This window comes from Rattus rattus, chromosome 12 (genome assembly GCF_011064425.1).
Source record: "Rattus rattus isolate New Zealand chromosome 12, Rrattus_CSIRO_v1, whole genome shotgun sequence".
In the NCBI taxonomy this organism is placed as follows: domain Eukaryota; kingdom Metazoa; phylum Chordata; class Mammalia; order Rodentia; family Muridae; genus Rattus; species Rattus rattus.
This window is the reverse complement of record NC_046165.1, coordinates 48,829,487-48,959,076: the sequence shown is the minus strand read 5'-3', so window position 1 is coordinate 48,959,076 and position 129,590 is coordinate 48,829,487. Positions and strand designations below refer to the sequence as shown.

The 129,590-nt window shown below is 45.6% G+C and overlaps 1 protein-coding gene across 1 annotated transcript; it reads left to right on the top strand.

The window, feature by feature from the left end:
- The first annotated feature begins 19,052 nt into the window (after window positions 1–19,052).
- On the top strand, window positions 19,053–84,617 carry Siah3 (siah E3 ubiquitin protein ligase family member 3). Its single transcript, XM_032917768.1, has 2 exons — window positions 19,053–19,599; window positions 83,524–84,617. Exons 1-2 carry the CDS (start codon window positions 19,465–19,467, stop codon window positions 84,193–84,195), a joined length of 807 nt encoding a protein of 268 aa, XP_032773659.1. The 5' UTR covers window positions 19,053–19,464; the 3' UTR covers window positions 84,196–84,617.
- The last annotated feature ends 44,973 nt before the right edge of the window (window positions 84,618–129,590 follow it).

Here is a 129,590-nt window from a genome sequence, read left to right as displayed (position 1 = left end):
CAGAGCCCACAAATAGATTACAACCTATTAAGAACATTGTCTCAGACTGAAAACCATTACTGTAAGCATCCCCCTTCAGGTACCTTAGAAAGGCTGTCCAGTGTGGCAGGTGGCCCTTGTTCTCTAAAGAGATTTACCCCTTTATCAGCCCTTTGTGGTCTAAGGATGTACGCTTTTCCTCTGTGAAGCCTGCCCAGTAAGTGACCTCAGGTTGTCAGGCAGCATGCGTAGGACTCAAATGGCTGGAGAGAGCAGTGGGAGAGGTAATGAGCGAGGGGGCGGTAAAGGGGCAGAGCTGGGGAGATGGCTCAGTTGGTAAAGTGCTTGTCCCTGAGGACCAGCACTCATGCGAGAAGCCAAGGACAGTGATGTTCATCTGTGACCCCAGCTCTAGTGGGCAGAACAAGGTGGATTCCTCCAGCTCATTGCCATTCAGCCTAGATAAATCAATATGCTTCTGAGTTAAGAGTCTAAAAAGTTAGATGGAGAGCGACTCTGGAAGATGCTCTGTACCAGCCTCTGCCCTCCACAGACACCTCTGCACATGCACATACTCTGTTTCTGAGGTAGATCCAACGTCTATGATACATGAAAGTGTATCCTCAGAAATAAGCCATAGGCAAATAAATGGAGGCTGTTGATATCCGGGAGGGAGGGAGAGTCCAGCAGATACTTCCAAAGGATCAGGACTGCAGAGGTGACAGTGAAGCCAAGTATTCCCTGAGGATCACTGTTCAGAAGGAGCCATCCTGCTGTGGTGGTGGATTACTCAGAGGCTGGTGCCTGGTGGCTGAAAGAGCCTTCTGCTGGCCAGACACCAGTAGCAAGGCATCTTGGGAAACTTCCTCAGAGCTAAGTTACTCACCAAGTCCCTCTTCTGTATGAACACCTCTTTTGAGGGTGACCCAGGACAGAACAAGCCAGTTCCCTTGATCCAAATAGACCGGAGTCGTCTTGGAAGAAGAGCAGACACGGTCGTGGATAACCTCATGCCTTTCAGAACCCGTAGAGTGAAGATAGGCTGACCTCTGACCATCATGGACACTCTCCATTCCAGCCAGCACTGACCCACCCAGGATGCAGACAAAGCTTAGTGGAGTTTTGGAGTCCGTTTTCCAGGCCCCCAGTCCTCCAGCAATGCCCTGTACAGATCATTATTATAGGGAGGTCTGCTCTGGACTGTTCTCCGACTCTTAAAAAAATAATCAGAAGATGGGGGCTGTGATCGTTTCTACATAGCTTGAGCCGCGCACCGCTCTGACAGTTTGAGAGCTGCCTGGAGGCAACACCCAGGAGAGGTTAACAACCTTAGCTGCTGCCCAGTTCCAGCCTTGAGCCACAGGAGGTAGGACAAAAGCATTACACTGACAAATGAGTGGCTGGCCCATAGGACCGGAGCCCTGAAAACACATAGAGAGTGGGTTGAAAACAGGCCCTACTGAACAGGAGCCCTGGCTAACAGCCAGGAGTCTCAGCTGCAGAGAAGACTTCCAGACTAAAGCCCCTTTCCAGAAAGTGCGGTCGAGTTCCTGACTGTGCTAGCATGTGTTGAATGGAGTCTCCTTTCATTGTTGGATTTTCTGATGCTCTTGTCTGTCCACAACTCAGGGGTAAATGCAGAAAGAGAACACACATGTATGTGTGTACATGCAACCCCCGCACACATACAAACATTCTCACATAGATACACATGAAGACAGATACACAAACACAGACCTCTTTCTCTCTCTCTCTCTCTCTCTCTCTCTCTCTCTCACACACACACACACACACACACACACACACACACACACACCCACACACACACACACACACTGCTGCAGTGTTGTGATTTCTTTCCCCATGAAGGAAGTGTTATAGTTTCGGAAGGGGGGGGGGTCATTGTCAGTGGATGCTCCTCCACCTTTGACATAGACTCTAGGATGACAGACATCCAAAGTTCTCCACCTTTCCTATGTAGTCAGATGCAGAATGAAGGCCGTGTAACTACACTGGGCTGAATACTGCAGGAGGATCTTCTTCCCATGTAAGTGACAGAGGGCTCACAATGTGAAAGGTTAGTTCTCCGCCTACTGAGAAAGAGTAATGGAACAGGAAATCGTGGGAACCCGAGTTATCCTGTCTGTCAGCCCCCACAGGCTGAGAAGGGTGGGAGAGTGAGAGCGCTTGTGTCTTGCTCCTTATTCCTGTCCTCGCTATCCCTGCACCACCCCTGGGTCAGACTCTACTCCTCCCGAGTTAGGCTGGACAGTCCTTCCTAGCCTGACCTCAGCATCCTGACCGTCTCTGCTGATACCTGACTTCCAGTAACTCCTATTTTGAGCCATTCGAGATAGAGGGCCCACATGTGATTTTTAGGACATCTCTGGAGGAAAGATTAGCTTTTGAGAAGACAGGTAGGTCATAAGAGCTTTAATAAACAATGACAATACATCACAGCACGCACATATTCCCTCATTTAAAAAAAAAAAAAGCCATAGCGGCCTTTCCCTGTGCTGCTTGTAAATCCACCCAGAGGGTAATAAGCCAGAGCACAGCCAATAACTTTAGTAATTGAGTAATAAATAAATAAGCATTGTGTTTGGCCAGCATGGATATGTCAACAAGCTGGGGCACCCCACCCCACCCCACCCCCGGACAGCACAGAGGCAGGCTGAGACAAACCTAAGACAAAATATTAGGATAACCCTCTATGGATCTTTTTGACCTTAGAATGTGTCCAGGACAAGTGACCACATGCAAAGAAACTCCTCTCTGCACAGCTAGCACACGCCACCAGACTCCTCAGAGCCCGGAGTAAGTCCCCCAGCCCTCCCCAAGAGGTGGGGGGTTGTTTTAATGTGGGTTTAGGACAGCCACTGGCAGCTGCCAGCCAATTGCCTGGAGTGCCTAGACCATCACAAAATTGGATGGATTCCGACTCCAGCATCAATCAGCTTCTTCACCAGGAGGAAGAAAAATGTGTGTGGTGAGGGAAGGGGATTAGGTTATTGAGTTAGCAGAATTAACATAAGGGATGGACGGAGGAGCTCCACAGAGTACATGATTCCTTGCCGTTTGTAACGCATTCCTTGAAGCCCTTTTCCTCTTTGTGATGTCTTGCAGGTTTGGTCAGAGATTTGGGCCATGTGTGAGGCTCCATTTAAATCAGAGACCGAGGAAGGCGAACTTCTCCAGTGAAGAAGCAGCAATGGGTGACTGTGCATAGGGAGAGCAGGGTGGAGTGTGCAGTGGAGTGCAAACTTCTTAGGGAAACTCAAGTAGGGTACGCCCTGATCAAAATCAGCACCCCCTTCCGTTGCCACAGGAGAATCAGAAGGAGAAGCTGCCCCCTGGAAACCCCGACACGCACCCTGGATGCCCGTGGGCCTTGCAGTGAGGCAGTGTGCCAGCCTCCCTCTCCTTCCCTTCATGTAGACTCTCTGTTTGCTGATGTTTAAGAAACACAGTGACTTTTGTCCTTCCTTGTCCCTTTCTTGTTTCATGTCTCAGGATCTAAAACTCTGAGGCCATTTTGAGGATTCCTGTGGTCAGAAGAGTCGGTCTCTGATTGCCGGTCTGCAGTCCGAGAGAACAGGGCAACACGATTATCCGCTGACATTTCCAGAGTGTCCAACCTGTAAAGCGCTGGCTGTTTTCCGCACACTGAGCAGTCAAGGTGAACTCGGCCAGCATTGTCAAGAAATAGCATCGTTTCAGGCCTCTCTGTGATGTGCCTTGGAAATACCCGACTTCAGGGGCAGCAAAGAGGGAGAAGAGAAACAGGTCTTTTCTGGTGCAGTTTTTGTTTATGTTGCAGAGTTCTGGTTTTTGTTATTAGCCCTAGAATTTTCCTGATGACATTAAGTTAACAAGCCTTAGAGAAATGCCATCCTTGTGATACTGAGGATGCCCCAGTCTCTAATGGCTGCTTTTTTTTTTTTTTACTACAAAGACTCCTTGAGAAGAGTCATCCACTGTGGGTTTCTGCAAAGGACTTTTGTTTTTACATAAAAAGAAAAATCCATCGGAGAGGTTACCATCCATGTTGATGGTAAACAAACAAACGGTAGAGGGTGAAAAATAGCAGGTAATACCAAGAGCAGTTTCCTTCTGGGTGTCACAGGCTTCAAAACTGCCATCAAAGCCATTCTAATCAGAAGTGGGGAGCTCACAGGGCAGCCAATACCAGTATCTAAGAAAAGCACTTGCCCCTTTATTTTTAGACATATGATAAATAGTATCTGTCTCTCTTTGCCTCTCTCTCTCTCTCTCTCTTCTTTCTCTCTCTCTCTCTCTCTCTCTCTCTCTCTCTCTCTCTCTCTCTCTTTCTCTCTCTCTCACACACACACACACACACACACACACCCCTTCTTGCTAGGGACCCAGGCTTCCCTTGAAAGTGCACGCCTGCCTCAGCTAAAAGCTGCAAGCATGTTCACCATGCTCAGCTCCGCTTTGCTATCTCTGATGATAAAATGAGCTGTTTTTAAGGGGGCTGCCATTCACTTTGCACACTGGGCTGTTCTTGGCTGAATGTAGAAGGGGAGGACTTTCCTACGTGTTCCAGCCTGTCCTCCGGAGATGTTCAGAGTCGCAGGGCGCCTCTGCTTACACCCACAATGGGTGCCACCTTTGTCCTTGACTTCTGAGCCTTGACACTCTCCTTTCTCTCTGCAGTCCATTATAGAAAGAGCTACGCACAGCTTGAGGGCATCATACAAAAGAAGATGGGCAGGCAGCCAGGGCTTGAAGGAATAGCGGGGATGGGCTGTTAAGACCTCGTGAGATTCTGCTCAAGAGAAAAGAGCCAGGTGTCCTCAGAGATATCCGCTCAGTTCTTTCTTTCTGTTTTAAAAGCAGCCAGAACTCAAATCCATATAGCATCACTCTTCTGAGAAAGCTAGATAACTTGGCAAAGTTTTGTCTTTCATCTCTCTCCTGAGGCCAAGTGTTAACTGACACTGGTACACTCTATCATGACCGTTACAGGAAATTTTCCTTGTGCAACATAGACCCCAAATCCAGGCTCCCTTTAAATATTTTCTTCTTCATATAATATGTAAGATATATACATAGATGCATGTGTGTAGATATTGTGCATATATAGTATGTACAGATTATATATGTCTCTATGTATACACACATGTGTCGATATATACATATATAATCTGCATAATCTACATATGTATATAGATGTAGATATTTATAATCTACATATATATGTACATATGTCTGCACACACATACATATTAAGCTGTTCTGTGGTATAAACACTTTTTGATAATGATGGCGTAGATGTCTGGTGTCTTTTGTTTCATTTCCTCTTTATATTACTTTTTTTCACCGCTGTGTCAAAATACCTGACAGAAACAACTTCAAAGAAAAGAAGTTCATTTGGGGTCACATCATTGTGGGAAGGTAGAATGGGAAGGCTGGGTGGGAAGAGATGGGAAGGCAAGTGAAGAAGTGCGTATGGGGAGCAGATGGGGGAAGAAGGGTTGGACAGGTGGGGTGGGAAGACAGGGTAGGAAGGCAGGGGGTGGCATGGTCCTGGAAGCCTGTGATGGAGGCTCTTCACCTCTTGGTAGATCAGGAAGCAGCAGACGAGAGACCCAAGCAGGACTGGGTTGCAACACTGAAGGCCCCTAGAATGGCCTATGCTGGCTAAGTCAGTCCTGTGCCCAAAGGACCCACGGCCTCCCAAAACAGTATCATCAGCCGATAACCAAGTATCCAAACTGTTAGCTCGTGGAGAACATTTCACTTCGTATTTCAAACTACAACTCTCCTAAGAAAGCAAAAACAAGTGAAAACTAAGATCTTTTGTTATGGAGTAGAAGCCGCCCTCCAGCCTGCTTCCGGAGGACCCCGTTCATTGTACATGTGACTCATCAGGATCATGCTTATTGGCCCGTCAGGAGAGCCACAGTACCAAAATGACCCACAATGGTACAGCACTCTAAAGGTTTCTGTGATAGTGAATTTTATATGTTGACTTGGGTAATCTGTAACACCAAGATATTTGCCCAAACACTAGTGTGGCTTTCTGTGAGAACAGTTCTTGGGAGTTGAGAACCTGCTGAAAATGTCTGAGGGTCTGCCTGGATCTTTATCCTCACGAACACAAGAGGAGGTGAAGTACTGTCTATAATTCTGGAACTGGGACAGGAGGTAGGAGGAGACTAGAGGAATTCATTGGTCACTAGCCCAACTATCAGTGAGCTCCAGGTTCAGCGAGAAACCCTGACTCAAAACAACCAAGATGAAGAGCAATCAAGGAAAATCTGCAACCTTGACCTCTGGCTTCCACGTGGACATGCACAGGTACCCAAAAGGATCTATGCATGCACACTATACACACAAATTAAAGATCAAAAAGAAAGTACTGTTTGATAAGATTAGTATATAAAAGACAGTTGTGGTCCATAGTATGTGTAGGTTTCATGTAAGCAGCTGAAGGCCCTCTCTTCTCCCTTCCCTCTCTCCTTTCTCTTCTCTCTGGCTCTTATTGTCTCCGGTGTGTCTTTCTGTGTCTCTGTCCTTTTGTCTCTCTGTGTCTCTGCTTCTGTTCTCTGTCTCTGCCTCTGTCTCTCTGATTCTCTCTTTCTATGTCTCTGTCTCTCTCTGGGCCTTTCTGTGTCTCTGTCTCTGTGTTTCTGTGTCTCTATCTCTCTGTCTCTCTGTCTCTCTTTGTTTCTCTCATTCTATGTCTCTCTGTCTTTGTGTGTCTCCCTGCCTTTCTGTATCTCTGTGTGTATCTGTCTCTGTCTTTCTCAGTGTCTCTGTGTATCTCTGTCTTTCTCTCCCTCCCTCCCTCCCTCTGACTCACACAGGTCCATTAACAACTTTCTGGTCTTATTTCCTCCCTTGCTACTGTACCTTTAATCCAGCAGAGCACAGACAAGCCCCACTCCTAGTTTTCAATGACAGTACGGTCCCAGGTGCTGCACCGGATCCACACCCCAACACTGGAAAACTAGCCTTGGGGAGCTCTGTTCACAAAGCAAGGAGCTGAGTTCCGGGAGGCTGGCCTCCCTGCCTCTGGCTTCTAGGTGTGACTCACATGAGACAACATTGAACAGCAAACCTGGCTTCAGATCCATGTTCCCCTGACCTGCCTGACTCAGCCTCATCCTGACGTAGAAGTATTTCAGAAGACAATTCTGTCTCGGCTGAACACAGCAGGGCTCTAAGTTCTTTGTAATTCAGTGTAGAGCATTGCATAGATGAGGCTCAAGAGTCAAAGGCTTCCTAGAGTCTGTGAGTCACAGCTCTCTTTTCCCAGGCTGGAAGATGAGTATCAACCTATCCATGTGGATGGCTGCCCTTTCTCTCTTCACTCCATCTCTGAGGGTCCTGGGGACCTATCACTTTCAGGGTAGGCTCTTGCCTCCTGGGGATCCCTGACTCAGTTCTTCCACTCTCTCAGCAGCCCCTGCTCAGGCCTGTATTCCTCAGAGAGCCTGCTCTCTTGTTCTCTGCATCGACACATCTTGAGAGTCCTCTCTGAATCTGTTCTCTTTCCTTCCAGTTTCTGGCTTCATCCTTTTCCTCTGTAAAGGAAAAGATTTAGATGTGGGAGTCAAAGGGAAGAGAAGATGAGGATGAGAAGGAAGAGGAGAGGGGGAAGAGGAGGAGGGGGAGGAAGAGAGGAAAGATGAGGATGAGAAGAGGAAGGAAGAGGGGGAAGAAAGATGAGGATGAGAAGGAAGAGGAGTGGGAAGAGGAAGGAAGAGGGGGAGGAAGAGAAGGGGAGGTGAAGGAGGAAGTTAGAGAAAAGAAGGAGGCGGAGAAGGAAGAGGAGAAAGGAGAGGGAGCAAAGCTACCCCTTCCCCCTCTTCCTGCTCAAGTCCAGACACAGTGAAAACATAAGCGTCATTCAACTATAAGAATTGATACCACAGAAATTGCCACAGAAAACCATCTCTGTGGTTAACACTCAAGGGGATAAGGCCATTAAGAGAGCCTGTCCACCACTGTTTGGAGACTCTGAAGGGAAAATAATACTACGACAAGAGGCATTTGGCTCCTGTTTGGTTCTAGGCAAATTATGATGTGAAAAACTCCCTTTGTCTTTTACCACAGACACTTCCCATGCAGTGGCAGTGGGCTCTCCTGGAGAGAGTCCCTATTTTACAATCTCCCTATTTTACAATCTTCCTTCTCCTGTTTCTAGGAAAGATTTACAGAGTTGCCCTGCCTCTTTATCTCCAGGGCTCCCCTCCCCCTCTGCGATGCTCAAAGCAGTCGCTGTTGCCCTGGCAACACCACTGAATAAACTTGTTGCGTTTGCACCGTCTGTACCCAACCTGGGCTCTGTGGAGGCTGCTAGCTTCCTTTTCCTGTTTGTCATCTACTAAACGTCAAACCTCCAGGCTGAGCCACCGATGCCTGAGTAATGCCAGGAAAGCATTCAGCCCAAAGGCCAGTTCTGATTCATGGCATTACCAGCGGATTTTCGCCCACAACCCCCTTCTCAAAATATGCGGCTGTAATTAGGCAGACAGACTCATCGACATGTTATAATCCAGGGGGATTGGTCAGTTCCCCTGTAGAACACAGATCCGTGAATGGACACATAGGGCTATCATGTTGAAAGAGAAAGAAAGGGGGTGGGGAGGGAGAGAAAGACCATCTAGCCTGATTTCCTTCCTTTTTTTCCCACTTCTTAAAAACTGAATTTTATCTATTTCTCCCATTCCAAAGGATGTATGGTGTTGTGATTGCAAATATTTGGTTCTTAAATCAGATTTGGAGACTAAACAAAAAATATTCTATCTCATTAACTGATATATTAAATCGTTTGCTTTTAATAGTGTCAAGATGTCTTAGGGTTTCTATTGCTACAATAAAACACCGTGACCAAAACCATGCTGGAGAGAAAAGGGTTATTTTGGCTCATGGTTCCGTTCTGTTGTTCATTATTGAAGGAAGTCAGGGCAGGAGCTGAAACTGAGCAGGAGCCTGGAGACAATGCAGACTACAGGGGGGCGTGGCTTACTGGTTTGCTTTCCCTGGCTTGCTCTCTTATAGAACCCAGGACCACTAACACAGGGATGGCTCCACCCACAATGGGCTGGCCCCTCCCCCACTGATCACAAATTGAGAAAATGACCTATCAGCTGGTCCCATGGAGGCGTTTCCTCAACGGAGGCTCCTTCCTCTCTGATGACTCTAGCTTGGGTCACGTTGACACACAGAATCATCCAGTACACAGGGATTCATACATGGTGAGCACAGGCTCCTAGACTGAGCCACACACAAACAGCATTGTTGAGTGCCAGCAATTCACTCACCCAAAACCATCAATGTGTTTGTTAGGGTTTTGTATTACAAATATCTTCTCAAATAAAACGAATTTGGCTTATAACTTTAGTTCTCAATCCTGACTTTCCTAATTTAACACGTGTGGGCCTTTTCACACCATTTAAAGCAGATTACTGCCCTCTGTATGTTTCCCCCTTTGTGTGTCATTTCCCCCAGCCACCTGATTAGTACCTCTCTCTTCTCTTTCTGGTTTCTTTCCTAGTCATTACAGAATGCATTCTCATTCATTCATTCATTCATTCATTCATTCTTACTCATTACCGAGTCTTTCTACCCTTTGCTTTCCTAAAAGCTGGGGTTTTGCCAGTAATTGTAACATCATGCTCCCCTGTCTTCCATTTCCCTAAATCATGGTAGTTGACGCAAGAGGACTTCTGTGAATGCCATCTGTTTACTCGGTCAAACCTCTGGCATTGTTAGCAATATTGTCTCCTCATAGGGAACACTACAACGGCTGTTTCTGTCCCACAAAGGCAGCCATCACCAATGGACACAACATCTACCTATTCTCTCGATAAGAACTTAACTTTTCTCAAGTTACCGATCCTTATGTATCTACTTCTCCAGGTATCCTCTAGCCGTGCACTTCTGTGGAGGCATCTTCTTGTGGGCATAAACCAGAATTCTGGGAAGAAGCTACGTGTGTATTCAAGAGCCCGTAGACAGCTTAGCTGACTAGAACATGTGTTTGTGGAGAGATGGAAAATCGAGGAAAAGCAGCCAAAGTTATGCTGGACACTATGGCCCATACCTGCTGCCTGTACTTCCAGCAGTAAGGAGGCAGAGCCCTGAGTGTAAGGACAGCTTGGGCTACATAGCAAGTTGCAGATCCACCTGGACTCCATAACAAGACCCTGTGTGAAGAAAACTAAACAAACAAAAGAGCCAAAATTATCTTGAGCTGTTTTTAGAACCTGACAATAAAAGCCATTTATTATCCACTTCCGGATAAACTTTCACCCTTCTCCAAATATGATAAAGATAACATGGAATTTCTGTATAAGATTCACCATCCCCTGACACTTGAAGCCTATAGAAGACATTCCCAGCTTTTCCTGAGCGAGCCTATCTACTGTCTTGTTCTGTGACTATGAAAGCTCGTGTCACCTTTAAATGGTGGATATCAACCAGACGACAGTGCCCCTCAGAGAAGCTTGACTCCGTATTCCCCAGATTGAGGTCACTCATAATGTTATTTTCCCTTTCGAGCAGAATGGTGATCTTATAATTACACACAAGAGGTAAGTTAAGATACATGCTTCAATTTTAATTCTAAATAATGTGTTATTCTAAAACAACACATTTACATGCCAAACCTAATCTAAAGGGAGCTTATTAGTTTCTAGTGTCATTGTGAGTGCAGGGATTTAAACACATGTGACACACTGACCGCAGTGCAGGTAGGATGTTCAGTGGTGCACCCGTGGCCCCTTTCCAGCCGGGACCTCCTTGTGTTGGTTTCTTAGGCTCTAACAAGACATTGTGTTCTTTTCTTCTTCTGCCTTACTTTCTGGGATGATGAGGTGAGCCATGCTCATTTTACCCCTTCCCATTGCTTAAGAGCTCTCTACTCGATTGGTTTCTTGTTTCAAATGGGACGGTGGTTGACAAAACACCCCCTGGCCTCTGTGATGCTCCTTTCCTGAGGTCTTCCCAGTACACAGAGCGAAATACAGGTCTCTGCTTTTCTTTCCTCCTCCCCACCGTGCTTTCTCCCTCCTCTCCCTCCTCCCCTCCTTCTTCCGTTTCCCCACCTCTCTCATCTCCTTTTTCTTCTCTTCCATTGCTCCTTTTATGTCCCCACCTTGTCTTCCCCTTAACGCACACAGCGCCTGTCATTAACGTTCAGATTTACCTCATCGGCCTCACACCCTTGGCACCATCATCTTACATTTATGACACCAATATAATAATTACGCATTGCCTTCATCTACAATACACACATCGAATAACCTCAAAACCTAGAGGCTCAAAGGCAAGGGTAAACACTAACCATATCACACTTTCTATAGGTGAGCACATCTGTCCTGGTCAGAGTCTCCTGTGAGATGGCAGGTTAGTGTTGGCCAGGATTTCATCATCTGAAATCTTGACTTGGGCTAGCATGGTGGTGTCCCACAGGGTCTACTTATGTGGTTGGCAAGCTCATTCTGTGTGACAGAAACCTCCAGTGGTCTGCACATGGCTGCAAGAGAGTCCTTACCTATGAGTTCTGGTTTCTCCAAAGCAAGAGATGCTAGAGAGAGAGAAAGTAGCAATATCTCTAATCACGCAGTCTCAGAAACCACATAGTGTTTCTGTCAGACGGGCCATCCAGTCCTCCATACAGTTAAAGGAGAAAGTCTTGGCCTACTGGAGGGGGAATGCGAAGGATTTTTTTTCCTTTCATTTCATAGCTGCAACTAACATTGCTCCCACTTGCAGCTTTCTGAGCTCCAGTCCCCCCTCTTTGGAAGACCCTTGATCTTGGTCTTAAGGAGCAAGGTTTCACTTCCCATGGGCACTCAATACATAAGGCGTAGGATAATCGGTGCAGAGCTCAGGGGCCCTGAGCTGTAGCAGTTCTGAAATCTATCAGGGAAGGGTCAGGGGTCACACATCCCCATGGCATGCTAGTTATTAGCAGCAAGCCACCTAGGCTAGCTCACCGGTTCCACCTCCTGAAGGGGGAGATATATTTTTATACAGAAACAAATACTGCCACTAACAGAATAATTACTAAAGTCGTGAGATGGTCCATACTTTTTTATTTTTAGAGAATTTCCTAATTAAGATTTATAGGCAAATGGCCGCATTCAAAATTCACATGAAATAAATTTCAGGGTGTCCGGGTGAAACTAAGCCAGTTTTGGTGTGTACTACCCTTCCTATTTAGTTCTTCACACTCGAATAGAAGCAGGACCGGTTTAATCATTTGACACACAGTGCTTGTAGATTACGGTCATGTCTGCCTGGTGGTCAGTGGTCATGTAGAGAATTTGTTGAACCTAGGTAGGGACAATCTGGGGGTTTCTAGTCATTTGCTCATTTTATCACTATTTGTTTAAACCTTTAGAAATACTGCTTAGAATCAGTATTAGAAATACAATTAGAATCACTGCAGTGACTGGATTTTTAAATATATATCCCTGTTCGTTTTTTTCCAGACACATAGTTATAACCTATTCCAGGTTGTGGCTTGTTTACAAGATACCAGCTTGATAAAAATACTGTTTTATTTTAATTCGCATTTCTTTGATATTCTGCTTAATGCTTTTAATTTCATTAACTCCTATTTTTTTTCCAAAAATAGCTTTACTGGCAGAAAATTAAGGTATCAAAAACTGCACGTGGGACCAGAGCAACTACAGTCAAGAGTGGACCAGAGCGACAACAGTCAGGAGTTCTCGCTGTTCTTCCTTCCAGAGGGCCTGAGTTACGATCCCAGCACCCGATCCCTGTGAGGCAGCTTGCAAACCACAGGGGCTTGGACAGCCTCTTCTGGCCTCTTTGGGCACCTGAACACAAATGACATAGACTCACCCATACTCATACACATAGGTAGAAATATTTTTTAAAAAAACAATATTTATTTAATATGTACATCGGAGTTCTGGAGCCTTCCTATAGAGTGATTTTCATCTGTGGCAGATGTGAAATTGGTGTTCCCACGGGAGCATACAGGGAGGGCTGGCTCCTCGTGCTCGCTGTCCACTAACTTGGCTTTCCACTGGTCACTACCTGTTTCTTCTTCTGTCCCTTCCATCCATTATCTGCTCTCTCTCTCTCTCTCTCTCTCTCTCTCTCTCTCTCTCTCTCTCTCTCCCCCTCCCCTCCTAATAGTGCCACTCCCTGGGTCAATCATATTCAAACCACCACAGAGATCCTTTCTTGTTCATTTCTGTCTATGCACTAATAGTTTATTCTATTTTCATTTTCTTTGCAGTATTTGACTAGAGAGGAATTGCATAAAATATTCTTTTTATTGTTTGTAGATAAGATGTTTTCAGTTTTGAACTATTTCAGTGTGTTGTTATACATTTTTGGAGAGGCCAGGTTAACATCTCTGGTAGGGACTGGAGTAGATTTCTGGGTCCTGTGAGATGTCTCTCTATCTTTCTATCTATCTATCTATCTATCTATCTATCTATCTATCTATCTATCTATCTATCTATGTATCCATCTACCCACCCACCTACCCACTCACCCATACATCCATCTATCTATCTATCTATCTATCTATCTATCTATCTATCTATCATCTATCTATCTATCTATCTATCTATCTATCTATCTATCTATCTATCTATGTATCCATCCATCCTTCCATCCATCCATCCTTCCATCCATCCATCCATCCATCCATCTACCCACCCACCCATACATCTGTCTGTCTGTCTGTCTATCCATCCATCCATCCATCTATCTATAGCAGGTAATAGCAAACAGTTTTCCACGGTGTTTTCCACCATGTTTTGGTGTTGTATGTCCTTCCCAGAGTTCTGTATTAGTTTATACAAATGTCTTTTGGAGAGAACAAAGCAGGGCTGGGAAGTTCTCACTGTGGGTCATGGTCATTTCACCTCTGTTATCTTGAGTTTAGAATGACACAACAAACTTCATTTCTAGAAGCCATTAGAGAGATCAAGGACTTGGACCATGGTCATGTTAATTAAGAATGTAGGACTCTTGTTCTGGCTCCTTACTGATCCAAGATACATATAAAATACAGCATAGTTACCACGGCACTGAGGAAGGTGAGCATCATGGCAGAGCCTGGCAGGAGGAGGACTGTCACAGGGGATGGTGGGCTTTGTGGGCTCAGACCTCTTTCTCTGTTTTGTGTATGAATGAGATGTGATCAGCCAGTTTTCAGTCCCGCCGTCCTGCCATGTTATGCCTTCCCTACCATGAGGACACACTCCCTCTGGAACTGAAGGCTTAAGTAAAGCCTTTCATCCTTGGTCTGGCAAGATGGCTCAGTGAGTACCTGCTGCAAAGTTTAACGACCTGACTTCAATCACCAGCACTCATGTGGTGCAAGGAGAGAACTGACTCCTGCAAGTTGTCCTCTGACCCAAACACACATTGTGTGGCATGTGTGTGCAGCCCCTCCTCAAACAAACAAACAAACAAACAAATGACAATAAAGAAAGACATTAAATGCTTTCTTCCTTAAGTTGCTTATGGTCGTGGTGTTTTATTGTAGCAGCAGAAAAGAAACTGCGACAGATGCCTATGGAATCTTAATCCAAAATTGCTCGAAATCTTCCTTAAAAATTCTCCCCAGTTGGTGAACAGATAAACTGTGGTATGTCCAGAAAAAGGAACATTATTCGGCACTGAAAATAAATGAGTTACCACGTCATGAGAAGACACAGAGAAATCTTAATGCATATTATTAAATGACATAAGGCATTCTGCAAAGGCTACATCTTCTATGGTTCTAGTGACAGGACATTCTGGAAAAGGCAATAGTGACAGCCAACAGGTCAGTGGTGTGGGAAGCGTGGGAAGGAGGAAGGGAAATGAGCAAAGGGACCTTGGATTTTAGAGCTGAGTGACTCTCCTGGATGTCTCTATCTACAGCGACAGGTCTGTCATTATACATGTGTGCAGAATCCCACGTACTCCACATGCTACGAATCCTAGCGATACACCCCATCTGTATGTGTGAATGGGGTGTTATACTTGTGACAAAGGCACTTCCGCTCTCTGGTGGGGGTGGAGTGGGAGTTGTCCACGTGTGAGGGCACAGGCGTAGGGAATTGCTCATGCCTTCCCTTAAACTTTGCCATGTTGTTGTAAAAATATAAAAATAAAAAAAAGTATTGTTGTTTTTTACCTCGCTGGGTCCAGCACCGCAGTGCCCCAAGATATCTGCTAGATATCTTGGCGGAAACACATCCCAACCTCGCCGTGGTGGCCCAGTGTCTCCACTTTCTTACACTCAAACCCTCACATAAAAGAACACACAACACAATAATCTTAGATCCAATTGATAAGATATAATTGCCCACTTAAACATCCAAAGCCCGGTACCATCCACCCCTTAGGAACATTGATAACAACCTGTAAATACACAGAGCGAGAGTCAGCTTCCATTGTCCTGCCACGGCTTCTCCTCCTCCGTCCGGTCTCCCTTCCTTTTCCTTCCAGTCTCCTCCTCGTCCTTCAAACTTCTCTCCCGCCCATCCTTCCTTCTCCTCCAATGACAGGCCTCCTTCTATCCTGTACCTGCCCCTCACCTGTACTTTACAAATTCAGTGGGGAGGTTCTGGTGAAGTCACCTGATTCCTGAGTGGTGATTAGGCAGCTGTCCTAGGGGCAGTGGAATTAGCATCAAAATACAGATAACTCCAGGGCAAACCACAACATTGTCCTGAATCAAAAACTGCTCTAAAATGGGCTTTAATCAAACTAAAAGGAGCATTCTTGTTTTTAATGTCTCAAAGTACTCAGCTGGCCTTCATCCTGCAGGATGGTGTCTTTATCTTGATCACAGCCATTTTATATAAAATTCACCCCTTATAAATAATGGCAAAAATCACCCCTGTCAATGGACTTCCTTCTAGTATGGCAAGAAAAAGTAAAACAAAAGTAAGTAAGTAAATGTAAATGAAGTAATAGTTCCATTTAACCAAGAATATAAAAGTGGAAGTTTATGCTGTCTGAATCATACTTGAACTGGTGCATGGAAATAAATGCTCAATTTTATTTTTTTAAAAAATATAGCTGGGCACAGTGGTGCACACCTGTAATCCCAGCACTCAGGATGCATCGGGAGTGGTCGTATAGAAGATTTGCGGCCAGCTTGGGCTATATGAGATCCCATCTCATAACACCAAAAAGGGGGCCATCAAGAGGCTCAGTGCCAAAGCCTGACAACCTGAGTTCAATCTCCCTGGGCCCCTCACACTGGAAGGAGAAAGTTGACACCTGCAAGCCTGCATGTTGTCATCTGACTTCTACACACACGACAAGGCAGGTACACACACTCACACACACACACACACACACCACATACACAAACATGCACACCACACACACATACATGCATATCACACACACACATAAACACACACACACATCACACACACACATACATCACACACACACATATAGATGTACACTACACACACACATACACCACACATACATAGATGTACACCACACACACACACATATAGATGTACACCATACACACACACACATACACACCACACAAACACATACACCACACACACACACCACACACACATACATATACACACACACACATATACACCACACACATATACATACACACATACACCACACACACATACACCACACACACATACATACATACACACACACATACACACACACACACACACACACACGTACCCCACAAAACGAGAAAGCACCCTAAAGACAATAAAATCATGGAATGTTATCCTGCTAAATTGCTGGAAATTTATTACAAATGATAAAAACTTTTGAAAGTGTCTTCTAATTTTGTAGATTAATAATACTTATTTATAAAATCTGACTGTATACTATGTATTTTCGAACACTCTGCACTGGTTGGTTTTTGCCAATAGGACTGAAACTAATATTATCTGGCAGGAGGGGACCTTAGTTGAGGGGTTGCCTCTATCAGATTTTCTGTAGGCAAGCCTGTGGCGCATTTTCTTCATTAGTGATTAATTTGGAAGGGCTCAGCCCACTGTGGGCGGTGCTACCACTGGACAGGATGTCTGGGTTCTGTAAGAAAGCAGCCTGAGCAAGCCATAGAAGGCAAGTCACAGAAAGCATGCAGTAAGCAGTGTTTTTCATGACCCCTGCTTCAGTTCCTGCTTCCAGGTTCCTGCCTTGAGTTCCTGCCCTGACTTCTCTCATTGATGGACTATGACGTCGAAGTGTAAGCCAAATAAACTCTTCCCTCAAGTTGCTTTTGATCATGTGTTCACCCCAGCAATAGAAACCAAACTAGGACCCACGTTGTGGGTCTAGGAATGCATACCTTGGTTTTAGAGAACATTGATTTGTGATTACTTGGTTCAAACACTGTCATATATTGTGCAGGTGCATTTAAAGTACAAACATTAGCATCCTATTTTGTCTGCCATGCAACTTGTTCTTTTAGATCAGCAGTTTTCAACCTGTGGGTCATGACCCTTTGGGGGTCAAAGGACCCTTTTTCACTGGGGTCGCCTAAGACCCTTGGAAAACACAGATATTCATTTCCACTCATAACAGTCACACAATTGCAGTTATGAAGTAGCAACAAAAATAATTTTATGGTTGGGGCAATCATCATGAAGTGAGGAATGTGAGGAACTGAGTTAAAGGTTCAAAACATTAGGAAGGTTGGGAGCCACTGCTCTAGATTTGATTTGGTTTAAAAACTCGAGTTAAAATCAACCCTGACTCCGCTTAGCTTTCCTAAACCTGGGCACCTTCTTTTCTGCCGTATTTCACCGTGTGTGTCCTTACCCTAAGTGCCTGAGCAGGTCACAGACTTGTGTGTCCTGGAGTCAGAGGGTGGCAGCGTAGGCCCTGTGACACCAGCACCTCTAGTTTTTTGTCATCAAGACGGACGTCGCCGTGTACAGAGTTCATGCTGTCAACAACAGTGCAATAGAGGGTTTTTTTGGCGTGTGTTTTGGTTTGATTTGGTTTTTAGTCTCATGATGTTTCGAACAACTTTACGGTTTTGTGTTGTCTGGCTGTGTTTGTAGCCACCCTGGGGAAGTGCAGCGAGGATCAAGGAAGGAGCTACAGCCTCAGACCAATGGCTGAGGCTCAGTCTACCTCACCACTCAGTGTAGAAACAGCCAAAGAACTAAAACTCAGCACTCCCAGCTCTTGGGCTTTCGTGGTAGAGATGAAACGAACCATGGAACTGACTCCCAGCAAGTCCAGAGCCTTTCAGAAACTGCTCCGGACCTGTCCTCAGGAGCGGGTGGGTGGCCTCACCGCCCACCTCGGCATGGGGTTGGCAGTGCTGTGTGGCAGCTAGTGACTGGACCAGGACGGGTCTCTCCTTACTCCAGCACAATGCCCTGCTGCTGGTATTCACACAAACAAGCGCTGTGCTGTGTGTATTCCTTAATCTCCATTCTAATATCTCCAACAATCTACTGGTTAATTAGCAATTTGCTGCCCACGAATATGCAAATGAGCGACAAGCGCAGGTTCTCTGCATCTCTGCATCTGTAATTATTCTGCTGATGTACCAGCCACTTTCTTTCCCGTGTAGGTCTCTCTCTCTCTCTCTCTCTCTCTCTCTCTCTCTGTGTGTGTGTGTGTGTGTGTGTGTGTGTGTGTGTGTGTGTGTGTTCGTGCATCAGGGATTTCATTATTTTTAGAAGCGTGCTCTGTGCATTCTTATGCTTTAATAAAAGAGAGTTCAGTGATTACTGTATTTTGAAATATATGTAATTATATGCATGTCCCTCCTCAATTCCAAATTCATTTGTCGGATGTTTTTTCTTTTTTGCATAAAGAACGGTGAGTGATTTATCAAGGGGCTACAATCCAAACTGCAGAGAGTCAGAGCGTAAGACTGAAAGACACACATTTCTGCGGCTGCCAAATTCTTATCTTGAATCAGTGTCTTGTAGTATTTGATTTTCTCCCAGCAGCTCCGCGAGTAGAGCCACAAGCTGCCGACCCCATCTGCCTGTTGGAGCACAATGCTTGCCTGTTTGGAGGTGTAAATGTTTTACAATTTTTTTTTTTTGGATGGGGGTTTTGTTCAGGGCACTAAGAAAGGCTCTCGTGTTAAATTAAGTCAATTAATAAATGGAGACACATTAAGCAATCAATTTTGTCAGCCTATCTCCCCAGCATTATGTGTGGCTGGCTGTAATCACAAGATAAATGCAGTGTGCTGATCTATGGTAATGTTCAATAATACATTCTCCGCCAGGCTCAATTCATCAGGGAGTTTCAGTAGGGGAGGTATTTGTTATTGGCTGTCTCTGAACCTCAAGGATAACATTTCTGTCCTTTTGATTGGCTGCCTCGCTGCTGCAAGATTCTAACCGTCTTATTTTGATGATGAATATGAAGGCGCGCTAAGCCGGGCTGGAGCGGAGTGTCTCGGAGGCTGTGCTCCATTCAGAGCCCAAGGACTTACAGCTTCCTCCGCTGCCTTCCTGTGCCAACGACCCCCCAAAAGTTGTGATGCTTTTCTTTACACAGTGCTTTGGGGCTGTGTTGGATCTCATTCACCTCCGGTTTCAGCACTACAAGGCTAAACGGGTTTTCTCTGCTGCTGGGCAACTTGTCTGTGTGGTCAACCCCACCAACAATCTAAAGGTGAGTCACTTCCCCTCAGCTTTCTGCCATCCCCACGGGGCCTCCAGCCCTTTCTCAGGAGACTTCTATCAGGAGCTCATGCAAATAGTTTGCTAGTGCTAGGACCCCAGGCTGGGGGATGCTTGCCTCATTCTCGCTCTCTGGGTAGCTTGGTGACTGTGTGGTGTTTTCTGGACTGGCAAGCAACAGAAGAGTGGGCATGTAGTGGCTTCCGCACACGGTCCTCGGGGGGCGGGGAGGGGGGAGGGGAACAGGGGGAGGGGTAGAAGGGAGGGTGAAGGGAAGAGTAGGGAAAAGGTGTCCTTACCTCCCTCCCAAGCATTTATGGGCCAGTGCCGAGGAGGAAAAAAAAATCTGAAAAGTTACCGAAATTGCTGTCTGTTCCGCTGGTCAGTGCAAGGATTTGGCCATGCAGGACTGGGGCGCTTTAATACAGTAGGACCCGGGAGTTGGCAAGGGGCCGTTTCTGCAAGAGTTTGCCCTTGTCCTCAAACTGTGTCAAAGTGTGTGTGTGTGTGTGTGTGTGTGTGTGAGAGAGAGAGAGAGAGAGAGAGAGAGAGAGAGAGAGAGAGAGAGAGAGAGAGAGAGAGAGAGAGGTGTCTCTGTGTGTTGCTGCTGGGAGGAGTTTAGCTCCTTTCCCTCCTGCCAACTAGATGTGAGCCTCCACTGAGGAGAGCAGTCAGAGGAGGGCTTCTCTTCAATTGTGTAATGAAACCCAGCTAGGAGCTGCTGCGGCTGCCTGGAGCCTGCAGGCGGCTGGCTGCTGAGCTGCCAGTGTGACTGCCTCACCTGCTCGCTTGGTGCTGCCTTCTCCCTGTTCACCCTTTTATGTCAATGTTCTAAGGCAAAATGCAGGGCTAGAAGGACCTCTACATGTCATGGTGCAGATGAAGAAATTAATGAAGAGACACTGCCTAGGGATGTGGGGAAGATGAGGAATGGGGAAAGAGCATGCTGGGACAGTACAGCTAAACTCCCCAAAGGTGGAATTGTCTGAAAATCAACTAGAACACAGGAGTCATTAGACGGCGGCTTGCCTACCTTCACTGTACAGGGCACTGACGACAGGGGGAGGGGCTGTGTCTGCAACTGAGTGTGGGACTGTCTAGGAGACCGAGGCTGTGATTCTGACCCCTGTGGTTCGGTGGTGTTGAGCGATGCCTGTAGTGGGTTAATGCTGTAGGATAGACTCTCATGGTCCGATGGATGGTCCTCAGCCCTCTTGCTGCAGACTGGTGTTTAAGTGTTCCCACCTCCATTCCTGGAAGTCTTTAAACTGACAGCTATCTGGAGCCTCTGAGGTCATATTCCAGGGGCAACGTGATGGAGGGAATGTGGACTATACTGAGAACCCAACTGGCTTTCCAGTGGTACCCAGGCTGTGACAAATCCTCGAATCTCGCCGAAGCGTCCGTGTGTGCTCTCCCTGTCTTATGCTCGCTTATTCGCCTCTTTCCTCTTCTGTATTTTTTTTATGGCTTGGTTTTATAAATGAGGATTCTCCTCCAGCCATCCTTGGCAGAACAAGTACACAGTAACCATATTAAAAATACTCTTGAATTCCATTCCAGGGCCACTTTGGAGACCTTACTCCATCCCATTATTTTGTCAACTCCTATTAGTTACTTCCCTGCGGCAAGAAATATTGTTTACTCCTGTTTTGCATTTTAATACCTTTTGAAATTATGTGACATAGCAGCTCTAAAGTTTGAATTTATGTGGTTCACTGACTGCCCAAGGATGGGGAAGGGAGGGCGCTCAGGTCCTGCGGGGCAGCAAGGGGAATCGCCTGTGTATGTTCTGTAGTGATGACTGCTTATTGACCACAACAGTCTTGTTGCCCCAATGCAGGGGCCGGTAAAAGGCTTTGAGTTACCTTGGACAACAGTGTAACTGAATGAGTCAACCTTTCTCAGCCTTCCCTTCCTCATCTTGAAGACAAACCTAGAAATATCTGTCCTACCTTCTCCATAGCTTTCTGAAGCTGCCAAGAGATAATATGGGGCAACGGGAATGAATAAATGTGTTTGTAACAGTCTCTCCTCTAAATACACACACACATAAATGCACACACATACACACACATACATACATACATACATACATATGCACACAAACACATGCACACACATACACAAACACACACATACATATATAAACAAACATATGCACACACATACACATATACACATATGCACACACATACACACATACATACACACACAAACACATGCACACACATACACAAACACACACATACATATATAAACAAACATATGCACACACATACACATATACACATATGCACACACATACACACATACATACACACACAAACACATGCACACACATACACACACACACACCCTGCATGTACTTTATAGGCTTCTCAAAGAGTGTAACTTAAAGCTTTAAGATAACTTATGCTCCCATAATCAGGAACAGAAAAACATGTCGTGTGCTTTTAAGGAGTGATTGTTCATGGTGTAGTGTGTGTGTATGTGTGTGTGTGTGTGTGTGTGTGTGTGTGTGTGTGTGTGTGTGTACACGTGCGATCATTTGGCTTTTCATTTTCCATTAACACCCCCTTAGGAACTTAGCTCATCAGAGCCTCACTGTAAGTAAGCATAGTGTTGTATGCCACAGTATTTGGGTCCCATACACAGGACTTGGAGGGCCACTGCTGGCAGAGGGACCTACCCAGCAGCCAAACTGCTCTGGGGGTCTCTGTCAGCTCAGCTCCAGCACCCAGGTGACAGAAGGTCAGCAGACCCACCTTTCAACCTGAAGCTAGCAGACCTTAAAAATAAAAGCACCATTGCCCTGCTGATTAAGCTAAAATGTGCACACAAATTCAAAGAGTTCTCTCCCTAAATGTTCCATAAATAGACCACTCCCTACCCCCAAAAAGTCTTTGCTATAATAAGCTGTGATCTATTGGGGGAGGGGATTCCTTTTTTGGAGGAAAAAAAGCTGTGGCAATGTTAACCCAGAATAGCTATTGATCTGTGGTGCATCCCCGCACTTTAAGACTGGCTGGGACATGAAGTGGTGACCTGCTATGTCCTATGTGGCTCTGGAGCACAACCTTACTTTCCTGGGCTGCCTGGAGCTACAAAGGCCGCTGTGAAGACTGTTGGGAAACAGATCTGCTCTTTCTTGAGAATCCTAACAACATCTCAGGACCACAAGCAAGTGCTGAGTTATAATTCACCAGCTGCACAGAGAACACCACGCAGCTTCTACAGGTCACCCTCATTAGCAGTCTCGCTAACCCAAGAATCCTTTAAGCTGATGCCTTTCCTTGTAGATGGAAAACGGAGCCTTCCAGGGATTGCAGATACTGTGGCTAAAATTGTCGTACCCATAAATCCATTCTAAAGGGTCCTACAGAATGTACAGCCGGCTGACCTGAAACACTGGGCTTTAAATGCCTGCTTAGAAATGGGAGCGCCAGGCTCACTCCTTGGATTCCTCTATGTCTGTTTTTGTCTATCTGTACTTGTAACACTTTGCCTAGATCAGGATTTCAGATGGTGCTCACTCCCTGCTCCCATTTACTCTCCACCTCATGGAGAGTGCTTCTGAGGTGGCCAGCTTTCAGGCTACCATCTCCAGATGCTGCCCATCCCCACACAAAGCAGCCTTTCTCTCCTGGTTCATCTCCCATTGGCCTACCCACCAGAAGCCCTGCCCTGTCTGCAGACACATCCTTTGCAGAGTGTCCCAGCCAGTTCCTGCAGCCAGGGTTCTCCAGAAAAGGGTCTGCAGGCTCAACAGAGCCCCTCCGATCCTAGCCCTCAACCCTTCCCAAGGCCACAGTGAGCTGAGGTGGCTGGGTGACTTCCTCCTCTTAACCACGGCTTTGATAAATGAGTTTTAAAAAAGAAATGCTAGCAAAATGCTTTCTGGCAAACTTCCGAAAGGCCCTGTCTAATGCGCCACCCAGTGTCCTCCTCTGCACTGGACTGAAGAAGATTAGTACCCCACTTCCCTGTCTTCATTCAGCTAGATCCCCGCCATTCTTCTTATAACCCATTAATCTTAGATTTACAAACAGCACACACACACACACACACACACACACACACACACACACACACACACACACACACACACACACACAGTGGTGGTGGTTTTAATTTAAGTGCCTGGCAGATGCGAAATCTGAAACTGGAGTTGTTCCAGGTCCATTCCTTGCAGCATCTATGTGCCTTTCGTTCTGAGAGCAGCTTGTGTGGGTGAATGTTGAGTGCTGTGCTGGGGGAGAAGAGAGGGTTGTAAGAGGTGGGAAAGGGAGGAGGGGCAGGAGATGAGGAAGAGGAGATTAGAGTGAGAGGAAGATTAGAATGGGGAGGGCAGAAAAGAGGGGCCAGGAGAAGAAAGAGGGGAGAGGGGAGAAAAGAGGGGGAAGGTGAGGTGTGAGTCCAACATGGCTTCTGCCTCTGCTGTGTGGAGATCTTTGGAAATGCTAAACTGCCCTGGGCCTTTGCTTAACTCCTCGGGACAGCACAGCAGGGCGTGTAAAGAGAGCAGAAGACCTGAGTGGTTTTGGAGATTGAGAGGCAGGCAGCCTTTGGAGTGATCATCGCGAATGCCCACTTTAAAGCAGTTCAAAGCTTTGTGACAAGATTGCTGAAGAGCTGGTATGTGGGTTACCCAGTTCTTCCCTGCACGGCCACATCAGAGGGTCGCTGTTCCCAGTCTCTGACATCTCCCCAGGTTCTCTTCCAGCCCAGTTTAGCGCTCTTTCAAGGCTGTTAGGACCTGAGAGGTTGGGGAGGAGGGGGCGGGGAGGGCAGGTTAAGGTCCACACTCTCCCACTTTTAAACCAAAGGCTCCTTAGCCTCTCTCAGCCCCTTGGTTTCTGCAAATATTCTCTGACGCCATGGGCACCAAACAGCTACACAGCTTTTCTGGTTAATGGTGACTGCAAATGAGGCTCCTGAGCCGTGTAACAGCCGGCCCCAGGCCCCGGGCAGTAACTCAGTTAGCCGCGTGCTAGCGATTCTGTGTCAATACAAGCAGGAAGCTGGACAGAGGTGGACAGAGGCGAGCAGACCCCTCCGTTCTGCATTTACCCAGCAGCCTCCGGCCCGTTTTGTGAAATTCCCCTAACGAGGCTCTCTCTACCTACAAGGACTGTCTGGGGAAATGACACAACTGATAGCTTAGACTCCCTCTGCAACCCACAGCAAGATCAGAGATACTCGAGCACTTTTCCCAAGTAGAGACAGACTACTTTCCTAGCAATTAACAACGGAGAGAGGGTAGGGAGCAACTGTCCAAGACGGTGTTTTGTACTTAAAAAGTCATCTTGCCCTAAGCAGTGCAGTGACCTGCTCAGATACACAGTGTCATAGACAAGATGTCCTGGGGAGGGGAGATGTGCCTCCACATGGGTTCTGTAGCTCTAGGAATGGTTAAGAGCTCGCATGTCAAAGCAGGGAAGCTACAGTTCATATGCAGCCAAGGAAGGTGGGAGCACAGAGGGGGGCTCCCCGTGCTAGTTTTGCTAGTTGATGCTGGTTCCTGGTGACTGCCACTAGCCACCAATAGCAGAGCTGGGAAGGAAGTGTAGTGTCTGAGCTGACTGTGGGGATCCAAGGCCACTTTCCTTGAGCATCTCTCTTCCCAATTCTGAATGGACGTGCGAAGTTTATATACATTTCTTGTTACACGGTGCACCACGATCAAATCACAGTCATTACCATTTCCAGCACTTTCCCGGCTCCTCCAGCACTAATTATTTTGGGGTTAGGGACCCCTGAGTTTGAGTGATAGATATCTTTGACCTTTGTGAACCTTGTTTCTTTTCATTTGTGAAAACGAAGGTGTGTGTGTGTGTGTGTGTGTGTGTGTGTGTGTGTGTGTGTGTGTGTAACAGCAGTATGGCTCACTTCCCTACCATTACCATTGGTGATCATGCCTGCTGTCAGTGCTGTTGAGCGAATCAGAAATGCCCTTCTCACAAGTTAATGGTACCATGGCTCATCCCAGGCTGGGCTGGGATCACATTCTGAAGCCTTTGGCACAATGTAAACACGACCCAGTCCTCGAGTTAAACTCAGATGGGTAAACCAACCCCTCAAATTCAATGTTAGAAAGCATGGTAGTTTGAAAGAGATGTCCCCCAGAATTCTCAGCCCTCTGAATACTTGGGCCTCAGTTGTTGGCCGTTTGGGGAGAATTAGGAGGTGTGACCTAACTGGAGGGGGAATGTCCCTGGGCTGGACCATGAGGTTTCAAAAGACTTGAGTCACGCCCAGTGCTCTCTGGGTCTCCCGTTTATGGCTCCCGATGTGAGCTCTTGGCTTCTGCTCCTGCCGCCCGCCACCTGCTACCTCGGTTCCACCATCATGGACTCTAACCCTATGGAACAGTAAGCCTCAAACAAACTTCTCCTTCGGTGTTGCCTTAACCATGATGGTCTGTCACAGACAGGAAATTACAACAGCAAAGCTAAGGCAACTGAGGGACAGTGTTCCAAAGCATGCTTTTCAAGGGAGGAGGATTAGAACAACGTTCCAATTCAAGTCTAACCCATGAGGCTCCAAGAGCAAGCATCTAGGGGCTGGAGAGATGGCTCAGTGGTTAAAAGCACTGACTGTTCTTCTGGGGGTCCTGAGTTCAATTCCCAGCAGCCACATGGTGGCTCACAACCATCTGTCATGGGATCTGATGCCCTCTTCTGGAGTGTCTACAGTGTACTCACATATATAAAGTAAATAAATAATTCTTTTAAAAAGATCAGGCATCTAGTCCAAGGTCACAGCTGGTGGAGCTGCAGCAGGCACAGGTCTCACATACTCCTGCTCTTTGTTCTGACTCTGCCTGAGGCAATACCATGGGAATGGGCACTTTGGTGCAGGAAGGTCCTAGAGGAGCTTAGCTCTCAGGATGTTGCCAGTGGGGCCACCACGGGGCATCAAGAAAACTGTTCCTTATACCCAAACTGCTGATGCGGACACATGACTCAGGCACAGTGAGGGCTCATAGGAAGTCACTAAAGCCAAGCAACCACCACTTCAGTTGGTCAAATAGCGGGACAGATCAAGTTCTGTTACCAAAGGCTACATTTTCACTTTGGCCATGAGCCCAGAATAAAAGCACTGTCTTTCTTTTCTCTTTCTTCTCTCTTCCCCCCCCCTCTCTCTCTCCCTCCCTCCCCCTCCGTCCTCCCTCCCTCCCTCTCTTCCTTCCTTCCTTCCTTCCTTCCTTCCTTCCTTTCTTTCTTTCTTTCTTTCTCTTTTTGTGGATAATTTAGAATTATGGTCTAAGTGGCAATGTCAGTTATACTTTTAAAAGATATTGTATCTCTTAATATAATTTCTGGATCCATTGAAGTATTGTTAAATCAGGAACCCATAATGAGGAATGTGCTCTGTGCCGCCGGGTTATCTCCACTAGCCCATGGCATCAGAATTCCATCAAGAAGAGAGTTGTAAAATGGGAGGGGTAGGCCTTTCCCACCCCCTCAACAAAGCAGGAGAGGGTACAATGTGGGGCATCATCAAAAGCCAATATTTGTAGACGAAAAGACAAGATTATCTTACCTGGAAGGTCCCACAGAGACAGAACCCAAACCAGTACAAAATAGGCTTTACAGCAGGCCGACCAGCTAACCCTACTACCTCCTGGCTTAGTACCCAGACATCATGGCTCCTCAAAGTATGTCAAAGGACTCGGCCAAGGTGTGCCAAAGAGTCCTAAGCAAGTAGCCACTCAGAAGCTCAGTTCCCTTTGCCTAAATTAGGTACTCATGTGACATATTACAAGCTGAGCCAGGCCACATATCCTGAAACTCACACAGTAGTTTTCCATTGTTTCTTGGACATACTCAGGTTAATAAGTCATGACAATAATAGTCACACAAAAAAAAAAAAAAACTACCATGTACTCAAGGCCAGCTGTGTGCAGAACTGTTTAGTGCAGAACTGAGCATTTAGCTGTCTCTAGGAAGGGGTGTATAATTATCACACTCCACCTTATATATAATATCAAAGCAGAACGGTTAAGGTGCTGACCCAATATGGGTGAGTTCTTGGTGAGTAAGCTCTCTCTTTCTTTGATTAAAATCCTGTGCCTTTTGACACTTCTTGACAAGGTTCCGCATCATAGCTTACAACCCAGGCTACACACTCACTCTGCGTGTGTGTGTGCGTGTGCGTGTGTGTGTGTGTGCGTGCGTGCCTGCGTGTGTGTGTGTGCGTGTGTGTGTGTGTGTGTGTAGAATATCGAGCTGAGAGCTGTTTTCGTTTATCCTCATGTATATAAACACGGGTATGATACTCTAGCCCCTGCTGGGCAACCCTGGGAGGTTTTCTCTGTGTCTCTCAAGGCTGCAGGTAGGGCTAATGCAGCTTGCATTAACTTTGCTCCTTTCCTCTGCTTGCTACAAACTCCCCAAGTCAACTATTGCCTCAGAGTCCTTATCTTGGCTTCTGTTGTTGGGGAAGCCTGTGCGTATAGATTTTAGATTGTGGACTTTTAAAAAATTAAACTACATTTATTGAGCACATACTAAGTACTAAGGACCATGCTACAGAGTTTCTGAATTGCTTTTAACAACAACAAAAAAAAGGGGGGAGGGGAAGTGCTTGTAACCTTTTAAAGACAATTAACCAAAGGGGTTGTGTATATCTTATTGATATTCTTTGTATGAGAGCTCAGAAAATTGGTACTGAATTCCTGTCCTCCCAGCAAGCAGGAGAAACAGGTAGATGTACGTGTAAAATTACGGGAATGTGGATTCACAGTGATGATTCTAGGGGATGCAGCTAGGTCTGCAGTTTCTTAACTCAAAGAAGGGGATTGCGTAGTCTTTCATACATAGGAGTGGATGCTAAAATTAGAATGTATGTGTACAACACCCGTATTTCAGCCTTCTCTGCATCAGGTCACACCACAAAGTATTTCTAAAACCAGAGAGTATTGAAGTTGAAAGGAAAACTATATCACCTGCTGTTCTGCCACTCTACTTGGAGTCTCTGACTAATACACAGACTTGGTTAGCCAATGGGAAGAGGATTGTCCAAACATGATGCCTCTCGCAGGGTGAGCCCCATCAGAAACTTCATTGAAAAATAGCAAGGATCTCAGAGCTCACCTCTGCTTTCCCTGACAACAGCCCCTCTCTCCCAAGACTGTTAGCCGAGGCCCTCACACTGGCAGGCACAGATCTGCAGAGTGCTGTAATCATCCAGACTCAAGCAAATGGCCAAGCTGTTCAGAAAACTTACATGGTATTGATTTTTGAGAGACTTGGTACAAATTTCACCGAGAGATGATAGTTAGGAGTGAACACGTGCGAGCGCGAGGGAGGAGAAGCCAATCACCAGGCTTTTGGATTGAGCATGATTTAAGTCCCTCTCAACAGACAATTTAAAAATAATCACAAGCTATGAACATAACTGTGTCTGGAAGTGACATTCAGTGCACCTTTTCCAAAAGACCACTTGGAGAAAAATACTTATTTTCTCAAATACCAGTTAATTGCTAGGTTTGATGGCTCATACCTGTAATCCCAACACTTAGGAAGTCGAGACAGGAGAATTACCATGAGTTTAAGACCAAAGTGGACTACCCTAGTGGCTTTCAGGCCAGCCTGAGCTACAGAGCAAGATCCTAGCTCAAAAGATAAATATGAATGTGTAAATAAAAATAAAAGAATCAGTGAATTCTCATATGACTTTTTAAATATCTATATCAGAGTCCTAATAAGTTGTAAATTAGCAAAATTGTTCTGCCGAATGATCTGTATTTATATAAACGTTAGCCATCTCAGTTCTTAAATACCACAGCAGCAAGCAAGGTCAAGAGTGTCAATGCAATTACTTTATAATTAGGAGATGGCTCCAGTACCATTTGTGTGGCTGTGATAAAATACTTTGACAAAGAACAACTTAAGCTTGAAAGGGCTTGTTTGGTTTATGATTCCAGGCCCATGGTCCTGCGGAGGTCAAGGCCGGAATTCAGTTGGAGCAGCTCTTCCCCATTCATCCGAGAACAGAGAAGGAACAAATGTAGACAAATGCATTGTTCGCTTGTTCTGAGCTCAGTCTCTCCATTTCTATATCGTTCAAGAACACCCTTTCTAGGGAATGGTCTCGCCCACAACACCAATGAATCAAAGACAACCCCTAGAGATCCGCCAACCACCTGTAGACATTTCTTATTGGGGACTCTCATCTCAGGTCATTCAAAGTTGTGTCAGGTTAACAAGCTAACCATCACAGATAAGATAGAGGCTGGGAGGATCTTTCCTCAGCATAGCTATTCCTCAAAGTGTTCCCTGTTTTCACCCCATCTAAAGTGCATTTTCATTTAGGAATAGAATTGGTTTGAGGCAGGGTCTCTCTCGTTGTTTCTGCTACCTGTGTACTCCAGGCTAACTGACAGGTGAACTTCTGGGTTATTTTCATCTCTATCTCCCATGGGGCCACAGGAGTGCTGGGGTTACAGATGCTCACCACTGCATTTGGCTTTTGAGGGATCTGAGAATTGAATTCAGGTCATCAATCTTGTCTGGGGAAATGCCTTAACCTGATGAACCTGGTGATGGGTCTCACCAGCCCAATGAGCTTAGCAATTTAACCAGAGAATCAGAATATGGAAGGTTAGATAGTCACCTATATAACCAGACTAACATCCACAAGACACAGGTCGATGGTGTGGCTCAAATTCTATTCCTCTCCTAAGATGTTCATGTGAAGGTCCTTCTCTTGCTGATGTCTGCTTTCCAGTGTCAACTTGGGCTAAGTAACCTGTGCACTGATAACTTTACAACTTTTAAACTTTCAAATAAAAAGTTTTATCAGCTAGATGGGTTCCTTTTAGAAAGCTTTTGAGAATATTATTCACATTAGCAAAAGCTTTCTGTTAGAAAAAAGTGAAGGTTATGGCTGGTGGCAGTTCTCTACTGGAACCTCTCACTGGGATGTGTTTTACACACACACACACACACACACACACACACACACACAATCTACATTGTGCCTTCCAGTTAATTATAAACTGGAAATTACACAGGAGCCCTTACTTTTCTGTAGTTACATTGAGGAACGCCCATATAAGAGAGGTCCCTTACACAGAGAAGCAAATACTGTTTATAATGTTAATGTAGAAACAAACACGCATTAATAATCTGATGTATTGTACAATATCACACATCATGCAGCCTCTATAAGATGCCACTTGTAGTTTGAATGAGACTGGCCTCCAGAGGTTCATGTGTTTGAATACTTAGCCCCCAGTTGGAAGAACTGTTTGGAAAGGATTAGGGGGTGTGTCCTCATTGGAGGAGCTATGTTACTAGGAGTAGGCTTTGAGGTAGCAAAAAGCCCAAGTCATCCTCATTTCCAGCATCTCTCTCTTTCCCTGCCTCCTACTTATGAATCAGCATGTAAGCTCTCACATACTGCTCCAGGGCCATGCCTGCCTGCCTGGTGCCATGCTTCCAACCACAATGGTCATGGACTCGCCTGCTGAAACTGTGGGCTCCAAAAAAACTGTTTCTTTTGTAAGTTGCCTACATCATGGTGTCTTAGTATAGAAATAGAAAAGTAACTAAGAAACCATGACACGCGCAGGAATGTTGAAAACGAAGAGTATGACATGTATAATTGTCATGAAAAGTGTTTGGACATTTCAGACTTCCTGAACAGATCCAGGACCCAGACGCAGTGATGTTCCTGATGGTGTACTAGCCTTAGGATAACAGACTGCTGGTTACTGCCTCCTACCAACATTCTGAAGCACTGTATCAAAGGTTGGGGCCACATTTGTACTCCGAGATGAGCTTTAGGGATGTGGTAGAATTTCTGTTCTACATAAAGCCCTGCATTAGCATTTCCCTAAGACAATAAAACCCAAGAATGACAGGAGACAGTGTCCCATAACCTGCCATCCTGGACCATCTCTTCCTTTGGAAGTCTACTTCAAAGATGCCTCCTTCCCTGGCTCCTAGTCTGTCACACAACAGAGGTCTTTGCATGAAACAGGGAGGGAGATAAGAAGTGCCTCTCCGTTTTGCCCGGGAAAACACATAATAGAAAATAAATACTCACTGCTGACAGTGCTTACACAGCAAGGTCTGAGTTGGCTCTAGTGAAACAGAAATAATGACTTTCTCACCAAAACTTCTGAAAAATGGCAAAATCAATGAATTTTACCTTTCAGATGGAAAATAAACTATGGTGATTAGAAATCTGTATCACATAGGCCTACTATAATGTGAGTTTTATTACATAATTATAAGCAATATTTGTTTTCCTGCATATTGCTACAAGGAAACTCTCTTAAAGGGCGTTTCTTAGGCACCTACAGAAAAGCATCCTTAGTGTCCAGTTTATAATTAACTAACTAGAAGACACAATGGAGATTTCATATATATGTATATATATATACATGTATGTAAAACACACATGAACACAAATAAAATAATAATAATAATAATAATAATAATAATAAGTTTAAAATTACTATGCTTCTCAAGGTCAAAAACTTACAATCATTCAGTATACTCTTCATGGTGTTTGTGTACAGAATGTGAAGTTATACATTAATTTTAGTGATTATTTAAGTATTTAATATCTTACTAAATGTTTTGGTACAATCAGTTACAATTGGTTAAAACACTGTGCCTAAGGATGAAATGTCCTTAGATAAATGGGCCTACAGAATATAATTTACATTTGTTATAAAATAGTCTCATGTAGATTTAAAATATCCCAGAATAAAGCCCCAACTCTATGCCTCATCTCTTTGGTGCAGCTTTGATTGCCATGAGAAATCACCTTGACCAAAAGCAACTTTTGGAGATAAATCGTATTTCATTTTACATCTTGTCGCTCATCATTAAGGGAAGTCTGAGCAGTCACTTAAGGCAGGAACCTGGAGGCAGAGCTGATGCAGGGCCATGGATGGGTGCTGCTTACTGGCTTGCTCCCCATGGCTTTCTCAGCCTGCTTTCTTATAGAACCCAAAACCATCTACCCCGGGGTAGCACCACCCACATGGACTACGCCTTCCTACATTAATGAAGAAAATGTCCCACAGCCTGACCCACAGGCCAATTTAGTAGGGGCATTTCCCCAGCTCCTGAGCATACCTGGTGAAGAAAGCCCACCTAGAGTACAAGGGTAAAGCCGAACCAGCTCTCCTCCTTGCTCCCCAGAGGGGTCTGAGCACTCAGCCTTGATCTCTCCATCTGTCAAGTGACAGGGGTGACACTTGTTCTTTGCGTCCCTCCAAGGCAACCTTGCTGTCCTGAGCTGGAGATTTGCTGTTGGGCTTTAGACACTGCCTCTATTTAAAAGAAAATTGAAAGCTAGATGTGGTGGTGCACACCTCCCATCCTGCTTGTGAGACAGAGACACGGAGATCAGAAGAAACTCAGTGACAGTTTTGGCTACATAGTGAGTTAGAAGCCAGCCTGACCTCCGCATGAGAACTAACCTCAAAAACCCCAAAACCAATCAGTTTAAAGTTTGAGGTAATTTGCACCAAATGGTGGAGTGATAGGAGAAATGAGATGAGAATGGATGGAAAGGACAAATAGGCTAATTGTACAACTTAATCCATTTTATTAAAGGTGACAGAGATTTAGTAGGAAAAATCCAAATATATGTTGAAAAGATCAAACACTGTAGATGGGTAGCTTAAATTGTCAACTTGACACAATCTAGAATCACATGGGAAGAGACTCTCAGTGGCAAATTGGTTTGGCCTATGGACCTGATGTGGAGATTGTCTTAATTGTAGTAATTTATGTGGGAAGACCCAGCCCACTATGGGTGGCACCATTCCCTATGCAGGATGTCTTGAACTGTTTAAGAGTAGAGCACAAGCAAGCAAGTATGTATGCATTAATTTCTTTTCTGCTTTTGAGTGTGGATGTGATATGATTAGCTGTTGGGGGGGGTGGTCCTACCTTGAATTCTCCATTGACCTATAAACTGGAATCATAAACTGAAATCTGCCCCTTCTAAGTTGTTTTTTGGTCAGGGTATTTTATCACAGAAACTGAAATAAAACTAGAGCATATACTTTGACTCAAGTGTGACTTCAGGTTTAGTTCTGATGTTCCTAACTATGGCAAGTTACTTACTCACCCCGAGTTTGGTTCCTTCATTTGTAGTGAGACCCAGAATATGAGGGTAACAAGGGCAGATGAGGTGATTATACATCACTGAACCTAGCAAGTACCTACTCAGTACCTGGTACATAGGCATGCTTATGAAAAATTTCTCTTTCACATTCTTCTCCCATGTCAAATAAAGAATTGTCAGGGAAATATCTTCCCTTATTCAATTAGAAGAATTTCTGGGACTGAAAGTTTCAAATTACAGAAGGAAGTAAACCATATCCCTAAGGAAGCTGCAAATTTTCAATGCAGCAATGTCTGTTAAGTTAATCCATCATCCCCAGATGTGTCTGTTAGAGTCTTTGAGTTTTGTTTGATTGTTATATACATATATCAGATATATCAGGCAGCTGAGACTGTCTCGCTACGTAACCCTAGCTGAGCCAGAACTCTCTATGTAGCCCAGACTTGCCTCAAACTTACAGCCATCCTCCTGACTCTGCCTCCCAAGTTCTGGGATTACTGGTGTGTGCCCCCCGTGTCTGGCTTATTTTGTTATCTTGTTGAAGAATTAATAAGATTGGTTTCTTTGTGTATTCCTCTGCACATCTCCCTAAGAACTCCCAGAGTAAAAACTGGAAACTAGGAAGATAATTTCCCTCCATGGAGCTGGGAAAATTTGAGATAGACATTGTTGTAGCAGGCCAATGGATACAAGTCCAGACGGATGTGTCTGACTTCACATTGGACAAACTTCATACTGGACAGCCCAGCAGGCTCTGAAACCTGCTCTTCCCCCTGTCTGGAGCTAGCGCAGGAATCTGCATAGTTACCACTAATCTCACAGAATCAAGATGGCAGATGTGGCACCATACTCTCTTAGGTCTGAGGACTGTGTCCATATGAACAGAATGTGGTGTCTGCAGAGTGGGTACCAGTGAGTATCTCAGAGAACTGGGGACGTCCAATGGTAGAGGACAGAGCCATAGCCAGAGATTAGAACCAACAGTGGACTTTCCAAGATGCAGTCCTGCCTCCTTCAGCGAAGGCTTTCCTGACCATCCCGTCTCAGAGGAGAATCAGGCACTACTTTGTCTTGGGCCCAGGAGAGCTTCAAAGCCCAGTGCTCAGACTTCACTCTGTGCTTTCATTGCTGTGGCTGTGTCCTTCTTAGATGATGAATCCCCAGGGCCCATAGCCTGAGCTTGTAGTGTAAACAAAATGACTAGCACAGGGTGGGCTCTTAGCAAATGGAGTAAGTGTTAATAAACAGAAGCTAGTGGCTACAAGAAGAAGGCAAGAGGTGGCAGATATGAGGGACTTGAGATGTGCCTCAGCCAGTAGAATAGTTGCCTGCTATGTGCAAATCCCTGGGTTCAAGTCCCAGCACCACCACCACCAAAAAAAAAAAAAAAAAAAAAGAGGTATAGCCTCATGTAGACCTGCAATTCCAGTATGTTGAGTATGTTGGAGGTGAAGACAGGAGAATCACAAAGTCAAGGTCATCCTCAGATGACCCATCCTATCCCTCCCCGCCAATAAAAGAAGGGTAAAAATCACCTGAGCAGGTGAGCTTGTCCCCCGGAGCATACTATGAAGTGAAGTGGTAGTAAGTGGTAGGTTCAAGGCCAGGGGTGGATGAACAGTAAAGCCGCTTCCCACCGCTAATGTCAGCCTTCACTGTTACACAGAGCGGAGAAGCCAGCGACGATGAACTCATGCAAAGTGCCAAGCACAGCAGGTTTGCTTACAAAAGCCTGGAATAATTGCTTCAGCCTCATTGCTGAGAAAATACGCGGTTGAGTCCAGGATAATTCTCGTACGAAATTGGCATTCAGGGATTAATTGTTTAGGTAGTAATGACTGCTGCAACCAAACTAACGAGAACTGAAAGGTTTCCAATTTGAATATCATGACGGAAATGGGCTTTGCCAGGCTGAATGGGACAGAATCAGAGAGTAGTTTTTGTGGGAGTTGGGGGATGGATTTTTTTGGGGGGAGAGGGGAGAGCAGCTTGGGAAGACTAGTGGTGAGCTCATGCAGCGGCCTCAGGAAAACTCTTGATTGATTGTTGCAAGCTTGGCTGAGTTCTTACCAGAGGCCCTGGGCAGCTTTGAGTCAACAGGGCCAAAGTGAGTCATCTGCTTGCTGGGAGAAGAGCCCATTCAGGGCCTGGAGTCAGACCCTCCCTGCTCTACTAAGCCCTGACCTTCACCAGACACCTTCCTGTCTGCAAAATCCAGCTGGATGGCAGCACTCACCTTGCCAACCCCCGTGGTGGATTGTGGGTAGCAAATAAAACTGTCTGGCACATTGCTCAGCACCTCGGGTCACTAGGCAGTGTGGGGAAGGTGATAGAGATTCACACATCACCCATTTCTGGTCCTCTTCTCTGCCCTGCTTTGTTCCAAATGGGACTCTGACCAACCTGCTTGTGTGTCTGTAGCTTCTTCTTGACCTCTGAGCACCGTGAAGAGTAATTGGAGTAGCGAGCAAAGATTCAGAATCAAAGAGACCTGTCCTGGGCTCAGGTGGTGGTTCGGCAGGTAAAGTGCATGCTGGGTTTGCTCGAGGACCTGAGTTCAACCACCAGTACTGTCATACAAGGCCATGCGCAGCAATGTGTACCTGTAATTCCAGCACTGGGAGGCAGGAACTAGAGAATCTCAGAGCAGGGGTTGAGGATGTTAGAGCTTGACGACCTGTTAGCTTAGGAAACTACTGAGCAGTTTCAGCAAAAGACTGTCCCTGAGACAGACAGACAGATGAGAGAGACAGACAAATGAGAGAAACAGACAGATGAAGAAACAGACAAAGATGAACAGACAGGGAGTCAGAGACAGACAGATGAAGAGAGAGAGACAGAAAGAGAGAGATACAGACAGACAGACAGATGAGAGAAACAAACAGACAGATAGATGAAGAGTCAGACAGACATGAACAGAGAGGGAAAGAATCAGAGACAGAGAGATGAAGAGACACGGATGAAGAGAGAGAGACAGAGACAGAGACAGACGTGGGATGGCTTGCTCGGACCAGCTAGATCATTCACTGAGAGCCCCGGAAGGGACTTGGTCTGCTGAAAGGAGTCTGAGAAGACTGAGCTTAGGTTTTGCCTTGCTTCCGGGACCTAAAAGTACTGCAGATCACAGATGGAGGAGAGGTGGGGCACAGACGACGGAGCAGCCTATGTGTTCTAAGTTATTGCCTTGAGTATGTTTTTATTTATTCTGTTATGAGGAATAGAGCTCTAATGGGAGGTTGAAAGAGTCCTTAGAAGATGGTCCCTGTAACAGTCATCTACTGGGGAAGTCCCGAGTTCTTCACCAGCCTTCCAGTTCTATGGCACTTTAGATATGAAATGTTCTTGGAGGATCAATGTTTGAATGCTTGGTCCCCAGGGTAGCAAAGTTCAGATGTGGAGCCATAGAGCAGGCCTCTGGCCTTGTCACTGAATTAATCTCTTGAGAAATGGGGCCTAGCTGAGAAAGTCAGTCACTGGGGGCATGTTCTTGAAGCACCTCTTTTGTCTTTGGTCTATCTCCCTCCATCGTCTCTCCCTTTTTCCTATCCATCATGAGATAAATGGCTCTCTGCACTGTGTGGTCCCCACCAAGACCTTGCCACAGCCTAAGAGTAACAAAGTCATGCAACATGGTCTCATGAGGCTGACCCAGTTTCTTACCCAGTGTCCTCCTGGTTTTGATTCTTTCTATCATTGGTGATAGGAATTCAGAAGGGGTCTCTTGAATTTTCCCACTGACCCAAGGAAACTGAGGGCTCAGTAGAGACTGCATACTTGGGTGATCAGAGGTTCTAAAGGGATGTAGACCTGGCACACTAAAGGTACAGGAGAATGACAAGAGATGCCAAGAACCCAGAGAACTTGGAACCATGATGCATTGTTGGAAGGAACGATAATGACCCAGATGCTATAAAAAGTCATGTGGAGTTTCCTCTCCAAAAAATTAACACAGAATTACCATATGACCTAGAATTTAGCTTCCAGCTCTATACCTCCAAGAATTAAAAACAGAAACCGAAATAGACACGTATGCATGAATATTAATCACAACATTACCCACAATGGCTAAACAACCTATATTCCCTTCAATAGATCAACCAACCAGTAAAACATAGTAATATATATAGTAGAATAGTATTTAGCCATAAAAATGGAATTCTGATGTACCCTATATCTGAAAGATTTAAACCTTATGCTTTATGAAATATGCTAGAAACAAAGAAACAAACAATATCCATTTCCATTTGTATGATTTATATAAAATAAGCAAATCTATAGAGACATTGGGTAGGTAATGAGGGCAAGGGGAGAAAGAAGTGGGTGTTACTGCTGGTGGCCACAGCTCCTGTCTACAGTAACAAGCCCCCTTTGGGGACAGTAATGATGGCTGCGTAGTGTGAACTCAATGCCACTGAAATACACACTCCCAAGCAGTTATGATGCTAAGTGTCATGCCAGATACATTCACCAAAATAAAAACGTGCTCTCTATTTAAGAGACAACAACAGCGGCCAGAGAGATGACTCGGTGATTAACTTACTTGCCATGCAAGTGTGAGGATAAGAGTTCAGACTCCCACAGCCCAGATGGGCATAGTGGCAGGGGATCTCCAGATCAAGCTTGCCTTGCTAGCCATATTGGTAAGCTCTAGGTTTATGTGACCCTTCCTCAACTAATTAGGCAATGAGTGATTGAGGATGGTTTCTGCCATTAACCTCTGGCTTCCCCCATGCACTTACACACAAGTACACAGACACCCACACGCACGTGTGTCCACATGCATGGCACATCACAAGTGCAGGGGCTTGGGGGGAGCATGGGGAATGAGTGGCAGAACAACAGAAACATGGTCCCTGAGTCCACCCTGCCTGCTGGGTGACTTCAGGCAATAGCTCACTGCCTGTCACCCTCCAGTCACTTAGTACAGTTAATTCTCCTTGACACCTCCTGCCATGGGCCTAGGAATTTTCTTTAACCCCCACCCTCACCCTCAAAGCAACCTTTGCAGATACCAGTCTATGTTAAGCTCCTTGGTCGTACTCTGTCAAACACCTCCCTTTTCAGAATGCACCCTAGTGGTGGGTGAGACACATACATGATTCCCACTATATCCCATGATGGGGATATAGTCTGAGACGAGCAGGAATTGGCAGTCCTGTAATCATGTGATTATCGTAAGAATATTTGACAAACTGGTATAGGGCAGTCTAAGTTTACATACTTGGTACAGCTTGTTGCTCTTAGGGTACAAGTCTATACAGCATGCTGCAGTACGGAATGATGCAGGCTTATACCACACCGCTATTTGCATGTTTAGACCACATCTATACCCAGAAAATGTACAGTAAGGATACTAACCCGTGAATATCATTCAGCTCCATTATAGTCTAATAGAACCAGTGCCTTGAACACCTACCATTGACTATGTATTCCAGTGTGGTGCGTGACTTTTAAGCAGTGTCTGAGTCTGCCATGAGGCATGAATGCCAAAAAGCAGGACTAACGTTGTATCATCTCTCCGTGCTAGGAACACTTTCCTAGGCTGGTCCTCGGTAAACACATGCCGGCGGCAGAAACGCACAAACTAATGAGCTTCTCTGTCATCTTTGATCCTGTCTCCTCTGTCCACTCTCTTCTACCAGCCATCATCCACCATACTTATGTCTGTCATCTTTAGTTTGTGTTATTTATGCCTATGATGTTCCTGCCTTCTCATTAGAATGGAAACCCAGTGAGAGCAGGGACCGTCTCTGCCCTTCCCACAGCAGTATCTCTAAATAGATCAGTGCCTGGCATATCCCAAGGGCTCCATGCATATTGATTTAATCAGTTAACAATCAGGCTTTTGTTAATCCTTACACACCACACACACACACACACACACACACACACACACACCACGGCGGGGGCTGGCCTTGAACTCCTTATCCTCATTTCAATGTCCATCCCATCACTGGGTTTACAGGGTACACTACCATGTCTAGCATTTCCACAATTATCTTTCTCTCAGATCTTGCTGTATTGGTTTCAACACCATATATCTACAAATGTCATTTCCTGCCTGTCCTGTGCTGCCAGAACCCACCCCACCCCCGTCTCTCTAAAAGGGAGACAAGTGCCTGGCCCAGGCTAGCCTCTTGTGTTCCCTATCTCACAGACCACCCACCCCATCCCCAATGATACAGACTTTACTAGGTACAGCCTTCTATTCTCCCCACAAAATACCCTTCCCTGCTTCCTCGGTGAATTCTAGCCCCCAGGACCACGAGTGTGTCATCTCAGGCCAGAATCTCTCCCTAAGTATCTTGTCTGTATGTCTGTCATGGTACAGGACTGCTAAGCTTCTGCTCTCTCCTCCCACCAAAGTGGAGGCTCTGAGAATCTGCTACTAATGAGTCCATCTCCACGCAGGGCCCATTGTCTGGTGGACGCATGGCCAGCTCTCAGTGAAGCTAATTGTTGTGGTTGTTCTTATGAAGAGAATCCCCTCCTGACTGAGATGGATGGCCTCATGCCTGTAGATCCACTCTTGTATGAGGTGCCTGAGATGATTCTCTGAACCTCACGCTCTATAGGGCTTTGCTGCACTTTGGGGACGAGGAAGGCTCTCTTGTACCCCAACCCCTTCTTCTGGGTCCCTAGAACTCATCATCCATACAATCCCCTGCTCCAAACACGAACTATGGCAGCAGCAAGCATGGCCCTCTGCCTGATGGCAAGACTTGCGTTCATAGAGACTGGACAGACCTCAGAGGACAGGCTTGAGGTGGCATGCACATCCCAGGTGGAAAAAAGCCAGGACTTGGGACAGTCGTCGGTGTTGCACTATCTCTCCCTTGCCACATGCTAGAACATTATGCATGGAATCCTCACAGTCTCAACCCAAACTTGGTCCTCTAAGATGCCCTTCTCACAAAGCACGAGGGGAAAAAATGCTTATTTATTTATTAGTTTAATTTAACAGTCCGCTGGCCTAGTTTATTAACACCAAAACATTTAGATAAGTGCTGTATGGGTCTTGTAGATGTTAGAGGTAGACAAAGGGGTAGAGGCACAGCACACGTTAGCTACTGGGCATAGCTCTCCTGTCCTCGTTTGTATCTGAGAGGATTAGCCAGCTTCAGAGGCAGCTGCCTATTGGTCTTCTGTGAGGGACAAACAGTGCAGACAAAGAAGGAAGCCAAATTTACCTAACAGTCATTGCTGAGGATAGATGTCAGTGTGTGTGTGTGTGTGTGTGTGTGTGTGTGTGTGTGTGTGTGGGTGTGTGTGTGTGTCTGTGTGTCCGTGTGTGGGGTGGGGGCTGCTGCTGTTTTAAGATGCAGCATGGCAGACCCTTCTAGCCAGTAGCCAGTGTTCAACCTCAGGGCCTGAGTAACAATTTCTGGAGCACGTGGACCCTGCGGCTGCCCTTGGGTAAGTGACTGGTCCTTGGAAACCTCCATTGATTTGATTGCAAAGTGGGTTAGACCAGCGCACCGCCCTCATGGCACTGCAGAGATGACAGGAGTCGTTGGTGGCAACTCCATGTTCACTGCCATTGAATTGGCTGTGTAGGTTTCTCTCGTACTGAAACACTTAGAGTGGAAAAAGGCAGGCTGTTGTTTAAGGTACAGTTTTTCTAAATGAAAAAGAAAAAAAAATTTGGCTCAGTTAGAGCTTTCTCCTGTCCCAGCCCGGAAAAAGGAAAGAAAAAAAAAAAAAGAAAAAAAAAAAATGTAGTTTTTTGTCCCCAGAGTCCCCTGTTCTGTCTGCCACTATTTTCTCTATGACCAATTCAGTTTAAGCCACTAGGTCTAGATGCTGACTTCTTCCCTGGACACTATCAGCTTCTCGGCATGGCTTCAGTAGCCTGAGGAAGCCCCAGTAGCTACAAAGCTGCAAACACCTGAGTTCTGAGGAGAGAGCTCTGCGGAGAGCTCTGGGGTTCAGCAAGGCTAAGACATGGCCATAGTTAGTCTCCAAGTGGAAGCTGGGCTGGCCATGTCATTGATGGGATGCAGTGCAGCGGAAAAGCAGGGGCTTTTTGGTGACAATGAGGACTCTCACAGCAAGTCAAGGGAGGACAGTTGTAGACCCAGGCCTAGGAAGTGCCAGTTGGATGTCCACAGAGTCTGCCCAGTGTGCAGGACCAGCCAGTGCCGGTCAAGAACACTAGTAAAGCAAAAGGCTTTATTGATGGGAAGCAGCAGTGAATCAGAGGAGGCTCCAAGTCTGACAAATGCTCTTTTTACTGAATGAATCAGAGCACATGTAGGCAGGAGCTTCAAGGTCTCCGAAAGCCTGTGAGGCCCAGGAGTCTACCCTGCAGCAAGCCACCTGCGCTGAGGGTGACTATCAATCCCTGTTATCTAGAAGTCTCCAAATCCCTCAAAGGACTGTGAACTGCTGGACCATCTCTAGGTCTTGACTGGAAATGACATTGTAGATCTATATCACTTAATTATAAGATCAATCATAAACAACAGGACAAGCAACGACATCTTAACCAAATGAAATTTATTTTCTTGCAAAACTGAATCTAGGGGGTGGGGCTGAGCAGATGGCTTAGAGGGTGAGAGCGCTTGCTCTGGGAGCACGAGTTTGAATCCCCAGCAGTGAAACCCACTGGTCTATATATCTATCCATCCTGTTATTCTTCTACTTACTTGTCCGTTCATTCCCCACTCATCCATCTACCTACCCCTCTCTCCATACATTCACTCACCAAGTCACCCATCCAAAGAATAACTTCTTAACACCCACTGTGGGCCCAGCTTTAGGAGTACGGTAGTGTGTGAGATAAACTCCCACAGAGTTTACAGTCCAAAATCAGAAAGGAAACTTTAAAACATAATAGACAAATGTATTGGGTAAATGTATTACGAAGTATGAAAACAAACCTTTATGGGCCGGATCATCCAGGCAAAGGCGTCTCTAGAAAGGAAATGAGAGTGGCTGAATCACAAATCCGGGGTTTGACTGAGGAGTCCTGCCTCAAAGAAAAAATGGTGGGAGAGCCACCAAGGAAGGATGGGTCTCCCTTGTGAGGAACACACACACACACACACACACACACACACACACACACACACACACACACACACACACACGCACATGTTTGAAAGAAAAGGAAGATAAGAAAAGACACAAAAGCAAACGTGATGTGAGCTCACATCTCATGCTGGGGACCAGAGAAGGAAGAAGAGAGTTTTCCAGTGTCGTAGGGCCTGTGTTTGAAGAAAAGCAGGATAGTCCAGCAGGCCAGGGAGCAGCAGAGAGAGCCATCCAAGCCTACCCCTTGGGAACTCCATGAGAGAGTACTGTGTTAGCAGCGAGGAGGGCCTGGAGGTGAGGTAGCTGTAGACTGCCACAATATCCAGAGGGATGGCAAGGACCTGCATCCTAAAACGGGTGGCAAGCACTGTGAGTGCAGTAGCTAAGTAGGAGGTAGGAATTCGGCAAGCCATCTTTGAAGGCTGTCCTCCGGGAACCTCACCTATTACAAATGTATCCAGAGGCTGCTGAATGAATGCATGGGTGAGGAACCCACTCGAGCTGAGGGGGCAGCAAGAGGAGAAAGAACTGCAGAATAGAACATGCGATCTCCTCTGTCGCTCACAAAGATGCTGTGTAAAGGCACCGATGTTCTGTTTCTTTAACAGAGAGGGAGTTGGGAGAGGGCTGTTTCCAGAGGATGAGCGTCTGGAGTTTTAAGAGGATCAGCCCAATGTGGTAACCTGCACTGTTACACTGAGCTTGGGCAGGAGCCATGCCCGTGGTGTCATGGGGTCAGTCAATTCCTCTGTGCTTCCTGTGAGGACTGTAGGGTAAGGCACTGGCGTCAGGGCCACACATCCATCCCTGCCTCCACCATTCACATCCCCTTTTATTAGCATCGTGCTCCCAGAGTTGAGATAATGATTTAAAAGCTCTAATTGTGTTACATTCCAAAGCCTGGCTGCCATCAAGGCTGATTGTAATGAGATTTGGGAAGGAGCCTGGCTCTTAGCCGGGGCCAATTCATCTCGGGGAGAAAGTGCTACCATCACGACACCCAGGAATTATTAGCACTTAGAGGAAAGCTGAAGAGACCTATTAATGTGAGGTGCCTAGGGAGGCCTGAGGTGTGACGCACAATTATATTTCTTATTTATTTCCTCTGGTCTCATATTTAAGGGTGAGGAAAAGATGGGTAGGTAAGACCTCGTGAGGATCAATAAATATGTATTAAGCCCTATAATGCTGTCATGCTGCCTTCCCAGGCATGGTGTCAGCATCCTCTAGTGCGAGCACATTAGCATACCACCTTGCTCTCTCGGTTCTCAGCGCCGCCCTGAGGAGTACGGACTGGTTGTTATTTATTTTATTTTATTTTTCATAAACAGGGAATCTAAGGCTCAAAGAGAATAGGTCCCTCTCCCTACTAAATGTAGACTCAAATTTTAGCCTAGATTTTCCAATTCTGGCATACAGTTTTCTAAGTAGACTCCCGGGGCTTCATGTGCCAGGTGGTGTGTGTCTGGGGACTTCAAAGACATTTAGCACATGGTCTCCTCTCCAGCAGTGGTTTTTCAATCTGCCAGAACGTTATTACCCTCATGGAGGAAGCTGCACACAGAAGCAAAATACTAAAACCGGGGCCCCGTCTCATAGGCACTCTGCTTTCATCAGCTGAGTCTGGCTCCAGAGCTGTCAAGTGTCTAGAGAAAAGGAGAGCAAGGGGAGACTGGTGACCAACGAGGAGAGCGTGTCCCATGCCACTTCGGCCACCCTCTGTCCTCCCTTTTATTAGTAGCAACACTGTATTGCCAGGAATAACAAGCAGCTGAGTGCCCCGCCCCAACACACACTATCCTTCCGTCCACTCTTAGACACGGGGAACACGACCAGTGCCTTTCAAGACCCGGACATGGCACAGTAGGCAAGCAAAAGGCTTCTAGAAATAAAGGAAATGGAGGAACTGACTTCAAAAGCAAGCTGGGTCCATTTCTACTCTGCGAGTTTGCAGCTCACACTGATGGTCGCAGAAAGCTCTCTGAGTCAGACTTGCATAGTGTGTATAATGCAGTGTAAAAGCTGGCCCTAAGGTACAGTCTTGTGGACACGAAACGGAGGCAGGTGTGGATTTGGGCTTTGTAGGGACCACTATGGAGACCATTAAAGATACATTCTCAGTGCTCCTGAAGAAGCAAGAGCTAGGCCTTCAGCCCTGGTTTCATCAACATCAAACCCCACACCACAGAGTCTTCTAAAGAACCAGAAAATCGTTTTCCCAATCCCTGCCCAACCCTGACTGCATGAAAAAGAGGATAAGGTATTACCAGTACCAGAGAAGCAAGAAGGCTCTTCTGGTGTCTTTGTAAAAGGAGAACGCTGAGACCAAAATGTTCCAAACGCTCGTGGAATGAGAGTACATCGGGCTCTCAGGAGCTAAGAGTTTCTATTCGGAGTTTTAAGGCTGAAGGGTCTATCAACTGTAGGTTTCATGAGAGAAAAGGAAAATTGGAGAAACTCCAGAGGCAGAATGAGGTTTAAGGTTTTAAAGTAGCTGCTATAAAAAGACCTGCCTAGGGAAGTAGGGCAGACCTGTACTGAGTCTAAGGATTAGCTGAGACAGTGGACAGGACAGCTCTCTGCACTGGCTGCATTCTGAAATTGCTGACACAGGAGACCCAGCACAGACTAATTGAGTCAGCATGGTAACACGGGCAAGGGCTTTGGTATACGCTCCTGGACCTTTGTACAGCTGGAGTTGAGACTCCATCACTCTCAAGCATCCTGCAAATATGAATTGTACTAATTTGGCTTGAGCAAGCCCAGGCTGCCTTAGTATAGGATACTACCTTCTACTGAGGCTCACACGATACCTTACAGCAATCTCTCGTGCAGGCCTGGGCTTAACTGAAGGAGGAGATTCATGTTGAAGTGAGGTTAGGAGCTCTCTAAGTGTTTGACTCTCTCTAGGGCATTGGTTCTCAACCTGTGGGTTGCAACCCCCAAAGGGTTGCTTAATAGATATTCTGCATATCAGATATTTACATTATGATTCATAAAAGTAGCAAAATTACAGTTATGAGGCAGCAAGGAAATAATTTAATGACTGGGAGACACCACAACAGGAGGAACTGTGTTAAAGGGTCGCAGCATTAGGAAGGTTGAGAGCCACCATACTTGTTCCTTAATAAAGGAAGTCAAGAGACCCTCACAAAGTGACTTAAAGCTGGGGATGTAGCTCATGGGAATAGAGGTAGGTACAAGAAGATAGCAGCTTCAAATACCTGCCATCCATGTATAGGAACATATTCTTGAAGGAATGACTTTTTTCATATATATATATATATATATATATATATATGTGTGTGTGTGTGTGTGTGTGTGTGTGTGTGTGTGTGTGTGTTCATTTTAAAATAGGAAATTAAAACTGTAAGAAATTAAAATGACCCACAATCCTATTTCCCATAGGCAATCATTATTAATACTATTTTTTGGGTTTTTTCCCTAATCTTTCCTAATCGTATTTGTTAAACTTTAGCTCATTTTTTCATGTATTTGATTGCTTTTGAGTGATAATTCAGAACTTACCTTCAGTCAGAAATTCCAAATTCAAATGCAGCTTGTTTACCTACGGATCAGGTCCTCTCGTTCTAGTCTCTTCCCAAATGGGAAGATGCTACCTGCACTCTGGGCTGAAACTGCTCGCCTTTAGGAAGACTGTGTCAGAACAGAGGAACACAACCCCAGACCACCCTCAGAAAGCCTGCCTGTTCTGAGTTAGGGCAGTGGAATACTGCACAGGTCAGAGTCATGACCCCTGTGTCTCAAGAAAACATCCTTTTTGAGCAGGTCCTGGAGAGCATGGGCCACGTTCTTCTGAGACACCAGAAATCCATTTGTCACTTACAGTGGGAACACATGGTATGAGAGCATAGGCAGGTAGTGCGGGCTGCAGACACACGGGTGTGAACATCCTGACAAGTCACTCCTGGCTGGCAGCCAGGCCCTCATCCCTGGACTATGGGGGGTGGGGTGGTACTGAGATCTCCAGACATCAGTTTAGCCTGTGGAAGAGACTCTCCAATGATCCTAATTCTTTCCCTTCTCTACTGAGGCCATGGAAGCTCAGGAGGCTGTTCTGACCCAGCCTCATTGATTAGCAACCCAATGATTGAGAACAGCTATTTCCTGGGGGTAGGGCACATCTCCATGATGTTATAATTAAGAGGGTCACAGGGTTATTTGAATAGCACTCTCTCATAATTAGAATCTTTGTTGAAGTTAATTAGGACAATGGTTATGATTCTCTATGGTAGGGGTGTGTGTGTGTGTGTGTGTGTGTGTGTGTGTGTGTGTGTGTGTGTGTGTGTGTACGTATGCACAGAAAGGCCTGGTGTTTTTCCTTAATCACACTCCACACTTTTTGTCTGTTTGTTTGAAAAGGGTTTCTCAGTAGCCCAAAACTAGGCAAGTTTGCTAGATTTGCTGTCCAGTGAGACCCAGAGATGTGCTTGTCTCTGCCTCCCCAGTTCCGGGATTGTAAGCATGTAGCACCACACTAGTCAGGTTTCTACACAGATTCTATGAATCTAACTCAGTTCCCTGTATTTGCAAGACAAGCACGTTACTGGCTGAGGATCTCCCTAGCCCAGGTTGTTCACTGTGAAGACGGCTATTCCCACAGCACCAACACTTATTGACTGCCTACTGTGTGTCAGGCACTGCACTGGGTATGAAGGCAATATGTCCCAAACCCTTCAGAGGTCGATGGTGTAGTCATGGAAACAAGGTGTCTCAATTATTGTTCTATTGCTATGAAGAGAGACTGTGATCAAGGCAACTTATAGAAGAAAGCATTTAATTGGAGGCTTGTTTATGTTTCAGAGAGTTAGTCCGTGATCATCAGGCAGGCAGTGTGGCAGTAAACAGAAAGTACAGTGCTGGAGCAGTGAGGGAGAGCTCACACCTGATCCGCAAGTTGCAAGCAGAGACACTGGGCCTGGTACTGGCATGGGCTTTTGAAACCTCAAAGCCCACCCTTTCGGGGACACGCCCCTTCCCAAAAGACCACATCTCCTAATCCTTCCCAAACAGTTCCACTAACTGGGGACCAGACATTCAGATATATGAACCTTCAGGAGTTAATCTCATTCAAACTACCATACAAGGTGTCAGTCACATGCTGTGATTACACTGTCAGGACAGGTAAGCATGCTTAGCAGCAGAGATGTGCTCCATCCCAGCACGTCACAGCATGCACTTACTCAGACCTAGGCAAAATAGCACATGCATGCAATGTAGCCTCTTGGTGCGTGCAGGAGACCCTGCAAGTGATGTATGTAAGGCTGCTGTCAACAGAACATAGCACTATCTACAGTAAATGGTTTCTACATGGAAAGGGAGCACTCTAGTGATAAAATGTAATAAAGGCATAAACAGTTTTATAGTCATTTGTTATTATTGTCAAGAATCACATGCTGCCCACAGTTTTCATGCGCTATATTTTCATAAAACCGATGGCACAGTAGGTGTGTTTACAGCGCGTTGACACTAACATGTAAGTAGTACGTTGCACTATGGTCCTGGCATAGTTACTGCAGGCACTGTATAGGGACTTTTCAGATCTACCTCAGTATTACAAGCCTCTGATGACTGGAGTGTCCTGTTATTCTTCAAGTGACTATAACTTAGTCACTTGGACGGTAAAGCTTTGGTATCTCATGGTCCTGGAAGATAGCATTTAGAAACCAGGTTCTGGCAGGCCTGGCAGCTTACTGCAAGTTCCTATTCACTGTAGAGCTCTGCCTCTTTTCAATGAAATAATTACCTGGATGCTAAGAGGCACTCAGCACATCTCTGTGAGTTGTCATTGTCACCACTAATTGCCGTTACTTGTAAGCAATGTTAGTTACAGCATTCTTCTCCTGGTGGTTGACACCATCTGAGCTGTCATGCTGGCTTGACTGTCCCAGAGTAGCTTAGAAGCAGTTAGGAGCCACACAAGTGTAGGGAGGCCTGAGCAGCCTCGGTGGGGGAAGCAGGTCGAAGTAAGCAGAGCGAGGCAGACGCACTCTACTGGAGGATGTGTAATTACAGAGTCCTGCACAGGCTGTCGCTGTGAGGGTCATGTTGACATTTACATCGCTGTGATTGCCCTTCCTCTGCCTTTTATAACACCGCTGTCCTAATTTATAACAGGACTTTAAAAATAGATGTGCATTATTCTTCAGTGCAGATGTTAGTGGAAATGACTGACTATCACACACGTTCTTCTGGAGCTGAACTATTACCACATTTTACTGGGTAGGTCTCTCAGCAGAGTCTTGACTGTGGTCTAGCCATTGGCCTCTAAGGTGGAAATCCTAGCAAAAACAAGGCCACTGGGTAGGAAATCCCTTGAGGTTGGGTGACATGATGGCACAGAGGAGAAACGTCAGTCAGACAGTAATGTGAGCTCCTCTTGGTGTTCATCAAAGTCCAGCAGATGTGGGAAGCAGAGGGCCCAGCCTGGACCACAGGGTTCCCATCATGCACCCAGTTACCTATGGGAGAAAACCCAGGCCAGGCAGCTGAGATTCTCTGGGCCTCAGTTTCCTTGTTTCTAAAATGGGACTGATAACGACTCCTAACTCTTGCCTCTGTTGTGAGAACAAATGAGAAGATACATGTAATGTGTTTCTTGTGGGGCTTGGCTCCTGGAAAACATGACGCAGGTCTACGTGTTATCATCATACTGTATGAGTCCACCTAGTGCCATGTCATGCTAGCCTTCGTTAACTGGGTCACAAAGAACCCCAGGAAGTTCATCAACTGGTCTAGACTGTAGTTTAGACCAGGGCAAGGATGGGATTCAGGGATGTCCCACCACAAATTCTCAGATCACACTGTGAACTCCTGAAATCTTCAGGAATCTTCAGCCAAGGAGCCTGGATCTTCCCCAGGGTCAAGATGTAAGAATTTCAAATGTTACACAGCCTAAAGTGCTTGGGCTGTTGCAGGGATGGCCAAGGTTCCCCAGGGAACAGATAGTGAGTAGGTACAGACAGACAGACATCCTTCAGTATAGAGCATTGGCTGCAAACCCCGGTATACCCAAATCCACAGGCTCTCGTCTGTCTACAACTATACAACACATATCCTATATACATTCTTCTCAATATTTGTGGACTCTGAATTATTTGTAAAAGATAATATTAGAGACTTTTGAATGGTTGTCACTGTTGTATTGAATAGTGGTAGAAAAATTCACACTCATGTTCATGAAAGACCGTCACAGGCCTCCATATAAGCTCCACCTGTAGGCAGTCAATTTTGAAGATTCAGAAATGCTGTATAGATTTATGGATACATTGGCATTACATGTATGCAGCATGGATATATTGGTCCCCTCCTGATTCATAGATCGAGACCTACTCTACACTATGGTGGTATTATGAAGTGGGTGCCCCAGTGGATAGCTTCACATCCATGCATATATGAGAAGTACTAACTGGATCAAGGGGTTGTTAACCAAAAAAATTAGAACCTGAAATTGAAAAGGATATGGCGGAGCTCTAGGAGGGACAGACTGAGGTGTGACCGATGAATATGGCCAAAATGCATCAAATAAATATATAGAAATTTCAAAGAATGAATAAAACATTAGAGAGTGCTACCTTGCCCTGTACTGCTAAAGACTTGATCTTGAACTCGCAGCCTGCAGAACTGTGAGAGAGAATAACCACTGTTTATATCAATTCCTCTGTTCAAGGTATTTTATTGTAGCAGGTGGAATGGACTGTCACATAGATGACCACGAGCACACACTACAGACACACGCAGTTAGAGAGAGGTTGACCTAAGGCATTAGTTCATGTAGTTGAGAAGTCCGGCAAATATTCAGGGTAGGCAGCTAGAGACGATGTTAGAGTTTGAGTCGAGAGATAAACTGAAGGCAAAATTTCCTCCCCTTTTCAGGATCTCATCAGTCTGTTCTCTTTTGAAGCCCTCAACTGACTGGAGGAGGCCCACCTATGTTGGCTTTATTGTAAGTCCGCTGGCTGAAATATACACCTCAGCTAAACACTACTTTCACAGGACAATTAGACTAATATTGTACCAACTCTCTGCTACTGTGACCTCACCAAGTTGATGCATAAAAATTTCTCATTGCTTCCCCAGACATATACAGCAGCCCTCACCAGCAAGAACAAACCACGCTGTTTGTTTTTTGTTCATGAGGGACTCTGAAGGCAGCAAACCCATGACTTCCCAAGTATTCTAGAAAGATCTGAGCAGTGTAGTGTTATGAGAAAAGAATGAGAACCAGAGACAGTGAGAAGGAGGTGACGAAGGAGGCTACCTCTTCTTGGCATGTGCTGCAGCTGTGTCTGCACGCTGCTTTGTTCACCTTTGCTTCTCTGGCTTTTCCTCACCCGCCCACTTGTCACTTTAATACCCTAGGATAGTGCTGTCTCCTGCCAAGCCTCCCCTACAGGCCCCAGTTCCTATGTCCTGCACTTTTATATAATTACCTGTTTACTGGTCAGTACTCTGAACTGTAATTTTTTTGTGGAGTATGTGCCTAAAATATGCTTCAACAGCTGTAGGGTTGTTATGGACTGAGTAACCACATTCCTTCAAAGTCATTTACTGAAATCCTAGCCCCTGCTGATACGAGACTTTGCAGAAATAATTAGGTTTTGGTAAGGTTATGAATATGGAGCTCTCTTGATCATATTTCCCTGTAAGAAGAGAAAGAGCGCAGAGTGCTTCCTACCTCCTGTATCTCTCTTCTCCCCCCACCCCCACTCTCTCCATTTCTCCTCTGTCTGTGTCCCCATCTCTCTCTTCCTCCTCCTCCCTTCCTCCCTTATGAACCAGGAGAAGAGTGGGGATGTGCTGTCTGTAAACCAGGAAACGGGTTGCCCAGGACACCCATCTGCCTGGGTCTTGATCTTGCACCATAGCCATCAGAACTGGGCAGAATCATTATCTGTTTCTCAGCCACCAAGAGTGTGGCATTCTGTTGGGGCAGCCTGGACTGACTGAGACAGAGGCTAGGTGGGTAGTCTGTGACCACAAGGCGTCCTGGGCAACTGGACCAGGGACAATAACACCCAGGACCCTAGAGACAACGTTCTATAGGTGCCTTTGACACCAAGCCATGGGCTCCTCCTTTCTGAACTACTGAAGCCAGCAGGCTGCCTGCTCGACTTCTTCTTCTCCTTCATCTTCATTTCTGCCCTGTGAGAGCCACTATGAGAGACGTGGGGACAGCTGCTACTGGGACATGGTCCTGAGGGGGCTACACATGATCCCCTAGGCTTGCCTTGGTCTCTTTTCCTGTGTTGATAGTGCAGACAGCTAACAAAGGTAACCCTCACTGCCCTACATCCTAGTAGAAATCTAGAAGGTCTAGTAGGCTTCGATACCCCCGACTCCCTTCCCATTTCTGGGAAGAGTTGTAGCCCCGGTTTGTAGCTCAGGATGTGCTCAGCAGCCACATGTGTTGCCTGCACATGAGCTTGTGGAGACACCCCAAAACCTTCCTTGGATGTGCTACCTCACCATGCCCACTCCTGGGAGAGCCTCTTCAAAGGCTTTCCTGTCGCTGGTGAACCAGAAGAATCTCAGAGAACTCCTGTGCTCGGACCACAGACCGTGTCCTCGTGGTTGTTAAGGATATTTTGAAATAAAGAGTCTATCTCTCTCTCTCTCTCTCTCTCTCTCTCTCTCTCTCTCTCTCTCTCTCTCTCTCTCTCTCTCTCTCTCTCTCTCTCTCTCTCTCTCTCTCTCTCTCTCTCTCTCTCTCTCTCTCTCTCTCTCTCTCTCTCACACACACACACACACACACACACACACTCATGAGTATACATGCACCTACACATATCCCAGGAGAATGTGGCATTAAGAAACTGTATCCCAGACTCAGTGACGGGATGATGAGACCGATCATTCTAATCTTTGTATATTAGTCATATGTTTCACATACATGTGAAGGTTAACAAGACGCCTTCCATGCTGCTGTGGGAATCTTTTGGAGAAAGCTCTTAAGCAAGCATTATTTTTTTTTTTGAGAGAAAGTTTTATTTTCTTTTTTTTTTTATTAACTTGAATATTTCTTATATACATTTCAAGTGTTATTCCCTTTCCGGTTTCCGGGCAAACATCCCCTCCCCCCTCCCTTCCTTGTGGGTGTTCCCTCCCCACCCTCCCCCATTGCCCCTCCCCCAACTGTCTAGTTCACTGGGGTTCAGTGTTAGCAGGACCCAGGGCTTCCCCTTCCACTGGTGCAAGCATTATTTTTAATCTCTTTTGAAAATGTTTTAAAACACAGCAGCTCCCATTTGCCCACTACCTGCCATGTCCTCCTTGGGGTACTTTAAGCCCGTTGTGTCATTTGAAAATTCAGCTCGGGGTCCTGTCTGTCCTCACGACACCTGGGATTTGGGCAAGGATAGAATGAGAAGGTATGAGCGGCTGTCGCACAAACACCACAAAGCCAGGGTTATTACCATGCCTTGTCCTGAATCCTCAAGCCAAGTCTCTCAGTCACACAGCGTGGAGATCGCTGGTCGTTTGTCTTCAGTTATCCCTGTGTCTAATCCACATACCCAGACTAGGGCAAGAACAGCTCTCTGGCTGCCCGAAGACGGGGCTGCCTTGCCTTCAAGAACCCACCTCCAAATGACCTTGGACCCCCACACCAGCAGAAGAGAGTGCTCACAAGGAGAAACAAGAGCCGGGAGCAGTAGATTCTAGCAGACTAGCCGGGACATTCGGGAAAAGAGTGAGAGTGGGTGTCGAGGCAAGTGGCCACACCTTCCCACACTGCCCTCAGAGCCAGCATGAGAAAACAGCTTCGCTGGTAGCAAAGTGTCACCCAAAGAGTTTCATTCAGAGACCAGTGAAGCTGCCGACCAACACATTCCCTACAGCAAAGCCTAATTCTAGAGCTCTTAAGATCTAGTCAAGCTGGAAACACTCATTTCCCTTGAGAAACATTCATTGCTGCCACCGTGGCCAGAGTGCTCTGCGTTTCATCGTCTCACACTTCTGCCTCTCTGAATTCGCAGAGGAACCATGGCAATGGCCAGCACCAGCACTGGCACCGGCTCCAGTGCCAGCGCCACCCCTCACTTACCATGTCCCAGGAAGTATGCTTACTTAAATGGGAATCTTTCAGTTACTGAGATTATCCCATGACAGAAACAGGCAAAAAGTCTGTTTTTTGTTTATCCTTCACAGATAAAACTCAGAGAGGTTAAGTAAGTATTCCTGGACCACACAGCACAGGAACGACTGCACTAGGACTCCAAGCCCATTCTCAAAGCTTCTTCACTGTTTTGCCTCTCTTGGGCACCTTCATCCCCATCCCCTCAGAAGCCAACCATTGGGTAGTGGTAAGCAAGCTTCACATGCTTGCTTTATAGAGTGCCTGTCCGAGGCCCTCGTAGGTAGTGCGTATGCCAATGTTTACTCTAACTAAAAGGTCCATGGTGACAACCAACCAGCGAAGTGTGCCTTTTCAGCCCCAGAGGTGTGTGTAACTAACTAGCAGTGACAATATAGAGCCAACCTTTAGCAGTCAAATGTATTCAAGTTAATCGTTTTTTGACAGTCTCACCCGTACAGCAATATGCTCTGCTTCTGACTAAACCCAGCGTGGAGAAACTGACCAGCCCTACGCAAATGCACTGGCCTAAATTTCTTGTTCTCATTGGCCCCTGTCACAGAATTTCCAGAGGACAATTGGAACTTATTCAGGCCACATCACTAGCCCCTGTCTGAGCCACTGAACACCAGCTGCTGGTGTCAGAGTTTGAAAATCACCTCTCAGGTTTTAAGCATCCAGAATGGACTGCAGGGGCACTGTATCAGTCCACAACACATGTGAGAGCCGAGATATATGTGAGCGCCTGGTGTGGGCAGTTCCTCACTCTGACGCCCGTGCTAAATACTGGTTCATCCATCCCTTCGCCTACCAGCAAGAGTCAGTGAATGTGGGGTGGTGCTGATCGAGCCTCTCTCGCTTCCATTGGCAGCTGGAGGTGGGTTGAGCATCTGAGGATCCTGGCGTCTCTTAAGGGAGGGTACAAGGCTCTAGATGTAAAATGTCAGCAGCAGTGGCTTTATCTGAGCTCCACTACGCTCAGTGGCCTGCACCTTCAGCTTGGTGCTACAGCACAGGATGCAGGGCCATGAGTCAAGACTGAGCAACAGGCTTTACCATCTTTGGGTTGTCGTTCCTTTGTTTCAGGCCTCCTCCCTCAACAACATTGTATTTAAAATAATGCTTATCTTTTTCCAACCATAAAAGTAGTGTGCACATGCTTTGTAAATACATGTGAAAATATTTGAGAACCATACTGCCTGTAATTCCAATCCCATTCCCCGGTGTTGGTGCTTTTAGTCATTTTTAAACATAGTATGTCTATGTTTTTTTTTTTCCAGAGCTGGGGACCGAACCCAGGGCCTTGCGCTTGCTAGGCAAGCGCTCTACCACTGAGCCAAATCCCCAACCCCATGTCTATGTTTTTTAAGAGAGATTACATTACCCATGTATAGTTATGCATTGCTTTGTGTGTGTGAGCGTATGTGTGTGTGCGCATGTGCATGTGTGCATGTGCGTGGGGGAGGTCTATTCAGATGCATGTGTTCAGAGACAGGTAGAGGCCAGAGGTTAACTCCAGGAGTCTTTTCCTCAGACTTTCATCTTATTTTTTGAGACAAGTCTCTCCCTGGCTTGGGGCTTAATAAGCAGGCTAGGCTGGCCGGCCAGGGAGCCCCCAGGATCCACCTGTCTCTGCCTCACTGGACTTACGGTCCTCTCTGCCATGCCTGGCTGCCTCAGATGGAATCTGGAATCTGGGGACTAAACTTACCTGTGTGAGTACACAAGCACCACCTGAGCTAGCTCCCTAGCCTCCCGTCTTGCTTTTTTTAAAGGTGATTTGTTGTGACCAACTTTACGTTATGGAAACAGAGCCTTCTCTGGAGAGTAGCCTGAGGCCTTGTCAGCTCAGAATTCTTTCATTTGAGGCCTAACCAATCTAAAGGTAGATGACCTAAGCCATTGATCCTGTCATGCAAAGTACCAAAGACTCCAGGCGAGAGCAGGGGCCATGCCTGACAGTTCTCCACCAAGTACAGTCCCTAGTGAGCACACATGACTTATCCGGGGCCTCTGTTACAATATCCACAGATTCTGAGTCTGTGGGTCTGTCAACCCAATGAAGCATGCTGCTAATGCTTTCCAACTCACAATCTACAAATTCCCAGTGTAACCTGAAGTACGGAATGATAATTATGAAGCGTATTAAAAGGTCTTGGTTCTATGGAACCCCCAACACCCTCACTTCCCTCCAGCAGCTCAGCCAATGACCTGAAGGCAGCAGCTGCTGAAAGGTCAGAGGTCAGGTGGAGCAGCCTCAGGATTTATATCCACTTCGGGATGCATTGACCCACATCAGCTTCTTTTATGAGTGGAGACCAGGCAGGGATCATCAATATTGTTACAGCAGGACGGTAACAATTCCCTCCCCAAGTGGAGCAGAGCAATGGCGGTGCCTCACAGCCTCTTTGCTCAACTCAGCCTCTGGATGCAAAATGGGAATAAACTGTGAGCACACTCAGAATTGGAGATGTGCAGTAAAGGGAGTGTCGTAGCCAGGGTGTCTATTCCTGAACAAACATCATGACCAAGAAGCAAGTTAGGGAGGAAAGGGTTTATTTAGCTTACACATTCACATTGCTGTTCATCACCAAAGAAAGCCAGGACTGGAACTCAAGCAGGTCAGGACGCAGCTGATGCGGAGGCCATGGAGGGATGTTACTTACTGGCCTTTCTTATAGAACGCAAGACCACCAGTCCAGGAATGGCATCACCCACCATGGGCCCTTCCACTCTTGATCTCTAATTGAGAAAATGCCTTACAGCTGGATCTCATGGAGGCATTTCCCCAAGGGAGGCTCCTTTCTCTGTGACAACTCCAGCTTGTGTCAAGTTGTCACACAAAACCAGCCAGCACAGGTGACATCCTTCCCTTTAGAGCTGAGTTTAGTTTGGAGTAGAAACTTAGTCTAGCCAAGTTGGAGATCCCTAACTTTGCTCAGAATAGGGACTAAGTTTTGGAGACATGTTAAAGGACATTTTGGCAGATGTTTAATAATTGTCTCTTCTGGAGGAAAATGTGTGCATGAGTGTTTGTGTGCGCATGAGCATGCACGAGTGCCTGTATTTACATTAGCATGCAGATCTGTGTGTGTGCAAGTGTATACATGTACCTCTATGTCCATGTACACAATTATTATAAAATTCGAGAACATGATAATTATAACACAATGTACAAGTAATAATGACATGCATGATAATCTTCATTTAACTTTATGTCTGTGTGTGATGTGTGTGTGTGTATGTGTGTGTGTGTTTGTGTGTGTGTGTGTGTGTGTGTGTGTGTGTGTGTGTGCACATGGAAGCTGTAGGTTGCTATTATGTGTCTTAACTGCTCTCCACCTTATTTTTGAGACAGGGCCTCTTCCTGAACCTGGAGCTCACCGGTTTGGCTAAACTGCTATCCAGTGAGCCCCAGGGATTCTCCCGCATCCCCCTCCCCACAGCTGAGATTACAGGCGTTGGCCACTGCACCTGGCTTCCCACATGGGTGCTGGGGATCTGAACTCAGGTCCTCACGCTTGTACAGCAAGCAACTCACTGCCTGAACTGTCCCTCCTGATTCTCTTCATTTTAACTCCTGTAAAACCACACAAGAGCCTTCACTGGTTCCCTTGAATTCTTGTTTTCAGACCCAACCTCCGCTGTGCTGTAACCATTACATAACGATCTCAGACCAATGATTCTCTAGTGTAGGAAGGAAGTCACCGTGTCACGTGTGTAACTTCAATGGGAACGTTAGCTGACATTTTCCTGTATGTTAACAAGATAGAAGTGGAGCAGCAAAAACACACACCAGCCTATCACCCACTCCTGAGTGACAAGACAACTTCTGAGCTAAATCACATGACAGTTTTAGACACAGAAATAACATGTCCTCTGTCATTTGTGCTATTCAACACCACTTCATCTGAACACACGGTGTACTTTTAAGTATTACTACTTTGGCTGATTTCAAATTGCCAATGTCACATTGTGGGACATGAAGTTAGGAAGCAACACTTAACATTATGTAGCTGCAGTGCCATCAGATGTAGATACGACACAGACTTACAAGACAATTAAATAAGTTTAATGTACTTTGTCCCTGTATTTTTAATATAATTTGAGTAATTCTACATTTATGTAATTTCATTTTAACAATGGATATGCACACGGACGGATACATTGCAGACAAATGTGGATGGATTTGGTACACATCCTTTCTTGTTCCTTTCCTTTATCTAAAAGCGAATCATGCCATATGTAGACTTTTGTAACTGAGTTCTTTCCCTATCTTGAGGGGTCCAAAGTTTACACATGTTGTCGCAGATAATAATAATGGTGATAATATTGATATATAAACATTAGCTTACAAAGAATGATGAGATCACATAAAATATAAAGTGCTTCTAATTTTTAAAATATAATATGCAAAAGCATTCTATTTGTCAGCATTCCCAGCACAGTTTACTTCTCAGGAAATCTACTTATCTACTCTTCTTTAATTGGAAATAGATTATTTTCATACAATCTATTCTGATTGTGGCTTCCCCATTCTCAGCTCCTCCCAGAGTCTTCCCATCTTCCCTCCTGTCCAAATCCGTACTCCTTTCTGGAGTTAGAAAACAAATAGGTCTCTAAAGAATAATGGTCAGGTAAAACAAAAACAAAAAGAAACCTGAATAGGACAAAACAAAAAAAGAAAAAGAATGAAGAATACATATAAACACAGATATGTACACAAGCCGATGTACACACAGAGAAATATCATAAAAACACAAACTGAGAAGCCATCACGTATAGGCAAAGGAAATGCAAAGTTAAAAGAAATTATCCTACAAAATATCAGCCAGCGAAGCTCAAAGATGACAACGAGTTTGTTTTGTGTTGGCCCAGCTACTACCGGGCATGGGGCCTGCCGATGAGAGGTCTGAAGCCTCGTCAGAGGGAGCGAGTTTCCATTTGTGAGTGGTTGTCAGTTGGAGAGAGTCTCTGGCTTAGGGACGGGCTTGTGTCCACTTCTCTCAGCACTGGGACCCCCTCAGACACAGACCCATGCAGGCCCTGTGCATGCTGCTAGTCTCCGTGAGCTCTCGTGGGCTTCCTTTGGTCCTACTGTGCTTAGAGGGCCTTGTTTCTTCATGATCTCTGTTCCTTCTGGCCCTTACTGTCCTTCCACCTCCTTCCCATAGAGGTTCCTGAGCCCTAAGGGGAGGGATTTGTAGGTCTCCTACTCCATGCACCTTGTCCAGTTGTGGATCTGGGTTTATTCCTGTCAAACTTCTCTAATGAAAGTCAGCAAGAAACTGGCTGACGAGTACAGCAGAATGAGATAAGAAGTCATGTGACGGCTATGTTCCTTTAGCAGAACTGTAGTACTCGGTCTTCCCCTAGGTCACTGGTCTATGTGGTCTCAGGTTCTCAATGACACCAAGAGTGTCAGGGACGGGTTCCATCTCAATTACTCCAGCAGGCTTTGTGCCACGACTGCAGGAGCACACCTTACAGGCAGATCAGCTCGCTAGATTAAAGGCTTTGCAGCTGAGTTAGTGTCCCCCACAAGCCCCGTGGTAGTGTGCAGAGTACCTTTGCCACAGTCACTAGCCCATAGAGGCGACGGTTTTAAGAAGTCGGCAGCTCAGCTTCTTCATGTTCCGTGAATTGCCTATGTGTTCTCTTCAGCAACAGGGCCTTACCGTCAATTTGTGGAGTGCAACCCATAGCCCTTTTGTCCACAGGTGCTTCAGTATCGACCCATGTTCTACTGCCTTTTGTTTTGATTTGATTTGATTTGGTTTTAGTTTTTGAGGCAGGGTTTCTCTGTGTAGCCCTGGCTGTCTTGGTACTGAATCTGTAGACCAGACTGGCCTTGAACTCACAGAGATCTGCCTGCCTCTGCCGCCTGAGTGCTCAGATTAAAGGCGTGTGCTCCCACTGCCCAGCTCCTGCTTTCTGTCTTGAAGTTCCTACGCATGGTGAGACAGCAGCTCACACAATGCAGATCTGGAGACAACTTGGGGCTCCAGTGAACCACACCAAGGCTTCTGGTCTACAGTTCAGAATTCGGCATAACCAGCTACTTGTCCCAAGGAATGAGCTCTCATGGCTCTTGGTGACAGCCAAGGGAGAGTTCCTGTCCAGAAAAGACTACCTCAGCAAAATTCAACCCCTGCCTCGCTCCATAATAGCTCAGCCTTCGTCATGCAAACTCAATGACTGAGAGAAAAATAATCACCACTTAACTGAATGTTTACGTTGTAATAGTTCTCTTGAGAAACATCGTAGTTTCTAGAAAAGATGTTTTCATCTCCAGCTACCTGTGTCATGGACGGGCGTGAACAGACAGCATCTCCACAAAAGCTTACCTCACCACCCTCTTGTGTCTCCGTCAGCTGGCCTAGACCAATGCCTAGGACACAGAGACTCCCGGTTAGCAGTGGTCATCCCCTGGTCATCCCCTGAGCAACTGTATTGGTAATTTTTCTTGTCCCTGTCACACAACACTTGACAAGAACGACACGAAAGAGCAAGAAAGGGTTTATTTCGGTTCAGTTTGAGAGTTCAGCCAGTCACAGTGAGGAAGTCATGGGAACGAAGCAGCTGCCCTCAGCCCGCTCACATGGCGGCATCAGGAAGAGATGGGTGCTGGACATTCTGCTCGTTTTCTCTTTTTTAATTCAGAGATGCAAGTCCATGGGTGGGGCCACTCACTTTCAGAGTAGGTTTTCCTTCTTTGGTTCAACCGTTTAGACAGACAACCATAGACACATCCACCATGTTTCCATGGTGGTTGTAAAGTCAGTCAAGTTGACCTGAGGAATAACCATCACAGTAACCAATGCCCTTGGTCTTGCCTAAGAGATTATAGGAGACACCGGGTATGAGAACACTTTATATTACTGAAATGGCGTCTCAAAGTAATAGGTCTTTATAGGGATATCAAAAGGATGCATGCAGCTCCATGAAAGGCTATATACATACTCCCATTTTAATTTTAGTCATCAACATTAGAAAGGCACATGTTGGGGCTGGAGAAATGGTTCCATGGCTAAGAGCATTGGCTGTTTCTTTAGAGGACCTGAGTTTAATTCCCAGCACCTACATGGTAGCTCTCAACTGTCTGTAACTCCAGCAGATGCACATATGTAATGTGTGTGCAGATAAAATGTATACATACATGAAATAAAATAAATCTGCTTTTAAAGGACATATGTTCACTCATATATCTAACATATGGACCAACTAAAAGTGTGAAGAAAGCTCTTCCACTCTTTCAATTCTCCTCTGGCTTTTAAAGTGCTCTGTTCAGATGGTCCCAAACTTACGGTCTTTCAACTTCATTAGTGCGTCAGGAGTAATGCACCTTCAGTAGAACTTGTACTCCGAGTTATAACTGTGGTCTTTCGGGGTTGGCTACATGATATAATATTCTTCGAGGGCAGCAACAAACTGTAGCTCTTAGTCAACCCTGATCATAAAGGGAAACAATATTCCACATCAGAAGAAGGCCTCTGACCCTGTAAGCCAGCCCCAATTATTAGGTTAGACATAGCAGGCATACTTCAGACTCAGGAAGCATTTGCCTCATGATGGGACTCTTAGGACATAATGACATGGCAAACTGGGGAACGACCTTAATCTGCCTTGTTTCTCTGTGTTTTGCTGGAATCAGTTTCGGAAAAGACCAAGTTCTCCCTCTCCCCAAGATGTTTCCCATCTGTGCTGGTTCGAATGAAAATGGCTCCCATCAACTCGTGGGGAATGACACTATAGAAAGTACTAGGATATACAACCTTGTTGGAGTAGGTGTGGTCTTGTTGAGGTTTCAAATGTTTAAGCCAGGCTCTCTCTCTCTCTCTCTCTCTCTCTCTCTCTCTCTCTCTCTCTCTCTCTCTCTCTCTCTCCTGCTGCCTGCCCATCCAGATGTAGAACTCTTGGCTACTCTCCAGCACATGACTACATACTGTCATGCTTGTAGCCATGGTGATAATAATAGACTAAACCCCTGAACCTATAAGCCAACCCCAATTAAATGTTTGCCTTTAAAAGCTGCTGTTGTCATGGCGTCTCTTCATAGCAGTGCAAACCCTAAGATACCATCCTTTGACAGTTGCTTCCCATCCACAATTCAGACTAACTTTATCCGAGGCTCATTTTATTGTTACCTCTTACACAAGCCCTCCCTGAACATCTATGACCATATCCCACTCAACACTTCTAGTACATTCTAGGTGTTCCGCAGGCATAGAGAAGTTATGCTTGCCTGTAGGTTCATAGTCATTTCCCCAGGGTCCTGAGGTAACCTAAAGGTCAGAAGTGGACCCTGGCAGTCTGCCCTTCCCATGGGGTGATTGTGGAAGGGAATCTTCACCCCATTGTCTGCTGTGAACACAGCCTCAGGAGAGGTTACCCACAGAGACAAAGATGTCCTGTCTCTACCAAATTCAGTTCCCATGGAAGCCTTTGCCAGAGACCTTAATTTCTTGTGTTAAAACAACAAACGGGGTGACCCCACTACAATCTCTAATAAGTAGCATGGGTCAACAATTACTCATTTGAACTAGAGCTTCCTTCTGCCTGACAGGCTAAGATGAAAATTTGTGTTCTTACCGGCAAGAGCTATAAATTAGTTTTATGCCACTGTTAAACCCAGAGGCAAAACAAGACAGGATTGAAAGTGGGGGAGGGTCAACATGTAAAGCCTGACTGCTTTTAACAACAAAACCAGCCACTTTGGGGACCATGTGGAGAAGACAGAATGGAGCAGGAGAGGTCAATGAGATTGAGACAAATAGAAATTCACACAGGGACTCTGGGAGAGGACCTTGTCCTCTTTGAGGATTTGAACGAAACTCCTATGTTCTGTTTTAATGAATGACCAAATAGATGGTGGGCAACATCAACCAATCCCATATACAAATAAAGCCAATTATATCCCACCCATGTAAATTACCCTTGGGTTCTCCAAGTTCAAGCGAGCCCGTAAAATAGTGCTTTTTATTTACATTTTTGACACATTATTTCATGACCATCAAATTGCAAAAGTAGTGCCCAAGAATATCCATGCAATATCTAGGTATTTGTGTTAAAAGACATCTTTTAACAGCCAGAGGTGTGCCTAGCACAATGTTACTAATACTCCCGTTAGGGTGGTGGCATTGTAAGAGTATGCTACTCTTGTCTTTGTGCGAATGCAGAATTTTCTAAAAATTTTTGTGATGGGAACACATTATCTCCAAATCAGTAAGCAGTGGATTTGAAAACAATTCCCCACCAGCCCACTGTGATCCAGGGTAGATAAAAAGACCTTTGATGTGACCCATCTAGAGGAGGTGGGAATCACTCGGGCTTGGCTTTGGAATGGTACAGACATCCTTTCTCTGCAGAAGATTTATCTTCCTCATTGTGCTTGCTCTTTACTTAACATTAGGATTAGATCCAGGTCCCTGGCTCCGCTGCCAACCGATGAGCTAAGCGGGATAAGAAGGGAAGCCGGCTCGGGATGAAATGAAATATGAGCTGCACAGAATCTACATGGGGATGATTGAGTGTGGCAGCCAGATAAAGAGGGGCAGGGGGTGCCCCCCGTGCGGGCGGATCCCGCCTTCTCCACTTTGTCAGAGTGTCCCGTTTGTCGGCTACTGGTGGAGGCAGCCCCGCCCCCTCCCAGCTGTACCGTGAGAGAGGTAGAGATGTTGGCACGTGACGTGCTTAGGATGTGCCCTTTAGAACAGTCTGTGACTCAGGCACAGCCCTCCGTGGTCTCCGTTCACCTAACACTTCCCTCGCAAGCCAATTTTGTCTCTAAAACATCATTTCTCATACTGCGTGGGAGAGAGGTGAGCATCATTTCCACTTTGAGTCATAGAAACTGAAGTTTAAAGGAGAAAGGGGCTTCCCCTTCACCCTCAAAGTCCAGGAGAAGCTGGGTCCACGCGTGTACTCTCTTCCTCACGGAGTCCCTGTCCCCTGTGTCATCAGTCACCACTGAGTCTGCTTGCCGTGCTTTAGCCCCCTTCTTAGCGCACACAGGGAAGTCTAAGCTTCATTCTGGGAGCTGCCCATAAGGACTTGTGAGGTTTACTCAGGGATTAGTGTGCAGTGAGCGGTGAAGATCAAGTGCCGGGATGAAGAGATCTAGCTACGGTGAGAAACTAAGGAGGCTTGGGTTCTTTCTGGCTGCTTGCCACACAGCTGGCCTCAAAGACCTGTCATTTCTTTGTTTCCTGGGGACAGCTTGGGTGCCGTTATCAGCTTGCCTTTTGTCAGAAATAGTCTCCAGTATTAGCATCATGGGGGAATTTTAGAGGTAGCCATGGAATTGGGGAAGGGATAAGGAGACAAAGTCCCTCCTAACCACCTTCTTTGGGACACAATTTATGCATACATAAACTGTTTTCAGGATGCCCTAAAGAAATCCTACCCCCCTTTCACCCACTGAGCAAGGCTCTGCCTTCTCTCTTTCTCAACTTCCTCTACCACTGGGTTGAGAAAGCGGAAAGGCTGGGACAGTTTGCACTCACGTTAAAACATATTCTTTTGATGCATGGAAGATTTGAAAGGGTTTGTTTGAATAGACAGTAAAACTCTGATCAAAGTGGGTGGAAGTGGCTTCTGGGAAATTGTCCTAGGATGTGGAAGGAAACAAATGAAGGATTCAGTTGGTTGGAGTGTCATCCTAAGAGTTCAGGGTATGTAATCAACGTCCGGTTGACTGCCTAAGATTGGCTGGGCTTCTTTTATCTGGCTAGTACAGGAGTCCAGTGTGTTAGAACCACGTTGATTAAGAGCCCTTTGGATTACTCAGTGTTCTCTAGAACAGAATTGATAGAATAAATATATATATATTGAGAATTTATTAATTCAACATATGCTGAAACAGCAGCAACAGCTTTCTAGTACCTGAGAGGCTGTGAACCCAGCATGTGCTGTCCTTGAGGCTGGCGCCTCAGCAGAGTGAGTAGTCTGACAACAGCTGTCTCACACCGGAGACGCCAACAGCCTGTAGTTGCTCAGAGCACAACGCTGGGCCCACCTCAGCAGTCCCAATCTTGTGCCGAGACCCTAGGTCTTGAGAGAGCTGCCGGTCTCAGTCAACGGTGTAAGCCTGAAAACTCTGGCTCTAACTTCAGTGAAGAAAGCAACAGCAATGAGCTACATCAACTCAACGGCTCAACAGTGAGAGGGAGCCCAAGCTAGCAGAGACAATCTTCCTTCAGCCAGGCCCTTTCATTTTTGGGCTGCTAGCAGGTGATACCCTTATTTGGGGTACGTCTTTTCCACATTAATTAACACAGGCAGAACAAGTTCTCAGCTGAGGGTCCCTACTCAGGTCATCTAATTTGTGGCAAATTGACCTTAAAAACCAATCATCACGTCTGTGGTGATTTGAATGAAAATTCCCCACAAAGACTCATAGGGACTGGCACTATTAGAAGGTGTGGCCTTGTTGGAGTAGGCGTGGCTTTGTAGGAGAAAGTCACTGGGGGTGGGCTTTGAGGAGGGTTCAAGCCAGGCCCAGTCTCTCTGTGTCTGTCTGTCTGTCTGTCTATCTATCTATCTATCTATCTATCTATCTATCTATCTATCTATCTATCTATCTTTCTGCTGACTGCTGATCCGGAGTTAGACTCTCAGCCATCTCTCCAGCACTATGCCTGCCTGTATGTTGCCATGCTTCCTGCCATGATAATAATAGACTAAACCTGAACAGCCCCAATCAAATATTTTTCTTTATAGCAGTTGGTGTGTTTGTGGTGTCTCTTCAAGGCAATACAAACTCTAACTAAGACAACATCCTTCTACTAAATTATTCGAGCAACCTCTGCCAGAACCTGACCAAGATAGCCTCTGACCTTTCTCTTTCAAGTGGCAATATTTTCCTTCCCTTTGAGAAAAGTAACCTCTTAGAGAAGAGGGAATGTACACACTTGGTTTGTTCACTGTCTTATCCCCAGTACTTCAAACCTCAACATAAAATGCACAGGGATGGATGGATGGATGGATGGATGGATGGATGGATGGATGGGTGGATGGATGGATGGATGGGTGGATGGATGGATGGGTGGAGAGATGGATGGTAGAGGGAGGGAGGGAGAGAGGGAAGGATAGATAGATGGGTTTATTATATAGAGGGGTATGAAAATCAGTAGACTCTGAAGAAAAACACATTTATTTGTGTCTTATTACTTAAGAGAGAGAGAGAGAGAGAGAGAGAGAGAGAGAGAGAGAGAGAGAGAGAGAGGTGAAAGAAGCTGCTTTGGAACTCCACACATGAAAACCCCATTAAGCTAAATAGTAGAAAATTATGAGCAGCTATAAAAATGGATAATTTATTAATTAAAGCCAGCTCTTTACTAACATAGGAATTTAAATACTGTGGGAAGAAAGACGGTTAAGGAACTTCCCGTTCTGTGGATAAGAATCTCTCAAGGCTCTGCTTTCTCAGTTCCCCCTGTGAATTCCAGCTTCACCAGCTGTCTGCAGGGCTCTCACTGACTACTAATCAGGCAGCGATCCAACTCAGAGTACAACCCCATTGCCTCTATTGTAAAAGGACAATGGAGCCCCTTGGGACGTAGAGGTTGTTAGAGAATCAAAGATGCACAAGGTGATGGCTGGAGTCACTTAGATACAAAGATGTGGGGTGGTCAAGGGAGTGAGCAACCCTCTCGCCAGCCCTTCGAGCTCCAGCTTCTTTGAGAGCTGTCCTAGACTCTCTGAGGCCAAGTTTACACTAACAAGTTGCCGCAGTGATCTGTGTGCTCACTGCACAGGATTGAGGACTGTGGGTCTAGTCCACAGAGGAGTGAAAGGGGCGTTCTGGCGCTTATGAAACTGCTAGGAAAGTTGCGTGTGAGTTACACACATGTGAACTTTGGGATGGGGTGATCTGTAGATGTGTCCTCCACTCCACTGATCCCCAAGGATGGAGCGGAGAAAAGGAAGTAAGCCCACTCTCCTGCGTGATTCGAGGAATCTCAGGGATACAAGACAAAGAGCTTTAACCCAGAGGAGGCTGAACTAGAGACTGTAGACTTAATCTCTAAGTAAGAGACCAGGCCTTTTTGGAGTGTAGAAACTGCATAGAAAGTGAACTCTCTCCAATGGGGACAACAAAATAGACCAAGGTGGAAATGGAGCCGTTGTGGATTCTGGGAAGAAATACATACATGGGACAATTTGAATTGCCTTGAAGTCGCACCAACTAATTATCTTAAACACTAATAAACGTGTCCCTTAGAGACACACCGCAACTGTGATAACTCAGAGATGAACAGCAGATGAGTCAGTTATGTGGGTCTGGATGGATGGCTAACTCCCCAGCCCAGAGGGTAGCAATTTCCCCTTCTCCCCTCGTACCTCCCCAAAGCCTGATCTTTATTAAATATGCACCTAGCATCTGGCAAAGATCTAGACTTAATAAAACACCTGCCTCTCCTCACTTATGAGGATACTCGATGGTATCAGGAGCTCGTTGAGGGTGCACTGTTCCTCAGGTTGGGGGAGGGAAGCCACTTACGCAGTGAGGTATTTATTTCCTTATTTCAGAGCTGAGCCCTTTAGTCTGTCTCAGAAAGGAACCTTCTGACTCTAGGACCATAAGACAAGTTCTATACTCCCGCAGGGAGAGCTGTGCAGTATTCAACTCCCCAGGTCCTGTGGCTCTCTAGAACTGACCTACAGGGCTCTTGGTCTCCATTGTTCTGATCCAAGTGTGACTCCCAGGCCTTTCTTCTCATCCCCCAGCTAGGTATTAGCATCACAGGCAACCAGGTAGAATCTCCAACAGAGAGCCAAACAAATGGGAAAGGTGAAAGACCTCTTAAATTCTTAACCCTGTGACCTGGAGACCACACACACACACACACACACACACACACACACACACACACACACACACATACACACACACACTTCTTTCCTTCTGTTCAAGAGCCTTGAAGGAGAGACACTCGGAGAGGAAAGAGCTAGCTGATGAGTATTATAGGAGGATGAATAGCTCGATTTGTTCATAGGGTTGTATGAACTCACAAAGCAGCTTTGCCTTAAACAAATGCTTGACAAGGATAATGACTGTGACAACAGTGGTAGTGAGGGCGGTGGTGATGATGGAGGTGAGGGTGATGGTGGGGGTGGCAAGGGTGGTGGTAGCAGCTTTCATTTGTGAATTACAAATTACATTACTCATACTCTACTAGGTTGGTTCTGTGCACTGTAGCCAGTAGTCTCTGTCTAGTGGCCAGGTGGAAATATTCAGCGAAAGACGTTAGCTGATGAAGACATTAATCCCAGCTGAGATTATTGAGAGTCTTTAAAGGATATCTAGGAAGGGCATTCATGATTAACCATCTCATCTACTTTAGGTATAATGCTAGACATTATGGAAAATGTATGTCATTAGCTATGCCCCAGTCAATGAGCTGTGGCTTTCTTACTTCGGTCTCTAGTATTTATTACACAGTGCTCTCTGAATCCCACTCAGTCCTCACCCATACTCTATGAGATCTTATAATTCTCACTTTGTAAATCAGGAAACAGAAGCATGAAGAGGTTAATTAAAGAGTCCAAGATTCATACTCATATTAGTGTGACTTTGAAAATCAATTTTCTTCCTATTCTACGTCCCTGATTTCACATTCACTCCTGATAACATGGCACATAGCCCATTTTAAAGATAAATTCTTATGAAAGCCTAAAGTGGTTATTTGAACTTAAGCCTGCATTGGAGGACAGGGTGTGTGTGTGTGTGTGTGTGTGTGTGTGTGTGTGTGTGTGTGCACGCGTGCATGCGCGTGTGTATGTCTATGTATCTGTATGTGCGAAATAGCATGGCCCTTTGTTCAAGCTTTGTGTGATTCTGGTTGATAGCATGGTCTGTGGGGTGACAAGCATTCTGGGAAGAGCCTCTGAGCTACATCAATGCCCCAGTGTAGACACCACGTCTTTTGATAGTGACATCACCTCCAGTTTCACATATCCAGGCAAGAGTCAAATACTTTAAGAAATCAGAATTCTAAGCAGAGATCCCAGGAAGGCTGGAGAAGGAACCCTTGCTTTTCTCGTAGTCTTACTGTTGGTGCCTAGAAGGCTTTAAGGAATGTGTGCTTGTAAGCATGGGTTCACCCAGGGCGGGAGGTCTGGAGACAAACGAGGAGGTAGGTTCGGTCGGATTTAATGTTATATCTTAGTGAACTGTCTGTCACCTGAGGGGCTGGCTGACCTTTGACGTTTGGTGTCATTCAGTCAGGACTGCTTCAGCTTCCCTTTACTTTGATCCTACAAAGCAGCAGTGTGGAGACATGGCCAGGAACAAGGACACAAGTGACTGAAGAAATACATTAGGTTCCAGCCTGCCCCCTTCCCCCAGAGCCCATGAACCCAAAGCTCCAGAATCCCTATGGCCATCTCCTGGGAGAAACCTACCAGGTCAGAGATGAGCTGAGTTTTGACTTTGTCTTTGGAGGAGAGAGGTGAAGACAGCAGGTTCAAGCTGTTATAAACGGTCACTGGGGCTTTGTTTGCGGCCTTAGGGTACCAACACCCAGGGACTAGCATTACTGCTTCCAAGATATAGGCATAGGGACCCATGACTTCTGAAACCTTGGTAGCCCTCCTGAGCTCCTCTCGTAGCCTTGGCTCCTTGGATTTCCTCATACCCTTTAATCTTCAGTAGTTTTAATGGCTCCACCATTTCTGCTTCCTCAAGACTTCTGTTGCCCTCCATAGCTGTGAGTCCTATAGATTGTGTCTTCTGACGCTCCTTAAAATCTGCAGTCTCTTCCTAGTGTGAAGACTCTGAGCTTTGGTGTTCGAACCCCTGAGCACTTCGTAGCTCTCTAAAACTGATCATTATCTCTTAGCATTTCTAAATGAACTTTTTCTGGAAAATTGTTAGCCATTCCTTTGCTATGGCTGTCACTGCCAAGTATAGAAACCCTAGGGTTTGGTTTGCTCTGTGGGTGTGATGGTTGGTATATGCTTGGCCCAGGGAGTGGATTGCAAGGTGTGGCCTTGGAGTAGGTCTGTCACTGCAAGTGTGGGCTATAAGACCCTCATCCTAGATGTCTGGAAGTTAGTATTCTGTTAGTAGCCATCAGATGAAAATGTAGAACTCTCAGTTCCTGAACCATGCCTGCTGGATGCTACCATGCTTGGATGATAATGGACTGAACTTCTGATCCTGTAAGCCAGCCCCAATTACATATTTTTCTTATATGAGTTGCCTTGGTCATGATGTCCGTTCATAGCAATAAAACCCTAACTAAGACAGTAGACAACTAGATGATTCTATTTTATCAATGATAAAGACCACGAGCAGACAAATAACTCATGAAGCTTTTATTATAGCCCAGTGTTACAGTGGGTACAGAGGTACAGGAGAATCTCAGGCTAACTTAACAAGACTGAGAAATAGCCTGCTTGTATAGCTAGTGAAGGGGCATGGTGTGCACAAGTCTCCCAATCGCAGCCTTTCTTTAGTTCCTCCAACTCTAACTTATGAACCAATCACAAGCCTTACATCATGCCAATCTCCAGGTTTCTTGCTGAACGCCTCCGGAGGCTCCATCTCTCAGCCAGAGCGAGCATAGGATCTTCTAGAGTTTGTCAAGAGTTGCCTTGCCTGGATTGGAGTCATTCCGAACAGTGCAAGCTGCCTGAAGTGGTTGTTTCAGGAGCAAGGCTTCCTGAAGCCTGTGGTATCATGATCTCGGCAGCAGCCATGGCTGTGGTGGTTCTTCCACCTGGAGTCGAGTTTCTCCAATGTGACCATTGAGAATCCAAAGCTGCCAAGCCAAGAAAGGGACTGTTTATTGACAACTTCCTGCTCAAATCAGGCAGGCATGGGTGTCTATCAGAGCTGCACAAGCAGTTAACTGGTCCACTCCTTTTGCTCATTTAAAGCATCAGGATGTGTCATAAGGAAGATCTAACAAATTAACATCATGAACAGCGCTCAACAGTGCTTAACCTCAGTCAAATACCCCTAGGAAAGATTAGGCCCTCTGACCTGTCTCAAAAGGTGACATGGAGTTTGTTCAGCATGTTCACAAAAAGTATTGAGCCCTTTTAGGTACCAAATAATGTAATAGATACAACAGTCCACAATGAAATTACTAACCTCAAGACATTTATATTGATATAAGGAAGACAGAGAGTACACAAATATAATTCTATGACCTATAGTTTCTACATATACCTTTAATATGCATCATGAATCAGGATCAGACCCTCTAGCCTGACTGACTGACTGACTGATCAAGTATGGCTATATCAAGTTCCACAATTCCTGAAGAGAATCCCCCATGACCCATGTCTCCTGCTTTTGTCTCCTTGAAGAAGAATTGTCATTGGATTTAGGGACCATTTGTATAAACAGAACGATCTCATCTCAAGACTTAATTAAATCATACCTACAAAGACTCCTTTTCCCAAATGGAGATATCACAGTCACATGTTCCAGGGGATTAGCATGTAGACATATGTTTTGAGGGTCCCCCTTCACCACATTTATCTAGTGAAGAAGCTACTGTAGTAGTCCTGAGAGTTAATGCAGATAATCTGCCCCGGGCAGTGGTCTCAGAGAGCGAAAGGTGTTTGCTATCATGGTGTGTGTGTGTGGGGTCACAGGGAGGTCCATTTTCTATGTCACACATATTTATCCAGCAGCTACTGCTTTAAGCAATGCTGTTGGAGATCCACGTGTTGACAGACATGTGGCTCACCTTTCTAGACTTCAGGCCATGCCAAGAAAGATGCTGGATAAATAAATGTGTTATGTGTTACAAGAAACATGGAACAGACAGATCTAACCTTGATAGAGCAAGAGGCTCCTTGTGGATGAATATACTGTACCTGATCCAAAGAAGGCTGGGGACTTGGGACAAGTCAAATTGTGTATCTCTCTCTCTCTCTCTCTCTCTCTCTCTCTCTCTCTGAGACAGGGTTTCTCTATGCAGCCCTAACTATACTGGAAGTCACTCTGTAGACCAGGTTGGCCTCAAACACAGAGATCCATCTACCTCTGCCTCCTGAATACTAGGATTAAAGGTGTACACCACTCATGCCCCGTTGGGTCATAGTGTCTTTGAAGAAGTGAGAAGCCTTCCTAGCCTTGGGACAGTTTGCCACCCAGGACACCCTTCTGCCCACTCAAAATCTGTAAGCACACCTGCTTCCCTTGGTTAGAGTGGTATATGTGACAGTGTCTAGAAGTCTGCCTTCTCCCTATGGTGAGGGCATTCGGTCAGCTGCAGCCTCCTCTGGTGTTAATGGATCAACACTACTGCCCATAGTCTGGAGTTGTCCAGATCTGCTGAGCTTGCTCTCCCAGTAAAGCTCAACACATCGCCCTCCGTCATCCTCTACAGGGATGCTTCTAGTTAATTAAATTTTAACCTTTAAACTGCTCACGTAGGCCTCGTTTCCCCTTACCAGCTGCAATGTAAAAGTTTAACTTGGCAAAAAAGTTGCTTCTAAAAAAAAATCCTTTCATCTGTAAGACTCATTAGCATGCTCCAAGTCTCACAGATAAAAATCAGAGCCAGAGATAAGTGGAGAGAAAGAAGCTTTCTTCCAGCTATGTGCTTTGACTGCAGGTCTGTCCTGAGCACCTGCAGGGCTCAGGGCAAAATTACAAGTGAGCTTTCACACACACACACACACACACACACACACACACACACACACACACACTCCTACCTAAAATACTTCAAAGTAAAGACTCCAGCTATGACACTCAATTATATTTCATGTTGCTAACTAAACAATACCTTTACTATGTGTGCAGTTCCAGACGACGGACCCCTTTCGTCCACATCTGGCTCATCCCACACTGTGAGGAGCTTCACAGAAAGCCCAGTGGACGTTCCAGCTCACACATCCAAATTCTTCTTACCTTCCCCATATATCCACCCAGTGGCCACTCTTTGTGCCTAAGAATTTGTCTTCTGGTTGTTGGATCCCTGAGTAGCATAGACTGCAGGGATCTGTCTCAGCATTCCAATATTCTACTTAGGCATGGATGGAGCATGGGAATATGGCTGGAATGTGGTATTATAGGCTCTGGGTAGACACAACCCTTTAGTTTCTGTCTTAGTCACTGTTCTATTGCTGTGAAAAGACACTGTGACCAAGGCAACTCTTATTAGAGAAAGCATTTAGTTGGGGGCTTGATTACAGTTTCAGAGATCTAGCCCGCCACGGCAGGAAGCATGACAGCATGCAGGCAAGCATGGTGCTGGAGAAGGATTTGGGAGCTACATCCTGATCCGCAGGCAGAGAGAGAGAGAGAGAGAGAGAGAGAGAGAGAGAGAGAGAGAGAGAGAGAGACAGACAGACAGAGAGAGAGAGAGAGACACACAGACAGACAGACAGACAGACAGACAGACACAGACAGACAGAGAGACAGACAGAGACAGAGACTCTGGACTCGTTGAAACCTCAAAGCTTACTTCTAGTGACACACTCCCTCAAACAAGGCCACACTTCTTAATCCTTCAAATCCTTTCCAGCAGTACCAGTCCCTGGTGACTAAGCACTCTATGAGCCTATGGGACGATTCTTATTCAAAGCACAGCCACTCATCTTCTGGGAGGATAGACATAGAGATCAACAATAATCTTTGCTTGTGCTGAAGTTATCTCTGTGATGGATAATAGGTAAGGAAGTGTGGGGTTCTTCAGCCATCTGTTAGGTCAACGATCCTGTCAAGGTGCATGAGAGAAAATCAGTCTAGATCTACCCAGGGAATGGGCAGATTTCCCGTGTTAATCCAGCAGACTGCACTTCCCAATCTATTTGCCCCTTACAATTGAAAAGCTAATGATTGATGCTTTCCAGTCAATTCTCAAACGTAAAAGCAAAATAAATGCTTCTCTGTCTTGTGAAGTTTCTTCTTCAAGGCTTCCCTTCTACTTCCCACCCTAACAGCTAGAACGGGCCTGAGCTTAGATCCTTCTCAAGCTTGAATCTTTGTCCTATTCCTGTCATGCTCAGGATGAGAAGCTTCCAGGACTCCATCCTGATGAACTCACCATGGAAAGACACACACACACACACACACACACACACACACACACACACACACGTACATACACATGCTACACACATATACACACTCACACAGACACGTGCATGCACACATCCACATGTATACCCACACACACACACACACATACATATACACATGCACACATTCATACACACATGCACATGCACACTCACATCCATACATATACACACACGTACTTACACAGAGAGAGAGACACACACACATACACATTTCCCCAGGAACTGAGGCCCCAAGGTGAAGGACAGAGCCACCAGAGTGTGTGTGCAAGAAGGGGGCTCGGTTGATGTTTTCACTCTTTCATTGCAGTCACGTGTCCTTACTGAGCATCTATTAGCCACCTGGAGCTGCAAAGTGCTAGCCTTGCCCAGCACAGGACATGGCACTGGGCAAACTAAATCAAATCTCTCTCATTAACAACTCCAGCCCAACTAAGGAGGGAAAGTCATCCACCAGTGACTTTAGTGGAGGCTGAATAAAGAGAGTTGTCTGATGCTCAGTTGCTACTGACCATATCACGGGCAGAGGGCAAGACAATATTTCTACCCAGAATAGATGATTGGCTCAAGCAGGCATCAGGCTGGGACCACGTCTCACGCAGCTGCGTAAGGTAAAGGACTGAGCCAGTGATAGCCCAGTGGAGGCCACCACTAATGTATCTATGCTGGAAAGCTGTGCCAAGCATCTGTGCGTGATGCAAACCATACTCACACCCACAAGGATTCTAGTGAGGAAACTACATGGATAAGTCAACTCAATTCTGCTCCGGCAAGAGACAGGGAGGACCTAGAAGCTAAAGGAAAGGCCTGTGATCTCAGGGCTAGGGACTCAAGGATGCCTTTTGCTGTGGTTTTCATGGTGTCATCCCCATTTTTCTTTCCCATCCTTCACATAAAGAGCTATTCCTTCTAAGAGGAGCAGCCTGGGAGGCTCTGAGAGCACAGACCAATGTCTATGTGGCCACCCCTGTGGATCTCTTATGTTAGTTGTCACTCATAGGTCTCAGTTTGAAATAGATTTCTCTGTCACAGTTGTTTTCTTCTGTCTACAGTAGCATCCTGCTTCCCTTTCATCACTGATGGTGCCAACAGATTCTGACTCAACTGTCTCCAAACCATCTTCTGGGATTTTAGTCGGTTAGAAAGGAGCTGTACTAGGGTAGGGTTCTTTGTGTCTGCTGGGAGCAGGAGTTTGGGAATCTCCCTTCTCCCACCCCCTCCCTTCCTCATTCTTTGGCAGCATCATTCATGTGTATAGTGAATTTCAGTCATTTTCATTGCCCTCCCATCCCCTCCCTCTGTGACAAGGTCCCTCCCACTCCATGGCTTCCTTCTGCATGGGATCCACTCATTCCATTAGCCTTGCTTACATGAAATGGGCTTTTGTCTTCTGACACAAGAGCCACGGATCAGTGGCTACACCACTGAAGAAAGTGACACCTTCTCACACAACACAATTAACTGTCAACAGTTCCTGCTTTCCCGTAGGGTGGAGGGCCTCCTCCCACCCGTGATGAAATGTTAGCTGGACCGATGTGTGAGGGCAGTGGCCATGTCACTTCACAAGACGGACTCCTGCCCATCCCCCCACCCTCTGCTTTTTATTCTTTCTACCTTATTTTCAGTGATGTTTGTTCCCCGAGCCTTGGAGGGAGAAACAGAGATGTCCCATTCAGGGGAAAGCACTCCACCGTCACCTACTCTTGGCATTTTGACCAGTTTTGAGTCTCTTCAGTAACTGTTCCTCTCTGCTCTAACAAGCTTCTCTGACCAAGGCTGAGCACACTAATCTATGGCCATAAATGTGAATATTGAACATTTGACAAAACAATTGACAATTGTTTTGAGGCAGGGCCTCACACTATAGCCCAGGCTGACCTCAAACTCATGGTGATCCTTCTGCCTCAGCCTCCCAAGTTCTGGAATTACAGTATGCAGTGAAGTAAAATCTGAACTCTTAAAGGTATCCAGCTACCGAAAGTCCCATCTCAGAGGCTGGTTACCAAATGTTTAGAGAAGGAATGTTCAGGACCCATTCACCAAAGGAGGCATTTGTCTGACTTCCCTCAACTGATTCTCACACATCATAGAGAGTCCATTCTTAGCATCTGTTACACTGATTGACAAGTAACTAATTTCCCCAATGAGAACCCATGGTAAGTGTTAATTAGAAGCATCTGGTGTGAATCAGAAATACAGATACCAATTGAAGCAATTGTACTCGTTATCTCTGGGGTACGGCCTTTCCCAATAAAATGTTAGGCGATCATGCTGAGGTGTGAATTCCAGAACCAGACGGCACCCGGAGCATGGTGCTAAAAGTATTATGCATTTAGATCCCGTTCTCTATGTGAACATATTTTAAAGAAGATTGCAGGCATGGCCCCTGGCCCACAGGAACATGCCACCCAGCCATGCCCTGAAATTCAGCTGAGAGCTGAATCTGGGGAGGTGTGCTACACTGTGGTGCCCACCTCAGTGATGAAGCCTCAGTGTGGCTTCTCATCTCGCTTCGCTTACTGTCTGTGAAGAGACCCAGTGTCCCCTACCCCGCCCCCAGGTTTGTGATGGTCACAGCCACTGCAGGTTTTGAGGAATAAAGAAGCAGAAAATCTAAATGAGCAGCATTTAGCTTTTCCCTCTGTCCTTTCCAGAAACAGAAAACGTCTGCAGGCTAAAGCACATTCATTCTGACTTCTTGGCTGACCTGTGAACGTGGGGTCAGGCCTTGACATTACCCCATTCTCTAGCCCTTGCCCCAAATGCCATGCCACTCAACCTGTTTGCTCTCCCACTCTTGAATAAAAGGTGTTGGCAACATTGACTCTGTCACCTCTGCCAGGGTTCAGTCCTCCGGCCACCAGCATGAACAAATGGCAGAGCGTCATTAAAAGCCGGGTACAGAATCCTCTTTCTCTTCAAGTAGTATGCCCAAGTCCTGGAGGTGAGTGAAAGGAAAAACAGCCCCTTGGGTGATCTTTCTGACCACAGGGAGCAGAAGCTGCAGAAAGGGTCACGGATAATCATTCCAAGGACAGGTTTCCTCTTCTGAAGCCAGGATTCAGAAGGGCAGCCATTACCACCAACCATAAGAGTGTGGCTGATCAAATTAAGAAATGTGTTTTAAAATTCAATTACACCCTTGGTGGAAATAGCCTCGCTAATGGTTAGGGATAGAATTATACCCAGTCTATAACGCCTAACATTTCTAAACCCAATTTTGTGCATTATTCTAAAGGTTAATTCAAAACCCCTCTTCCAAATGGGAAGTTAAACACAGCCAATGGAAGGCTGGCATCCGATGACTGACTGAGGGTTTATCAGTGGTAAGAGTTCATTAGTTTTAATTAGTGTAATCACTAATGTTGCATTAACAGTTTAGTGAAGGAAAGTAATTACTCACACATCCACTGTATTAGATAGGGAGATTAGAATTCATTTTCCAAAAACGATTAGCATTTTGCCAATTAAACGAATCCCTTCTCCGTGCCAGCAGCCCTGTGACCTCCCTCACCCGGGATCTTTTAAGTGAAACATATTTTTGCATCAAAAGATGAACAGGGAGAAATGAGGAGCTAAGGCTGCATTTATTTCTAGTTCTTTCTCAGAGAGCAAAGTGTACAGCTCTCCGAGAGTTCATAATACCTCACTCTATTTGCATAGTCACTCGCTTCGGTCTCCTCTGACCGTGCCCCTGTCTACCACGTGACACCGAGGCAATTAAAACAGAAATGGCTAGTGACGGTGGAAGATAAAACCAAAAGCAAGGAGCTAGGAAGACGAGGTGGAAGGGTTGTCACTTGGGTCTGATATCGGGACAGGGCACGGATAGGCTGCTGGTTCCATTCTAAATGCCAGTTTGGAGCAGGCTTATCTCTTGCCTTAAAAATGCCTTGCTACCCCTGCAGTTCCTTAAAGTTAGCAACTGAGTCTCCTGCTACTCCCCTCTTGGCATGGAGGTCATTCGACCTGGCTTACAAGAGCTTAGCAATATGACCTCAGTACACGCCGTCTACACCAGATTGCTCGGCTTCTAGGAAAGCTCTCAACGTTTCTTCCAGTGCACACTGTGCTCTCTCTGGCTTCTCGGATACTTCCGTTCTTGCTAGAGAAGCCACCTTCTATGTTCACTCAGTGTAATGTCACCTCACACTAACTTCCAAAGCTGCCCTTCCAGTGTGACCTTCTAGAGCCCCATGGCATGTGGTCCTCTTTTAATACCTATGGGTCTTAGTTCCAGAACACCCTGTCCCTGTGGATACTAAAGTCCTTGAATTTTAGTATTGTTTTATATAAGGGAGTTGAGCATCTGTTACATAAATAGCCTAGTGTTTCATATAACCCACAAACCTCCTTCCGAATACTTTAAAGCAGTGGCTCTCATCCTGGGGTCATGACCCTTTTGGGAGCCAAAGATCCTTTCACAGAGGTTGCTGAAGACTATCACAGAACATAGATATTTACATAACAATTCATTGTTACAGTTATTAAGTAGCAAAATTACAGTTATGAAGTAGCAACAAAAATAATTTTATGGTTGGGGTCACCACAACATGAGGAACTGTATTAAAGGGTCTCAGCATCAGGAAGTTTGAGAAGCACTGCTTCAAACATCTCCACATTCTACATTATAACAGCTAACGGGGCACACATACCACACAGAATGGAGAAGACGGGACACCGACCGGGAGAGGCATGTGGAAGATGATATGCTCAGAGACGGGACCCTTGGGTCACTCCGCTGTCCTGAGCCAGCACTGGGGTAGCCTGAAACAACAACAAGACTGAGGCCTCTGGGATTTCATGGTGGCCGGTGTTCAGCCAAGTTGCTGCCCAGTGCAAAAGTTAATCCCTCAAGGTAGAGCAGCAAGTGAAGATCAAGAATCAAGGTCACCGAAGGTCACTAAAACTTTCACTCATATCTAATAGTAGTATAACGGTATCTCTTGGTGGGACAGGAAAGATGGGGTTATTTGTTTGGTTGGCTGATTTCCCCTTTTTTGAGACAAAGTCTCATATAGCCCGGCTAGCCTGGAACTCGCTATCTAGTTGAAGGTGAACGTCTGCTCTCAATGCTCTCACTCCAGCTCCTGAGTGCTGGTGGTACAGGCACCAGTCATGCCATTTTTTACTTGACTTGGTTTTTAATAGCATTTTACAGGCATCATCTCATAAGATCTCCTGACAATACTTTGAGGGAAATATTTTCCCAAAAAGAAAATTGACTTAATCAATGCTGTTGGACTCATAGATAGGAAAGCCAAGAAGAACCTCCCAATACTCCGCTAGCAATGGCCCCAGTGTGACTCCAGTTCACTCAGTTCCACTCCCAATGTAGCCCTATGAGCTCTGTGACCTTGGGCAGGTGACACATTCTTTCAATATACATAACCGTTGTAGGGTTGTGTGGGGTCTGTGACAAGGCACAGGCCACTCAGGGAGGCAGGATGCAGGAAGTTGACCACCCTCACCCCATGCCGTTGCTGTGTGGGTGTTGGGCCATAGGGCACCGCTCAGGGGTAAGAAAGCACAGTGTGAGCACAAGACACAGCCAGCCGGGGCCATCTGGTTCTCAGGTTCTCAGACATCCAGGTGCCACTTGATGCCGCGGAAGAGCTGAGAACAGAGTGAGGGCCCACGGACTGCATCTAGCCCAGGTGAGAGGGAAGAGAGAGGGAGCTCCAGCTGGTCATGTAGAGTCTTTGGGTAGCTGGCTTGGCTTGGGCTTGGTGGCAGCTGTGGCTGGGAGCACAGAGAGGTCTTCTACAGGAGATTAGATGGCAGCTCTGTAGGCAAAGGGCTTCTCTATGGCTCCCTGTGGTGGATCCCAATGATCCATGGTTCTAAGACATTTATTGTCATGGCAGAAAGTGGATGAGTAAAATCATACCCCACTTCTCAGGGTGAGTCTGAGATTAAATGCCTTTTGCAGGGAGGAGTGTCTGGGAAGGAAAATTCATTGGCTAAGGCTCCAGGCCTTTAGGTACCTCATTAAAATGGAGATCAGTCTTGAGCCTCAGTGTCTTGTGGAAGAGCTTGGGGTGTTACCCTTCCATGACTGATGGCCACAAATCTATGGAGAGCTGTGGCTAGTGACGGGGGCCTGGTGACTGGAAGTCAGGTGAAACACCTACTGTCCCTTCAGAGTCACTGGGGTTTCTAGCCTTAGCTCAACCAGGAACCTGACTGCCTTTCGTGGTTCCACAAACCATTATGTTCCTGTTATAGTTGAAAAAAATAGATAGGAAAACAGACTTCTCAGAGACTTCTACAGGACATACTACTGTAGAGTTCTCCATGAGAGTCCAAGGCCCCAGAGCACCGAGGAGCTGGGTCACCTGCCAGGTCTGCACACTATACATCCATGGAGGAAATTGTTCTCTACTGTGGAAAGAAATAAATGAAAAAATACTTTAAAATATCTACTTTCCATAGAATATCTACTTTCCATAGTGCCTAACACTTAGTAGAGGCTACCTGTTAGTTGATTGTTCCTTTCCTAAAGAGTAAATCAAACCCATTGCTAGTAGGATTCTGGAACCCAGCCTGTCGCTTCACTGCTGAAGACAAGTGGAGTTAGAAGAAGAAGAAACAGTGGCCGTCAATAGTGCCGTGCAAGGGTTATCAGACGCGCCCCTTAGAACTCAAGTCCTATAAGAGCGCGCACACACACCGCTTCTGAAACTTATAACTTGAAAGCAGAGCCCCTCTGACGCCCACTGTCCTGTCAGTGACAGTCACTGCTAGGAGGCCATGGCCATGGATTGTGTCTATGTGTTCATATGTTCAGTGTGTGCGTCACACATCAGTGCTTGCATAGACTTATGCATGCATATGCCGTGTGTGCCTGTGTATGTATGTGTTCGTGCATACCCTACAGAAAGGGAAGCCAGACGTTGTAGTTAGCCAGAGAGCCAGGAACTCTCTAGTTCCTCTGAGAGTCAACATGGCAAGTGTGAAAGGCAGACTTGTCCCTGTCCTCTGAACTGAGTGAACTGGAAAAGCTGAGGGAACAGTCTCAAAAGTAGTCAAAGGGACATTTGTCTCAGAGGGCAGCCTGGGAAACTGCTTCGGATGAAGGCCTTGTGCCTGACCCACTACAGAGTACCACTGTGAGTCAGATCCCACAAACCAGTTAAAGACAAGAAGTTGGGATGCAGGAGAGAGGGCACCGAGGGCTTGCATAACTGGGCAGGGGTGTGCTTGTGTGCAGAGTCAGGAGATGTAAAATTGAACCCTATGCTATTGTTTACCCTCAGAAGAGTTACGTACCCTCAGGCTTGTTACTAGTAAGGCCCATTTCTTCTGATAAAAAATACGAATCACAGTTCCTATGTCACAAGGAAGATCCTCGTCAAAACTGAAATTAATTAGAATTGAATTGACGTCTGTGCCACACTCACACTGAGGGACACTATGTCTATTTTGCTCATAGCTATATACCTATCTATCTGTTGCCTATAGTGTCTGCCCATAGCAAGTGCTTAAGTGTTTCCAGATGCCTGGTCAGAAGATGTTGCCATGGGTCTGATTTTGAGAGTATTTATGGACACATTGCCACGAAAAAGAGAAAATAGGGGTTCCTACGATAGGGGCTACAGAGTGGAGAGGCAGGAACAGGGTACAAAGGTGGTGTCCCCTCTGTGGAGGCCGTGGCTGCACACAATCTCCCCTGCGTCCCACGTGTTGACTTAGGACTTAGAAGAGTGACTGAGATAGTGTGAGTCCTGGGAACACTGGAAAGATGAACGGCTGTTAGAGGGCTTCCTTTTCTGTACAGTAACCATGATCCAAGGGAAAGACATCTGTGGATCACCATAAAAATCAGCAGCAAACATCAAGAAAGCGATGAACAAGATGAGTCAGGGGAGTGCTGTTGCTTACGATGCATGGCTATCCTGTGCATGCCGTTTGAGGGGGGACAGCACCTATACTTGGGGACTTTTTTTTTCTTTTTTCTTTTTTTCGGAGCTGGGGACCGAACCCAGGGCCTTGCGCTTGCTAGGCAAGCGCTCTACCACTGAGCTAAATCCCCAACCCCTACTTGGGGACTTTTTAAAGAGTCAGAAAGACATAAACATTGGATTTTCCTGGTTAGGTTTTCAGAATCCCAATCCCTCCCTTCCCTAGGTATCCATGATGTCCCTCATTTCTTGATATGTGCGTATGTGTGGATGTATGTTCATGTGTGTATAGACGTATGTTCTGTATATGTGAGTGCCAAACGACCCATCAATGTTATTTCTCAGACCCATCCCCCATTTTTCTTCTCCCCTTTTCTCGAGACAAGCTTTCTCATTGGCCTGGAACTCACCTTGTAAATCGGGAGAGTCACCGGCCAGCGAGTCCCTGGGGTCTGCCTGTCCTCGTCTTTCAGCGCTGGGATCACAAGCCTGTGCCATTAAACCCAGGGACTGTTCTGTTTTAATGTGGGTTCTGGGAATCAAACTAGAGTCTAGCACTTTACTTACTGAGCTGCTGCACACAAACCCGTGTGTGTGTGTGTGTGTGTGTGTGTGTGTGGACTGCATCGCAGTACATGTGGGAAGGTCAGAGGACAACAATTTGCTCCTCCTTCTGCCATGGGGATTCTATGGCTGGAACTCAGGTTATCAGGCTTCATGGCAAGTACTTTTCCCCCAATGAGCCATCTCCCCTCACTTCTCTCATTTATATTATTACTCTAACATTTTTAATTAAAATATAATTATATCATCTCCCCCTTCCCCTTCCTCCTTCCAAACTCTCCTACCTTTCCCTCCCCCCTCTCTAATTATGGCTTCTTTTCCTTTGTTAGTGTTAAAGATATTTTTCTACTTTCTATCTATTATATATCTATAAATATATAACTACCTACTGAATCTGTTTCGTGTTGTATTACGGACACAATTTCAGAACTGATCTCTTGGTATTATCTGATTAGTGGGTTCATCCCTGGGAAGATCATTTCTCCCCTACCCCAGCACTCCTTACTTGCCTGTATTTTTGTGGTGGGGGTGGCCCGTGAGCCTTCCCACTCCGTGTTAGCATGCTTACTGGGGTTGTTCCTCGGGTCTTGTTTAGGCAGTCATGTTATTGCAACATCACATCATTTCTCTGTCATTTCTAGGAGACACAATTCCACAGCAGACATCCTGACCCTCTGGCTCTTAGAACCTTTCGCCCCTCTTCCACCAAGTGCAAGAGCTGTGCTGTAGATATTTCAGTTGTGGCTGGGCACCTCATGACCAGTTGCTCTCTGCGTTTTAACCAGTTGTGGTTTTGTGTATTGGTCTCTATCTGTTGCAAACAAACTTCTTTGATGAAAAATGAGTTACATTTATCAGGCAAGGTTGGTTTGAGAGCTGTCCTGTGATTATGAAGATAGAGTGGGGGTTAATCCCAAGAAAGAAAGAAAGTAAGAAAGAAAGAAAGAAAGGAAAAAAGAAAGAAAGAAAGAGGGAGGGAGGGAGGGAGGGAGGGAGAGAGAGAGAGAGAGAGAGAGAGAGAGAGAGAGCGCAAAAGAAGAAATTAACAAACTATCCATGCCTGCACTGTACATTCTGCCTTTAATACTTCTAATATCAGGAGAGCCACACTCCGCGGGAGACAAGCCTAACATCCCACTAACACTTTTCTCTCTCCTTCCAGTATGTGTCTAGTAGACGGGCCATCACTCAGAACTCTGCTGAGCAAGGTAGCTTCCACCCGCACCATCTTCCCCACCACCATCGCCACCACTGTCACCACAACCACCTTTATCAGCATGCCCGTCCTCACCACCTCCACCACCAGGAGCCCGGGCTGCACAGCACTCAGGTGACACCCTGCATTTGCCCCCTGTTCTCCTGCCAATGGGAAGGGCACCTGGAGGTGGTGGTCCCTCACCTGCGGCAAATCCACAGGATCGACATCCTGCACGGAGCGGAGATAGTGTTCCTGGCCACGGACATGCACCTCCCTGCGCCAGCTGATTGGATCATCATGCACTCCTGCCTCGGCCATCACTTCCTGCTGGTGCTCAGGAAACAGGAACGGCATGAAGGGCACCCTCAGTTCTTTGCTACCATGATGCTGATTGGGACCCCCACCCAGGCCGACTGCTTCACCTATCGCCTGGAGCTCAACAGAAACCACAGGCGTCTCAAATGGGAGGCCACCCCGAGATCCGTCCTGGAGTGTGTGGACTCAGTCATCACAGACGGGGACTGCCTGGTTCTCAACACCTCACTGGCCCAGCTCTTCTCTGACAATGGCAGCCTCGCCATTGGAATCGCCATCACCGAGACGGAGGTCAGAGCCAGGGATGCTGCTGAGATGTGAGACCAGGAGCGGCCGGATCTCCTGTGCACCTCGGACCTCTAGACAGCAGGACCTATTGATTACCCTTCTTTCTTTTCTTTCTTTTTCGTCTCAGGTAATTTGAGGTATTAGTATTCGTCTGCCATGGGCATTATATTATGTAAACAACTGTGATTCAAGATCTTGGTGTGAAATCTGTCCTGTGTTGTTGGTAAAATTTTGTAGAACATTCAGAAGAGTCTACCAGAATAGTTATTTCCCACCATTGTTAGTTCTTTTTTTCACTGCCTCCAAAGGGAACAAGTACCACAGTTACCAAGAAGCAGAGCACTGGAGTTAAAGGCTCCCAAACACATCCTTCTTTCCCTCTTCCGGCTGCTTCAGAAAGAGCCTGCCTTGTCATGGGTGAGGCAGCATGTCCTCGGGAGAAAACCCTGACAGCCATGATCAACCCCTAAGGCTAAGCTGCAGGAGCTGAGACAGTGTCTCCTCCACAGACTGTGGCGTCACCTGGAGGCACCCTTTGTGTCAGAAACACTCATTTGATCCAGGGCTGGAGACAGTGGTCAGATTAAAAGCCTTCTCTTTTTTTCAGGTTTTCCTGGCCTCCTTACTGAGCCATGCCTTTCCCTTTTACTTTGCAATTAAAGCCCGGATGTTCTCCCTGCTTTGCCTCTGCTGAGATGCAGGCTAAGTAAGACGCAGGAGAAAAGCAGCCAGAAAGAAGGCATGGAATTAATTTTCTAACCTCCCAGAGGGTGCTCCTGCCTCAGTGAGACCTTTCAAATGTATAAACTATAAATCCGTCAGCCCCCCTCACTAGAGTAACACTTTTTGTATCAGAGAGCCAGCTACTCTGTTCTTGATAGTTTATAAATAAGATCCATCATCAAAATAAGGACCCCAGAGAAAAGCAAAGCAGGACCTCCCGCCTGGAGAGCTGGCCCTGATACTTGTCCCCCACCCTGCTGGCTTCTTTCCTTACTCTAACATGCTCTGTACATAAATATGGCTGCTTAGGAATTAGCTCTGCATGTGCAGAAGGGAGCATCACCTCACCCTCCACTTCCCACCCTTTCCCAACCCACCAACCCACAACCTTACCACTACCCCCTCCACCTTCACCCTCACCTCCTCCCACACACACCCTCCAGAGACACCCCCTCCAGAGGTTGCTTTCTCTTGGTTTGTTGTTAGAACCGTGCATGAGCCTCTAGGGGAAGGCCTTCAAGCACTGGAAGAAAGGGGGAGGGGCTTCGCTCTGCCTTTTTTCTGCTCTAACTTGGACACCTTAAAACCTTCCCAATGGGACCATGTGTCCACAACTCCTTTCTGTCACTGGCCAAGTGCTACGGGGAAACATGGCATCCAAATCCAGCACAGCTCTCTCCCTGGGACTGTGTGGGCCTCTTTCCAACTCATTCCCTTACCTCAGGCACACCAGCTGGGCCGGGCCAGCCTCCAAGCGAATGCTTAGTTTGAGGCAGATTGTCCTGGCTGGCCATCAGCAATCTTTTCTCTACCAGAATTAATCCATCTAAAAACATACTACCCTTCCCCCACCTCCCACCCCAAACTGAGTGATTTTCCAGCCATTTTTGCTGTGGACTCCCACCCGAAACATTGATAGAAATATGAAAATGCAGTTCTTTCCAGTCACCCAGTCATTTTTGGGACTCTGAGCCCAGGCTTCATCTATCTAGGGCTGGAGAAGCACAACTAACTTTGCCCACAGAGGAGCACAAAGACGAAGCTGTGAGTTCCCGAGGAAAGGTTTGCATGCGGCAGGAGCTATCACACATGCAGCTCCAGGCCATTAGATTCCAACCATGGATGGGCCAGACCCAAGGCTCGTGGGTCAGCCCTGGGAGAGACCAGCTTCCGTGGCTCCTTGCCTGCAACCCAGGGCCTCCATAGCTATCTAAAGGCATCAGAAGCTGCAGTTCCTCTCCTGGCTTCTGATGGTCATTTGGAACATCATAGGTGCCCCAACTAAACACACAACACCTCAAGAAGACGCTCAGTGCTTACAGATCTCGGGACTCCTGCAGTGTTGCCTGTGCCTTCCACTGAGCCGAACTAGGAAGAAGTGCAGGCTGTCATTAGTGCACATGTACTATGGGTAGGTCATCCAAGCACAGATTTGAAAGGTGGTTCCTAAGATCTCCAAAATAAAGGCTAGGAAATGTGTCCTTTTCCTCCAACTATGGTGCTCCCAAAATGGCTTTTTACTCTCCAAACGAGTAAGTGAAGAACAGAAGACAAAGGAGCCAGCTAAGGCCAGTGAATTAGAAACTGAAAAAAGTGTGCATTTGATGTCATTGCTACCAAAAGGCTCTTTTCTTTAGTCTTGAGTAAATCCTCATCAGGTTCCTCAACACACAGGTTCAGAGACGCATCATGACCTTCTCAAGGTCAAACATCAGACCACAACTAAAACTCAGCCCCACCAACCCAGATTTAGTGTTCTCGATATAGGAAGACGAACCCCCAATGTCCAGCAGGGTCTTGCTTCAGCAGTGGATTGGAGACTTGAGAACCGATCAGGTCTTCACCCTGGATGATGGTGAGGAATCCAGAGGGAAAGACTGGAGTGGAATCCTCCTTTAGTGGCTTCTTGGCCATGTGAAGTAAGCTGGTCCCAGGGCTGTGGGAGGGAAGAGGCACATGGAGGTATCAGTAGCCTGGTGTCCCTTTGTCCCCTTCACCCACTGTCAGGCAGACCTCTTGCTCCTCCAGGTTGCCAAGACACTCAATGGTACTCTTTGAGGAATATGTGTGTTTTAATAGAGGGTCTAGACAGACAGTAGCACTTAAGAGAAAATGGTCGTCTGTATTTGAATTGGCAATTGTGAGCTGTTTGCCTGCCTCCCCTTGAGTCAGAACCTAAATGAATGACTGATGGAGGTTCACAGTACAATGAAGATTGTACATACATGTGTCAGTCAGTACATACATGATCCTGTCCCCGGGATAGACCTAACTTTCCTGCAGCTCCTGGGGACATTGAGAAATGGGCCAGGATAGTTGTCACAGTAGCCTTGTGGCTGCCACTGACTGGAAGTTTCCCATATGACCTGGGGGATATTATCCCATGTAATCCTCAAAAGAATCACACGGAGCTGCTGCTATGTGTAATGTGCTGTACCTATGTAACTGAGAAATTGCAGTTAGCAAACAGTAAAGTGGTTCCACAGTCTAGGCTTTTAACCAACTCCATCCATGTCATTTCTATGAACTCATGTTGCAGATTCTCAGAAGTTCCCAGTCTGGACGGCATGGAAACCCTGCTTTAGTGTTTCAGTACTAAGTGTATCTTTTCGCTTCTGTTCTTCCAGTCTGATAGCTGACTTGTATTCAGATTGTTACATTTTTAGAATTTTGTAGGTCAGTTATTACAACCATTATTGAAGATTAACTTATATATAATCTTACAGTTAAATAAATTCTATTTAAGACAAGGAGAATACTCAGGCGTCATCGCTTCCTGATTCTTTCTTTTCTGTGCTCTAGATGTCATTTGTCCCATATCTACAGGTAATGTGCTTACAATGGTGCTGACCTTACGACTCAGCGTGCCGTGACTCCATGGTGATAGGGTGGAAGGATTTGCAATTAGCCAGGATGGAAGGATTTACATTACAGTCATTGGCAAATACTATAAGCCAAAATAGTCCCAGAAAGTTAATTCTGAAGCCATGCGTGGTGACAAGAATTCATAGCACAGTTGAAACGTTGCTGATGCACACAGAGTGGGGAGAGAGGACTTGGAAGGACCACACACATGACAGTCAAACAGCAAATTGTTCAGGAAAAGCAACTCTTCTGGGGACGAGACCCTGAGGCTTCCAAGAGTGTCTCTTACCCAGAACATCTTTCAAAATTGCTCTCCACCTATGTCCCTGACCTATGCTGCTGTGCAAAATCCTATCTGGTGGCTTTCGTAAAGAACTGTGACCCACAAAACCAACCTACTGACAACCGCCAACCACACTCTATAAAACTGGAGTCCCCCACCTGTTTTTTCTCACAGGTTTCCCATCCTCTGTCTCCTTACCTGTAGGTCAAAATGGTCTCTGAAGAAGACGTTTTACTTTGAAACTAGAGATTGGGAACATCTGACATTTGAGAAGACCATTAGTAGTGGTTTCAAATATCACAAAAAATATGTTGCCAAGGAAGGAAAGTGAGACCCTGATATGTTATAGAGGCAGGGGCAGACACAGCAGTGGGTGAGGGATGTCATAGGAAAGACAGAGCCCAGCACCTTCCTTTCTGCTCTACTTGATACAATCCAACAAGGACTTAGCCAGGGCCATTGCTCCCATGGTCACAAAAGTCACGAGACCCGGAAGTCCTGTGCCTGGAAGCCGGCAGGTACTCAGAGGTGAGAAGTGAGTCAAGGAGCTTGGAGAGGGCTCAGTCAGGAAAGCACTCGTGTGGTACTAGAATCTGAGTCCCCAGCACTCACATAAAGGCCAGGTGATGCAGTATGTGTCTGTAATTGCAGCAATGGGGAGCAGAAAAGGAGGATCTCCAGGGCTTGCAAGTCAGACTGTCTTCCTGAATCAGTGAAAGACCCTGAATCAAAAATTAAGAGATTAATTACCTGTCATTAATCTTTGCACACCTCTCCTTCCATCACACATGCATGCACACACACACACACACACACACACACACACACACACACACACACAGAACCAGAACCTCTGAGTCCATTGGTTTCCATGTGACAGAAGTAAGGCTCTCTGAGGCTGCAGCTTGGACCTGGCTCCTAGAAGGGGAGGGAGGGTCACAGATGGAACATAAAATCTGGCTTTGATTAAAATCCAACTATAAATAGCATCAAGAGTGATGTCTCCTAGTCAGATTGTCAAGTTTCTCGTTATTCTGAAGATTTCCTTCAACGCTCAGCTGAAGAACACCACCGAAAAGAGACCCGGGAGATCCATTGTGCATACGCATTCGTCTCCCCAACAGCAGAACACAGCAGTTACCATGCAGGCTAGAGTTTGTCTTTCCAACATTAGGTGAAAATATTTCACTTCGAGGGCACCAGAAACATCCCCTTGTCCTTTCAAAACCTTGTCTGGGGAATGGCAATAAAGAAGAGGGTGGATATTCAGAGACATTTTGCTCCCTTTTAATTGACCCACATGGAACTTTCTAGGTTTTCTTAGGGTGTCACAGACAAGAAGCAGTACCAAACCACCCCTTCCTCCATGGAAAAGCCATTAAGCTTTTTGGTACTACTTCTCTGAGCCCCTTGGAATGCGTTTGTTCGTTCTGTTGCCTGCAACATGAGGGGACAGTGCCAGAAAGTTACCAGGCAGAGTTCAATACCCAGTGGGTCACTAGCTGTCACTCTTGCCTCATGCCTTGTTATCTTCCTCCCCTTTTCACATTTGCCTCCATTTAAGGTCATAATTGAATGGAAGAAAGAAAATGCTACCAGCGGTGAATAGAAACTGTGATAACTCCCGTGTCCCCGGAACAATTTCAGCACCTTGCATTGAGGACCCTGAGAAAGAGGACCACTGCCTGCCCCTCTCTCTCTCTCTCTCTCTCTCTCTCTCTCTCTCTCTCTCTCTCTCTCTCTCTCTCTCTCTCTCTGCATTCTAAAGAAAGAAATGGGTTTCACCCCTGCCTTGGCCTCCTCCCGGAGCCCTTATCTCTGCTGTCCCCTGCCTCTGCCTGACAACACTGTCTCTGAAATTTACTTGAGTCTATCAGATCGCTTGTCAAAGAAGTCTTCATGGTTTAATTCTTTAATTCCAGGCCCCTGTTAGTTACTCCCAGGACCAGAATTCAGCATGGTTCTAATCCTATTGCCTGTCAATTCATTTTAACCTCAATTCCTGCCACCTTATTTCCAGAACCCATTTCTTGTTCTCACAAAAGCTTGGGGGAAGGGGGGTTTGAATCAAATTGATATGAACGATCAAAAGTGACCAGAAGGTTAACTTGACTATTCGTGTGCTGGGACACCTTTCAGGCCATGTCACTGACTGTCTTAACACCGCATCATTGCCCAGGCACTTACTTTGTCTCTCTACATGTGTCCTCAAAGGCATACAGTAATGTTGCTCAGTACAAGGGAAAGAGTGTCCCCTAAATGAAGGGGGAAAGGGAGGAGCCTTCCCAGAACTCAGCCATTGGAGGAAGGCACATGTCAACTGCACCCTGGAATCTAGGGGTTGTTTAAAGACTGATTGCCTGGAGAATTCGATTTCTAAGCCCCAGAACCTGCAGTTCGGATTCAAAAGCCACAGTGGGGCCCAGGACTCTGTTAATATTCTCCCCGGTAAGTTCTAAACTCCAAAGCTAGGGTCCAGTGAGGAAAATGGGGCACAAGAAACAGAAGCAGCCAAAGTCTCCAGAAGAGGAGACCTGCGACTGTAGGAGGAGGCAGAGAGGAGGAGGCGACTGGAGATGGACCAGGCAGCATTTAGCTGGGGGAGGAAGACATAACCTGAGCTCCAAAACGGTCCCAAGCTCCAGACCATCCCGAGCCCTTCTTCATATCCAGTGTTAATGGAGGTCTCTGTTCTTGCCATTGGGGGATGGCGGTGAAGGGGGCCAGGGGAGCGGGAAAGGCTGTACAGGCTGATGGGGATGTGTCAGCTTAGCAGCCAGGATGGATGGATGAAGAGCTGGTGTAGAACAGTCCTCAGTGCCAAGCATCTCACAGAAACAGTTGCCTGTGAAGTGACTACAACTGCAAATCTTCCTCTGAGCTGAGGGCGTTTATCCTTTAAATCCCTGCCTGGTGGGGTTGGGAAATTATATTTAAATCTCTGCCCCATTTCTGACCAGGAGTTTCCCAGCAAATCCCTAAGAAAGGCAGTTATTTACCCTGAAAATCCCAGGCTGCCCGAACACGTTGCTGTCCAGGACTTGCCCTGGGTGATGTGAACTATCAATCTCTTTCTTCCAACAGCTCAGAACTAAACCCCACATGAGCTTGGCCTAGAGGCAGCAGAGAAGGGAATCTCTGAGCTACTTCCTTAGCCTACGTGAGCCTTGCTCTGCAAGGGGGCGAGAGGGGAAAGCATCCACTAAACATCAAAGTCGGAGGCTTCGTACCACCGAGTTACAAGGACACTTCCGTTCTCTGTGCCTCTTCCTGGGTACCGATTCCAGTTCCACTGATACTCAGGAGGTGAATGCTTCCCATTGTTAACACTGAGGTCCAAGGAAATAGCTTTCAGTTGAATTTATAGTAGGGATTCTAATTCTCACACACTGTATCAGGACACCACAGAGAACGTTCCGGAAAACAAGCTGAGAAGAGGACTTCTCATTTTGATAGATTTCCTAAAAGGTTTGGGGAGGCAATTCATTGATTGGACAGACATTCTAAATCACAAACCCATTTTGACTGGTTAATAACTAAGTTCATTTGCTAAAAGACATAGACGCCCACCTGTGGGTACGGACTTCACTGCTTTACCTAACTCCCTCCCTGTAGTTTTTATCAGCCATAGTAGATTCCAGACACAAACCAGGCCTCACCTGCAGTAACAGAAGGAGGTCTTCTCTGAAACTCCCACCCAGGTAAAGGCAGATCCCTTCACTGCAGAAAGGATTTCAGGCTGGTTGGCAGGTGAACTGGGATCCCCCTGTCCCTACCCTCAACTATCCTTCCCTGCATGACTGTTCTGGGACTACAGATGCTTACCGGTGTGCTCAGCTTTTAACATTGGTGCTAGGTAGGGACCCACGCTTCTGCCACCATGCTTGCATAGCAAGATTTTACTGAGCCATCTCCCCAGCAGCCAGAGTTGGATTTTATTAAAAGAAAATTTTAACCGTAGATTCAAGCGTAAGAATTAATGGGTAGAGAGATACTCTGTGAGAGACCAGGACATACTCAAGTGTGGGGTGGACCTAATATCTTTATAATAGCCGTATAAAGAAAGCTGGTGGGCTCTGAAGTCATTACCTTTAGAGGGTTGTTAAGTTAAATGTGATCACAGAAGGACTGCCAGGTATACGAGAGGCTCACAGAAGGTGAGGTAAAATCATAGACCAACCAGAGTAGTAGGGCAAGCTAGGGTGTTCTCAGTGTAATAAAAGTTTATAGTTCTGTTTGTGAGGTTTCCAGAGAGTATCAGGTTTATGTCTGGGAAAGAAGTAATGGGGGGGTGGATTTCTTGAGTACAAAGGCCATCAAAGCCATACCAGGCCACTGACTTTCGGGTCCTTTGTCCTGCAGACTCAGAATGAATTTTGTGGACAAAAGAAGGGTGAATTTCAGAAAGGAATTTTATCACAGTTGAGTATTCAAGAGAAAGGAAGCAGACAGGGCACCTTCAGAGCAGGAGGTCTCCTCGAAAGGGCTGCAAACAGGGGTGGGAGTGTTGGGGGTCCTGCTATAGGTTAGTAAGGCCCTATTGGGCTGAGATGTGGGGGTATGAGTTGGTCAGTCCAGTTGTCCCACTCACAAGGTGGGACTGGAGTTTTGGACACAGGTTCCAGGGCATCTGGTCTCCACAGCTTCTAGGCGAACGCTCACTAAAGTTGCCATTGATAAAAGGAGAAGGAAGACAAAACCGAGAAACCAGAGCTTGAATCAGCCCCCTTCAGCATTTTGCTGTTTCTGGGCTCTGGTCAGGACAGTATTGCCACTAGAACCAAGGACATTTCCAGCTTCTAGACAGGATGGAACTAGTTGTCATGGACAAGAAGCAGGTGTGCTGGCTTTCAAGTCGCTGCACGTAAACTGGCTGCTCTCTTTCTCCGGTTCTCAGGAGGAACAAAGCCATACTTGAAGGTCATTTTCTCTGAAGCTTTGAGCACACCCCGCTGCTATTTTAACATTTTTGAAAGTTATCTTTATATAACAAGAATATTGCCTCTGTGTAGACAACTGTACAGCAAATGTTAATTTTCCTAGAATTCCTGATTCCCAGCTGCCAGAGGCTTCCAGCAGACTCCAGGGCTAGGAAACCTCCTCTTCTTCTCAAGCCTCCATAATTTTCATGGACTTTCTATCCAGCCTCAGTCTGGGGGTGCAGCCACAAGTGCCATGCTCCCATGGTCCCCCGGGTCCACTTTAGGAAGACTCTCACTCAGATACCACACAATTCTAGGAACGATAGATTTAAAACATAACTCACAGTCAAGTCAGAAACCGAAGACCTCAGAATGCTTTTCAGTCTGTCAAAGGCAAATCCACTTCCTACTTCATCACTCTGCTTCCCTCAACGTCTTAGGGTGCCCAGACGGCTGCCTCTAGTCCCTGAGCAGTGACTCTGCAGCTTCCCCACCTCAGAAAAAGAGTTCAACAGAAAAGAATACATGAACCACCACCCACTGGAGGTGTAAGACAGGCTTCAAGTGTTGCTGAGTTTAGGAGAGAAAGGTATGAAACAACATTGCTCAACAGTATATGTAGGGAACATAGTTAAATTTGTATTTCGGAAAAACAACAACCAGTTTAGTACATCTCATGCAGCAACATTTAGGATGTCTACATTTCAGTATTGGCCTGAAATTCCAGTTTAACTGGGTGTCCTGCGTTTTCTATTTGTAGAGTCTGGCAAAAAGTAGTCTAATAAAAATCTATTTGTTTGTTTGTTTCAAGGCTAGAGATGTAGCTCAGTGGTAGAACATTTATTTGCCCAGCATACACAAGGCCCTGGATTTGACTCTCAATGCTGAAAAGACAAGTCATACCGTCAGGAGAGTAGATTGCTATTTGTATCCTTCCTGCTGACTCTATTCTTTATGTAGGGAGCCCAGTGTGTGGCCCCTCCTTTCTGGCCACAAGACTGTAAGGTCCCAGGCCTCTTTTCTAGCTGAAATGGTTGGGTTGTGCTTGTCTCTGCATCTTAGTAAGATCAATGTTGTTAGCATTCTGTCTAAGCTCCACCCCCACAGTTACCTGGCAACAGCCCCGGTATGCCTGACTCACTATAAAAGGGGTTGCTTGCCCCTCCTCGTTCTCTTGCTCTTGCTCTTCCCCTCTTCCCCTTTGTCCCTTTTCTCCGCAGTCCCTTCCCTGCTTCCCTCCGTGTGCTTATGTCCGGCCTTTACTCTCTCCTCTTCTACTCTTCTCTCATTAAACCTTTCCACGTGGAACCATTGGGCCTGTTGTGGTTTGTCCGGACTCGAGCGGAGACTTCTACCCCAACAAATGTGCCTTGTTTGTTTTGTGTATGTGAGCATGTATAAGATGTGTGAACATGCCTGTTTGTGGGTGTGGATGTGGACATACTCAGGTCATGCTATACACGTAGAGGTCAGAGGACAATGGCCTCAACTCAGTCTTCCTTGTCCACCTTGATAGAGACAGAGTCTCCTTCCTGCTGCATAAGCCACACTAGCTGGTTTGTAAGCTTCTGAGATTTTCCTGTCCTCACCTCTTTCCTGTAGGTGGCCTAGGATTACAAATGCTTGAGTGACTGTGTCTGCCGTTTATGTGGGTTCCAGGTCCAGAGGAAGGCAGTCAGGCTTGCGCACAAGCACCTTTCCTCACTCAGACTTATCTCCGCAGCTCTGTGCCTTTAAATCCCAGAGTTACAGATGACAGAAGCATTCAAGCAGACGGAAGCTATCAATGCAAAAAGTGGTCCCCAATCTTCTTGATCAGGTAAGAAGAGAGTTTGGGGGCAGGAGGGATATTTGAACACCAAAACACTTGTCTATTGTAGCAAACAGGACGATCAGATGGGGAGAGAAGGTGCGGTCCCCACCCTCAGGAATTTCTCAGTGTACTTGAGGCAAATTCAAGCAGCCATTAGGTTCATCCTAGCACACAGCGCGCACACACAGGCCCTCAGCCATTCCCAATTAGCGATTGCCACAGCTGGGCTGGTTTGCGTGCCTCTGAAGACTGGCAAATAAGCAGAAAATGCACCCAAATGTAATAGACTATTAATTACAGCACTGGGAACATTTGGGTGCAGGATCCCTGCGTGCCCAATTTAATAGGACAATGCATCAGGAGCTGAGTGTTGCTTTGCACACACAATGCATGTGCATTGAGAAAAGCACCCAGAGATGAGGAGAACTCTGATTTTATATCGGATATAAGCAAACTCACCAAGCTCTCTTCTGGTAAAGAGGGCAGGGAATGTGAATACCCTGGAATGCTAACATCCCGCTGAGGAGCAGTTTTCTTCGTTACTATAAACTAATCTGGTCCAGAGGGAGTCGCTGCATTTACATACACAGCACCAAAAACATATTTCTAGAGGGGCTGGGGAGATTTGGGTTACCAGTGTCCCCATAACGCCCAGGTGTGACAGCATGCACAAAATTGACAAAGGAAATCTTGAATCCATTGGTGTCCCTTACACTGAAAGACTTTGTCCAAAAGTGAGGGGCACCCATTGATGGAAAGCCCTGTGAGTGACTTCCAGGAGGCAGAAGGCAGCCATGCCACCAAGGCTCTGTGATGGGAAATCCACTTTACGGCAAGAGACAAAGTCTTCAGAAAAACATTACCGTGTGCCCTAACAACTTCATTCTCTGTGTTTTTAAGATTTGCACAGGGTTTATTTTCCTTGGCAATGATAAGAGCTCAGACATAGACACAATTGCATTTACAAGAAAAGCTTATTCCTTTTTAGTCTGGGAGAGGGACTCTCTCTCTCTCTCTCTCTCTCTCTGTGTGTGTGTGTGTGTGTGTGTGTGTGTGTGTGTGAGAGAGAGAGAGAGAGAGAGAGAGAGAGAGAGAGAGAGAGAGAAAGCATACAGAAAAGATGACCAGGGTCCACCAGGAGGTAGAAGGATGGAGGAAAGCCTGGGCTAGCCCCTCTGTGCTGCTTTCGCTGGAAGGACAGTGGAGGCAGAGGAGGAGTCTGATCAAGCCTGCTGTTTGAATAAGGTGGGAGGGAAATGGGTCCTGGGCACTAGGGTTAGGGTCTAGCTTGGGGTGATTTATTGTAGGAAATAGTGTCCCAGATAAATAAGAGGTCAGTATATGGACTCTGGATTAATTGTGTTGCACACTAAAGGTGATCTGTCTTCTATCCTAAGCCTGGGAGGACAGTGTCTGTAAGACCCAGGTCTGTAAGACCCAGGTATCAACACATCAAAAAGTATAGAAAAGGATAAACAGGACTAATGTAACCTTCCCTGTAAAAATCCCAATTTTCTGGACAAATGAAACCATAATCTAAAAGCTTTCATCTCCTGCAGGAAGGCCCTGTGGGTGGAAGGAATCATAATCTCTATGGAAAATTCTCTCTTCACAGTTGGCTAGCCAAGTGGGGTGAAGCCCAAACAGAGACCATGGGATTAGCAGAGCTTAGAGAAAGTCTGCAGCCTGTCAGGAGAAGCATAAAGATTCATAAGATGACAAGTTATTCTGTGATGTGCCCCAGGACAGGCAAGAAAAGGAAGACAAGTCAGTCAGTTAAGCTTTCTGGTTGCAAACAAAATCCACTTCAGCCAACTGAATCAAAACATACAAAATATTAAGGCCATGTATGTTAACTGTAGCACAAAAGAGGCTTATAGAGAAAGATTTCAAGTTCAAGGCAGCCTGGGCTACATAAGGATGCTCAAAGCAGAAGGATGAGGAGGGGGAGAGGAAGAGGGGGAAGAGGAGGAGGAGGCACAGAAAATATCTACAGGATATTCCAGGGCTAGAGAGTTGCATTGCCAGAGACTAAACAGCTAAAAACAAACAAAACAAAAACAAAAGAACACCCAGCTACACCATCTAACTCTTTCTAGCAGAAATACCATGACTATTCCCTTTTCTGCTAGATACCATGGTCCTTTGTGAGGCAGGATAGAAGGAGAGATGGTGAAAATTATGGGAACATGAGGTGAGGGGCAGAGTCCAGCACCCAGGATTCTGATTTAAGTCTTTGATCTGCTGAGAATTGAGAACTCTGGTAAAACTGCCAGCATTTGCCATACCAACTGTACCAACTATACTAACCGTACCAACTGTACAAACTGTACCAATGGTACCAATAGTACCAACTGTACCAACTGTACAACTTTACCAACTGTACCAACTATATTAATGGTACCAATGGTATCAATTATACCAACTGTACCAACTGTATGAACTGTACCAACTGTACCAACTCTACTAACCATACCAACTGTACTAACTGTACCAACCGTATCAACTGTACAACTGTACCAACTCTACTAACCATACCAACTGTACTAACTGTACCAACTGTACCAACCATACCAACTGTACCAACCGTATCAACTGTACCAATTGCCTACACAGACACACCATCCATTTTTATAAAGGTATTTTCAAATAAGCACATTTGCTTAAGCCTTTTCTCTCTTCCCAACTCTAAACCTACAGTTTTCTAGGACTCACAACCAGAAATCCCATTTACAATTTAAAAAAAAAAAAAGCCCTGTGCCCAGCCCTAACAGCTCCTGATTTTATCAGATAATTCCATCCAAGGCTCCTCTGTCACAACCCTACAATCTCACTTATCAAAAAGACAGAGAAAAGGAAAAAAACAAGCTCTTAGCAGTGCTTTGAGATGTCCTGAGAACCACCAAAAGTGCATGCGTGGCTGAAAGAACCCTATATGGCTCTCCCCTGAGACGCTCGCACCGACACTTAGATGTCTCTTTTTCTCCCCTCCGGGCACCTTTCTTTCCTTAACCCCTGTGTTTAACGTATATGTCTTTAATAATTTGGAACTCTTCCTGGAAGACCACACCCATGCTCTCTGTTCTTTCCTCTTCTCTGAGTAGCTGACTTTTGACTTTTAATGAATTCCAGCTCTGTTGCCTACTTCCTTATCTTGATATAAGTGTCTGGTTCTACGTGAGCTGAGGTTCCCTGCTAAGAGATCAATGGAATGCTTCTGCTCTTCCAGCTACTACAGGTGAGAGTCAAGCTGAGCTGCTGCTGGCATTGGACCTGAGTTCACTTGCTCTGGTCCAGCCCAGATACCCTAGAAGAACTGCTATTCCTGCCTTCAGGCCTGCAACAACAACAATAAACAACAACAACAACAAACAAACAATAATAACAACAACGTCAAATCCTCCCGTAACATACAGAGGCCTAAATGCTCAGGAGAGTAGGGAGCACAAGCCCTCAGGTGCAGCTTTACCTCAGGAGGTCAAACCAAGAGGGGACTGAATTTGGATTGGCCAACTTGGGCCAGTTCTCACAGTGTTGTACTGAGTAAGAAATTTCCCCCCCACGGGTGGACATGTTTGAACACTGGGGTTCTAACTGGGAGTCTGTGGCGGAAGGTGACAGAACCTTTAGCGCGTGTGTGCTACCTGGCAGAAGTGGTAGCCATCCTGGAGGCTCTCTGCTTCCACCCCCACCTGAGCCCTCTGCTTCCTGATGTGCCAGATGTGAGGAGTCCACCACCTACCCTTAAGTCCTTCTGCTGGGTGTGTGGTTTACAGTGATAAGAAATGCAACCAGTGGGGCTGGGGATTTAGCTCAGCGGTAGAGCGCTTACCTAGGAAGCGCAAGGCCCTGGGTTCGGTCCCCAGCTCCGAAAAAAAGAACCAAAAAAAAACAAAAAAAACAAAAAAAAAAAAAAAAAAAAAAAAAAAGAAACGCAACCAGTAAAGGACTGCAGTAAGAACCAGACTCCAGGGTTCCGGAAAACAAACGAGACTAGAAGCAGCTGTCAGGTGTGTCAGGTGCTGCGCTGTGTCCGTGTTCCTGTGAGCAGGGTGGAAAGACTGAGTAATCGGGTGGGAGGGGGCAAAGTCACCAAGACCCTTTAAGTAAGTACACAGCATTTTGCCCACAGACATATTCCTGAAGCAATGAACTAAATCACCCACTAAGTACCACATATAATATTTATCACCCTAAGCATCCCACTGTGAACCCTTTCACAAAGTGAATAACCACCCTCCCATATTTCTTCTGTGTGAAACTAGATTTAATATATTGAACTTTCTTAAATCAAGCGGTGCCATCCCCCTGGAACCTTTAAAAGAATGGGAGATCGCAAATTTCATGGAAAGGAGGCCGTAAAATGTCACAGCTTTGCAGTAACCCACACACACGTGCAGCCAGGGGAGAGCTGCTGGCAGTGTCATCCCTGCCTTCTTACTTTAGGTCACAGGAAGCTAGTGACCTGTTTATACACTCAGCAAGATTTACCTGATAGTCACGAGGGTGTCAGGTCCCACAGAGCCGCACTGTGAACGGCCACTCTGAGGGCTAAAGATAGTCCGAGATGACTTGTCTGACACCTGCAACACACTGGCTTTCTGCCGTCATTGGAGTTGTTTTTTCTTTACATTGGTGTGTGTGTGTGTGTGTGTGTGTGTGTGTGTGTGTGTGTGTGTGTGTGTGTGGGGGGTGTGTGTGTGTGTGGGGGTATGTGTGTGTGTGTGTGTGTGTGATGTGTGGTGTGTGTGTGTGGGGTGTGTGTGTGTGTGTGTGTGTGTGTGTGTGTGTGTGTGTGTGATGTGTGTTTTCGTGTTTAAGCACCTTTGCTCTCAGACTCCTGAAGCTAGATAGAGTTTACAGACCATATGATACGACTGCTGCTGGGAACCAAACAGGTCTTCTGGAAAAGCAGCAAGCTCTCTTCACCACTAAGCCATTTCTCCAGCCCCCCTCACCACAGCTTGATCTTAACACTGGCCAAGCCCAGTGTGCTGCTAAAGACTCTTTGGGGTACCCAGTCACCCCGGACAGGACTAGTGTGTGCTTAGAAACAGGTAGTCATTGTCCTCACAGAAGGCAGCGGGGACATGGTAATTGATACCTCCCGTTGGTTCGCAACAGGCAAAGCAAAATTGCTGAGATAGTGGTGGCTGTGTAGAGTGGGGGCTGGGCTCCCCCGGACTAGCCTCAGCTTTTTTCTTATTACTTTTATCAGTCTGGCCCTGAGACCTGGAGGCCAAACGCTGTACATAATGAAAGATTTCTCTGCTGGTTCACTCAAATCTCAGCTCATAATGGAGACAGGCTCTTGCTAATAGATTCCTGTACTCTTTCCCCAGTGCCTTGTCAGATAATAGCACCATCGAAGCAATGACAGAGGAGAGTCCGACTGACACATCTCCCACGCCCAACATGGGGGAGGGGGTTTCTCTGTGGCACTTTGTGGAGCAGAATCAAATTATTTATGGACCATTTAGATGCAAATGTATGGTGCATTTAGCAAACAGGCTGCATATGCAGACAATTTAGCCACACAATGACTGCCTAAGGACGACCCATCTAATCTCCCAGCATCAACTGTGTCTCTTCAAAGGGGATTTGGATTTTCTCAGAATTGATCAAACTTGACAAGCAATTTCTACCTAATGTTCAGGCAGGCCTCTTTTCTCTTCTCCATCTGTAGGTGAGAAATCCTATTTTCTGCTAGTGTCCGAGTAACGAAAATGGCTGCAGACGCAAGTTAGGGAGAAAAGAGAAAATATTATGCTCAGGGCTATGTCGCCTCAGAAAATAGGTTTTGGTTTAGTAGCTTCGAAATTACCAAACATTTCCATTTGACACGGCTTCGTCTGCCAGCCCTCTCTGTGCTTCCTGAGTGGATGAATGAGAGATGAGAGAACGCAGGAGACAGCTGAACCTCCTCTGGACAGCGTGTTCCTGCACACGCTCCCACCCGGAGGTCTGCATCTTGCCCAGGGCTTGGAAAAGAAACACCAGTGTTCCAGAGACTCCCAGAATCAATGAAAACTACATTACAGAAAAGAGAGACCAAATTTGAAAACTCGACTCTGTCTGGAGTTTATTATCAAAATGTCTGCTTGATTAAGTTGTCCTAAACAATTGGGCGAGCACGAGAGAGGAAACCCAATAAGCATGGTAGGTCGGGTGGTGGGGGGTGTCAAATGGCATCGCCTGGATTTTTCTGTGGCAGGCTGAGAGAACAGGCTGCCTAGAGGCTGTGCTACCTTTCAGGGAGTCCTGACAGCACCCAGGAAGCTCTACAGCTTCAGCTCCAGCCTGGTGGGTTTATATCCTGATGCTACATAGGTGACTTGAAAAGTGAAACCCACATTGTCTTTCATCTGGGGCCAGGGGAGAATTTGTCCGTTTTGTCCGTTTGTTCGTGGCCTTCCTAAAGACTCCGCTGAGAGAAGCCTCTGGCCACTGCAGGCAGCCCTCTGACTCTGATACAGGGGATGCAACTACATTTACATACTTCTCTAAGAAACCCTCCAGCTTCCTGGAAGGCCAACTAATGCCTTGATTCAAGAGACAGTGATAAAGCAGGGACCCCGGGCTAAGTGCCTTTTACACTTCTTAAGAAACAAATAGATTTTTTATAATGTCATTGAAAGAAATTGAGATATGATTTTTTAGAAAGCTTTCTATTTGTGAACTTAGAATTGTAAATGCCCAGAGCACAGATCCCATTAGAACCCACAGTATACCCCTTTAGGGAACAGTCTAGAGACTCTTTTGAAGATCACAGGAGAAGTTCAAGTGGGAGAAGTAGCCTATGTGTCAAGAATAATGGCTAACTGCCAGACGTGGTAGCCCAGGCCTTTAATAACATCACTCAGGGTGCAGAGGTAGGTGGAGCTCTGTGAGTTCAAGGCTACCCTGGTCTACAAAGCCATTTCGGACCATCTAGGGTTGCATGGTGACCGGAAATTTTTATTTCTACCACTCATTGGTGGGCCCTAGTCTAGCCATTGTGTCTCCATTTGACTCTAATTCTGTCAGATTCAACGCTGTAGGTGCTCATGGATGTCGACAGAAGGCCCACTTGTCTCCAGTCCCACTGACCTCCCTGCAGCTCCTTGCTGCCCTGAGGCATCCCTGTATCTCTCACCCCTGGGTGCCCTGCTACTAGGTTAGAAGTATTATCAGCCGCTAAGGGATGGGAACCACACATCATTATACTATTTGAAGCCTACGGTCATTGAATCACATATTTTTAAAAACCTCTTTATTTACTTACTTATTGTGTGTATGCACATCTATGTGTGTGCATGTGGGAGTCAGGGGTTGGCATTAGGTGCCCTCCATCTTTCTCTACCTCATTTTTCTGAGGCAGAGTCTCTCAGTAAACCCAGAGGTTGGCAATTCAGGTATATTGGCTGGCCAGCAAGTCTCAGGGACCCTCCTGCCTCTGCCTTTTCAGAGCTGGGAGAACAGTCACCTCCACAGTGCCTAGCTTTATAACGAGTGAATTCTGGGACTCAAGCTCAGGACCTTGTGTTTGATCAATAAACGCTTTACCAACTTAGCCTTCTCTCTGGCCCCAAACCTGTTTCCTTCCTGAAAGTATTTCATTGTAGTAGCACAGAAAGAGTTATGAGCCATGACTTTAAAAATGAGTAAATGTTTTTGTATATTAGGATTAAGGTATAAGAAAGGGCTGCCAACATACACTATAGCTTTCATCTTAAAGGGAATAAAAAAGTAGTTCATCCTGGTGCCATTTTGAGTGACGATGGCCCAAGGACACAGATTTGAGTTACCCCCCATTCCATATTCTGTCATGGAAACAGTTTCATGAAGTTTTATGTTTTTTGTTTTTAGAACAAAGGAAGTCATAAGTCAAGGTAAGTCTAAGGTTTGTGGATGAATATATCAGAGAGGCAGATGGATAGAGCAGGGAGGCTTTTCTATAGATAGACCCAAGACGTTATCTGATGACATTCTTAGCTTTGCGATTGGTGGAAGATGGTGGGTCTGCTAAGGTAATATGTACCAAAGGTTTTTCCCCCTAGCAGTCACAGGAAGTTAGTTCTGGCACAGAACATTTTTGGGCAAGGAATGGCTGTCTGGGTCTAACATCAGTCCAAGATAAGGTAATTTGCCTCTGGGCCTGTAACATCCCAATCTATCCATAGCACGGAAGTTTTACTCAGTCAGTTCTTATTCACAGCTTTATTCTGTGTCCTGTTCTTATGGAAAAGCTTAATGCAAGATGTCGAACATGTTCTTTCCAGTTGCAGTATGTTACTGGATATCTTAGTCACTGTTCTATTGCCGTGAAAGACGCCATCACCAAGGCAACTTTTATAAAGAAAGCATTTAATCGGGGGCTGGCTCAGGGTTCCAGAGGGTTGGCCCATTATCATCATGGTGGGGAGAAGACAGCCCCCACTAGGAGGAATAGCTGAGAGCTTTGCATCCTGATCCACAGTGGCAGGAGGTAGAGAGACACTCTGGGTCTGGTGTGGGCTTTTGAAATTTTAAAGCCCACTCCCAGTGCTACACTGTCTCCAACAAGGCCATACCTCCTCCAACAAGGCCACGCCTTCCAATCCTTTTCTAAGAGTTCATCAGTTTGGGACTAAGCATGAAGATAAATATATGAGCTTATGGGGGCCATTCTCAATCAATCAATCACATTTTATTTCAGTAACTTCCTTTCACTTTATTTACAACAAAATGTTTAAAAGATTATAGTTAGCACTGTGTTTTCAATTCTGCTACTTCGGTGAATTCCAAAGCATATACTTATCTACACGTATTCAAGTGTTATCCAAAGATAACATTTAAGTTGTCTTTAATAATAATAAAAGCTAAAGATAAAATGGAATAGAAAAATCATAAAAGTTATATTTACAAGTTGGTGTTTGTATAATCACTTTCATTGCCGGGAAAAAATCCAATGATATCCTTAGTGAAAATTCCCTAGATAATTATTATTCTTTCCCCAGCAAGTGTGTGTGTGTGTGTGTGTGTGTGTGTGTGTGCATACATGCACACATGTTCATGTGTGTGTAAGGAGGTATATATGTGCACACATGCATGTGGAAGCTATTGTGAGGAGAGTCTCAGGTCTCGTTCCTTAGGGCTGTCAATGCACTTCATTTTTTGAAGCAAAGCCTCTCACTGGGACCTGAGGCTTGCCAACTAGGGAGTGAGCGAGACTGTCTGGCCAGTGAAGTGCAGGGATCTGCCTGTCTCCTCTTCCCACAGAGGGATTACTAGCACACTAGGGAATTGATTTTAAGTCCTCATTTCTACACATCAAGCATTTTATAGACTAAGCTAGCTTTCCTCATCCTTCCAGCAACTTTTACTTTTTATTTTAATACTCTTGGTCTTAAACTTTATATAAACTTTTCATGCATGGTACAAAATGAGAACATTTATTTGGAAAAAAGTCAATCCCTGGAAAGAAATCAGTGGTTGGAAGCATTCCTAGTTAAATATAATTAAAGCAATGGTATAGATAATAAGCCTAGTGTGGGTTTCTTTTGTGCAGACTCAGCAACCGTTAAAGGCAAGATGCCCAGGGTTCCATGCCCTCTCTGTGCCCATCGTCCTTACAGAACCTGATATGCCCACTATACAGGAAGCTCCTGTGGTAACTGTTTCGGGGCTGTCATCACAGATGTGTGTCTGCTCATGATGCTGTGTCCCTAATCCAACACAGGCTGAGCGTGCAGCAGAAAATCAATGGTTGTTTGCTGAGTTGAAAGGAGAAGGCTGACTAGATTGGTCTGCAAATGCATTGACTGTCTACCACATGGCAGACCTTGTTCCCAAAGGGCGGGAGGACCCGCCTTGGCCATGGTGGACTGGATACCTGCTGTCAATAATTTTATATTCCAGTGGGAAGAGACTTTTTAAAAATAAATAAATACATGAAAGCGAAACATACTTACTCCACATAATACTATTTTTGAGGAAAAGTTGAAATCTTTTCTTTCTTAATCTGTTCAGGCTGAGGAAGTTATATGGCACGTCTCCTGTGTTAGGGTTTCTACTGCTGTGAAGAGACGCCATGACCCAGGCAACTCTCATTAGGAAAATGTTTCATTGGGACTGTCTTACAGTTTCAGAGGTTTAGTCCACTGTCATCCTGAAGAGAAGCAGGTGGCCCGCAGACAGACATGGTGCTGAGCTTCTCTCCATCTGGATCCAAAGGTAGCAGGAAGAGCAAGTGAGTCACTGGGCCCGACTTGTACTTCTGACACCTCAAAGTCCGCTCCCTAATGACACACCTACTCCAATGAGGCCCCACCTCCTAATACTGCCACTCCCTGTGGGCCAATGGGGGCCATTTTTAGTCAAACTACCCACTACCCGGACAATCTTAGGGTGACATATGCAGCAGAAAGCTTCCCAGAAAGCTCCAGGCAGGGCAGAGGAGCCGGGGAGCAGAGGAAATGTTCTTTGAACTAAACGTAAATCTCTGTGTGCTGACCACTCCGTAACTCCAGAAGGCTCTGATGGCCCTGAGTTCTGTGAGAAATCCGGTAGCCTACCCCATGAGGGGAGGAAGGAGCAAAGGGTGTAATTTAGAGGCTTGATGAATGTTCTAGGGGCTCCTCTGATTAACACCCTGGGTCCACAGCTCTCTACCTAATCCCTGTAACAACAGGAGGATTAGCAAGGGTCACAGTCTCGGTAACTCCTATCTCTCTACGTTGCATGTAAATTTTTCCTGCATCTCCCTGGAGATCCTCGGGTAGCCGACTTCCCTTTCTCTCCCACTAATTGGAAAACTGTAATAAGAAAGTAAACATTGGCGGTTCTGTAAGAACTTGGATAATGGAGCAGCCAGTCTCACACTCCCTCATCCCTCTACTTCTTTATTAAGCTTGTGTGACTTGAAAGGACAGATAATGGGAATGATTGCCTGGCCTCGATGTCACCAAATTTTTCATTGTATTAAAACAATAATGTCTTCATTGAGAGAGGTCGCTTGTCCAGAAATCCTTTGGATGCCCATGGGCTGGAATAGAGGCTTTATAAGTTTAGACAACTCTGTCTGAGGACATAAAGATATCCAGTTTCTTTGCCCACAATGGAATTAAGCTACAGCGGCAGGAGGAAGCAGGCGAGCATAGGTGCTTGGTTAGACTGTTGTGTCTTCCTTCCTTGTGTCCTGTGCTATTCCACACCTGATGTTCACAGAGTCTCGGGATGCGATAGCTGTGTGTAACAGAGGAGGCTATGTTGGCTCCAAAGGAGAAGTGGGACTTCAAGTTCCTCTGTGCAGAATACAAGACAGAAGACTAACTCTGTTGCCACCATCCCAGGTCCTGCCCCCCTGATGCCCAAACAGGACACAAGGTCCAGAGAGCAGTAGGCCAGTCAGCCTGTTTACAAGACCCAGCCACCCATATAGAGCGCCACTAAAGAAGGAAAAGCCATGCCACACATCCCCAGCCCTAGGTGCCCTTTACCAATCAAATGACACTATTGGAACCCAAAGACTGCTAACCTAGAATCTATCGACTGTCTAACTGATGTATGCCGCAGAGTCTCCTGTGAGTCTCACTCGCTTTGATTGATTTCTGTAGAGCTAGTGAATCATGGGAATGGGACAGGTGAGTGCCTGATAACTGTTGGATTTTTCCTTGGTTCAGTCATTCCACATTCTTTTCTCTTGCCTTAACTTAAAAGATATTAGCATTTTCCAGGCTATTCAAACAGTGGACAGACAGCATTGGTAGAAAAGCAGAATGGTGCTTTTAAAGCATCACATTTAATATACCCACGAAAGGCACTAATGAAATTTTAATGAGAAGTCAGCCTGCAGTCATTTCAACTGATGACTCTCTTCACTGTAAAAACCGTCCAAATAACTGGCACCAGGGAGGCACACATAGTCACCAGAGGTATGTAACCAAGACAGTCACCCCACAAGTAGACTAAGATGGTTATTTTCACATGAGCCTGGCAGAATGCTAGTTGCCAAATCTGTCTAAGGGAACTCATGGGTTGTTTTTTTTCCCGAATGGGTTTCTAGTTTGGGAAAATTTATAAGAAGAGATGATTGTGGTGCACCCTCAGGCACAGCACAGGACACAAAGGATGCCACTGCTTTCCCTCCACCCAGAAGGACACCGGAGCCAGACGATCCAGGCCCTGAACCCAAGAACTAAGGGTTTTGTTTTGTTTTAAGAAAAACAGGATCTCTTTCCGTTTGTCACTTTGGTTGATCTGTAACTATGTGCTTCAAGGTAGTCTTGAACTCATAGAGATCCTATTGCTTCTGCCTTCTGAGTTCTAGGACCAGAGACATGTACCACTATGGCTGGCCTCTACTTACTTACTTACTTACTTACTTACTTACTTACTTACTTACTTACTTTTTTAGAAGTGTGTGTGTGTGTGTGTGTGTGTGTGTGTGTGTGTGTGTGAGAGAGAGAGAGAGAGAGAGAGAGAGAGAGAGAGAGAGAGAGAGAGAGATGAGTCTCCTGATGGATCCAGGTGGGGCTTGAACTCAAGGTAGGATGATGTCTTCCTGTCACAATAATAACTGGATCTTATTAGAACAATATTTTTCAAATTTCAGTGGGCATGAATGATCTGGAACTTGTTGAGGTGGTGATTCTGACTTGGTCCTCTTGGATCAAGAATTAAACTCCTGTGGTTCTGGTGAGTTCATTGGCTACATTGAATGCTTACACAGTACTACCATGATCCAGGATCCATGTATCATGGATACAAGGTCTTAGTGTATCGTTCTTACTTGTCACAACAGACCTTAAAGGTACAAACTGTTGGGGGTTTCCCCCCTTTTATGATTAGAGAAACGTAGACACAACGAGTAACTTAATATCCATAGCCAGTAAGAAATAAGAGTTTGCCCTCAAAACAGTTGGGTACCAAAGTCAGGATGTCTTTGATAGCTAAGTTAAAAAAATAAACCATGCCTAATTCTTAGAGTTAAATTTCCCATACTCACTCTAGCACCATGAACTCCTACATGCTCAACTGAGTGCTTCTGGGCATTTCCCTGGCACCTTTCCTGGAGATGCTGTTAAGTAGCTGCTCCCAGCTGGCTCTGGGCTAAACTTTGGGGTTATAAGGAGCAGGCCTAGCTTCTCACAGGCCTGGGAAGGTAGGAAGCGTAAAGAGCAGTAAGTCTATAGCCTACTGCAGTGTGACCCACACGGGACTCTCCCTAACTGGGTCCCCTTGCCTCCCCTCCCGTCCCCTCCCCTCCTTTCCTCTCTTGTCTTCACCTCTCCCTTCTACCATGTTCTCCCTCTCTTCCCCTCTCTCTCCTCTTTTCTCCTTTCACCCATTTTCCTTTTCTTTATTTCTATTACTGTTTCAGTATTGAGGTCTTACGTCTGCTAGGTAAGAGCTCTACACACACACACACACACACACACACACATATATATATATATACATATTATATACACATACACATATCCCCCAGCCCTTTAAATGTGGGCGTGTGGCTGTGGTCATGTATGTGTATGTGTGCATGTGCATGTGTGTGTGTGTGTGTGTGTATGTATGTATGTATGTATGTATGTATGTATGTATGTATGTGTGTATGTATGTGTCATTTTTAAGACAGAATCTCCTTAGATTGCCTAGGCTGGTCTTGAACTTGTGATCCTCTTGTCTCAGCCTCCTTGGTGACCTGGATTACATACAAACTTATAATACACCCCCAGACCTGACTCACATCCAAATTTCAGGTGGCTGGCCCTAGATTATTGTAGAGTCTTCCTGAAGTAGAGAGAAAGAGAAGGGAAGGCAAACTATGGGTGCTGACACTCTTGGTTTTTGGTTTTTCTGATGTTTTTTTTTTTCAAATTCTTTTTGTATTTTGGCTTGGCCGTGTGTCATCTCCTTCCTTACCTCATCCTGAATCATACTGTTCCTACCTTGAAGTAGTATCAGACACGGTCCTACAACCAACCAAGTGTGACTGACATTTGAGTTGATGACTAAATGACTCCAAAGTGGCATTTTCCCATTTTACTGTTCTGGACCCTGATGAGAAACTTAGCAGCAAAAAACAACTCTTTATGTCCTTAGTAAAAGCCACAGTGGAGGTCTTCCTTGACTCATGGTTACTGGGGTCAATCAAAGGTGGGGAAGAGTGTTGGGCAGGGGTGGGGTCATTACAGCTGGGGCGGGAGGGGATGCTTCCACAGGGGCTTCTGCTCTCAGTCTCATGCTTGGGTTGGGAAGACTTAAAAATGAATTTGTTCCACCAGGTCAGTCTCAGATAGAATGAGTTGGGGGCCCGAAAACAAGTCTTTACACCAAGGACGCGGGAGATGCACAACATCTATTGTCCTATTGGAGTCACACGTGATCACTACATTGATCCTATATCACACTCAGATTCAAGGCAGGACATAAAGCTTATCTTATGACCAGATATGTGCCAAAGGACTGTGACTGTTTATTAAAGGTATCACAAACATTGCCACCTGAGAGTCAACCTCGTTTGTAACCCTGGGCTCTTGAAACCAGAAACCTTTACACAACCCAGAATGAGGCAATAAGGGTACCAAACAGTACAACACGGATCTATCTGGAAGGCTGGAAGATATCAAAAAGTGAGTCCACCTCTATCCACCCTGCAGGAGGACTGGGCACAGTCAGCTCCCAGTAACACCCAGACCACTATGGGATGCTCATGCAGGGACTGTGGATAATAAGCAAAAACTGGTTTTACCTAATCTACATCTTTTCCTACTGGTTTTCACAGTGTTGGGGATTGAACTGAGGGCATTGTGCGTGCTAAGCACATGCTTTAACTACTAGGCCACACTGCCAGCTCTTACCAATGTATTTCTTGGATCTAACTCCATACCATAGAGAGTAGCTTCTCCTAGATCAGGAATGGGGGAATATAAGCTTCTACATCAGGCTCAGACAAACCCCAGGACCCCTGAAAAGGGACAGATCTCTGGCTTCATGGCTGAATACCCAAGGCACTTAGAGTTTGGTCCCTAGGGCAAACTGGTCCCTAGGTGGGCAGTTGGTTTCCAGTAAAGATGCTGTCTTGGCCTGAACTTAGGGCTGTCTCTTCAACTCTTTCCAGAATGCTGTGGCTGATACTCCCTAACTTTGACAGCCTGACAGAAACAAAGAAACTAGTCACTATTCAATATGGCCTCCAGGCGAGAACACAGATAGGAACTGATGGGAGATCGATTAGACAGGGAACCATTCATCAATGTAAGCAGGCACTGAAGGCCACACATGAGCTCACTCAGAAGCCGTCAGTGAACTGAGATGCCTCTTGTATCCGTTTTCAAACATTTATTCTCCTTCCCTTTTCTCAGAGTGATTTTGTGTTGATTTCAGTCTAGAAATTTCTACTTTCCTAAAAAAAAAATTGTACTTATTTTTATGCATAATTATTTTCCCTGCATGTATGTCTGTGCCCCACACGCATGCCTGGTGCCCAGGGGAGGCTAGAAGAGGGCATCGGATATCCTAAGACTGGAGTTACAGACAGCTGTGAGCTGTCGTGCATTGCTGGGAACTGAACTCTGTGCTGTTAGTTGCTGAGCCGTCTCTCCAACTCCAACAACTTTGATTTTCATATTTAAAACTTCTCCCGTTCCCTCCCTCTCCTCTCTACTTCCCTCCCCTTCTCCCTTCCTTCCTTTCCTTTCTCTCTGATATTTGTCTGACTCATAGGTATCCCAACTTTTGACATTGTGACGTGGCGTTGTCAGATACAAACATGTTGAGACATCTTCAAACGAAACAGAAATCCCTCACTTACTTTTTGTATTCTGACTGGAAGCAGACACATCAGTCAGCACAGCAGGCCATACTCACAACAGGAAAAACATGGAAAGGGAATTGAGAAAGGCAAGAAATAGTAAAAAAGAAAAAAAACCTGTAGGACAATGGGCAAGCTTACAAACCCTGGTGCAATGGTATATTTTAAATCGAATGTTGAAGGGTGAAATTGATGGAAAAGGTGAATGAGGAGGTGAAGGAATAGTTTTCCTCAGGAATCTTGAAGAAGATGAGCGCCAGGTTGAGCACAGCAGCGCCCTGGCTTTATGGCTGAATAACCGAGGCACTAAGAGGTATGGGGTGAATGGAAGAGAGCTTGTGTGTGTGTGTGGGGGGTGTGTGAAGCTATTGTTTTTGTAAACCGATACAATGGCAAAATCTAACAGATTCTCAGAAAATGACCTTGTTTGCTTTATTGAGAACAGAGGAGAGGAGAGGGAAGAACAGAATGAAGGAGATGACTTATGAGGCCATTGCAGAGAGGCTGGAGAGAAAATGGTGGCCAGGACAGGGAGCCATTCACATAGATGCAGGGATGTGGTCAGCCACAGGTAGGCCTCAAACATAGGCAGTGAGAGGATTGATGGAGCAGATGCAGAACAGCACAGCCCAACATTAGGCAGAGCCCACGAATGCTGAGGAGAAGGAAGACAGAGCAGAGGACCAGAAGGGTCAGAGACACCAGACAGACCTGACCAGGACTCGTGGGAAGTCATGAGATCAGGGAACCTATGGGGTCTGACCTAGGTCCTCTACCTATGTGTTATGGCTGAGTAGCTTGGTGTCCTTGTGGAAATCCTAACAATGAGAGCGGGGCTGTCCCTGACACGTTGCCTATTAGTCACCCTTCCACCCCACTGGTCTGCCTTCCCCAGCCTTGACGTGTAGCTTGTCATGCCACATTTGTTTAATGTCCCTAGGAGGCCTGCTCTTTTCTGAGGGGAGTCAAGGGGAGATATGGGGGGAGAGGCTCTGGGGAGGGGGTGGAGAAGAAACTGCAGTTAGATATATGAGAGAAGAATTTAAAAAGGGATAACTTACTCATTTAAAGAAAGAGATAAGCTTGAGAACTTGTAGATTAGATATGGGGTGTCTGAGAGGAATGGCATTAAGGAGTACCCCAAAAGTTTTGGGTCCCTCTGGAGTAGATGGAAGAAGATAAGGAGTCCTGCTGGAGCATGTTATGTTAGAAATACCTCCCAAGAGCCTATGTCCATTAGGCAGTTAGATGGCATGGACACTGCCTCCCAAGGCTAACCATCCTGGAAGAATGCTGGGAGCTTACTGGTGATTGGCAGCCCAAGCAGCTCCCCCTAAAGATGTGAAGTCTCTAACCAAGGAAGTAAGTGAAAGGTCGTCTAACTCTTAGCACAAGACACAGGACCCCTTCCCCTTTGGCAGTAGACCCATGAGGCATGGATCAGGAGACTCAAACCATGGATTTCCCCTCCAAGGGTTTGTGAGAGCCCAGTCTGTCCACTGATAGCTGAAACATAAGCAAGGGGCAGACAAGGTCAAGAGTCACCTTTGGTAAGAGGAACAATATCAGCCCGTGACATTTTAAGCTTAATTCATAGAAACTACAGAATGGTAGTAAAATTAATTCATAGAAACTACAGAATGGTAGTAAGAGAGAAGTTAGAGAGTCCTCTGCAAATGTTCTTTCTTGTGAAGTTTATTGGGACATTGAGTGGAAACCTGAGGGAGGTGGACACCGACTTAGGTTCCCAGAAGCTCCATGACCCGACCTGATTCATAAGCCTTCCACGATGTGAGCTTTCTCTTTGCTGGCCTTCAGAAATCTCAAACGCTGAATTGTTGCTTTTCAAACATTAGTATATTTTAGAACTTGTAAAAGAAAAAATTAGACTCCTGGATCACATCTCTAGGGACTTTGGTTAACTGGGTGATTTTTCTTAGTCAGGAAATCTTGGGAGTATCTAACTATGTGACTGTCACTACCATGACCATAAAAAATGCCAGCCATCACTTCCCGAAATAAATAAAATTAACTAAAATAAGAAGCTCAATAGGCAAGACCTTGTTCTCTATGGAAAGCAAGTCTCTGGGTGTGTGCCTCTGTGTGTGCGCCCACCCACAGCTACAGACAAGGAGAAGGAGAAGGGCCATCCGGATGCTGAGGATTTGCTGTTTGTAGCGAGGGCTCAGTCAACAGAGCTTAAAGCAAAGCTTCACTTTGTTGTCTGATTCTTGAGATTTGACGATGTACTGAGAGCTGTGTCTGCTTCAACTGAATGTTTCGTTGCATTGTTCGCTCTAATATCTAAACAGCAAACAATCCTTTTTTCTATAAAATGCAGAGGGTGTATTCACTTTGCACTAATGACAGAATGAAAAATTTTACCTGGGTTGGATTCGCTTCCCTACCTGTTTATAATGTATTTGTATGTCACAGCTTTTAAAGTCTTTTTTTTTTAAATCACGTGATTTATCTATGTGGGTGTGTGTGTGGGTATGTGGCTATACGTGTACCACAGTGTGTAGGTGAGAGAACAACTTTCAGTACTGAGTTCGCTCCTTCTGTTATGTGGGTCGCAATGACCAATCTCAGGTTATCAGGCTTGGAAAAATCACGTTATCGCACTGAGCCGTCTCCCCAGCCCAGGCGGTTGTAGTTTACATAATCAGGCTGTCAGAACGTTGGTGCCCACTTGGCTGTTGTGGCCAGTCTTTTGTTTAGGTGAGTCGTGTGTATTTATCCTATATGTTGAAATGCATTAACTTGAAAGGAAGGAGGTTGTCATGTAAACACGTGTCCCAAACAAACCTGTTGTCATTTTCCTCTGATCCTTAACACACCGGAATGACAAGGCTGTGAAAGACTCTGTTTTCTTTATTTCCTGTATGCTTGAGGGGACCAAATTCCTGAGCACTTATTTGGGAAAGAGAAACGGATCTGCTAACCATCATAGAATTTGACCCAACATTTATGTGACCCCCAGAATCAGTTCCCTCCTCTCTTTTCTTATAGAGAACAAACCAAGGTTGCCCACGTTTTTCATTCAGCAGTGTATTAACTCCTTTTCTCATGGCTGTGACACAGTACTCCACAAAGCCACTCCAGGAGGAAGGTTGGCCTGGGCTCACAGTCCCAGGGCACACAGTCCATCCTGGTGGACAAACCCAGCGGCAGAAACCTGAGGCCACATTGCACCATGGTCATTCCTGGATCTCGGCCTGTGGGATGCTGATCATAGAGTGGATCTAGAAACTGTCTCTAAGACATGCCCAGAGTTTTATTCTAAACGCCATCAAGTTGATAACGTTAGCCAAGCATTTCCTATAATCAGTCACACTAAGAAGAAGTGACAGGCCTCTTTATTCCTCCTGCTGCTCTTGGTCACTTTAGAATCACATGTGATGGAAAGTCTCTGTGGAAGAGCTACGTCTTGCATCCACCAGAAACTACAGACAAAGGGTAAAGGCCCTACAGTGGAGAGGCAGAAAAGGAAGCTCCCACCCTGGAAGCCCCCCTTTTTACAAGCATCATCGGAAAATGTACACAAAATGTTTGCAGACTCATCTTTGCTCCTCATCCTCCTCATCCTTTGCCGTTGTGGATTCACTCAACCTTTTAAATCACAGGAAATAAAAGCTTCCCAATGATTGGTCTGCCGCCAACATAACAGCCTTGCTTAACAAACCCAAGACCTGAGTAGATGGGCCATGAAAGAAGGAGAGATGCGGGGGGAATGGATGAAGGAATCCTTGAAATCAGGAAAACAAGCCAAATTGAGTGCTTCCTAATTTAATGCACTTAAGTCAGATTCAATGAAGCCTGGCACTGATCCGTGTTCTCTTTCTGAAAGGCCTCAGGGTGGGGCGGCTGTCCTGCCTCTCAGCTGCCCCTGGAAACCACAGTCACAGCTCAGGTCTGGTTTCTCCATCTGCTCTCTGTCACCTGGGGCCTCCTCAAGCGACGAGAAACAAACTACTTGTTTTTTTGTTTAAATTAGTATATTGGCTGCTTTCTGAAATCCTTTTCCCCATCCTTGTGAGAAATATGAGGTCATCGCTGCTGTTTGCCTGCTATTTCTGGTCTCCTCTGGTTAAGTGGATTAAGAACATATAACTGGTTTGGGTTCATAAATTAGTTAGGTTTATTTATTTATTTAGTGTGCCTGGGTATGTTTATGTTTGAGCATATGCGTGACATAGAGGTCAGAGGACAAGTCCTAATGATTGAACTCTGGTCCTAACACTTGGGGACGAATACCAATTCTCATCTCACTGAAGCATACTCATGCTTGGAGGAATTTACTTAGGAGTCATGCTTTTAAACCCGAGAGGAACAAGCAAGGAAATTAGCCATTTCGAGACAACAGGACACCCCCACTGATGTGACACCTAAGATTCCAGGTGTCCACGAGAACATCCAGCTCCAGAGAGCTGCCGTCAGACCCAGAGGCTCTGCTGAAACCTACATGGGTTCAAGGGCTGCCTGTGCCTCAGGTGACTGTGACTTTTCCTGCCTGAAATGCCGCAGCCCCCTGCAGAGACAATCAGCAGACAGCACTGCAGACCGAGAGGCAGCTGAGGATGACCTCACGGACAGTCCTTCCACCATCCGCCCACCGCCTCCGGCATGACATTATATGTGCACATTCAGGAGCCACACCGACAAGGGCCATCCAACTCTGTCACTTACCAGCTTCGTAATAAGACAAGGGCAAATGCTCAGTGCCAGTTGGTTTGGTCGTGAAGAAGGAAAACTACTGCTTACCTCCATGGGATAGTGGTAAAGAACAAAGAAGGCAGGGGGTGGGAGGATGGGTTCTGTTAGAAAATTGCTCACTGTGTAGCATGAGGACCGTAGTTTGGTCCCCAGCCCCAGGGGAAAAGCCAGGCGTGGTGGCCCATGCTTCTAATCCAAGTGCTGAGGTTTGCTGGTCAGACAGCCTAGCTTAGCCAGTTATCCCCAGGTCCCAGTGAGAGATGCTGTCTCAAAAAATAAGGTTTACAGTTCTGGAGGATCGACACCTGAAATATCCGATGTATGGTCTCCACAGTCTCATGTATTCACACATACATATGCACATATGCACACACACATACACACACACACACACACACACACACACACACACACACACACACACACACACACACAAAACCAAACTGAGCAAAGAGCTTGACCAACGCCACCACACGTTGAGCATCTTGTCACACAGGAGCAATTATTCATACTAATGTATGTTAGTTGACCTGGAGCAGGTCAGCCTTCAGTGACCTTTGGTTCCCAAGTGAGGGGGCCAGGAGATGAGAAGATACAGAAGATAGAAACCCGGGCTTGGAAGGTTTTGCACAAGCTTTGTCTTCAGCAAAACTTTTAAGGGGTGCAGCATCTCATGTACTATTTGGGGGCAGGGGGCGGGGACAGAGTCAGCAGAAAGCTATCACAATGAGAATGTCAGCGGGAAGCGAATCGAGCAATGTTGCAAAGGGGAATCCAGGATTTCTCAGATGAACACAAAATAGCCTTGGGTACATAACTCCAAGTCTCTTAGGAAGAAAAACCCAGTTTCCAGGAACCAAAACGTTAACTCTTTGAGGCCAGGCGTGGTCCAAGCTCCAGTCTGGACGCTGGCAAGTCTGCTCCTGGGCAAGAACACAATTAGGTTTTCTTTGTCCTCACCAAGGCCTCAGAGAGAGCCTCGGATCCCACCTCATCAGTGTTACCAACAACTCTGTTTATTTCCATCACAGAAAAAAACATGCTTTTGTTATAAGACTGGTAAGTCTGAGTACATATATGAAAATTTTTATGATCAAAACATTTTGAAGCAAAGATAGATTCTGAATATTATTTTTCCAGTCCCAAAGTTAGCCGTTCAGATGGCTTGGTAGAGCGCTGTGTTTGCACAGGCGGTACATATGTGGAGCAGGAGCAGGAAACATTCAAAAAGCTGGTCTTTAATATTTATGCAACCCTCAGGTCATGTGAGCGGAAGAGTTTCTAACACACTTGAAGGTTTCTTGTACTTCCCAGAAATACCAATTCTCCATAATTTTGGTAAATATTGCCTTTGCTTTTATTATTACTATTGTTTATTATAATTATTAATATTATCAATATGTGTATCTATTCCTAAACAATATAGGGATTGGCTTTGTATGCTTTTATTGTGATTGTGTCTAGGGCTCATCAGAAATTTTTGAAGACTTATAGTCCAAATAAAACCTAACCAGTGCATGGCCGCATACCCACGTATATATGAGCATAACTAACAGAACTTAGTGGTTATTTTCAAAAAGAGACATGAAGTTGGGAGGGAGATGCCTTAGAGAAATATGGGGGAGTTGGAGAGAGGGAATGGGGACATTTATGCTATTTGTCAGTGAAATTCTCAGGAACAGAGGAAAAATAAAAGATAAATCTATAAAAACATGAATTTTGGGCCTTTGGACACTGTTTTGGGCGCTCTCTTTGCTGTGTCTTACACACGCCTCTTTAGTTCTCTTGGGCCTATTGAGACACTCAAGACACTTTGAGATAGGCTTCATTTTTAACTTTGAGCTCAATACTCAGTTTTTAAAGTGAGCCACAGGCTGAAGAGTTATAGGAAAGGTCAGAGGTCCTCCAGGCGATGCTCCGACATTGCTTAGGTCACACTAGGTCCCTTTGAACTTGAATTTTAGCATAAACATCACCAATGTATCTACTACCTTTCCTCAAGTGTGCTCACCGCAGGTGCCAAGAACTCCGACCCTCCCTTGCTGATCCCCCTGCTCCCCTCCAAGGCACTAGGGACCATTTCACAGCACAGAATGTGCAGAGCACCAGACTCCATTCTGCTTAGGGACCTGTGAAGCCAATCATCCCACATCCTCCTCTCACACAACTCTGCCAGGTTTGGTCTCTCCCTCCAATGTGAGCTCTGCTTTCTGGGTCACAGTGAAAGCAGCAGAAGAGAAGTCAGTCCCCATTCCATCCCTAATGATCTGTGTTGGTCACCTTTATAAATCTAATTTGTCGAGGTCCAATGAACACATACTAACACTTTCCCTTCGTAGACATGTAGTTCTTTTTGGCAGAGTACATAATTTTGTCCCACCAAGACTGTGTTTCCATCCAACGGTTCAAAAATTCCTTAGGGGATCTTCAAGGAGATGCCAGCGAGTCTGCCTAGGGTTCCAAATACAGCTCAGGTTATGTTCTCAACCTCCACCTCCCAGGCATGTGACAAAGCCACTTTGAATACTCACAAACAAAAGCCATGTAGGCCTCAGTTTCCTGTAAAGTCTGAGAGACCAAGATGTCTTTATTCTCCTCAGCAGGATCTCTTATGCGACAGATCATCGTTTTCTGTAGGCCTGGTGCTCTGACATCTGGCGATTTGCTGATTCTTGCAGTGTCTGGGGACATTGCAATAACCAGGTCCCAGGAGATGTAGCCATACTATGTGTTGCCATCTGATACCCTGAGTACCCCAGACCAGCTATCAGATAACCAGAGATAGCCCCTAAAGTCAGTGAAGTTGGCCAATCCTAACTCACTCACCATACCCTGCCTTGCCTATTTAGACCACAATCAAGACCCAAGTCCTCCTCGTACTCTCTCTACCTCCTGACTGACGCTGTCCCTCTCCAGGAGGCTGTACATGGCATGGCATGGTCTCTTGACATCTATGGGCAACTACTTTTCCAGTGGTAGCCATCTTCTTCTGCCTGTTGGTTTTGCCCACATTTTTGTGAAGATTTTATAAAGCACAAGTCCAAGTGACTACGTGGAGGGTTAGTGGCTATCTCCACAGTCTTTGTTCCTAGCCATGCAGCTGGCAGATGTGAGAAAGGAAAATATCGATTTTAAGCAATTGAGCCTCAATAGCCCCAATGAGAACAGGCAACGAGAGTCACAGCACAGCCGTGACAGTGGCGGGTAGTGGCGTCTGGCATCATATTCAACTTCAAGACCAGAAGAGGAAAGGGGGAGGAGCTAACTTAGTTCTCTCCCTGCATTAGGGATACTGGGACAGATGCTCTGGCCTGGACTGGGCCTACAATGGAGAAAAGAATGGGCCTTGGTTCAGGCCTCATTAGCTTGGAGGGAGGAATTTCTTTGTCTTCTTTTAATGCTATGTTCTAAAGCCTTTGTTGATCTAGCAGTACTGTGTCTAGTTGCCCTGGTTGAAGAGCCTCTCCGTATTCCTCCTGGGATGTTCTTAGTCAGGTGCAGCAGTCACTCACTGTGTGGAAAACAATGTCTTAAGTGTTAGAGTGCATAGGCCACAATGGGTCCCCTGGGTCTACGCCCAGCCTCCTGCTGATCCCCTCCTCATGTCTTCCTTCAACAGCAGCAGCAGCAGCAGCAGCACTACCCAAACACACAACAGGTTTTAATCCTCTGCTGGGTGAATAATGGCAAAGCTTCCGTTCCCTGTGTTGATAGATTACTGTGGAGACATCAGAAGCTTCTAGAACTCAGCCTCCTAAAACCTGGACAGCACAGCTCAGGAGGAGACATGCTTTCTCGCCGCCGCCCTCCCTCTGGTTCTGGCAGCCAGCCAGTAGCATTGTCCAACACTCACTGTTCTGAAGGGGAGCTGTGTTCTCAGGTTCAGCAAAGACAATGCTCTGGAGAACGGCTTTGCCTGATAAATTGCCCTGCAGCCAGAAGAGCTGGCACTAATTTAGTGCTTGCTTCTCATCAGCTGAAATGTTTTTATTTTTGGAGGGAATAGGCTAGCTATAATTATTATTGATCGTGGAGACGACAATCAGAGAAAGCTTGCGTGTGTCCCCAATGAGCAGGGCCAAAAATGGATGTGGTGTCCTGTTGTTCTTAGCCAATCATAGCTTCTTCTTGCCCTCAATTGATCTCATCGCTGACTTGCCACTTAAAGAACCAAATTAAGTCCTACACAGAGAATTTGGGTGTCTTAATCCTCACCCTCCCACACCCCATCAGCATTTAGAGAGAAGCCACTGGGGTCCTGGCGTATCCTTTTAGAGAAGGCCTCACCTGACTGGCAACAGATGGACGCTAATGGGATATTTATTTACAGAGTAAAATTAAATTGGAGCTGCATCTTAATGCACGATTTACATAATCAACTTTGTTCTGAGCTGATGAGCTGTTCTCAATAGCACTTGGGACCTTTCTGTCACAGTTGTCTCAAAGCAGCAGCCACTGAGAATGGAGATTCGGTAATTTCCAAAGCGAGAAGTCTCGGTGATGCTCTATTATCCCATCCTGGAGACCTCATAATTTCTCTAGATACTGGCACGGGATCAAAGACTCCTGTTAGTTCCTTGCCACAATATGGGATCAAAGGAAAGACGTTTAATTTGCAATGAGAAAGGGTTAGACACGCAGGCAGTCTCTGCGCCCGCCCTCACTTCTGCGAAAAGGATTTACAATGCCTTCCACTCCCCACAACAGTCACGTTCACTAATGTGCCACACCGTGCGCTTCGAGAGCCTGGAGGATGAATGTCACTGTAGTACCGTGTGCACATGATTCTGGTTCAGGGACGAGCAGATCACAGATGAGCTGAACCCCCAGCCTGGAGAGCAGGAAGGAACATAAACTCCAGGAGAGAGCAGACTTGTCAAGCCTGGATCCTTAATAAACATCTTGTGTTAAACTGTTACCTTCACACCCCTATACCGGCACAGAGGGAACTAAGTGGCCTGATACTGTTCATCTTTCCGAATCCACTGACCAACTCTATGAAGGCTAGCATTATTCCTGAGAAAAGTCCTAACAACAGACACTTGCTGGAAATTCAAGTTCTCTAAGCATGCTTTAGTCCCAGGTTTCCTGTACCTCTAACTAAAGTAACTGTGCTTGCTCCCCTTTCTTTTGCAGACTGGAAAATTGAGTCCCAGAGAAATAAAATGAGTACCCTCAAACCCCTAACTCGTTAAATGAGATAACCAAAACTTGGACTTGGTCTGACTGGATCCAAAATGCAAAGCGCTTGCATACTGGGCCACATGAAGCCTCACATGGCAAGCACTGTAGGCCACTCTATTAGTAGAAGTGAAGTGGGGGCCCCTTTATTAATAGAAATAAAGGATGTTTAAAATGAGATCTCTATCCCTTGAGCTATAATTACTAACCTTGAGCATCAGGCAAACACGCCAAGTCCTTAAAAGGAAAACTGATCTAAATTATTTATTCCCCCTGTCATTTACTCGTCACAAATGGTTCTTTCCAAAGTGCACTGCAGTTAAAATATAATGGGGAAATCAAAATCCACTTCCGTCTGAAAGCCAACTCTGTAAAACTGGATCTCAAAAAACCTGGGACTTGGTAAAAACTGGTTATCAAGATAAAACCAATTCTAACAGTGCTTTGTATACATGGAATCTGTTCCTACATTCCACTGGGGTCATTAGAGACCATCACTGCAGTAGGGGAGTATTCCAGTGGGACTCTGAAGGCTACCGTTCACTACGCATGCTCATAGGCATTTCCTGATGGTCTAAAAGGCTACATCCTGTTTGAACTTAAAAGCCAAACTCCTCTATGTACTCTTGCTCTAGGAAGATCCACAGATACTCAAGGACGAGACTTCGTGATGAATATAGATTCACTACTTAACTCATCCCCGTGGCAGAACACCCAGCAGAAACAACTGGGAAGGAAGATATATTTTAGCTCATGGTTTCATGGTGGTTCAGTCCATCGATTATGGGAAGGCACGGCAGTGGGAACAGCTCAATTCATGTTGGCGTGCACATGACACAACTGGTTACATCGTGGCTGCCGTGGTTTACATGAGAAATATCCTCTACAAGCTCATGCATTTGAATGCTCAGTTCCAAATGACGGAGCTGTTGAAGGAATTTTAGAAATGCAGCCTTGCTAGAGGAGATAGATCACTGTGAGCTGACCATGAGATCTCATAGCCTCACCCCTTCCCGTGCACTCTCTCTGCTTAGTGCTTGTCCTTGAGGGTGTGAGCTCTCAGCTTTCTGCTCTGGTCACCATGCCTGCCTGCTGTGACGGGTCCTTATCCCTCAGCAACCATTAAGTCCCAATAAACCCTGCCTTCTGCAGGTTGCCTCGGTCTCCGTGTTTTATCACAGCAACAGAAAAGCAAGTGATACAATGACTGACAGGAAGCAGAGTACAGGACAGGGAAGGAGACAAAGTCAATAGGTCCCAAATAATCCACTTCCTGTGATGTGCTTCCACCAGCCAGGCCCCAACATCCTCCAGGTTAGTTCTCAGTGTCGTAAATAGCACCATCAGCTGGGGAGCATAGCCTGCAACACAAGCCAGGACTCCATGTGTCCAGGAGAGTGACACACATTTTTTTTTATTAGATATATTTTTATTTACATTTCAAATGTTATTCCCTTTCCAGGTTTCTGTCCATAAGCCCCCCTCCCCCTCCCTATACGGGCGTTCCCCCATCCACCCGCTTACCGCCCCCCTTACACTGGAGGCTCAACCTTGGCAAGACCAAGGGCTTCCCCTTCCACTGGTGCCCCGACAGGCTATTCTCTGCTACATATGCAGTTGGAACCATGGGTCAGTCCATGTATAGTCTTTGGGTAGTGGCTTAGTCCCTGGAAGCTCTGATTGGCTGGCATTGTTGTTCTTATAGGGTTGCAAGCTCCTTCAGCTCTTTCAGTCCTTTCTCTGATTCCTTCAATGGGAGTCCCATTCTCAGTTCAGTGGTTTGCTGCTAGCATTGACCTCTGTATTGGACATGCTCTGGATGTGTCTCTCGGGAGAGATCTATATCTGGTCCCTTTCAGCATGCACTTTTTAGCTTCAACAATCTTATCTAGTTTGGTGTCTGTATAAGTATGGGCCACATGTGGGACAGGCTCTGAATGGCCATTCCTTCAGTTGCTGCTCTAAACTTTGCCTCCATAGCCCCTCCTACAGATATTTTTTCCCCTTTTAGGAAGAAGTGTGAGCATCTGCATTTTGGTAATCCTTCTTCTTGAGCTTCCTGTGGCCTGTGAATTGCATCTTCGGTAATTCGAGCTTTTTGGCTAATATCCACTTGTCAATGAGTGCATACCATGTTTGTGTTTCTGAGATTGTGTTAACTCACTCAGGAGGATATTTTCTGGTTCATTCCATTTGCCTTTGAATTTCATGAAGTCACTGTTTTTGATAGCTGAGTAGTACTCCATTGTGTAGATATACCATATATTTTTAATCCATTCCTCTGTTGAAGGGCATCTGGGTTCTTTCCAGCTTCTGGCTATTATAAATAAGGCTGCTATGAACATAGTGGAGCATGTGTCTCTGTTGTATGTTGGAGCATCTTTTGGGTATATGCTGGATCCTCAGGAGAGTTATAGCTGGGTCCTCAGGTAGTACAATGTCCAATTTTCTAAGGGACCTCCAGACTGATTTCCAGAGTGGTTGTACCAGTTTGCAATCCCACCAACAATGCAGGAGTGTTCCTCTGTCTACACATCCTTGCCAGCATCTGCTGTCACCTGAGTTTTTTGGTGATTCTGACTGGTATAAGGTATAATCTCATGGTTGTTTTGATTTACATTTCCCTGATGACAAAGGATGTTGAACATTTCTTTAGGTGCTTTTTGTCCATTCGCTATTCCTCAGCTGAGAATGTTTTGTTTAGCTCTGTACCCTATTTTTTAATAGGGTTATTTGGCTCTCTGAAGTCTACCTTCTTGAGTTCTTTGTATATTTTGGATATTAAACCTCTATCAGATGTAGGATTGGTAAAGATCTTTTCCCAATCTGTTGGTTGCTGTTTTGTCCTAATGACAGTGTCCTTTGCCTTACAGAAGATTTGCAGTTATATTGGGTCCCATTTGTCAATTCTTGGTCATAGAGCATAAGCCATTGGTTTTTTGTTCAGAAAATTTTCCCCAGTGCCCATGTGTTCAAGACTCTTCCCCACTTTTTTTTCTATTAGTTTGAGTGTATCTGATTTGATGTGGAGGTCCTTGATCCACTTGGACTTAAGCTTTGTACAGAGTGATAAGAATGGATCAATTTGCATTCTTCTACATGCTGACCTCCAATTGAACTAGCACCATTTGTTGAAAATGCTATCTTTCTTCCATTTAGCAATGGACAGTTTTAGCTCCTTTGTCAAAGATCAAGTGACCATAGGTGTGTGGGCTCATTTCTGGGTCTTCAATTCTGTTCCACTGATCTATCTGCCTGTCTCTGTACCAATACCATACAGTTTTTATGACTATTGCTCTGTAATACTGCTTGAGGTCAGAGATGGTGGTTCCCCCAGAAGGTCTTTTATTGTTGAGTATAGTTTTTGCTATCCTGGGTTTTTTGTTATTCCAAATGAATTTGCAAATTGCTCTTTCTATCTCTATAAAGAATTGAGTGGGAATTTTGATGGGGATTGCATTGAATCTGTAGATTGCTTTTGGCAAAATGGCCATTCTTACTATATTAATTAATATTAATCCTGCCAATCCATGAGCATGAGAGATCTTTCCATATTCTGAGATCTTCTTCAATTTCTTTCTTCAGAGGCTTAAAGTTCTTGTCATACAGATCTTTCACTTGCTTGGTTAAAGGCACACCAAGATATTTTATATTATTTGGAACTACTATGAAGGATGTCATTTCCCTAATTTCTTTCTCAGCCTGTTTATCCTTTGAGTAGAGGAAGACTACTGATTCATTTGAGTTAATTTTATACCCCGACACTTTGCTGAAGTTGTTTATCAGGTTAAGTAGTTGTCTGGTGGAACTTTTGGGGTCACTTAGGTATACTATCATATCATCTGCAAATAGTGATATTTTGACTTCTTCCCTTACAATTTGTATCCCTTTGACCTCCTTTTGTTGTCTGATTGCTCTGGCTAGGAATTCGAGTACTATATTGAATAAGTAGGGAGAGAGTGGGCAGCCTTGTCTAGTCCCTGATTTTAGTGGGATTGCTTCAAGTTTCTCTCCATTTAGTTTGATGTTAGCTACTGGTTTGCTGTATATGGCTTTTACTATGTTTAGGTATGGGCCTTGCATTCCTGATCTTTCCAGGACTTTTATCATGAAGGGATGTTGAATTTTGTCAAATGCTTTCTCAGCATCTAATGAAACAGTCATGTGGTTCTTATCTTTGAATTTTTTATATAGTGGATTATGTTGATGGATTTCCATATATTAAACCATCCCTGCACCCCTGGGATGAAGTCTACTTGATCATGATAGACAATCCTTTTGATGTGTTCTTGGATTCAGTTTGCAAGAATTTTATTGAGTATTTTTGCGTCAATATTCATAAGGGAAATTGGTCTGAAGTTCTCTTTCCTTGTTGGGTAGTGCTCTGTCTGTTTCTATTTTGTGGAATAGTTTGGACAGTATTGGTTTAAGGTCTTCTATGAAGGTCTGATAGAATTCTGCACTAAACCTACCTGGTCCTGGGCTCTTTTTGGTTGAGAGACTTTTAATGACTGCTACAATTTCTTTAGGAGTTATGGGGTTCTTTAAATGGTTTATCTGATCCTGATTAACTTTGATACCTGGTATCTGTCTAGAAAATTGTCCATTTCCTCCAGATTGTCCAGTTTTGTTGAATATAGGCTTTTGCAGTAGGATCTGATATTTTTTAATTCCCTCAGATTCTGTTATTATGTCTCCCTTTTAATTTCTGATTTTGTTAATTTGGATACACTCTCTGTGCCCTCTGGTTAGTCTGCCTAAGGGTTTATCTGTCTTGTTGATTTTCTCAAAGAACCAGCTCCTGGTTTTGTTGATTCTTTGTATAGTCCTTTTCGTTTCTACTTGGTTGATTTCAGCCCTGAGTTTGATTATTTCCTACCTTCTACTCCTCTCGGGTTTATTTATTTCTTTTTGTTCTAGAGCTTTTAGGTGTGCTGTCAAGCTGCTGACGTATGCTTTCTCCTATTTCTTTTTGCAGGCACTCAGAGCTATGAGTTTTCCGCTTAGGACTGCTTTCATTGTGTCCCATAAGTTTGGAAGTGTTGTACCTTCATTTTCACTAAATTCTAAGAAGTATTTCTTTCTTTATTTCTTCCTTGACCAAGTTGTCATTGAGTAGAGTGTTGTTCAACTTCCATTTATATGTGGGCTTTCTATCATTATTGTTGTTATTGAAGACCAGTCTTAGTCAGTGCTGATCTGATAGGATGCATGGGATTATTTCAATCTTTTCATATCTGTTGAGGCCTGTTTTGTGACCAATTATATGATCAATCTTGGAGAAGGTGTCATGAGGTGCTGAGAAGAAGGTAAACCCTTTTGTTTTAGGATGAAATGTTCTATAAATATCTGTTAAATTCATTTGGTTCATAACTTTCTGTTTCCATGACTGGTCCATTGATGAGAGTGGGGTGTTGAAATCTCCTACTATTATCATGTGAGGTACAATGTGTGCTTTGAGCTTTAGTAAGCTTTCTTTTATGAATGTAGTTGCCTTGCATTTGGAGCATAGATATTTAGGATTGAGAGTTCATCTTGGTGGATTTTTCCTTTGATGAATATGAAGTGTCCTTCCTTGTCTTTTTTAATGACTTTTGATTGAAAGTCAACTTTATTTAATATTAGAATGGCAACTCCAGCTTGTTTCTTCGGGCCATTTGCTTGGAAAGTTGTTTTCCAGCCTTTTACTCTGAGGTAGTGTCTGTCTTTGTCTCTGAGGTATGTTTCCTGCATGCAGCAATATGCTGGGTCCTCTTTACGTATCCAGTCTGTTAGTCTATGTCATTTTATTGGGGAATTGAGTCCGTTATGTTGAGAGATATTAAGAAATAGTGATTGTCACTTCCTGTTATTTTCGCTGTTAGAGGTGGAATTATGTTTGCTTGTCTCTCTTTTGGTTTCATTGCATGGAGACTATATTCTTGCTTTCTGTATGGTGTAGTTTCTCTCCCTGTGTTGGAGTTTTCCATCTATTATCCTTTATAGGATTGGACTTGTAGAAAGATACTGTGTAAATTTGGTTTTGTCATGGAATATCTTGGTTTCTCCATCTATGTTAATTGATAATTTGCTGCATATAGTAGCTTGGGCTGGCATTTGTGTTCTCTTAGTGTCTGTATGACATCTGTCCAGGATCTTCTGGCTTTCATAGTCTCTGGTGAGAAGTCTGATGTAATTCTTATAGATCTGCCTTTATATCTCACTTGACATTTTTCCCTTACTGCTTTTAATATTATTTCTTTGTTTTGTGCATTTGGTGTTTTAGCTATTATGTAACAGGAGGAATTTCTCTTCTGGTCCAATCTATTTGGAGTTCTGTAGGCTTCTTGTATGTTTATGGGTATCTCTTTTTTTAGGTTAGGGAAGTTTTCTTCTATAATTTTGTTGAAAATATTTACTGACCCTTTAAGTTGGGAGTCTTCACTCTCTTCTATACCTATTATCCTTAGGTTTGATCTTCTCATTGTGTCCTGGATTTCCTGGATGTTTTAGGCTAGGAGCTTTTTGCGTTTTACATTATCTTTGATGTTTGTGTCAATGTTTTCTATGGTATCTTCCTCCTCTGAGATCTTCTCTTCTATCTCTTATATTATGTTGGTGATGCTTGTATCTATGACTCCTTGTTCTTCCTTAGGTTTTCTATCTCCAGAGTTGTCTCCCTTTGTGTTTTCTTTATTATTTCTATTTTCATTCTTAAATCCTGGATGGTTTTGTTCAATTCCTTCACCTGTTTGACTGTGTTTTCCTGTAATTCTTTCAGGGATTTTTGTATTTCTTCTTTAAAGGCTTCTATTTGTTTACTTGTGTTGTCCTGCATTTCTTTAAGGGAGTTATTTATGTCCTTCTTAATGTCCTCCATCATTATCATAAAATGTGATTTTAAATCTAAATCTTGCTTTTCTGGTGTGTTTGGATATCCAGTATTTTCTTTGGTGGGAGAACTGTGGTCTGATGATGCCAAGTAGTCTTGGTTTCTGTTGCTTAGGTTCCTTTGCCTCTTGCCATTGGGTTGTCTCTGGTGTTTGCTGGTCTTGCTGTTTCTGAGAGTGGCTTGACCCTCCCATAGGCCTCTATGTCAGCATTCCTGTAGGACTGTTTTCCTTTGGCCTTTTCTGAGAACAGGTGCTCTGCTCTCAGGTGTGTAGGCGCTCCTGGTGACTGTCTTTCAGCTCTAGGCATGGGCAGGAATCAGAAGTGCACTGCCCCTGATTGCTCCTAGGTCCCTGCACCCAGGGGGCACAGTTGGCACTAGGTGATTCCCTCTTGGGTCTGGACTGTGGGCAGAGGGTAGTCTCCTCTGATTTCTCAGGAGTGTCCACACTTCTGAGGATCCAGCTCTCTCCCCCACAGGATTTGGGTGCAGGGAACTATTTGGCCGGTTCAGTTCAGTCCTGGGTGCAGACCAGAACTGCAGGTACCAGTGGCTGACTGCTCTATATTCCTTTGTCCTGAGGCACTGTGAAGTTTCCCCTTGGACCAGGAGTGTGGGCAAAGGTGTGCAGAAGTGGCAGGATGTCTGCATGTCTGGGTGTTCAGATCTCTTCCCCATGGGATTTTCATGACTACACATTTTTATGAGGCAAACTCACTTCCAGATTTTCTTTTTTTTTTTTCTTTTTTTTTCGGAGTTGGGGACCAAACTCAGGGCCTTGCGCTCGCTAGGCAAGCGCTCTACCACTGAGCTAAATCCCCAACCCCCCAGATTTTCTTATTTCTCATTCGTGGCCCCTTCAGTGGAGGCTGGAAGTCTCCAGTCTTCAACTTAATCCTTCGCAGTATTTACTCCTAATGCACCACAGCAAACCAGTGCCGCCTCTTGAAGCGTTGCTAAAGCTCCTTTCCCCCCTTCCCTCAATGTCCTCCTCCCTGCCTTATGCTATTAAGCTAAACATTTAAGTGACCTTTCTCAGTGATGTGGGACTGCCTAGAGATCCAGCACGTACGTCTCAATGTGTTTCTGATTGGTTACAATGTCATACCAAGGCAGAAAGCTGGGAGGGAGCTGGCCGTATAAGCAGGTAGAAGAGAGGTTCCTAAAAGGATACGCCTGTGCTCTAACTCCCGGGGCTGTGGAAGGCGTCATTTTTGTAGTGATAACTAACTTGGGCTCTCAGGATGAGCTCATCCTTATTTAACCAGGCGAGCCCTAACCCAATGGCAAGAAATGAAGAGAGGAGATAGTCCAAAAGACTGCAAAGAAGAAGAGTCTGAGGTAATATAGCCACAAGCAAAGGCATGCCTGCAAGCTGCCCCATGCTGAGAAATATAAGGAAGCACTGTCTCACACACACACACACACACACACACACACACACAACACACACACACCTGCACACACACATATATACACACCACACCAGACACACCATGCACACACACACACACATATACACACACCACACCAGACACACCATATACACACACACAAGCATACACATATACACACACCACACCAGACACACAAGCACACACCACACACACACACACCCTGAGCCTGGAATCAACGTGAGTTCAGGCTTCTGGCCCCAGAGCTATGAGGACAAACTTCTATTGTTTAAGTTGGGAAAGAAGAGAAGAAAGGATTCTTGAGTCCTCCTGCTTTGGGAAGAAATCTTGGAGGATAAAATACACAGCACCAGGGCATCTTGGTTGAGAGAGAACAAGCGTTTCTGCAAGAGACTCAACAAAGGGGAGTGGTGGGTTAAAGAAACCGCAGGATGGAAATGAAACAGACAAAGGGGCAACTGCAGGATGACATCCACAGGTAGATGAGAGAAGACCTGTCACTCGGAACTGTTAGCCGAAACAGTGGGCAGAGCAATGTGGGTCGTGTGTGTGTGTGTGTGTGTGTGTGTGTGTGTGTGTGTGTGTGTGTGTGTGTCTGTGTGTCTGTGTCTGTGTGTGTGTGTGTGTGTGTGTGTGTGTGTGTGTGTGTGTGTGGTGTATTTGATAGGAGCTGGGTTTTCTTGAAATTCACTACATTCACTCCTAGCCAAGGACTCGCCCAGAATAGATGAGCCTTCTCACCTAAATGAACCCAATCAAGATAATCTCCCACACGTATGCCAGAGGCCAATCTCTCAGCCAGTTCCAGATCAATCAAGTTGACAAGTGATACTATCACTCCGACATGAGAGGTTCTGCACAAGTCCG

Coding starts and splice junctions, on each gene's coding strand:
- Siah3 (XM_032917768.1), top strand. CDS start 19,465: ATGCTTTTCTTTACACAGTGCTTTGGGGCTGTGTTGGATCTCATTCAC. Junction 19,600..83,523: donor ACCCCACCAACAATCTAAAG/GTGAGTCACTTC, acceptor CTCTCCTTCCAG/TATGTGTCTAGTAGACGGGC.